The 119183-nt window shown below is 32.3% G+C and overlaps 3 protein-coding genes across 4 annotated transcripts in view; 1 reads left to right on the top strand and 2 right to left on the bottom strand.

The window, feature by feature from the left end:
- Positions 1-19236: 19236 nt before the first annotated feature.
- On the bottom strand, positions 19237-70822 carry LOC139528435 (uncharacterized). 2 transcript variants are annotated; one of them, XM_071324403.1, is made up of 3 exons: positions 70592-70822; positions 36876-36948; positions 19237-26027 (listed from the first exon to the last, which is right to left on the bottom strand). In XM_071324403.1, the coding sequence occupies exon 3, from the start codon at positions 26005-26007 to the stop codon at positions 23935-23937; it is 2073 nt and encodes a 690-aa protein (XP_071180504.1). In that variant the 5' UTR covers positions 26008-26027; positions 36876-36948; positions 70592-70822; the 3' UTR covers positions 19237-23934. The 2 variants fall into 2 exon arrangements, with proteins under 2 accessions (XP_071180504.1, XP_071180506.1); XM_071324405.1 differs by lacking the exons at positions 36876-36948; positions 70592-70822 and adding an exon at positions 27140-27380.
- A 12773-nt stretch (positions 70823-83595) lies between these two features.
- Positions 83596-86478, top strand: LOC139528434 (uncharacterized). The gene is made up of 2 exons (XM_071324402.1): positions 83596-83695; positions 84998-86478. Exon 2 carries the CDS (start codon positions 85267-85269, stop codon positions 86449-86451), a length of 1185 nt encoding a protein of 394 aa, XP_071180503.1. The 5' UTR covers positions 83596-83695; positions 84998-85266; the 3' UTR covers positions 86452-86478.
- Positions 86479-117636: 31158 nt separating this feature from the next.
- LOC139526632 (uncharacterized) overlaps positions 117637-119183 on the bottom strand; it is a 3286-nt gene continuing 1739 nt past the window's right edge. The window contains exons 2-3 of the mRNA XM_071321792.1: positions 118753-119183; positions 117637-118611 (exon numbers count right to left, since the gene is read on the bottom strand). The exon at positions 118753-119183 is cut by the window's right edge and continues 292 nt beyond it. Coding sequence (XP_071177893.1) covers positions 117715-118611; positions 118753-119183 — 1328 coding nt within the window. The 3' untranslated portion in view covers positions 117637-117714. The remainder of the gene's footprint in view (positions 118612-118752) is intronic.

Below are 119183 nucleotides of genomic sequence, written 5' to 3'. Positions count from 1 at the left end.
GTAACATACACAGAAACGGACTAAGCATTAGACAAAATCCGATGAGAATAACAAATATAACATCAAAACCAAATACATGAATTTGGGATAGAAAAGTACTGTGACACGTCATATAGTAATGTGAATTCACACTCAAATATAAGAGAAAACAAACGACACAACGGAAACACAACGTTAAAATGTTACACACACAGAAACGAACTATAATATAACAATGGCCATTTTCCTGACTTGGTACAGGACATTTTTAAAGATAAAAATGGTGGGTTGAACCTGGTTTTGTGGCATGCCAAACCTTGCACTTTAATGGAAATGTTAAATATAAAAGAGGCGAAAGAGATCATCGTTTGATGTGTTTTGTCATTTGATTTTGCCATGTGATTAATGAATTTCCGATTGAATTTACCTCGGAGTTTAGTACTTTTGTGATTTTACTTTATACCAGAGTGACATTCAAAATTATAGGTCGTAAATAAACAGCATATGCCATGCATATGGCTAAAAAATAAAAAATAAACTCAAACAATAGAACAAAAAGCTAAGGAATGAGCAACACGAACCCTACTAAAAAAATTAATCCTGTTAATGACTTAGACTGGAACTCGGATACAGTACTAACTACAGACTTTATACCCTCTGAGACTCAATTTACCAACAGAGGTACTCTGCAAGTTCAAGTGGTAAAGCACTGACTATCTGTCATATACCCTAGTGGACACATTCCACCAGCATTTATGGACACATCCAGTGACCTCCGACCTAATGATATTATCATGGATTGCAAAGATACGCAGCTAGTGCTTGTGGCAAAGCACTGACTACCTGTCAAATACCCTAGTAGACAAACAGTCCACAAGTAGAGGTACACATCCAGTGACCTCCGATGAAAAGATACCCTCGGAAACTGTAAAGATAGGCAGCCAGTGCTAGTGACTGTCGCTGACTACCAGTCAAATACCTCAATTGACCAGCAGATTTACACATCCAGTGACTACCGATACTCTAGAGGAGTGCAAAGATACACAATCAGTTCTAGTTACGAAGCACTGGCTACCTGTCAAATACCCTACTGACCAACAACCCAACGACAGAGGTACACATTTAGTTACTACGTATATACCGATCTAATGATACTCTCGGGGACTGCAAAGATACACAGCTCTTCACAGCTATATTTGCATAGGTACTTTTTTCTGTACCAAAAATTTGTAGTACTGGAAATCTACTTTTCATATTCAAAACTATTTGGTTACTTTTAAAATTATTGTAATACTTAGGTACTTGTATTTTACAGTACTTGATTCGTACTTGAAATACTCAGCATTTGTAAAGTTTATCTATTTCAAATCTCTTAAAGTTATGATTTTTAAACATGAAATATTGTGGTTACTGTTGTTATATTTCTGTACCAACATTTTAAGTGCAAATCAAGTACTAAAAAATAGAGGTACCAGAATATTACAATAATTTTGAAGTAAAGAAATAATACTAAATATTGAAAGTAAATTTCCAGTACTATAGTTTTAAAGCACATACACAGTACTTTAAGTTTGCAAAAGAAGCTATGTAGTGGCAAAGCACATACTACCTGTCAAATGCATAGGGACAAACAATCCACCAGTTGAGGTACACATCCAGTGACCTTTGATCTAATGATACTCTCGGGGACTGCAAATATGCACAGCCAGTTCTAGTTGCAAAGCGCTAACTACCTGTCCATTACCAGAGCTATATGCTAAAAAGGAACATAAACACGCAAAAAAACACCTATGTAAGATCAATAAAAGGAGATGACGCCTAAGTTTTGTAAAGAATGCCAAATGTTTGAAATGTGAAATTAAAATCATGTGAGTGGTGAAGTGCCAATAACTAACCTGATGATATGACCACACGTCCGACAACAGAAATAGCACTTTATTAATTTGGTGCGAGTGATGCTATCAAATTAACTCATCATAGGTACCAGGCTTAATGTTATGTATGCCGGCCCGCGTAACGTCTCAAAAAAACCGGAAAGGCATTGATCACCAAACATTCTGACAGGCTGATGTAAAATGGAAAACAAAAGACAGCAGACCTCAGGAAATTAATATCTATCTAAAGAGACCCTAGGAAAATTTAAGAAACTTAAATGCGGAAAAAAGCTTAAAATATTTATTTCAAAATTCGTTGAATCAATAACAGCAAACACAAAGCTCTCATTTGAAAATTCCTTGAATCAATTACGGAAAACATCCAAGATAATGTTAATCAATCACGGACAACATAAAAATATAATCTAAAAACTCAGTAACAGTATTACATAAGCTCACATCTCAAGTCTCAGTGAAACAATTACGGAAAAATACGGATCTCATCTCAAAACTCATTATGTGTATTACGTATTCTCACACAAATATTTTAAAGTCCCTGAATCAATACGTCTTTTCGGAATCTATAGGATTATGGGTAATCTCAATCTTCGTACACCAAAATGAAAATAACGTAACGCCATTGGTTGAATTTCGATTGTTTAGCGCGTTATTAACCAATCACAACGTTTTGGTGTACGCTTTTAAAATTATAACCTAGAATGCATTATAGATTCTGAAACGGCGAATTACGGAAAAACAAAAAGATCAAATTCAAAAATGAATCCATCACAGACAACATACATGTTTCATTTCAAAAACCGATGAATCAATCTCAAACAAACAATTTCGGACACGAAAACATTTGAACTCGTATCTCAGCTGAACTATTACAACCAACATGAAAACATCAGCTCAGATCAGTTCATTCAATAAAACAACATAAATGATCTTAGCTCAGATCTGATTTTTTCATTTACAGATAACGTTAAAGTCATATGAAACGAATGACCGGTGAAAAATAATGTTATTCCAATTCTTGAACCAATGCATACATACATCATAAACTTTTGTGCACGATTTTATCCTTTTTTTCGCATAAATTTCGTACAATCGTCAATTTTTTCTCAATAGGTCAGTGTTGTGAACATATGGCAGGTAATTAAAGTTCGTGTTTTGAAGCCGAACTTTAACGATTTTCACCCGTTTGTCAACAATCACCAAACAAGCATGGATATTGAACAGGTGTTTTACATGTACAATCAGATAATAGCTTATTTCAGTGACAAATCCATGCGTATTGCGATCACCGGATTTTTACAAGAAGGATCACGCTAAGGTCACTTTGCATACGGAAAATATGTCTGGCGAATTGCTTCCTGGAAGCAAGCAATTAAAAAAAGTGAACTTCTTCTGAATTTTAACAAATTAAAGAATTTACTTCAGAAAAAAGTATTTGTACATAAGTTTAATAATGAAAACTATCCATTTTGTTATAAAAACATATGCTTAATTGTTTCGAATTTGAGGTTTCATATGACTTTAAGATTTCTGATCAGATCTTACATAACCAATTAGAGGAAACATACAAACACCAACTGATCAATTACGGATAACATACAACAATTAGCTAAGATCTCATCTGATTACTCGTTCAGAACTCTCTACATTTTTTAATAGTTTACATCAACGATACCAATTTCACTCGGCCCATTTCGACATTTTAAAAGTATATCTTTTGTAATACTCGTGCTAGCAGATTCTAAGTCCCAAACCTTATAGAAGCGACGAAGACCTGTATCGCAGCAGTTTTGAATCAATTATTGGATGCCCAAGAAATTTGCGCACGGACATAATGAAAGCATTCGTTTTTGTCGCGAAATTAATAAAAATATTCAAGATATAAGGTAAAAATTATGAGGAAGACATCATACCTTTTAATCTTATTTAATTGGAACATTGATAGGCGTTGAAAAAAGATGAAGGCAGACGTTACAATCTCGTTAAGTAAGATATTTAATATGGCACGTCTTTTGTGCTTTAAAATATTTTAACTTCGTTATCTAATTTTAAAAGCCTTGTTATCAAATGCTTTAACAACATATCGTTTGTAACATTAATGAAAGCGCCCTGCTGATCGTAATCATTTTCTGTCGCTAACAAGAATTACTAGAAACCCAATTTCCGTTTGGACTAATTAAATAAAGAGATCAAGTACGGTTAATTGTTTGATGCATCTTCTGACAGTCAAGTTTTCTTAGTAATCCATTGAAAGTTAAATTGCGTTTCTTGTCAATGTTTGTACAAATTATGTCTGCAGCCTTTCTGTCAATCAAATTAGGCACACTGTCCGGAACTTGAGAGTTTAATGGTAGAAACACATACATGAAATATATAACCGTCCATGGCATAAAAGACAACATTTGGGTGTCCACCTACCGATAGTTTATTGATTATCTGAAGTGTCTAATAGTACTTAGTAATTTGATTTCATTTTTTTTTCACATTCTGTCCATTGGTCTGTATGGATAGTTTTTTCATGCGAAATAAATACGCATCACTTATATTTATAATTTTTGTCAAAACGAAAATTAAGCAGCACTTTTATTTTGAAACTGTGTGTCTATTTTGAACAGATATAGAAATATTTAAATTAAAGTCAATTCTATTTCTGTCTTCCGTTTCGTTATTTTATACTAGAATAATTTGTTATTTTGGGAAATGCCTTTTATTTTTTCCGCCTTGGTCTTCATCAGGCGTAGGTTTTAACGTCCCAAATTAAGTTTATCTAGCGATTTATAATGTTTAGTCATAATTTTCATTCCATGTGAAACAGCATGATAAACCATAGAATATGCATTTAAATCCATTAAAAATTACATGGTTTCAAAGGCACAACTTTCTATGATTATACGAGATGAAATACTCGATTAAGCAACAAGTGGGTCGAAATTAAAGGGATTGTACTTTTTACAAAACCAATACAACGTCACACATGAAACGATGGGACTTTAAATGACTGTCAATATCAATAACAGTTTGAAGCGTTTGATGTTTGGAATAATTCTTTATTCCCCAAAGAACTGTATATGGTATGATCATCTCTGTCAATAGTTATATGTGGAACAAAAAATACAGACGAAAAATTAAAGTTCCGGATGAATCATATTGGTATACGGAAAATTCTCTAAAATATTGAACTCTGAGGAAAATTAAAAAGGAAAGTAGCTAGATCGCTCATCAAATGGCAAAATTAAAATCTCAAACATATTAAACGAATGGATAACTACTGTTATATTCTTATCCATTCGTTTTTTATGCGTTTTGTTATTTGATTTTGCCATGTGATTATGGACTTTCCGAATTGATTTTCCTCTAAGTTCAGTATTTTTTTATTTTACTTTTTCCTTACTTGGTAAAACTTTGTCCTCTTCATGTTTACCTCATATTTTGAATAATATGATAATATTTCAATTATCTACAAAGAATGGTACTTTTATCTTCTTCTTCTTCTTCTTCTTCTTCTTCTTCTTCGTCTTCTTCATGAGCTATTTGTTACTGGTCAAACAACATTCAATTAGTTATACATTTTTCAAAATTATCACTTGAAGTCGGTTGATATATTGTCATGCTACACAAAAATCACACATACAAACTTTGAATAATCTTTTTTCAATCCAGTGTTTTTTTGCTCTTTTTTGTACCAGTCCTTATGAAATTTTACGATATGGACAGCCACTATCTTCAGTGAATAACTTAAATATCTTGTTATTTTCAATTGAAACTATTTGCCCTTTTCATGGAAGAAAAATGGTGTATTGTATTGACTTGACACAATATTTCGTGTTTTCACACGGGCCAGGTTTGATTAAACTCTACGAGCACTCTGTATCAACGCAGTTATGTGAAAGATTTTCCTACAGAACAATCGGATTTTCAACAGATAAGTTTTCATGTTCCCAACAGGCAACACATATCAAATTATCAATAAAAAGAGAGAAAAGACATCAGAGGTAGTTGAAATTATAAGTCAAATAAAAACCAACAACACCATTACGAAAATTTAAAAAAAGGAAAAGATGTACAACAATAATATAATATTACAGAGCAACACAAGCATTCGTTCAATCTGACACAGCAATACGATTATTGTTATAATATCACATCCCCCCAAAAAATTAGCCTACCATTAATACTAGTAGTTGATAAAAAAAATGTTGACCAAGTCACCGATTGTTAAAGTTTATTTAAGTACAAGTATGAAGGCGGTTCTCGTAATGATAAGAGAATGACACGAATACGTACATATGTTATTAGCCTTATATCCAAGTCACAGATATAACAAAAGGCCAGAAAAGCGCAGTTCCTGCCTAATATAATAGGAAAAGCAGACCTGACATCTAAGTTATCCAAAAATACCCTAGAGTAAGTTAAACATGGAACAAGATTTATTAATGTTTCAAATACTGCAACATAAAGGAAGACGAAATGAATGAGATGTGTTCTCATCGGACACGTTTGTCGTCCTTCACGATTTAGACATATTTGATATATTATACATATATATATTATATCGTAGATTATTTTCGCTATTCATTTAACTCTTCAAGTATTTAGGTGTTGTTCGATGGACATATACTTTTTCCAATTTCATGGTTAGGGAACATAGAAGAAATAGAAACGGGATTGTTCCTAGTTCAAAACAATATATATAGATTATGAGTCAAATAAAAAACCGACATCAACAATACGGAAATAAAAAAAAATTGAAAAAATATGCCCAATAAGAACCGTTTAAACAGTAGATAAAGCATGCATTCGATGTTTCACAGTCAACCCAAATGATTTTATCACATTGCAATCCTCTGACTTAAAAAAACCATAAATGTAGTCTTAGAATAAAGAAAACAAAAATACGAACTTGAAAGATTATATAAGGAAAAATCAAATGATGGCAGTTATCATAAAGATGAATACATAAAACGTAAATATACATATGTTGTTAGACCTACATCCAAGAAGTCACAGATATCATCAAAAGGTCAGACAAGAAGTTCCTGTCTGATATCATTGGAAAAGTAGACCTGACAACTAAGTTAACCAATAATACCCTAGAGTAAGTTAAACATGGAACAAGATTTATTATAGTTTCAAATACTGCAAAATAAAGGAAGACACAATCAATGCAATGCGTTCTCATCGGACACGTAAGTCGCCCTTCACAATTTAGTCATCTTTGATGTATCATACATGATTGTATTCCACAGACGCATATATATATTTATTTATATATATATGCTTAACTAAGAATTCTCCAATAAAATTAATCGAATATTGTTTTCGCTATTTATTTAACTATTGATTTTTTTAAATATTGTTCGATGGACAAGTTTCAAACTTTACACATTCTTGGTTATGGAACCTGAACATTTTGCAACATGATTGTTCCTAGTCCTAAGCAATGTATATATAGGTTACTTGAATAAAAAATATTAATAGGAAAGCTAACAACTATTGGATAATTTAATCCATACCAAAAACTAGTCGAACTAAGGTACTACAGTAAATAAAACAATTCCTCTTCCACCAGTGGCACCCGTCTTAATGGTCTGGAATAGAACTATACGGTTATAATTCGTATGTAATGACGACAAATCTAACCACTACTAGCAATACAACAGCAGAAATTGCATATTAATTTACAAGTCTTCAAACTGCCGACGCAAAAGAGAGTTTACACCAGGATATATGTCTATAACCACTATGTTTTCGGTAATTTTCTTTTAAATCATCAATTTTATCTTTTCTAGCATTCAAACGAGTGATATATTCGATACTAGTGTAACCTTCAGCATAATGATGCAATCCATATTCGATTTTCTTCATTCCTGTTCGAATTTTTTTTTCATTCGATCGCTTTTAAAAGCTTTTGTGTCAATTATAAATTCGATATTATTTTTACATTTATGAACTGAAAATACTAAAGATATATGCATATTTTTGATAATTATAATTGAATTACACCTATATTGCTCACATGCAATAAAATAAAATTGAAAATAATTGCATTTTATGAATCTTTATTAAAATTGTATTTGCATTGGCGTGGTTCTTTTTTTGCAATGTTTATTACCTTTCAAGGTGTTCTTTTTATCCAAAGCTTATGATCAATGAAAATAAAGTGTTTGATTCCGAACCGTTTAATGGGTTATGTAATAACGTTAACTAAAAGTTTAGACTGCATTCCAATTGATTTGTCTCAGTTATTGTAATATAATGAAAATGTTTGTATGATTTAATGCGTTGATTTATTTGTGCTTGTTCACCACTTTGTCTTTCATCGTATATAAGTGCATGGGAAAATAGCTCTGAATTGCAAATCATTTTACTATGAAAAAAGATAATATCAATTCTATAATACCTGCAGAGATCACATCAAAGTTATTCCTTTATTTTTATAATGATCATGGTTATTACTAAAATGTAATTACAGTGGTAACTTCGAACCGATTAGCTTTTTGTTGTATATGTAGGTGGTTATTTAATGGTTCGAGAAGGATCGGGTAAATCTGTTTTGGTTGGATGTTTACTGTTTGTTGTTTGTTTTGTTGTTTTGTTGTTTGTGCTTTGAGATTGTTATTATCATTATCATTAGATCTCTTGAAAAAATAAGATGGCATATCAAACAAGACATTTATGACACATAATGTCAGTTTATGGGTCTTGTTATCATCTTAAAAATTAAAGACAATTAATAACCGGTTCATTCTTTTGTCATAGTTGCCATTATGCAAGATTTGCACTGAATCTTTTATCATAATGTTAACCGGTTTAATTTCAAACAAAACAATAGAAGTATTTGTCAGTAAATTGCTTAGCAGTTTCATTTTAAAACAAAACAACGGAATTATTTGTCATTTATATGCTTAGTGGTTTCATTTTTCAAATAAGTCATCAGTTTTCCATTTTTTCGCGCATCCTAGATTATTTTTTGTTATCAATTTTTTATAAACAATAGAAGAAAATTAAATGCTTTCTTGAAAATATCGAAAGATACATACTATTTATAATATCACGCAAAACACAAATTTATAACTTATATATTTTTTTTCATCAATTCTATAATTTCGCTTTACACTATACTGATTTCCTGGTGTAGATGAAACTTGAGTGGCCAATTGGTCTATTACATCCAACCAACATTAACAATAGAAAGACAAAGTAGTACTGTATCAACACAATGTTAATCATCTCGAATCCTACATATGGCAGGTGTGTTCGATTTGCATCTAAATTCACCAGGATTGTCAGTTTTCCTGTCAAAGACTTTCTCTGTGATCTCCACTTTCGTCCACCTCAAAAACTGACATTGACCGACGCAAAATAGCCAACAAATCTGGTAATGGTTTTTCAAACCAATAAATCAATAAATTAATCGTTGTTCCGGTCATTATGCGATATGTTTATAGGTTATAGGTTTTTGACCCCATCATGTTAGCTAAAAATTCACGACAAGATATTTCCTCTGAAATAATACTATGCGCGATTCAATATTGTTGTCGACCACATTGTTATTAACGAATAACTGTATATATTTCGCGAGATGTTCAATTTACACAAATATCTTTCCATATTTTTGTTTTTAATATTTCTATTGCATGATATCTTCCGTGATAAAGTGTACTAGTTCGTTCTCTGTAGAGTTTAGGAGTATATTATGCAGACATTAATGTGAATGATTGGCCTGCCGAACAGAATGCCTAACAACCAAAAGAGATCCAGGAAGGTCGAGAAAGTAATATACCGTACTAATGGTAGGCATAAATCAATATCGCCGACATTTTTGTATATTTTTGTCTAACATATATGTAAATAGTAAATAGATTCGTAGTTGTTTTTATTAAATTTGCAAAGTCAATAATGCTGTTAATGGTCAATTTATTGACAGTGAAAATACCCAGGGTTATGGAATCATGGATTTTTATACTGTTTGTATAAACATTAGGGAATAAAAAACGGTTGCTGTGTTGTGGGAGTGAAATTATTGTTTCAATTCTACTCAAAATCTATTGTCGTCGCAATTAAAATGTCGACAGATAATGGTGCACTATGTAGGACAATAAAAGAAAACCATATTTAATTCTGATGATTATTTGCAGTTCCAATTAGAATTGAGCCTGAAATAAAATCCGCAATACCCTTTTGTAAGCGAAACAATTATCCTGTTTCAATGTTACGTTTTCCCTAAGTAATGTTACGTAACCCAATTTATTCTCTGTGAACATAAGTACAATTCTTTGTTATGTAAAACAGAAGAGCGTGCTTTATTTGATTTTAGTTATACCATCTCAATTCATTCAGTTATTTGGATGCATTTGTTTCTAAATTAGACAATGTTAAAAATCTGAGTCTAATCAATTCCTCCTTGTAATCATGTTAAAAAAGAAATAGATCAATAAGGATGAAAAAAAGTTAAATCACAAAAATACTGAACTCCGAGGAAAATCAAAAACAAAAGTCCCTTATCAAATGACAATAATTGTTTTTTCCATGTTTCGACCCTTTAAATAGAAAAGACAACTGCAGACTTACATAGATCTACATAAAACACAATCGAGAGGGGAAATGAATAATAGCCAAATAAAAACCGGATAACGATTTAAACAAGAAATATAAAAACCATATGCACTCCATTAAGAAAAACAAATCTAATTTATCATAAGAAAAAGCAGGAAGAATATTTATATTATATCTATAGTTGGTATGTGATCTATCGAATTGCCATATGTAGTATGCAAATTTATGATAATATTGTGAACAATTAAAACATTTTTGGAAAATTAATTCTCTGCTATTGGATGTACGGGTTGGTATTCATTTTTTAATGCTAACCATAAAACTTATAACTATAAGGGCCTTCACATTGACAGTGCTGACGACCATCTGAAAGAATTGAGCTTTCAAATGACAGTTCTGACGACCAAGTTTCTACAAAGATTTTGTTATTACAGAAATCAGGCGAATAATTTCGAAAATATTTAAGTCATACTCGTATTTCAGCTACATAAAAATTTTCAGTGCGCTCGAATTAGACCAATTGATAGGCTGAATAAGTAACGAATTAAAAATTTAAAAAAAAATGCCATAATCTGGCCAAATCCATGTTGAACTCAGTCAAAAAAGGAAAACAACACGTTCTATAATTTTATAATTGCGTTCGAAGCGCATTTCTAGGACTTACTTCCAACAAGAACACTCAGTCAAACATTTAAAAGCCAAGAATTCATAAAAACCGCAACAAATGAAGAGCTATTGGGCCGACAATAACATAACAAATAACCAAATCCACACAAGTTCAACTTTCCTGAGGGAGTTGAAACCTCGTGTTGCTTAGTCTTTAGTTTTTTTATGTTGGGTCTTGTGTACCTTTATTGTTCTGTTTGTCTTTTTAATTTGTAGCCATGGCGGTGTCAGTTAAGTTTTGATCTATGAGTTTGACTGTCCCTTTTGTATCTTTCGCCCTCTTAAACAATGTAAGTTCTGGTATTTGCACTTATAAATTCAAATAGCTTCCACAGCTGGTTTAAACCTTAACCTGTTGATACATCAACGACAATGCAATCTGAATACCATACACTAAAACAACTTAATTAAAGTTTTATACTACACTACCAAAACTGTACTGGAACGTTTCTATTTTCTCTATTAAGTGCGGATTTTGTTCAGTAAGATTACAGTACTGACAAAAATCCAGTACAGTTTTTTTTACTGAAAAAAATCTGTATTGCATAAAACAAATAAGCTATAGCACAAATATAAGTAAAAAATTCTGCAGTTCTGAATTTACAAAGTCAGAAATTAAAAATTTATCATGAAGCCGTAAGTACTGACAAACAAGAGGGTGGAAAAGTACAAGAACAGGGTGAGAACATTCTTGGTTGTGTAACAATGGTGGCTTCCTCTGAAGAAGGGTGCGATTCAGACCGCAGAAAAAGTCAGTATTGATGAATGAATTGTACCACTGCGTTTCCGCTTTCAATTTTGCTATGTTAATTGTGATAATCAGAAAGGATATATATTCAAATGTGCATCAAAGACACAGACAAGATAAAGAGCAATCAATAATCATTGACGTACCATTTAACCTCTTAGCGGTACGCAATGCGACAATTGATGTCTCCCCATCATGCTCGAGGACAAAATATTTTAAAGACAGCCATCTTATATTTTGTCCTTTTTGTGTTTATATCCTTTATTAAACTTCGGATATTTAAATAGTTATGCCTCGAACATCACTGAAGAGACATTGATTGTCGAAATGCGCTACTATTGCTTTTTGTAAATTTGTTCCTTCAGCAGAAGAAAAATTGGTACAGGTTATGTTATTATACAAACAACTTCGAAGAGCTGATTAAACTAAAAGATTACAAGACCTGGTTTGTCTTAACAATGACAATGGTTCTATTGTAGCCTTCTAAAACGTTCCAATGTCCTTACCTAAGACGATACAGAAACAATGAAATGTACAAATGTATGTTGAAGAGTGAAAAATTATATCAATGACTTTTTTTTAAATTCTAAACAAAACAGTTATTGCTTTGCACTTCCGATTATAAATTCACTTCCTTCAATGTCTTGATTTGAACAACAGAAGCAATTTACCTATGTTCGATTCCAGTAAATCCATTTACCGATAACAAACCGATAAATCTATGATATTTTTGTAAAGTTGCTTTTATGTTGTCTCATGTAAATCTACTACTTATACAAAAATAAAACAACACTTTATATGACATACCTATTTAAACATGTACTTATTTGAGCAGCCCGACAGGTACGGGGCTACATGTGGAGCAGAATCTGTCTTCTCTTCTGAAGAACAAGAGGTCATTCCAGATGTTTGGTTGGGGTTCTTGTAACTTAGTCTTCAGTTTTATGTATTATGTTGTGTGTGCTGTTGTTTTTTTGTCTTAACTCTGCCATGAGAATTCAATTTATTTTCGAGTTTGAATGTCTCGCTTTTGGTATATTGTCACCTCTATGCTATAACTTCCGTTTGTCCGAATCATCTTCTTGAATTCTCACTCATTTGGAACACCCAAAGCAGAATGTTTGAAAGCCATTGATGTAAAAGATCCGAAACAGTCAAAGAAGCATATGACAATATAAATAAAGGCAACAGTAGTATACCGCTGTTCAAAACAAACTCATAAATCCATGGACAAAAAACAAAATCGGGGTAACAAACTAAAACCGAGGGAAACTCATTAAATATAAGAGGAGAACAACGACATAACACTAAAATGTAACACACATAGACAAAATCCCACGAGAATAACAAATATAACATATATATATAACATCAAAACCAAATACATGAATTTGGGATAGACAAGTACCGTGACACGTCTTATCGCAATGTGAATTTACACTCAAAAATAAGAGAAAACAAACGACACAACGTTATAATGTAATACACACAGAAACGAACTATAATATAACAATTGCCATATTCCTGACTACACCTTCCAAATAAAAGTCAAAACAGTCAAAGGACTTGAGGGACTGATACAATACTCCTTAATAACTTCTAAATTCATAAACAGACAATTTTAAAAAGATTTGTCATAAATGATATGAATACCAAATTACTGACTTCTTTGCTGATTATACCATCGGGGACTGATAGTCCAAAAGCATCAGTATCGAAAAAAAGTGAAATAACAAAAACACTGTACCACAATGAAAACCAACACGGAAATTCCGTTAACAAATGTTAAAATCAAAAGCTCAAACATATCTTGCGAATGGAAAATAATTTCTGACTACTGAGCTGATGATACTCTAATTGATCACTTTATCAATAGAGATATACCAGTGCTTGACATATGAAAATAAACTCATCACACATACCAGGATTGAAATTTATATTTACGCCAGATGCGCATTTTGTCTACAAAAGACTCATCAGTGACGCTCGAATAAAAAGATGTTAAGAAGACCAAATAAAGTACGAAGTTGAAGAGCATTGAGGACCAAAAATTCCTAAAAGTTTTGCAAAATACAGCTAGGGTAATCTATTCTTCAGATATAAAGCCTAAGTATATAAAAACAATACTTTATAAATTCCATGCATCTACAACACTTTTTTTTATTTTACATTCATCATGAACACCAAAGCCGAATATTTGAAAGATAATAATGTAAAAAAAATGACATAGTTCAGTTGGGAGCTATAAGCCCAAAAAGGACCTGAACATAATTGCAAAATCTAACTATGGGTCAACTTTGACTGAGGGAGTCAAATCCTAATTTTTTGTCTATCAATTTCTTAACTTTTAAACGAACAATGTATGAATTGTCAGTCATAAATCATACCAGTACCTAAGATTATGAAATAATGGATTTTTATACTTTTTGTATAAACATTAGGGCATAAAAAAACGGTTGCTGTTCTGTGGGAGTGAAATTATTGTTTCAATTCTATTCAAAATCTTTAGTCGACAGATAATGGTGCACTATGTAGAAAATAAAATAAAATATTTGATTCAGATGATTATTTGCAGTTCCAATTAGAACTGAGCTAGAAATAAAATCTACATTACCCTTTTGTACGCGAAACAATGATCCAGTTTCAATGTTACGTTTTTCCCTAAGTAATGTTACGTTTTTCCCTAAGTAATGTTACGTAACCCAGTTTATTCTTTGTCAACATAAGTACATTTCTTTGTTATGTAAAACAGAAGAGCGTGTTATATTTGATACCAGTTATACCATCTCAATGTATTTGGTTATTTGGATGCATTTATTTCTGAATTTGACAATGAATGTTTGGAACAATTCAAACCTTTTTGGGAAGACATCTTCCGTTTAGAGATGCCCAATAATAATGTTCCTCTTTCTGCTACACCATAAAACTTTTAAATATTATGTCTTTGATATTCACACTGCTGAGTTTCTTCAAAGATTACTTATTGAAAATACTTATCACTGAAAGCGGGCTTATAATTTACAAACTGGTGTACGTCAGACGCGCATTTTCGTCTAAACAGAGAGTCAAGACTCTGTTGGAAGGTGAAATTAATTACGATTTTGTACAACATATAATAACAAATTATTCTAAGAAGTTTTGCAAAATATCACAAAATATCACTATGGTCATGTATGTTCCTATAGAGTTATACTTATTTGTGTAACATAAGTAACGATAGTGATCGATAGTTTGCAACTGATATACTTTCTTCAGCAGGGTTAAACCGTAACATGTTGAGACATTTTTGACGATGAAATCTGAATCTTGTTCACTCTATATACTGCGTTACCGATATTTTACACACAACTTTCTACCCTCTTGTAAATCAGTAATGAACGATTATATGATAAAATGTCATGTTGTGCCTTTGGTGTATTCAGTTCTGATGAATCATATACTTATACATATATACTTATTTTTTAAATTCAGTACGGATCTTTTCAGTACTGTGACAGTACTGAGAAAATCAGTAATGTGACAGTGATTTTTCTTTCTATATTGTAATGTTTTCAAAACAGTATACAAATACTTGCTTTTACAACCCTGAGCTGACAAGATCCGTAATGAAGTTACCGAAAGTACAACGTTATAAGTCTATCATGAGGACGTTCATTACTTATTAACATGTGGGTAGAAAAGTACAAGAAATGTGTGAGTAAATCCTTGGTTGTGTAAATATTTTCTTTTTTTCTTAAGGTGGGAGCGGTTCAGACCGCAGAAAAAGTCATTATTGATAAATGAACTGTATCACTGTGTTTCCGCTTTCTACTTTATTATATTAATTGTAATAGTTATAAAGGGAATATATTCAAATGTACATCTAAGATCAAAAGACGAGATAGAGATCGATCAATAATCATTGACAGTGCCATTTAACCTCTAACATGTCTAAACGGTGCGCAATGCAACAATTATTGTCTCCCCATCATGTTCGAGGAAAACATATTTGAAAGTAAAACATCTTAAATTTTGTCCTTGCATGTGGTTTATAGCTCCTCATTTTTTGACAAGCTTCTTTGATTTTTGATAGTTTTGCGTCTAGCATCGATGTACTGGGGATTCATTATTATTCGTTGGATAGCAACTTTCGTGGGTGTCGTGGGTAGAGATGAACCACGAATTCAAATGTTCAACGAATAACACATTTTCAATAGGCCTTATATACAGACATTGACAAAACCACGAAATCAAATATCAACGAATATGCAAGTTTTCACCAATCCACATAAAATAAATACGCACGACAATTAATGAATCAACAGTATCAATAAAGAGACATTGATTGTCGAAATGTGCTTATGGTGCAGATAAATTATAACCGTTTATGTTGCTATACAAACATCGAAGAGATGATTAAAAGAACAAATACCTGGTATATCCAAACAATGATAGTGATCCCTTTAGTCGTCTACAACGTTCAATTGTCCTTTACCTAAGAAGATACGTAAACAATGAAAAGTACAAACGTATGTTAAAGAATAAAAAACTGTATCAATGAATTTTTTTAAAATTCTAAACAAATTATAAAACAGTTATTGCGTTGCACTTCCGATTATAAATTTACGTCTTTCAATGTCTTGAATTGAATAAACAAAAAGACAAAGTAGTTTTACCTATGTTCAAATACAGTAAATTTATTAATCGTTAACAAACTGATAAATCTATGATCTGTTTGAAAGTTGTTATTATGTTGGCTCATGTAAATCGACTACTCATACAAAATTAAAACAACACTTTATATGACCTACCTAATTAAACATGTACTTAATTAAGCAGCATAAGAAGTACGGGCTACATGTCGAACAGAATCTGCATTCCCTTCCGAAGCACACTCCAGATTTTTGTTTGGGGTTCTTGTAACTCAGTCTTTAGTTTTCTATGTTATGTTGTGTGTGCTATTGTTTTGTCCTCTTTATCTTGCCAGTGAGTTTTCAATTTATATTCGGGATTGAATGTCGAGCTTTCACCTCTATTCTATAACTTCCGTGCTTACGAATCCTCATTTGGAACACTCAAATTCAAATATTCGAAAGCCATAGATGTGCCGAAACAGTCAGAGAAGCATATGACAAAACAAAATTCCATATAATAGTCAAATCCATCTAAGGACTTGAGAGACTGAAACCATATTTCTCAATAACTGCTTAATTCATCGACAGACAATTTTAGAAAGATTTATCATAAATGATATTAGCACCGATTACTGACTTCTTAGCTGATTATACCCCGAGAACTGATAGTCCACCACCAGCAGTATCTAAAAAAAGTGAAATACAAAAACACTATACCCCCAAAGAAAACTCAACACGTAAAGTCCGTTAACAAATGGCAAAATCAAAAGCGCAAACACATCGAACCAATGGAAAATATTTTCTGACTACTTAGCTGACGATACTTTTGTGTATTGACCAGTCCATCAATAGAGACATCCCATAGCTGGAAATGTGGAAAAAATATTTTATAAATTCCAGCACTTTTTTTTTAAATTTTACCTTCATCATTAACACCAAAACCTTTTTATTCATCATTTTTTACATTTGAAAAAGACTGTACCAAGTCAGGAACATGACAGTTTTTCCCCACCACTCGTTTGATGTGTTTAATCATTTAATTTTGCCATTTGATCAGGGACTTTCCGTTTTGAATTTTCCTCGGCGCTCAGTATTTTTGTGATTTTCCTTTTCATTAAATTAAATAAAAAATGGCTGAAATTGTCGGTCAAAACAAGTTTCAAAACAAAAAGCGCTTGTTTTGTAATGTTTTAATTCATAAATATGACCATATCAAATATTATTCATGTTATGTGATGCGTGTTAACTCATCAATTCTTTAAACAAACTTATTAGTAAAGGTTATCTTACCAATGTTGTAATACGATCATTGAATATAGTTTATATTGGCACAAATATCGATTTTGTCATTAGCAAATTTCTAACCATTCTACTGTATGTCGATACATTTATTTTTTGGCATTGCACAAACCTTCATTGACTGTTCATGACATCAAAATTGTAAATCCCTGGGATGTATTTAAGTTTATTTCACCTATTCTTAACTATATTTGGCACACCTTTTGGAAGTGGGGTCATACATGCTGTTCAACTTTGTACTTGTTTGGCTTTATATCTATTTTTATTTGAGTCTCACTGATGAGTCTTATTTAGACAAAACAGGCATTTGGTGTATAAATTATAAGCCTGATACCTTTGATAACTATTTTCTCCACTGGGCCATTGCCACTGTTTGTGGATGTTTTGTCCATGAGGGTATCACCAGCCCAGTTGTCAGCACTTCGGTGTTGACATGAATATCAATCATATGGTCATTTTTATAAATTTACTGTTTGCAAAAGTATGAATTATTCGATATACGAAGGAATTTCTTATCTCAGGCAAAGATAATCTTAGCCGTATTTTCCACAACCTTTTGGAATTTGGAATTTGGGATCATAAATGCTCTTCAACTGTGTATTTGTTTGGCTTTCTAACCATGTTAATGTGAGCGTCAGTGATGAGACCTATGTAGACCAAACGCCTGGTACCTTTGATAACTATATTCACCACTGGGTCGATGCCACTGTTTGTGGACGTTTCGTCCCCGAGGGTATCAACAGCCCAGTAGTCGGCTCTTCTGTGTTGACATAAAATCAATTATATGGTCATTTTTATAAATTTACTGATAACAAAAGTATGAATTATTCGAAATACCAAGGATTTTCTTATCTCAGGCAAATATAATCGACGGTTTTATAATAGACATTTTTTAGGCCCTTTATAGCTTGCTATTCGATGTGAGCAAAGGCACCGTGTTAAAGACCGTACTTTGACCTATAATGGTTTACTTTTACAAATTATGATTTGAATGAAGTGTTGTTTCATTGGCACTCATACCACATCTTCTTATATTTACTATCACAGAAGAGCTGACAAAAGGATTATTTGTTAGTAGCTGCCTTATTATAAATGTCCGCGTTATTTTTAACATAGACTTAACTGTAATTTGTATTCCCAACCGTGATAATTGTCATTTTTTCTTAGAAGAACCTATCAAATTCATCACATTAAGAAATGTAAACAAAAAACCATACGTTGTAGTGGGTATACCTTTAAGTTTAAGTTATCTAATGTAAAAGTTACTGCAAAAATGCATGGCACTATTCTCGGATTATGTAAAAATATCCACTTTTCTATGCAACTGAAAAGTGAATTAGACTATCCTTTTTCATGTGAGTGGGATGTGAAATAATGGAAAACTATCATCCGACAAAAACTTGAAATATCATTGGATCATAAAATACGGTGTAAAACTATTTACTGTAACAATATAATTAACTTTAGTTCAGTCTCAATTGTCTTTATTTAAAAACAGTTTAATAATAAATGTCAATTGTAAATACACATTGTAAACAATAATTACAATGTAAACAATTATAACTACATAAATAATATAACACAAGGAAGCAAAAGTAATATCAACATTTTTATGAATAGTGCACAGCCACGAGTGCTCATGACTCGGTTAGTTGTACTCTCGCTCATACAATATGAATGTTATGGACCTTGCAAAAAACAGTAAAATCACAAAAATACTGAACTCCGAGGAAAATTCAAAATGAAAAGTCCCTAATCAAATGGCAAAATCAAATGACAAAACACATCAAACGAAGGGACAACTGTCATATTCCTGACTTGGTACAGGCATTTTCAAATGTAAAAAATGATGAATTGAGCCCGCTAAATATAACCTCTCACTTGTATGACCGTCGCATCAAATTCCTTATATTTACAACGATGCGTGAACAAAACAAAAATATAATAGGAAAACTAGACATAACAAGGGTATAGCAGAAATCTGTCTTTAACAAAAATATACTACATATGATTATTTCATATTTCATACTTTGTTCTGTAAGCTGTCAATTTCTAAATAAAACAATTTACAAGCAGAAACATATTCATCCTGCTAGACAACGTTCTCCAGAAAACCACAGCTGTAGTACATACATGGTAAATTAAAAAACACAATGTCAGTAATGAAATTAAATCCAACCATACTATAGAGAATACGGAAACAATAAAAGTACAAATTACATAGAATGACTGATAAACAATATGTCTTTTTTGTCACGAATAGTTTCTTTTTACACGCTCTCCTTTAGACAGACATATCTAATAACAGATGTTATCAATTTCAAATGAATTACAGAAAAAGTTAATTTCACATGTACTGCAATATTTTGAATGCAGATTCTATAACAGTATGAAATACCAGACACATAAAAAACTTTAGAGTTAAATGATACAATGTGACAAAAAATTAACAAAGCAATATGTTAAAAAAATATGAATAATGAAATGATTTGATGGATGGTTGGCTAAAACGAAGATGTACATATAAAATAGACCAGGGACCACCAAAAGTAAACAGCTGGACCAGGAATAGCATTAGGTAAACAGTTGGACCAGGAATAACAAATAGTAAAAATAGTTGTCTTTCATGAAACAAAATAAGGTCGAAAATTTCAACTGACCCCTACAAGGCCCATGTCATTATTCAAGTTTTTGAAAAATTTTAGATAGTGACAAACGTTACAACTGGAGGGTTTTAATGAACATGAATCTGATTCTTTTTAGTTGTAACTTAGTGTTTGTATCAAAAGTGATTATTTAAAAATATGAATAAGTGAATAATGAAATGCACTGTGTAACTCAAATGTCCGTGTAATCAAAACAATACATCCAAATGTACTTAAGTCTTTCAATAAAACACAAAAAAGTAAAATAGAACAATATCTGTGCGTGACATATCTCATCAAAAATGTTACATGCAGTAATTGGAATATTTTTGCTATTCTATGAAGTATAAAAAAATACGACCTAGTATATACAATATATCAAATTATGTACATTGAGCAACAATGGAAACACTTTCTTCATCACAATCAATAAATGAAATGAAAAGTTGTATATACAAATAACAATATTAAAATTTGAAAACTTCTACTCAACAACCAAGAAAACCTTCATTTGTCTCTAGAAATAATACACTATAAAATGATTAAATGACATAAAAATGAAAGTTTAGTTTCGTACAAACATAACAAAGCTAAACACATATATAATTTTAATGTAACCTTAGTATCGTAATTTACATTTATCCTTTTTTCGCTCAGCTTATAAGTATTCATCAAGAAAGAATCAAACATTTAAAACCAACTGATGTTCAGAGAAAATGTTGTTCTCAGTCGTTCCTATCGAATGTCTTCAATTGTTTTGTACTATAAAACTGAGGTTTACGTAATGTTCACTCCAAATTTGCCTTGTCATAACTGGATCAGGGTAAGATGAAGTTAAGATAACCTGTCTTTAATGAGGCATCACAAGTGCCAATTTACAAGGTATAAACTACAAAAAGACACCTCGAACATTGTGTTATAATTCAGTAGTTATTTTCAGCAATAAAGATCTTCTTCTACACAAGACGACACATTCTTAGCGTTCCTATCTGCCTGCTGAAGGTAAATCCAGAAAAATTTTAGGACGCACCAAATTCATAAAGTATTATTGTCATTATCATAAATACACAATGCATTTCATTTGATACAATTCGCACTAACTTGACAATGACTTACACAAGGTTACAAAATATAAAGTGCTTAAGAATTTCGACCTTGTTGCGATGCAATAGTGGATCTGTTTGAATAAGATTTGATCTAAACTACAAAAGCACATGAAACTTGATATACAACCATATTCTTTTGATTTTGATTGTATCATATCTGGTAGAGTGGGGTGCTCATTTTCGCCATATCTTTCCATGTTTTCTACAGTTTATGTTCAGGTCTTTATGTTTTTGAAGTATACTGATATTTCTATATGAAGATAACTTCAAATGCAAAATATTCTTACACTTGAAAACGTGTTTGTTGGAAATAATCATCTGAAAAGTTAGATTTAAGGATGTTTGCAATTGCCTGATGTTTTATCAATGGGGGACACATATTCGCCGTTTTTATATATCTATTTAAATCCAAATAACTGCAGCTTTAAACAATATTTTTCAAATCAACTTCATTATAGATGGCAATAGCAGACATTTTAAAGGTGTACAGAACTGAAATTTAGGGCAATCAGTAAAAAAATTACTAAGAATGCATCTTTGAAATTGTGTTTTTCATTCAGGAAATTGGCCGAAAATCGTTGTCCGTTTTTCGGTCCTTTGCGGTAAGTGCTGCAATTTTGTCGTAGTTTAAAAAATAACCATATTTGTTATGAAAATCTAAGTCACCGGCATATTTCTTCTATTTCAGCAATCTTTTGAAGTATTTACACCACCTCAAAATAGTAAAACGGCGAAATTGTGTCCCCGGCGAATATGCGCACCCCACTCTATACGTAATTGTATGACTTATTTCCGAAATAATCCGACCAGAAATGTGTGCTAATATGTGACCCGCCATGACATTTGCAGGCTTATGGAGGTAGAACGTCATTGTTAGAATAATTATAGACATGATAAATATCGAGAATCAATGAAATACATATTTGTGAAGAAGAGATAAACACCTTCCTTACTCTATAGATTTCCTTTCATAAATGAAGTCTGAAATATATCCATAATAAATGCACCGTATCAAATTAATATCTGAGAACACCTTCTTATAAACTGTTACGCGTCGCATACTAAGCATAGAGACATGCATAATAAATCTAAATTAAAAAAAGGAATTCTTAAAGCTTTCTTTGACAAATTTTAAACTAACTTTATTTCAAAAAGTTTAAATTACATGTTCTAAAAAAGAGCTACAAACAAACAAATAATGCTCTGCTCTATAGATTTTCTTTCATAAATGAAGTCAGAAATATATCCATAATAAATGCATCGTATCAAATTAGTATCTGAGAACACCTTCTTATAAACTGTTACGCGTCGCATACTATGTATAGAGACATGCATAATAAATCTAAATTAAAAAAAAAGGAATTCTTAAAGCTTACTTTGACAAATTTTAAACTAACTTCATTTCAACAAGTTTAAATTACATTTTCTAAAATAGAGATAAGAATTGTTTGTATTGTAGTAAATTTAAGTCTGAAATTTTTTTCAAATACGCTATTAAACATCACTAAGAGCCAATAAATACAATAATTTTGTGTTTTATAAATTAGTGCCTTCAATAAATAAAAGTCGTCATAGAACAGTCTCATTTTCATACCGGTATTCGAAATAACTTGTTTCATTGCTATGACAACAAATATGTCATAATAACATGCCAGAGAGTTTTGTTTCGGAATATTCTAGATAAATATACAAAAATTAAATTCTAGACAGTGTACCCTCCTAAGCCTGGAAATGGCTAGTCACATATAGTTAACGGCGTTTTTTCTCACAATGACGTTCTACCTCCATAAGCCTGGATATGTCGTGGCTGATCACATATGTGTTGACACTGGATATTCTTGTATCATATGTGTACATTAGTTACTCTTTCCGAACTGCAATATAATGTCTTTCTTCTGGGGCTCATGATTTCATGAAACACATATGACAAATTATGATTACAAAGACACTACTGTTTACTAACGAGATCATATTTGAGCAAATAAAAAGTCCACACACAAAGTCGATAACCTTTTGTCTTACACTCAAGTGTCTAAAAAATGGCAAGCGATGACAAGGTTTCAGCAAGTATAATTATACTAGAAGTTTAGCATATCTGTTTACAATCTTTTTAATCAAAATGTTCTTTTCTCGCAAATTCCACTTATGTTAGATGGTATATTCAGATGCAAACAATGTCCACCTAAAATTACTATTATCATACACTTGCGCACATCCAAACTGTCTTCATCTAGCGTCTCGTGCGAATAACAACCAGATTTCCAGCAACAGTATGCGATGGATTCTCTCGCTCTTGTATGATGTTTACAATTTACAAATTTAGAACACATTTATATATGTGAACATAAACTATTTGATACATGTATTGTCTTAATCCACATAATATTATCTCTTTCATCTCTAATGTGGTACTGTGATGTGGCGTTATCTTTATGTAGTGCATAATGTTCGTAACAGCACGAATAAGCAAATAAAAGTGTGTAAAAGTGGCTGTGGTAATGATGAGGATGCGGATGAATCGGCATTCTGTCGATCCGTCTGAACAGGTTTATTTGGAGCTAGAGGTCCTTTTATAATATCAGTTGTTAGTCTGTACCCATTAAGTGGCTTCTTTTTGACAGGTGTTGCTGTTATCGAACTCGTGTCTAGTGGTATGATTGGTATATCTGGTTGTGGCTCGTCATCTATTGGACGAGGACAGAGTTTTGGTGGTTTTTCCATTACTTCAAACATACTTTTGGGAACTACATCCCCTGCTAACGATAGTTGTAATTGAACTTCATTGCAATCGGCAGCATCAAATACAACAACTTTTCTCTTTTCACCGGTCCCAGTAAAAACCCAACATAAAAATTGTCTGTATGTATTTTGACGTCTGATCCGGGTACCTGTCACTACGGCGGTAGTCTCGTTATCAAATTTAAAAGATGCCATACAGATATATTCTAAATAATTCAACGATGATGGACAGTTTATGGTTCTCACTTCGAAATAGTCTGGATTTATTATATTGTCGTAGTACAAACAACCATCACATTTATCCCCTTCCCGGAAGTAAAGTCCATTGAGGTGATTCCGGAACTCGTAGTCCAGTTTACAGTTTTGACTCTTAGTATAACTTGCATCGATTACCGTAATTTTTGGAATTTTGAATTTTTCACTGCTATCACCAATTTGGTAATCCTTCTTAAACATTATAGATTTACATGCCTGGCTCTTGACACGTGACAAGTCGTACACTGGCCAATTAATGCGCCTTCCGAGTCTAAATTGACGAACGGTATCAGATGAGTAATACGTTTCCATGCATGTGAACTTTGGATAACAACCGTTATCAAACGTGTGTAATAAAATGGATCGGTGTTTAGCAGTGACATTGTTGAACAAACACTGAAATTTACCAACATCCGGGAAATCTATTTCATAATTTGTAATGTTCACATACCGCATTTTATTTGTCTGGGCATATTTCCGGTCGTAAATACTCCAAACACGTCTGAGGTATTCTGGAAATGCACATATGTCGTCAGAGCGACATGGTCCACATGTGAGTTTACAATGTGCTCTCATATCAGTGTCGCAAAATCGTTCATCCGAACAACCTTCAAATTCGTTTTCACATACTGAATGGATATATTTCCTTTCGAATTCAATAGACAGAAAATTTTGAGAGTCCTCAGGCTGACCGACAGAGTTTCCAGGATCACACACTAAATCCATAAAAAGATATGCATGTCTGATGTTATCTAATGGTTTCTTAATACGTAAACAAAGAGCATGGTCCGAATCTGGTCGCAAAATGACAAACTGGTAATTCCGATCAGTCCACGTGGCCATGCAGTCAATGTGTTGTCTAAGATTCATTCTCATGCTTTTTAAATTTTCATGGATACACTCTTTGTGTTTGAAGTCGACTGATATCCCGTCTCCTGCTTCGCATTCACTCTCAATTCTCGGACTGAGCATTTTATTCGAACACAACTCGTGACCGTTTGAGCTAATGCGCATATTGTACCCACCTGAGAACGGGCAAGCAATTGCTGGGGCTGTTCCGAGTGAAGTTGAAAACAGAGGCCAGTTGTTCAAAACAATATTATTACATAACTCCGCAGAGGGTTTATCGAACTTTTCGGATTCTTTCATCTGTAAGACTGTCGGCGACCGGAAGATAAACTGTATGCAGAGATAACGAGGAGGAGAGAAACCAGTCGAACGAATCTCGTGTTTAACGATGTATTGGTTGTCATCTCGTTTTTCCACACAATGTTGGACATAATGCTGACAAGCAGATCCAACATATGGACAGTACTTTGCTGTTATCATGTGTGGTTTGATGTACGCTGTTAAAGTTGCTCCTTCGCCATTTTTTCGTGTCCAAACATCTTGGTGATTTATAAAGTCAGGAAACTGGCAATTGGACAAAACACTTGAAATTAACCATACATTCATCATTAATTGGATCGCAATAGCAGCAAAGCTATTTGTCTGGATTCTGATCGCCATGTTGATTTGTTAAGTACCTCCTGTAAAAACATAAGAAAAAATATTATTATTCAAAGAGAGACGAAAGATACTAAATAGGCATTCAAACTCATAAGTAAAATAATGCAATGCATGAAAAAAAATAACGAAAAAACGGAAATCCTATGAAAACGCTAACAACATGACACAAAACTTAGCATAGAAAGACTAAGAAACACGAACTACACGAACAAACCGGGGCTCATCTTCTTATTGAAGAATATGGGGAGGGGGGATGCGAGATTTTTTTACCGATTTCAGGAAAATGTGCATACATATCTGAATACGAGTCTTAATTTTTGCATTATTTGCGATAGTAAAAATGATTAGTCGAGTTGTTTAATTATACAGAATGTACACAGCCATGCATCACCATCACTGCTGGTGATCCGATGGACAAATCTGTTGTAGAGTTGTCACTGGCTCAGACGTACTTATAAATATAATGACTTCTGTGACTGTATCTTGCATTAATATGAAGGATTCATATAAGATCATTCAGCTATCCTGTAACAATACCATCTTCATGCCTTATGTACTGTATTACGACGCTAGATTAAAACTAACGAGGAAAGGTAACACTAGCCACCAAAAGCTTTAATTTTGTGAAGCCAAGGTGGTCGAGTGGTCTAGCGCGCCGTATACAGTACAGGCGATTTGCTGTCACGATATCTCAGTAGCATGAGTTCGAATCCCGGCGAGGGAAGAACTAAAAATTTGCGAAAGCAAATTTACAGATGTAACATTGTTGGACTGATGTTTAGACGAGTTGTATATATATTATATATCTCACTGGCAACCAAACGCATCTCCTTGATTTATAATGGTCAATAATTTGGACATTGTTTAATCTTCAGTTTTCTGCGTAATTTATTGTAAACTTTGTGTCTTTTCGTCCTTGTTATTGCATTGTACTCATTTGTTCATTTTTGCGATTTAAACTTTTAATGAATAACCCAGTTAGTATAGCACTACTCATTTACATAAATCTAATCAGTATGCACGTGACTCACCAAAAAATAAGCTGTACAAGGCAAATAACGGATGTAACATTCTTCTAATTGAAAGAGTAAATAAAAGTAACAATTTGAAAAGTGAATAAATAAAAACTTACTTTCCTAATCAAACTTAAGCCTCTTTGATATAGACAAGATTCCTCGCTATAATACAGCATCATGTCATCAGATTAAATCCTGTTCACTTAACAATAATGAATTTGCCTCTATTGATGATGTCAAATTTTGAGATTGATATTTGCTATTATATATGACAGTGCGCCATACTCAATACCTTAATTTGTATTATAAAACCCTCGCTACAATAATGTGATCATTATTTACACAACTGGGTTTTAACAATTCTACAAACTCATTGATTTTCATTACTTCGTATGAAAACAGTTTCATCAATTAGTATTTATAGTATTATGTAGATGAGTTATTTAATGATTTATACATGCCTCTTATGAGCCTACATAAATGCTATTGCTTAAATCGTGTGGAAAATTAGTGAAATTTAGCGTAATCTGCATAACGATTTTAATTCTATTCAAAACAGCATGAGAACTTGTAAAAAGCTTCGGAAATAGAGCGGACTGGGTTTTTTTTTAAAGTAAATTCAATAATATTATCTATCGCTTACACAGTAGTTATATAACATTTTCATTTAAGTAATTATTCTATTCATTATTCTATTCAACTTAAATGTATTAATTTTATTTTCTTCTATTGCAATGTATTCTCATTTCTTCCCATCTACTCTTTTCTTTCTATTGCCTTCCTAGTATACAAGTATATATCATGCTTGGTTTGTTTTTCTTTTTTTACTATGAAATAAGAAGATGTGGTAGAATTGCCAATGAGACAACTCTATACAAAAGACCAAAATTGTGATAGAATTCAACAACTATAGGTCGCAAAACAACCTTCAATATTGAGACAAACCATACATATAGTAAGCGATTCAAGACACCAAAATAACAATTGTTTAACAATTGAAACGGGAAGAGAAAACCAACAACCTGCTTTATGTACAAAATAATAAACGGAAAACAAATATGATATACAGCTACAAATAACAACCTTACAGAGTTCTTACTAGAAAAGAGGTATTTCTATTTCTTTTTTCTTTTTTACATATGTATATCTATTCGTTTTCTTTAAACATGTCAGTTTCTTTCTTATTTTCTTTTATAAAAAATATTTTTCGTCTTTTTCTTTTAAAACATCGAACATTTATATTGTTTCCTTGAAATCTATTGTATTCAATAGGCTAATTTTTATGTTATATTTGAGGTGTTTTCATATCTGCCACGAAAAGAGAAAAGAACTTGTAATTATCTTAAACAGAGTAGGAAATACACGCGTTAAAGTATAAAATACATTAACTAATATGTTATGTAAAAATTGTTTAAAATACATTAATTTGATATTATTTAATTAGTTACAATTTGACAGATCTAAGTTAAATCTTTCTACCTCTTTATTTTTGCTTTGAAATGAACAATTTCTATGTGAAGTTGTATAAGTTTTGCTCTTTGTATGATGATTAATACGTACATGAATAACAAATCATGGACGTTTAGTTTCAGTTTAATAGATTTAAATCAAACACATTATGTGTGACTCCAATGCACGGAAGAGGGGAGATAGGAGGGGTCCTGATCCCAAAATCCCGGACTTAAAAACACGAATCCCGAAATCCTTGGCTTAAAAACATGAAATCCCGAGGTCCCAAAATTCGAAAAAAAGAATATCCGGATCCCGAAAGGGTCAATCCCGAAATTCCGAGCTTAAAAACATCCGATCCCAGGATCCCGATAAAGGTCCTATCCACCCTCACGGAAGAAAAACAAACGGATAAGACATGTCTGGGAAAACTGCATGTCAAAGTATGTTATGTCCTCTATCTGAAGAATCTGAGTCTAGAACTGTTATTTTGAGTGTAACAATCGAAGTAAAGATGTCGGTTTTACGACAATTATTATAAAAAAGATATATGTGGTTATCTTCGAAGCGAATATTCCATAAAAGTCAAGCAAATTATGATAGCGTCCGCATAACTTTTAAAAGAATAGCGTCCGCATAACTTTTAAAAGAATAAATTTAACTATAAAATAAGAACCATATACGTGTTAAAATGAACCATTCAGCCCTTTTTAATAGAGTAATATGTCTTTCTGGTGACTGTTAACTTGTGAACATGAACATGTTACAACCGGCTTACATGATTATTTCATTAGTTTTTATTGGCTTTGAACTAGCTGTCTTTGAACTAGCTGTCTTTGAACTAGCTGTCTTTAATTGAGATTACTCTCAGATCTGTCTTTTTTGTTGTAAGGGATTAATTAATACACCTTATCACTATTTGTCCGCCATTACTGGATATCACACAGGTTCCCGTAAAAGTTTGACGTCATAAAACAAAATATCTGACGGCACAATGGAAAAGTGATTATTGTTTGCGTCAAAAGTTCAAGCGGCCGGGTCAGCCGGGATTAGTGATAAGGTGTATTCCTAGCCACGTCAGTGTTGTTCTTTTAATACGTGTTTTCTGCTTTGTATCAATCCGCAGATTTAAAGTCTCTAAAACTCCATTACATTGACAAAATTATGTGTACAATATAAACAGACATAATTGGTAAAAATGTCAAACATTGGGACACAGCCGTTAGCGTGGTGAATATTCTTAACCCCCCTCCCAAAAATACCCACTTTGCCATGTACTAGTAACAAAGTTGTCGTTTATTGCTGCTACTCATATTAATTTTTCGTTTACAATTTCGTATAGTTTGGTCTTGTGTTCTGGTTTTACTCCATTTCCAAGGTTTAGAGATAGGCGCCTTCAGCATTGTGTGTAACCCTACCAATTCTAAATTTAAGTGTCTGTCCCTATCAAGAAGCCTGTAGTTCAGTGGTTATCGTTGGTTAATGTCGACCAGTTTTTGGTAAATAGTTCTGCTATTAATAAGACCGTTAGTTTTCACATTTGAATTGTTTCATATGTTTTATGTCAGTGTCTTTTATCGCCGACTATACGTATGGGTTTTTCTCAATTATAATATAATTGCTATATCCACTTTTTTAAAACTTTGGTCGATATTTGTCTCACTGGCTATCATACCACATCGCCTTATTTTCATATAAGGGTATCGGTGGAGTACAAAGCAGTTGTCGTCTAATTATGAAATATCCATGTTCTCGCCCAAATATGGATGTAATATTTGTCACTGAACATTAAGCATTATTCCATCAATCAATCTTTACGTTATGTAAAAGGGATAAGGTTTTTAAGAATACAGGTATCATGCTGGGAAAATATCACAGTAGAAGGTAAATAATTGGATAATTTAGAAAGATCCATTGACATTGAGTTTCAAATTATCAGGTAATATATCAAATTATATGATGTAAAATATCAATTTATTGTAAAATTATTACATTAAATATTAAACTCTTTTTTCCAATGTATCGGTGGGAACACTCCAATTTCAATAATAAAATCCGTATTTAACGTTTGCTATCACAATGAAAAAAGAATATGTTCATAATTATTGATATTTTGACTAACTATCCCCTGGCGTTTTCTTTTCAAAGAAAAAAATAATTAAAAAGCGAATTGATAGATAATTAATTAAAATACAAAACCAACTGTATTTAATTTATTTGTCTTTCTTGTTACATTATACAATTGTTGATTGTTCATTCGGAATAATTCATCAGAGAACAATAAAAAAGAGATATCACGAGAAGAATAGCCGTCAGTGCGTGCACAAAATCACAGGAGAGTGTCTTTATTAAATATAATAGTCTGATATATAACTAGAAAGTACTGGAGATATTGATTCACTCGAAAGTCTACAATAATTTAACTAATATCTTTCGTTTACCTTCTCGCAGGTTTCGTGCGAAGTCGAATAATAGACTCTTTAAGTTAAAGACCTTATCGTCTGAAAAATCCGATTTTATAACCACGGGCGACCATTTTATAATTAAGAGAATTTGAAAACGTATGTAAACGGTAACTGTTGAAAACAGAGAAAGAGTTAAATTTCATTTCATTCATGGAGCAAGTTTACTAAATATGTTTATACAAATTGAATTTCATAAGTAAATGAAACTTTTCAAAGTAAGTAAATGATATAATCGAAAATATTATAAAAGAGAGAGAAAATACCAATAGAAAAAGTCCAATAAAAGTAGATAGCTCCATTGTCAAAAAAAAAAACCCCAACAATCATAGACAAACAGCGATACTAAAACTTAACATAGAAAAGCACAGATTGAGCAACACGAGCTTGGATATCCAGAGTAAAATTAACAGCATATATCAAAGCAAACAATGACCGCAGTACTTCCATGCGTATTTAGATTCCTACTCAAACGACAAGAAACTGTCTGCGTCGAAACTGTTCAGCGTATTAAATTAAAATCCTGGTACCTTTGATAACTATTGTAAAGCTTTAAATTATCAAGGACAACATATTGGCGGAGCCAACGTTCATGACTGACTTTAAAGTGATTATAATAATTAGGATTACATTTGTGTCAATTAAAACGGACACACGGTATACTTTTACAGATACACATGTATGTGTTCTATTTGTTAGGACCATCTCCACGTCCACTCTGGCCGTCTTAATAAATGTTATAATAAGTAGGCACTTCATGAATCACATAGGTTTTCTTCCTTACAAGATTGTTGTCCAACCATGATTGTAATGTTATAAATGAAAAAAAAACTTTTGCAACGTGTTGACAATTTTGACAATTGCGCGGTTCATTTTATTTATTTAAAAAAAAAAATGCCAAAATAGCAAATTGAATTCAAATTTATAGCGAATCAGGAGAACAGATTTCGCATTGGCAATCATACCACATTTCTTTTTCTTTATCTGCACCAAATTCCAATGATACATAACGAACTATAAAAAGGAAGCATAAATGTACCCCTAACATTTAAAGGCCCACATTTAAACCAAACATCATATACTATTATAGATGGTATAACTCATTGCGAAAAAGTGTTTAATTGAAATAAAAACAAACTATATATCATTATTACAATTTTGTCAATTAAATTCTAATACGTAGGTTCGTTTGAACCGTTTAATTGTCCACACATTTCACTAACATGCTTATTTACTCACCACTGCATAGTGAATTTGTCCCTAAATGTATTTGTTCCCTAAATTATAAAACATACCAGCAGTATATCCTGCTACCGAACAATAAACCTCCTATACATTATAACAACATTCAGTATAATTCAGTTTTCCAATTCTGCAAATCAAAAGGAGATTTGATAACCAGCTTTGTTTTAGAATGCAAAAAACTCCCAAGATACTTATGATGATTTCAGAACACATGCGTGAAGTCAGCCCTTTATACAACGGACTAAACGCGCCTAACAGAAACAAGAGTTCTAGCAATGTCAGGATCAATTTGTCATCACGTGTTACTTGAAATTTACAATTGCAAAGAACAACCGTCTCTGTGGACCTATTTACTTTTCACTCCCTAATAAAACGGCGATTTGATGAATTAGGTGAGATAGTTAAACTCTCGCGAGAATAGAGCGAGAAGATATAAGTAAATAATCATGTTGTATCATCCCTAAGAGAATCTCTCATAGTGAAAGATGACCAGAGAAACCCGGTAGCCATAAAGTATATGATATGTCCAACCAAACATCAGAGCGGATGGGTGTGCATACATTGATAAATATATACTTTGGATTATTTACTTTATTATCCATTTATCAGTCTTAAGCGTGGGGGAAGATCTGACATTGTCATATTTTCTTATTATTCCCTAACGTGATTGATATCTTTAGCCACTTCTAAATAATTTGCTTTGTTGCATGCTATAGGAAGCAACTCAGTGTGCATAATATTTAAAACAAAAATAACACAAATAATCGGCTTAGAAACGTCCGACGCTTTTACCCAAATCAAGACTATTGCGTGATTAATGCACATTCGGCTGAAATGCACAAATATTTTGATATACCAAATGTGTATATATGTCTTTCCCAAATCAAGCGTTTTTATATAGATTGCCCACTACTCTGTGTCTATCGTAGAACATATTGTTGGTGTCAGGAACACTATCAAATTAATTATACGAAAACAATACTTTACAAATACCATTCATGCCTTTTTGGAGTTAACTTAACTAGGCACGTTAAAACCAAATATTTGAAAGGCAAGGATGTACACGAATAAAAAAAAATGAAGATCTAAATGACTGAAAAGGTTCAAAAATATAAGCAAATACCACCTCAGGTCAACCTTGCCAGAGGGGGATGAAACCTTAGTTGATTAATTATTTCTAGTTAACGGACAAACAAAAAATAGTTTGTTGCAAAAACATGTCATCACCAAAGAACTGACTACTGAGCTGATAAAACTCTCGATGACACAACATGTAAACTCATGGCGACAAAGGACATATATACCTGTGAACGAGTAGTCCGTAGTTGCAATGACCACCTAAAGTATATGGATGTTTAGTGTTCCTATTTTATGTTGTTGGTTTGCTGTTTTATTGATATTTATCCATATTCTTCTTTTCTTCAAAGAGTAAGTATGTAATTTGAAGGAATATAGCATGTCAACTAGTGAAAGAAGCCGTAGAGATTAAACCCATTGCAAAGACCTTGTTAAACGTTTAAGAAACAATCCTTTTCCTGCATGTGATAATGCAATGAAAAATTCAATCAGCTTTACAAATTAACTGACTGTCATGGAGGCGTTATATTTTAACCCAATCTACAATTAACTATCTTTCTAAAGTACAACCATCCAAAATAACATAAATGATTGATTCTCATGTAATATTTTCTGTGAATTTTCAAAGAAAATGATTAGAATCCTCCCTCGGTAATATTTTATCCAGTAACATTTTGAAATACCAGGGGATCACAGTCAACAATGATAAAATAACGATATATAGTATACCCAATGTATCGTAAGTTAGACATATCAACATATTTGTACTTAAACGAACAACATTTAAGGTGCTGGATGTGGAGCAGATCTGCATACTATTCCCTAGATCACCAAGGTTATTTTTTGTCTTTTTTTGTGTTTTTTTATTTTTTGGAAGGAAGGTCCCGTTGTTCAGTCTTAAGTTACATGTATGTTAAACTTTTTTTTTAACGTTTGTCGTTTTTTTTTCTCCATGAATTCATCCGTTTGTTATCAACTTATAAGTATCCCTTATATGTCTCTCGCCTCTCTTCTATCTCAGTTTTTAAAACATATAAAGCATTTTGTATTATTTTTGTCGCATAGTATGGTGGTCTCTTTATCGTATGTCCATACCTACTATTCACATTTGCATATGGTAAGAGGTAACCAATCGGAGAAGGAAAAAAAAACCACAAGACTGATATCGTCCCAGACAATCTCTAGACGAAAAATAAACCACACTTTACGTATAGCCAGAAAAAAAACATTGACAAAAAACTTCGTGCTCAGTTGATATAACGATTTCATTGTTTAGTCAAACAGGAAATTACAGTCTGCTGGTCAGTGTAAAAGTCGCTGTCGAGATATAAGTAAACACAAGCTCCAGACAAAAACATGATACAGTTCTTTTCCATACAGACCAATAAAAAATAAATAAAAAATGGCATGATCAGCTGGTATAATAACAATAATAATTACCCATAATTCAATATAACCAATCTCGAGACCCAATTGGAAATAATTTCTTCTACACATACCAAACTTAAATGTACATTGACTAATATATAAGTTTGTCCATAGAACAACATGCCCCACTCACACGCTCACATATATGCTCAGTGAAATGCGGATCTGGGTCAGATCCCTAGGTTGGCATATATTTTAAACAAAATAACTTCCGCTTCATTGCTAACTTCTTTATGCCAAAACCCTAACCCGAGAAAGAACTGAATTAACATTATCATATTCCGTGGTTCAGTGAACCACACAATCTAGGGCAAAATCCTATTTATCCTAATAACAAGTTTATATCATTATAAAGTTGTGTAATAAGTTTTGAGTTGATGTTACCAATACTTCACGGCAAACTACTTTAACACGACACGGGACCATAGCCGGGGAATAACAAATAAATGACCAGTTAGTGAAGCAAAAGTCCCTACTAAAATCAATCAGGATATGACCATCCGGCAGATATGGAAATCGACTATACAGTACAACCCAATTTAATAAAGTTTAGACAGATAATAGTTAATTCCTTATGATGAGTGTCACATTTGGAGCAGGATCTGCATAGCCTAGGAGCAACTGAGATCACCCTCGTTGTTTTGGTGGAGTTCGTGTTGCTCAGTTGTTAGTTTTCTATGTTGTGTTTTATAAAAAGAAAAAAGAAGATGTGGTATGATTGCCAATGAGACAACTGTCCACAAGAGACCAAAATTACACAGAGATTAACAATTATATGTCACCGTACGGCCTTCAACGATGAGCAAAGCCCATACCGCATACTCAGCTATAAAAGGCCCCGAAATGACAATGTAAAACAAATCAAACGAGAAAACTAACGGCCTTATTTATATAAAAAAAAAATGAACGAAAAACAAATATGTAAATCATAAACAAACGACAACCACTGAATTACAGGCTCCTGACTTAAGACAGGCACATACATACATAATGTGGCGGAGTTAAACATGTTAGCGGGATCCCAACCCTCCCCCTAACCTTGGACAGTGGTATAACAATACAACATAAGAGCGAACTATAAAAATCAGTTGAAAAAGGCTTGACTCATTAGATGGACAAAAATACAAGTGGACGTGGCCGGGTACTTGTACATCCCAACAACAAAAAGAGACTAGGAACAGGTCTGAGAGTATACTATCTGATATACTATTGTTTGTGTTTTGGTCTTTTTTTAGTCAATTGCATTGCCAGTACATTTTAGACTTATGAGATTCGATTTCACTTTGGTATTTTTTCGACTCTCTTGTAAAAGAGACGCAAAGTTATACGAAACTATATTGATATACGCATAAGGTATTTCCAGTGACCCAACCATTTTAAGATTAGTATATACTATACAGTATCTGTCGAAGTTATAACTACTGTTGGTAATTGTTAAATGAAAACAATTCCATTGACAAATCCTTTTCAGTTGTTTCAATTAATTTCTGTTTACAATACTGTATATTGTTTCTGAACAAAATAGCATATGGTGCTAATAACATGTCGTCCATTAATGCGCCATTACCATACTAGTAACACAAGCAAACCAGAAGACAACTATATAACATGTTAACATGTGTGTCGTTCAACAGCAGACATGTATCTATATTGCACATGGTCAGGTCTAAATTATCCCTAGTTTAAACAAGTAGTGAACAAATTTAACAGAATTAACCAACTTAGGTTCGATCGAATCCAGATGTTCAGGCAAAGACAATGAGTAAGTTAATCAATTGTAAAGTTTAAAAGTAAAATACTGACTTAAATTATACAATGCAGATGTCGCAATCAAAGGCATTGAATGAGCTATAAAACGAAAATACTGCCTTCAATTGTATAATTCATTTTACAAAATCATATGAGTGACGATGTAGCCCAATTGCCAAGCATCAAATTCGGTTCATTTCTATTTTAAATGATTTCTCCTATGTCCAAAGTTATCACAACTTTCAAAACGTTATGCAGGAGTTAAAAACTTATTCAATTTAAAAGAATTAAAAGAAGATAAGGTATGGAACCAAGAGTCAGGTATACACCAATGTTCAAATAAAATAAATGTAATCAATCAAAGACAACCATACGGTATTCAGCCATGAGAAAACCCCAACACACCATTTTTTTAATATAACTAAAGTTATTTAAAACTAACCTGTATTTTCAATGACTTCTGTTATATCAAAACTTTCCTCACTTATTATCACATACACTGTTTCACATTAATTCTGTAAAAAAAAGTTATGAGACTTTCAATAAAAGCTATAATGTTACAAATAGAGTGTAAAGTTTCCATTACGGAAATAATTAAACTATCACTCGAAATCAATTGTACAAGCACTTACATAGAGACCGAACTATCATACATCAGAAAAGCCAAGACTTGGTGTTAAATAGCATTGCAAATACATAAACTTGATTCGATAGCGATCATGCTAATGTCAAATAGAGCTTCATTCTACCTGCCAATCAAATCACTATCGATAAGATACATTTCATGGACAATTCCGAGTTTTGTTTCACTGCTTGATCTTTGAAGTGAAATTACAACATTTAAGCAACTTAATTACTGGATATTTCAATATGAAAGGACAATATTCCATTAAATATGATTTTTTCTGGACAGTGATTTATCATTGAGAACAAATATTGATTCAGGGCTAATTAAATAGTTAGAAATTGAAATATCAGACTGACATAGTGGGAGAGATAATAAAATAATTGTTTTGTAAGGTCACCACAGAGTGCGATTCATGCGCTAACAGAATTTAAAAAGAATAGATGTGTAGGAAGAATGCTTCTTTTTGCTAGACACCAACGTAATCAAATTCAAAGTAAATTGAAGTGATCAAATGTAACAATAATCAGCTATAAAATACATAAAAATCCATAGTCTTCGTGTCTCTAATAGGATAGAGTACACAGTATTTTACATTGAAGTCACGAAGGAGTATTTTCCCCTGATATATAATTCCCGCGGAAAGGTATATTAGGACTACATTCAATTGCTAACTAGTAAATTTTGACCCAGTTCTCCCAACGAAAAGGGAATAACTATTAATTGGGAATAACTATTAATTGATTCATTTATTTTGTTCTTTTGTGTTTTTACTGTGCAAGTTTTAACTGTGCTGGTTTTTACTGTTTGTTTTCGTATTCGAGGTTTGAACATTTAATATAAAGACAACCCGCGTTATTAACCGATGTTCAAATTTTACAAATCGACTAAGAAGACAAATGAAGGCAACATAAACCAGGAGAATCATACAATACTCCAAATGAACCGACACCAGGTGAGCCCGCAGGGTAGGCGTATACCTGCTCTATGTGCGAAATCCTTCATTTGATTATACGCTCAATATATATATCACAGTAAAAAATAGGACACCATTGGTAAAATTACAGATTAGATTACTTTTCTGGTATTCAAAAATTGAAGACTGCTAAAATTGTTATTTTAAAATCTTAGAAAACTAAAATATGTCGCTATTTATTTGAGACACAGATGTATCAGGTTGGTCGTCGAATTCATGATTGCAACTGTAACACTTCTGACGACAAACAGTCTCTACTGGAATAACGAGAGACCTTAGTATTACGGTGTGATTTTCATATTCACATTTTTAACGTCAAATTATCATGGAAATGAAAACTTCAAAGAAAGCCTAAAAATCGTTTTACAGGACTGGTATGCTTCTTAACACCATTCAATATGACACACTGCATTTTGTTTTGAATCAAGATAATTATAACACAAAGAAAGTTCAAATCCAGTTATAATGTGAAAATTTAATTAATATTCTAACACATTCTACAATCATTTTGGTACTTATATATCCATCATTTTCACATCGAATCCAACATCCTCTACAGACCTGACAAATATATCATGTAATAATTCTTCAGTTAATTTAACGTGACAGTCGGTGAAAATCAATGGATCGCAAAAGTCCCAAAAGAACAACTTGTCTATAGATTCAGATCAAATCTTCATATTGGGTAAACATTGAATTTCAAATTAGAAATAAACGTCAGACACAAAGAATTATTTCATATATCACATAATAATAATTCTTAGAAAAATTGATTGTGATAGAGGTCAGACATAGTTTTCTTGGTTTTATATAATTCCTCGCAGACCCATATAGACTGGAAGGCGACAGTGATCAAACACATGCCCAGATGTCACAAGTCCACGATGGAAAACATGACGCTAAAACAAACAACCAGAGGTTTAAATACGTAGAAGTCTTAAATACTTCGGTGCAATAAGGTCTTCGCCAAATTCAAGCATAATTATTAATCATGTATTTCTTTGTTTTATTGTCAAAGATGGATAACAAAAAAAAGGACCAATGCCAATGTGCATTAAAAAGTCTAAAATCCTCTCAACAGTACACCACAAAACCTGTTACACAATACATGTACGTCATAAACCATGTGCTTACAATTCAAGATAACACGCAGATTAGACTTTGACACACTACGTCAAAACACATACGCAAATGTGTACACTTCCCGAATAAAATCAAGACAAAGACCTTTATACAATTTGCCATAAAACATGTGCATTTTCAGTGTACAAAACTTGATAAAAGAGGGACGAAAGATACCACAGGAACAGTCAAACTCATAGATTGCAAATAAAACGACAACGCCATGGCTAAAAATAAAAAGACAAACAGACAAATAATAATTCAGAAGACACAACATAGAAAACTAAAGACTAAGCAACACGAACCCCACCAAAAACTAGGGGTTATCTCAAGTGCTCCGGAAGGCTAAGCAGATCCTGCTCCAGATGTGGCACCACATAGGCAAAGACTGTTACACAATACGAAATAACGCATGTATTTGTACAATGCACGATCAAAGGCGGACAATGACTCTGATACAATAAGTAGAGGTAATCAGATAAATGTTGTTGTTTGAAATATGCATGTTAATAGTTATCAAAGTTAACTTTGGCAGAAACTAAGGTAAATAATCCAAGTCAATATACATTCCTAGATTTTGGAAACATTGTATGAATATGGAGAGCGTTAGATGTTTAAATGATATTTATTTTAACCTACAAATAACGACATGTCTGTACTTACGTAACTCTTGACATGGTTTTAAAGAATGGATCCTTTTTGGTTTAGATTGCAAAATTTTACAAATCAATTAAACAATTTTCTGCCTTCACTTGAACTTTTACGAACCTTGATAGTATTTGACTCGTAATGATTCCCATTTGGATTCTTATTCTATAGTAATTAATTTTCTAAATGGAATTGAGCTTCCGGCTTCCTTTAGACCAAACTGCCATAGGAAGAGTCACTTTCAACGATTATTACAGTACAATAAAGGTAATGTACACTTACATGTACACGTTCACATTTTCAAAAGTAAAGCAAATGAATGTTTCGCTGTATAATAATCAAAGAGATTGATTGATTGGTTGTTGATTGCTTATTAAAGAGGGAAAGGTGAACACTATTTCAGATAGGACACACACCATGACAATTTTTCTCAATATTTCTTACATGTTTTACAAGATATCTAACCCCAATCTTCGATCGAAAAGGTCATTGTTGTCAATGAAAACATTTATATTCTAACCCATTGAGCATTATTGCTTATGGAAAACAATGCAAATGAAAGACGAGTGTAATAACTCATCGAAGACAACAGGCTTAAACATGCGTTTACTCTACTGAACATTTATACATGGCGCTCGAATAAAAAAAAAGAAGTCAAATTCGACCAAGGTGAATTATGTTAGCCGAGTTGAAAAACATTTATGTTTCGTAAATTTGATTTGTTATCAACAATAAATGTATAGAAAACGAATATATCTATGATACTTCATGTTAACACAAAACTGCTACCGAAAGGGCTTTCGATAAGCTAGGAGATAATATTTCCACCGAAAATGGCACTGACCCAGAGATTGTAATTACTCATTAAAGGTGCCAGTCTTATAATTTGGTATGCCATAAGCGTGTTTCGTCTTCATAAGACTATTTGATTCAAGTAAAAGATATCGGAGATGAGATATTTGCAGATGATCATGTATAATTGGAGTTCTACATTTCTGCTTTATGTAATTCAGGAATATACATCACTACCATCAACAACCCAACAGCATTAAGAGTTTACAAGTCATAAACTAACATGAATTTATTAAGGTAAAAGCCTATCATTTTGAAATGGATTGTATCACTGTTGAAATTTATAGAGATTCAGGTAAATATCAGGGAATAATATTTAAAAATAATTGTTGTTAATAGAAACAAAAAGGTTGTGCATCCGTCAATAAAATATCAAATAGCCAAATATATATTGTTAAACTGACTCGCAGAAGGATCATCAGATATGGTCCCAATTATGCAATTATAACCTAATCACAGTCAGTATTCTTTCTGTATTAAAGGTTGCTCAAATAATACTCGCTAGACACAAGACCAAATAAGAATTAGATCAGTATCATTATATATACATAAGAAAAAACAATGTTGATGAGCAAATAAACTTATATGATTACATAACGTTTGCTTTTTTTCTTGAATGCGTTCCTGTTTTATTATCTATCTTCTTACAAATGATCTATAGAATAAATCACGGTCTTAAAATGTTAACCTGAAACCCTTCCGATTGCATAATCCTCTTTTTTTTAAATCGTCTTTTCTGTAGTTTTTGAAGTTGTCTGCAAGTGCACAACATCTTTATGGTGTTAGATGTGCAATTTACTTTCGTATTGTTGTTGCGTCAGTCGCTATTGTCTTGGGGGTTATTCATACACTATTCTCTGGGGTAGCATGATCACTTTGTTTGTTGTTTTGTCGTCACGTAGACATCATATATACATACTAAAGTAGTGTAAAGGCCGATGCATAATAGGAAAAGTTGCGGTGTTGAATTTTGTCAGCTATTCCGATACATCTATTAAATATTATATGCAATGGCAAAATTATGAATTTAAGATGAAAGTAAAAAGAAAGAAAAAAAACCACATGAATTCCAATCAGAGCAAATCGAAATTTATCGGAAGGATAAACATCCCCTACTCTGCACTACCCCGTCATGTTAATCCAGATTTAATCAGATATAGGACAAGAACATGACACTTTGGCTATGCTATGCCATTGCAATCCATTGACTATTTTCCTTTGTTTCATAACGATTACAATTTTTATTTCATAGACCGTGTCAATCCAAATACTATTCAATATCATAACTAGCTGATGCATATTGTAAACTGTAGTAATTTAGTTGTTATTCTACATCATATCAATCCTTTGGCTGTGTTATAACATTATATTCAATGGATATTCTACGCCATTACAATCTGTTGGCAATTGTACACCATATATATAACAACCTATTGGCAATTCTATACCGAGCCAATCTTTTGCTATTCTATAACAAAAAATAAGATTGGCTGTTACATACCATAACAACCTATTGTCTCTTCTATACCATAAACACTATTGGCTCTTCGTAATATTCTGTAACAATCCGTTGCATATTCCTTACTGAAACAGTCTTCTGGATTTTTCTATACCGTAACAATCCTATCGTTATTCCATACATTTGACTGTTCTCTACCTTAACAATTAACTGGTATTGACTACTATATATTGTGGCCATACATCTGGGGTTTGACATATATTCTTTAACAGTCCTTGCTTATTCTATACCGTAACAATTCATTGTTATTCCATAGCGAAACAATTCATTATCTGACTACAAGTGTCTTACACCGTAACAATCCACTTGCTATTATGCATTGGCCATTCTATTACATATCAATCCATCGTTTTTTCGTTATACATGTTATATATCGTAATATTCATTAGTAATTCTATACCATTCCAATCCATGTGGTAATATATTTCTTGGGAATCTATTGGCTATTCTAGGCCATTGTAATCTATTGGCTATGCTATATGGTTGCACAATTAGCTATGCCATATGGTTGCACAATTGGCTATGCCATATGGTTGCATTATCAATTGGCTATGCAATACCGTCACACTTCAGTGATTATAATATATGTAACAATTTATTGGTAATTCATTAACGGACCCCTAAATCCAATCTTTGATCGTTGAATTATGTCGAAAAATAACAAAGAAGAAGCAAAAGGGTATTAAAAAGAGGGACGAAAGATACCAGAGGGACAATTAAACTCATAAATCGAAAATAAACTGACAACGCCATGGCTAAAAATGAAAAAGGCAAACAGACAAACAATAGTACACATGACAAAACATAGAAAACTAAAGAATAAGCAACACGAACCTCACCAAAAACTAGGGGTGATCTCAGGTGCCCAAGAAGGGTAAGCAGATCCTGCTCCACATGTGGCACCCGTAGGGTTGCTTATGTTATAACAAATCCGGTAAATAGTCTAATTCGGTAGGTCACATTCATGAAAGGGAAGGGGATTGTAGTTACGACGTAAGGAACATATCCGATATCATTTGTGAAACGGTTATTCCATAACGGTCAACCAACTCGTGACGGCGTCCGTAAAATTTACGAAGGGTCAACTCTTGATTTAAAAGCTTCCTTGTGAGCAGCAACCCTCTATCAAGAAAATCATGATAGGAAATGCAAGCACGGGAATATCGTATCAATTGAGAGATATATACCCTGTATGCAGGTTCTGCTGGAATGTTGCTACTTAGAAATGGAAAGTTGACAATTGGAAAGCTGAAATCATCTCTTTTATAAATTACTGGATAGAGGTTGAAACTATTTGTTCAATTGTTGTAAAAAATCCAGTAAATATAAGTATTAATTTTCATGAATTCCTCAATGATTAATATAGATGGTCTGTATATTTCCTAAGAAGGTTGCTTCTCCCCCAACCACTGTTGCAAACAATCATTGGCTCCTTTTTTCATCACCAACAACTTATGGGCGTATACAAAGCAGATTGATTTTTATATCTCTTGCAGCCTGATGTGTTTTTCTCAGTCTTCACGATTTAGGTAATTTAGCTGAACATAATTGACGAACCTTTAAACAAATATAACAAAAATACCGAACTCCAATTGAAACTTAAAATAAGGTGTGGAACCAAACCCAATATAATAGATTAATGGAACAAAATTGGGATTCAGGAGACAACATTTATATTAAATTATTCTGTGAAATAAGAGTTTATGAGCTGATAAAATCATAAACCAAGTCAAAAACAAGGCAAAATATACCAAGATAGCAATTAGTACAATATTTCAAAAACAGAATCCAATATATATTTTTTTAATACAAATATTGTTTTAAAGTGGTTCAGGAAGATATAACTTTCGGTATTCCTATCACGTGACTAAGACGACAAGCATACTTTGATAAATATAACAAATTACATTGTAAATATAGACACAACATATTCTTCGGACACAATAAAGCATAAGTGAGTGTCCTCTGTGGACAATGCTTTTTACGTTGTAATCAGAGATAGTATTGTCACAATACTAAACTGATGTAAAAGGGATATACTAGTCGTTAATAGTCGATATATTGACAGGGAACTTTTTCATCAATGGAAGATTATTTAGTCTTTGATTGCATTGTGTAATGTCATTGCTTACTTGTTGTAGAACTTATAAAATTTATGTGTTATAGACACTAGAGATTTTCTCCAATAAAATATCGAAGATTTGGACAAAAGAGAAATTAGACATGAGAATCTAAAGGGCAAATGTTATCAACAAAATGTTTCCTATAAACTGATCTTTTAACAATCAGTTTTACTTCATGTTGATAATATTGAAAAAGAATCTGATCTCTACAGTATCTACATGTTTAAATACTTAAAAAGTTGACTCAGTTAGAAATGTATTTGTAAAACAAATGTCCTATCAAATGTACTTTTTTCTAATTTTGTCATTTTTATGACATTTAAGTTCAATAGTCACAGGTTTGTCAAAAGAGCTTGATATGGTACATCTTTAACAGACCACTTGTTATGGAACTTGTTAATCAAACTAAAATACTCATCATTGATCATGGAGGTATTTAAATATCGAAGTTTTGACAGTTTTATTTTACTTTTATTGATATTAAGAACAACGGACTATGCTGGTTAGAATGTGGAAGAGTTTGGCAAAAACATTCACTTGTTTATGTCAAAGATAAGATTTATTAAATTCGGTGATGATTTCAAGAAACATTTTTTTGTCAAAAAATTGTTCCTTGAAGTCATATGAACTATGAACACTTAGTTGAAACATCTAATGTAAATTTTCCGTGGGCGTCCGTTGTATCTCACATCCTTTATTTTCAAAACCAAAGTGTTATGAAGCTAAATACGATTGCCAACAGACCACGATGGATCATAGATTGCTATAAAGGTTAAACCTTAAATTATTAGACAATATGTTTAACATTTCCCTGGACTTATTTCACTCACTGGGTTAAAATCAAAGTTATTAAGCTACAATTATACATATCCATTATACAAATATATTAATCAACGCTTTACACATGTTACACTGTTTTTAAAAACAGGTCCGATAAGATATTGCAATTAATACACTATTGCAAATTTGCATGTGTTAGGTTGATAGTATGCACTTAATTATATCGTAAACCAATATCAATTAATTCATATTCAAAGAAAAAACTATCGTTGTTCATATAATGGAATTTGATGCGACTGTCATACAAGTGAGAGGTTTAGCTAGCTATAAAAGCAGATTTAATCCACCATTTCCTACATAAGAAAATGCCTGTACCAAGTCAAATTGTGACAGTTGCTATCAATTCGTTTGATGTTTTTGAGCTTTTATTTTTGCCATTTGATTAGGGACTTTCCGTTTTGTAACTTCAACTTTTATTACAATGTTGCTTTTGTGTTAGGAATATATTCCTTGATAATTGGTAGAAAAATGTTAAATACTTGTCAAAATTCACCAATACGTTTTCAAATTACTGCAGTTTTAAAATCTTTGAGCAATCTTACATTAAAAGAACTCGCCATTATATTGCTGTAAAAACCTCACAAAAAAGTGCACATGTTAAGCTTTGATACTGTTAATGTTAGTAAACTTTGGAATCGTTTGTGAATTCGAAATAAATGCGTGTGAAATTGATAAAACAACTTCAATTATTATTCCATATGGCTTTGCCTTGAAATGAACAAACATAACTTGTGTTTATCATGTGAGACGTATATAAAATTATTATTACATTATTAAGTCTTACCATAAATCTTTAAGCCTTATATGTTGTCACATCTTTTCGAGATATCATGCAATCACAAACAAATAATTAAATATAAATCTAGACATTTTACCTCGGAGCTTCAGTCAGATACTTCGTCGACTACTCAGTTATATGGTGTAGCATCAAACGTATTGAGATTTCACTCCTTAGGAATTTAAAAACTAACTCTCCTTCTCAACAAATGAAAATTTAAAGCATCTGCTCGTCTATTGGATATTAATATTGTACCAAAGACATAATAATACTTCTTAGCTGTTGCCCACACTGAAACGTGTTAATCTAATTGTGTCTGAAATAGGAAGAGGTCTCAGAGCGGCCATTACTGTTTCGGAACAAGAGGTTAATCGTGTTTTGAGAAAAATTAATACTGTCAGTATTATATAATTATACATGACACGCAAAGTGAAGACATACAGTAACTGTCTCTTAAGATATAACAAACTTATTACAAACGTGAAGAGTTAATCTTGGAAAAGGGTATAAACCAATAAGGCCATAATGATCTATATTGCTCTCTTGGAGACATTTCTAATTAAAATGATTAAAATATGCTAGATTATATTTTTCAAGTTAAATGCTATTGTCTTAGAAAGTAGTAACATATTGTAATTGCTCTTTTGAGAATTATTTATAAAAAAAATACGGCAGCAATTTTCTAGAATGGTCTACAAACCTTTTGCGCGGATAACAAACTGACGCGTGGGTAAAATGACTTATGACTGAGACTTTTAATTTTCCATTTGTTATATTTACTCTTTTAATAAGTAAAAAAATATGTATGCTGTTATGTTATTGTTTTATAAAATACAAAGCTAAAACAATATTGTTGAAAAATAAAGTAGATATTTTTGATAAAATCTGGGTATCGTTTCTTTTTGTGGCTAGTATATTTTCATTATGCCGCACTTTTATGTTGCATTCTTATTCTCAGTATATTTTATGACCGTCCGTGACAATTATCAAACATTGGTAAATTAAAGCTACGGTTACAAGGTATAATAAATACACTGTTATAACTATCTTTTAAGAATGTGTCAAACAAATGAATGAGAAGTTCGTTAATATATTTGTGGTTGAAATCAAATGTATCATCTAACGTTTAGAAAAGACGTATTTTTACGTTTGAATTGTTTTGCATTTTATCATGACATGACCTATATATTGTATTTACTGTATTGCTATAAGTCATGGGTTTTTCTTCATAGTTGAAAGGCACCCATTGACCTATAGTTCCTAATATCAATATATTTTGGTCTCAAGTGAATTGTTATTTTTTTTATAAAGAACCATAGGACACATTATTGTATGTTTAATTGGACGACACTGCAGAAACGTGTCAAATTGGACGATACTGCAGAAACTTATACTAATGTGTTACCGGTCCAAGAATAGGAAACTTCTACTGGCTGCACTACATTTGTAAAACAGAATTAGTCCAAATGTATTTTATAGAAAATTTATAACAAAGGATGACCACTATTGTCTAGGGTCTATATTTCTTTACTATTTAGGCCGTATAATTACCAGAACTACCTTAATATTTAAAGGAAGGTACCAGTATTTGTGAAATTCTTCTCTAGAATAAAGTTTATTGACTTTTTAATGTAATTTGATTTATCATAAAACCAGAACATATGTACAAATGTATATGTTAAGAATGATTGTCTGTAGTCGCATCATTAGGTGCCGCATCTGTCAATGACAAAATATACTATGTCATCATTATAAATTATAAATAATCTGTACGGTCTTATATGTCAATTATTGATAAGAGCTACATCTAATAATGAAAAATAGCAATGTCTCAACTCTTCTCAGTAATGTGATATAATACAAATACAAGAGGAATATCTTTTTTCCTTTGGGTTGAATAAATAAACAACAGTAGTATACTGTTATTCAAAAGTCATAAACCGACTGAGAGAAAACAAATCAGGGTTACAAACTAAAACCGAGGGAAAAACATCAACTATAAAGGAATACAACGAAACAACAGAAACACTAAAGTGCAACAAAAAAAAACCGACAATGTTACACACACAGAAACAAACTAAAAGATAACACATGCCATTTCCCTGACTTGGTAGTACAACACAGTTTAAGAAAAAATTGTGGGTTGAACTTGATTTCGTGGTAGCTAAACCTCGCGCTTGTGATGGCAATGTTAAGTTTAACACTAAAATGACAACATAACACGAGAGTACAAATAAATGAAAGAATGTTCAGGACAGAGAAATACACAAACATACAGTACAATAGTACATTTCGACATGCTAATAGTTATCAAAGGTATAATTTAATACGCCAGACGTGCGTTTCATTTACATAAGACTCATTAGTGACGCTCAGATCAAAATAGTCAGAAAGCCAAACATACCATTTTTTGTCGATGAGTAAATGTTTTGATTATATTTAAGTTTCAGTTATACAAGGTACATTTTTAGAGTGTTACGGTATTTCTTGTTAGTATAAGAAATCATCTTATTATCTAATCTTTTAAGGATCTTGTCTGCAAAGTTTATTTTTATCATATAGCTGCCCTACTATTCAAATATGTATATATCCTTGGCTTTCCAATTTTAGTGTGTGTGTGTGTTCTTAATGACGAAGTTTCATTAAGAAATCCAATTGGACGCATAATATTCACAATGTGTTATTTTCTAATATTGTATTGTCTTTGTTATAGGAACTTTAAAACTAAAGATAACAAAAATACATTTCCACAAAACACTGAAGGGAAATTTTTTAATAGATTCTGAAATTATATCAGCATTTCTGTTTAGTTTGAAATTCATAGCGACCGCTCTGTAAAAATATTTGAATGCTTGGGCAGCTAAATGATAAACAAATAAATATTCCAATAGATCCGTTGGAGATCCCTTTCCGTAGGGGTTTGAAGTGTCTTAATATTTTTATATCACCTAACGAAGATTTAAAGAGAAATATTCTATACATAATGTCAGTTCCAAAGCACTGATTACTGCACTGATGATACCTATCGGGACTTAAATATCGACCCAGTGCAGGTATATGAATATCACACTAAGTAATTTACAAGACGCAATATCTTGTCCATCATAAGAACACGCAAACCCAAAAATATTTGCATTCGGCACACACAATCACCAAATCCTATACAAGACAAACAGAAGATACTAAAACACTAAAAAAAAAAAAAAATCAAGGTAGCAAACAAACAAGCTGAGATAATAGCAAGAAGAAAAAAACAACAACTAAAAATGTAAGCATCTCCTGCTATGCATACGTCACCCGCCATGCACATCCATACTAAATCAAAATTTCAAAATTGTGAACTGCATCACGGATTGAAGGAAAAAACCATAATCATACCATATACAATCAAATAGTGTATATATTTCAATATGTAGTGATGAACTGATCTTGGAATTGCAATACCATGTTTGCTTTATAGAATCATAAAACCTTTTACTATAATTCACAAAAGTACATTTTCTTGTTTATAACTTGAGGCTCTAAAAAGTTTGAATTTAAACCTTTGATTAAATTACTTGAGCAATCAAATGTAGACAATTTACACAAAAGTGTAATTGACAGCAGCATAAAGATAGAACGTATATCGCGTTAGTTTATAAAGCTTACCAAAATGCATTTTATAGCAATAGCCGGAATGTTCATAACATGTGAATTTTATATATACACAACATGTATTTGTAAAAAGGTTGGCAAATCCGTTTGAAACTTTTATATGTACATTGCAAAGTTTCATCAAATTTCATTTTAATCGTTTATCAGTAGAGATATATATATAGAACATTCATAGAAAATCTAAGGTTGCAACTCCCAATTTTATCTTCTATACCTTAAAATAGACACATACGAACAAAAGCTGGCATCACTAAGCAGGAAATCCAAGACACCCTTGGGCTTGTGGATTGAAAAAATCAATTAATATAAACCATTATTCCCTTTGATTCGTCTAATCATATTATATTCATACCTTTAACTGTTGCTTGTATGTTCGTGCTTTATTTCCTTGTGATCATAGGTAGCATTTTAGACTATACGTTTTTGTTTTGCCCCGCCCATTTGTACCTTCTAACCTTTCATTAAAAAGACATTAAAAAATCATATCAAGTTTGACATGTTTGGGGAAAAAAAGGTTATCCCAGGAACCATTATGCATGCCTGTTATGATTGAAATATTCACTTCATATTAAATTTCCATTAGTCACTTTGTCTAGTGCCGTTTTTAATGAAACAGCAATTTCCACAGCAAGAAACATTTAACAATAACTTTGAGAAAAAAATAATGCGAACAAAAACAGTTTGATTTGTCTGAACACTTTATCCTAATCACTAAACCCATTATCTTAACCAATCGTCCAATCCCTTAACAACTTTTATTTTCTAATTATTCTGTCAATACCCAACTATGTTTTTGTCTAATTTCAATTAATTCCGACATCACTAACCATATGTTGTATATGTTTCAGTCAAATGATACCAAACAACGTTTAAACATGGTATCTGGCATGATTGATATCGATCTAATATAATAAACCACCACATTACATCTTAATCCAATAGTCCTTAATTATTCAAAATAATATTTATTGCATTTCTAGTTAAACAAATAACTGTTCAAACTTGGTGTTGGTTACAGCGGTTAGATTACAACAATGATACAAATAATCATTGTGTCACACGGTTCCTAGCTTAAAAGTAGGGTTGATTTTACTAAGGGGACAATCAAAACAACACTGTAACATTGTGTAAGTAGAAAAAAAGATACAATCATTACCTTTTGATAACATTGTTTGATTGTTTTCATTGTTGGTGTTTTACGCCACTTTTTAGCGCCACGTTTGGGCTATTTCGAGACGGTAGCTTTTATTGCTGGAGGAAGCCAAAATAAAATTTATCGCATTTCTTGTTAAACAAATAACTGTTCAATCTTGGTGTTTGTTACAGTGGTTAAATTACAATTATGATACAAACGATCATTAAAAGTAGGGTATATTGTACCGAGGGGACAATCAAAACAACACCACAATTCGAACAAAACAGATAAAATAATTGCCATTTGATTAAATCTTTGAATGTTTTGATTGTCGGTGTTTTGTAGCGCCTCTTTTTGGGCTATTTCGTGACGGTACGATTTTTATGGGTGGAGGAAGCCGAAATATTGTTTATTGCATTTCCAGTTAATCATATAACTGTTCAAACTTGGTGTTGGTTACAGTGGTTAGATTACAACAATAAAACAAACCGTCGTTGCATCATGCGGTTTCTAGTTTAAAAGTAGGATAGATCATACTAAGGGGACAGTCAAAGCGAAACCATCAGTCGAATAAACAGATAAAATCATTACCATTTGATAAGATTGTTTAATTTGTTGGTGTTTAAATTATTTTAAGCGCTAATTTTTGGCTATTTCGTGACGATAGTTTTATGGGGGAGGAAGCCAAAATAATATTCATTGCATTCATTGCATTTCCAGTTAGACAAATAACTGTTCAAACTTGGTGTTGGTTACAGTGGTAAGATAACAACAATGATAAAAACCATCATTATATCATGCGGTTCCTAGTTTAAAAGAATGATAGATTATATCAAGGGGACAATCAAAAGTCGAATAAAACAGATAAAATCATTGCCATTTAATAAGAAGAAAAAAATATGAAAATAAATACGAAATCATATAAGTGAGAAGTTTAGCTAGCTATAACACCAGGTTCAATCAACCATTTTCTACATCAGCACATGTCTGTACCATGTCATAAATATTACAGTTGTTTTTCATTTGTTTAATGTGTTTGAGATTTTGATTTAGCCATTTTTTTAGGGACTTTCCATTTTGAGTTTACTCAGAGTTCTCTTTTTTGCTATTTGATTTAATATGCAACCAAAAGCTACAAAGAACATAAAAACAGATCAAGAGACGAACCCTACAATTATTGAGAGTAAAAAGTCAGGGGCATGGTTTCAGGGGATTTACCTGTCAACACTATCCTGTTAAATCCGTTGAAAAAAAGTACACATCAGGTGTTAGCCTATCACACAATAGCAGGTTGGCTTTTATCGCATGTCTAACAATACATACATCATCGGTATTTGTGAATTCGCTAATCCTTATACATATCTGTATTCAAATATAAAGTTGTCGGTACTCTAATGTTCTTGGAGATTACTGGTTATATATACTGTAAACTGCGACACGAAAAAATACAAATATAAAATGTTGCAAATTTGTGAAAATCTTTGATCTCATCTTATATATATAATTATATTTTCTTCGTTGACCGTTATGGAATAACCGTTTCACAAATGAAATCAGATATGTTCCTTACAATCCTCTTCCCTTTTCACGAATGTGACCTACCGAATATGACTATTGATCGAGTTTGAAATAACATGAGCAACACGACGGGTGCCACATGTGGAGCAAGATCTGCTCACCCTTCCCGAGAATCTGAGATGACCCCCATTTTTTTGTGGGGTTCGTGTTGCGTAGTGTTTAGTTTTCTATGTTGTGTCTTGTGAACTATTATTTGTCTGTTTGTCTTTTTCCTTTTTAGCCCTGGCGTTGTTAGTTTTTATTATATCTATGAGTTTGACTGTCCCTCTGGTATATTTCGCCCCTCTTTGATATGAATATGTCACCAAAATGATAAAATCGTGATAATAAATCGGAGCTAAGTCGGCTAGAAGAAGCTCGCAACGAAATAAAATATCCGCGAAAGTATTTTATATGGTTATTTGAAGGAAAATATGATAAACCTATATCATTATGTAGTACTTATTCTATTCAACTGGTCTCAAAGCTTACAGATATGAAGGATATGCAAAGCAATCGATGAATAAAAATCATAATGACTTGAAAGTGAAAGTGTGATGAGAATTTGATCTCGAGGTTTCAGTGCAATATGATCATCACTACAATTTGTTTTCAACTATGATCGAATCAAACCATAAAACATATTTGATAAATTTGACATGATTTTGTGGTACAAATTGCGAAGATATGATCCGTATTGTATCCATCAATTGTAAAATTTTATATTCAATCTTATAATAGTGATGCGGATGTTTATAAAAATGGAAATAAGTTGAAATATTTGATGACAACTTTGAAATTGTAATATAAATTTAAAAGGATAAAATGTTATACAGCTTAACATCATTTTGTATCTAATCATAATTTATTCTGCTGTCATCGGCAATATTTCATAAAGAATCTTCAAGTACACAATTCATTGCTTTGTACTGACATCTAGATTAGTTGTCTCATTTGAACTGTATTGTATTTCGTAATAGTGGAACAGCATATCGCTTTAAGTACGTTTGTTTTTCAATGTAGTAGGCCATATGGTGCCATATACTTGCTTGCATCTATGTCATTTTGTCTGTGATGAATAGTTGTCACATTTATTTTACTGAATATTACATTTGTTTAGTTATAAAAACAATAAATCTCAATCATACTGCATATATTTATGTGCATAAATAAAGTAGTATAGCTCTGTTTGAAGTCTTTAATCGATTGTGAAAAAACAAATCTGGATTACACACTAAAAACGAGGGAACACATCAACTATAACAGGAAAACAACATTAACACTGAAGTGCAACAAAAGACCAACCGACAATGTAACACACACACAGAAACGAACTATAAGATAACAACTGCCATATTCCTGATAAAAAAAGTAACTGGTAAATCTAGAATTCTAAAACATTTTTGCAAAATACAAATAATGTCATCTGTTCTTAGCGTAAAAATAATTAGATCCTTGGTATTTCAAACAAATCAAAGTTTTTAAACAGTCATTTTATGATTATTGATAGTAATTCATGTCTTACATGAATATCAATTATATGGTCATTTTTATAAATTTTCTGTTTACAAAACTAAGGATTTTCTTACCCCAGGAGTAGATTACCTTAGCCGTATTTGGCACAACGTTTTGGAATTTTGGATCCTCAATGCTCTTCAACTTTGTATTGATTTGGCTTTTTAACTATTTTGATCTGAGCGTCACTGATGAGTCTTATGTAGACGAAACGCGCGTCTGGCGTATAAAATTGTAATCCTGATACTTTTGATAACCAATTAAAAGAGGAAAATATAACATATGAAAAAATATGCCTGCTATCTTTGATGGGGTTTAACATTAACTCCAAAGCGAATCACGATTGCATTGGTATTATGTTTTAATGACCTTAGTTTGAATGCTCATTGACATTAAGTATACGTTTCTCCTTCATCACTTGTCCAGACAAAAGATGTTAAATATCTTGAACTATTTGTCATTCGGCGTTGTATGCGTAAGGATCCTGGTGGTTAAATTGGTTGTGTTACTTTAATTTTCGTTGTTTCTTTTTCTTTTTTCTCGTGTATACAGAAAACTGCACCGAACATCAACATGGAACGTCCCAATAGTCGGAGCATTATCTAAGCATGTACTGATCTCAGTTATGGATAAACACTCCATATCATTTGTGTTTCTATTAACATATAGTCCTTAATTATTCAAAATAAAATGTATTGCTTTTCCAGCTAAACAAATAACTATTCAAACGTGGTGTCGTTACAGTGGTTAAATTACAACAATGATATAAACCATCATTGTATCATTCGGAACCTAGTTTAAAAATAGGGTAGGTTATACCAAGGGGGCAATCAAAACAACACAATAAGTCGAACAAAACATATCAAACCATTGCCATTTGATAAGACAAAATATATGAAATCAAACAAGTAAGAGGTTAAGCTAGCTACCACAGAAAATGCCGATAACGATATGACATATGGCAAAAAGGAACTCTGCAATAAACTAGAGGTAAAAGGTAAGCGGCCATGATTCAGGGGCTATATCCGTCCACACAATCTTGCTAAATCTGTTGAAAAAGTACATATCAGGTGTAAGGCTATCACACAAGAGCGGATTGTATAATATTTCATGTCTAACCATACATAAACCATCGGAATTTGTGAATTCGCTAATCCTTAAACATATATTAAAGAATGAAGTTGTCTTATGGTCATAGAGTTTACTGGCTATAAATAATGTAAACAAACTTTTTTCGTAACTTTCGAGCAAAGTCGGCTAGAAAGCGCTCAACAGGAAATAAAATATCCGCGAATGTAAGTTTATACGGCATATAGTTATTTGAAAGAAAATAGGATAATCATATTTCATGATTAAATATTAAACATATTCAAATGATCGTAAAGCTTTGTCAAAATTACAAATTTATGATTAGTATTGTATTCATCAATTGTAAAATTTTATATTCGATCCTATTCAAAATATTGAAGCTGATGTTTGTAAAAATGAAAGCGATAAATAAAAATGGGTCAAATTATCTGACGAAGACCTTCAAATTGTAATATGAATTTAAAAGGATAAAATGTTATACAGCTTTACATCAATTTATATCTAATTATTTTTCCTTTTTCTATCATCGGCAATATTTCATAAAATAGTTCTCAAATAGGCAATTAATTGCTTTGTACCTAAATCTAAATTGGTTGTCTCATTTTAAATTGTTGTGTATTATGTCATGGTGGAGCACAATATCGTTTTTAGTACGGTATTGGTTTTCATCGTTGAAGGCCATACGGTGCCATATACTTGCTTGCATCTCTGTCATTTGGTCTCCGATGAATAGTTGTCACATTTATTTTACTGAATATTGCATGTTTTAGTTACAAAATAAATCTCTATCATATTCCATCTTATTATCTACATAAGAAATTACTGGTAAGAACAAAAATGCCAAGTAAACATGGTATAGTACGAAGTTAAAAAATAAAATAGACAACCCAGAGTTCTTTAAGGTTTTGAAAAATACAGATCAGGGCATCTGTTCCTAGCGTAAAAAATCCTGGTTATTTCAAACAAAATAAAGTTTTCAAAAAAATCAATTCATAAATAAGAACATATTGATAATAATTCATATTAACACAGAGGAAAATATAACTGGTGAAAATATATGCCTGGTATCTTTGATGGGTTTTTTAATAAATTCCAAAACAAACCATGGTTTCTATGTTATTATGTTTTAATGACCTTAGATTAACTGCACATTGACATTGAGAATACGTTTCTCCTTCATCACTTGTCCAGACAAAAGATAATATGTTATATATCTTGATCTATTTGTCATTCGGCTTTTAAAATGCGTTAAGATCCTGATTGTTAAACAGTTTGTGTTTTAAAAGTCCAAACCAAGGAACATGTTAGTGACAGAATCTTTCACTTTTTTTTTTGTTATTTCGTTTATACAGAAAACTACACCTAACAGCAACATGGTACGTCACAATAGTAGGAGATCAGATATTTAAATTATCTAACTATGTACTGATCAGTGTTATTTAAGAATTGAATGTTGTTTTTTTTGTAAATGTATTGGGGTGTAAAAGCGTTGACCGAAGTACATTTTGTATGAAGCTTCATACTAAAAATGTGCGCACGGTCAACGCTTTAACAACCCTAAAAAGTTACAAAAAAAGCATTCAATACTTATAATTACATTTTTACCTATTGGATCATGAAAACACGCCTTTTATCAAGTTTTTATTTCATTTACCAGTGCACTTTATTGTGGGACCTCGTGTCATCATGAATGAAAAGTTTTGATTAAGGAATATCACGAGATTGCTAGTTCAGCCAAACAGAATAACGTATTATAATGAAACATACATCTAATGTAATAATTGAAAGATAATCCATATCCTTATTTCTATTAAAAGAAAAATAAAGGGGCAAAACTGCAACTATGTCATTTATAAAAAGCAAGTTTATCAATTAATGCCGTTTGTTGTCTCTTTATGGTCATTTGAAAATATCAGAAGGGTAGTCAACTTTTAATAAAATTAAATGAAGAAAACACTAATCTAAACATTGATTCTGTAATTTCTATTTGAATTATATAAAAACATCGTGTGACAGATTCATACTTTTAATGGCGTCAGTTCCGCAAAAACACAAAACAAAGTATGTAGATGTCTTTTTGTTTATTTGATCGAGACCTCTCTTGCCTTGAAGGACGTGTGAATAACATATCCTTTAAATTTCTACACAAGCATGGTTCGAAGCAGTGTAAAATGTGTGAATTGTTTAGAAATCATAAAAAGAAGATTTGCTTTTTTTCGTTCATCAGTCTAAGCTATTGTAATTACTCAGTAAGGTTCAATAATGACATATAATGACAAACCACAAAATATCCAGACGATCACGCACGTGAGAAATAATTCTAATTTATCGTGATGGAAAAAATGATCTCAGATGTTCTTAGATGTTTTAAATATTATCCATTACTGATCATTCACCAGAAATAAGTAAATTATTTTCCAATATTCGCTTTTTCAAGCAATAATTCATTTCATTTAATGGGCATCAAATCAGACTGTTTTTACCCGTCGGCGCAAATTACAATATGAAAAAGAATACAATCTGAAATTTATAACAAAAGTATACCCGCTGGAAATGTTATTTTACACGACGTAAAAAGGGAAATAGGAGACAGATATAATAAATTAAATCAAATATTGCTTGTATCAAGCCAAGAATCACATTGTTGACCTTGCAAAATATGTTTTCATGTCCTATTAAATAATTATTGTACAGTATTTAGGCTGGATGAAAAATGCAATATTGCATTATTTGGGTAAGTGTGTCGATGTTTAAGTTGGTGTTTTATGAAGAATGCTTATGCTAATACTTTGTTGGATCAATTGGGATGTTTGTGTCCTTAGATTGCTGTCTCATTAAATTTTATCACATGCATCCTTTTATTTTCACCTATTGGCCTTTTAAAAAACAAGGTTAATCAACATGAAAATGGTAATGAATTAGTTTTTCAAATCATAATCTTCAAAAAGCGTTAATGTTAAAAATCTTTTTTCCGTTAAATAAAATCCGTTTATATATTTGTTATGCAGATACTAAGGTGACATTCAGAAACCGTAAGTCGAACAACATTTCAAACTATCGCCAAATGAAAATAAAGTCAAACCATTAACAAGAGGCTGTCACAACGACAGCAAACCGGATTTATTAACATTTATTTGTGTCCTGGCAAAATCACAAGAACCATTACTGATGAATGGTGAAAGTGAAAATCGTCAATATCAAATTTGACCTCCATTTTTTCATCAGCATCAACATATTAAAATTTGAAAAGCTTAGATTGAATGGTTCATGAGTAAATGCAACAACGTGAATGGAAACGCCATTTTACGATCTTTCAAGAACCATTACTCCTGAACGGTAAAAGTCAAAATCGTCATTATTGAAGTTGACCTCTATTTTGTCATCAGTAACAACATATTAAAATTTCAAAAGCTTTGGTTGAATGGTTCACGAGAAAATGCACGGACACGACGGGAAACACCATTTTTCAATCATTCAAGAACCATAACTCCTGAACAGTAAAAGTCAAAATCGTCATTATTGAACTTGACCTCCATTTTGTCATCAGTAACAGCATATTAAAATTTCGGAAGCTTTGGTAGAACAGTTCATGCATAAATGCACGGACACGACTGGAAACTCCATTTTTCAATCTTTCAAGAACCGTAACTCCTGAACGGTAAAAGTCAAATTCGTCATTATTGAACTTGACCTCCATTCTGTCATTAGTAACAACATATTAAAATTTGGGAAGCTTTGGTAGAACAGTTCATGCGTAAATGCATGGACACCACTGGAAACTCCATTTTTCAATCTTTCAAGAACCATAACTCCTGAAAGTTAAAAGCTTTGGTTGAATGGTTCATGAGTAACAGTTAATGCACGGACAACATTTGATTGACGCCCGCCCGCCCGCCCGCCCACCGTACATCCCCAAATCAATAACCGACATTTTTGTCACAAAAATCCGGTTAAAAATGTAAAAGAAGTCCAAAGCATCACAAAATGTAAAAAAAATCCAAAGCATCACGAAATGAAAAAAAAAGTCCAAAGCATCACATGACGTTAAACGTCCAAGCCATATATACGCGAAAAGTTGCATCTAGCAATGTCATAAACTAGTTCTTTTTTTATTGTTATTTTATTTTTGATCCATGGGATTCTGGTGCACAATTACTCTTTTAAGGTCAAACAAATCGTCAGATGACTTGACTTGAGATTTTGATTTTTGCAGTTTGCTTAAGGACTTTCCGTTTTGAATTTTCCTCCGATTTCAGTATTTTAGTGATCTTACTTTTGACTGTGTCCGTGTATATAACATATACATGTACTTTATCTAAACATAACTAACAAGAACCTAAAAATTGAGAAGAAGTCATAAAAATATATGAGATTTTTTTCTAATTCTCAAGAGATAATACATCCACGATTTTCCTTTATTAGAAAACAATTGCTTGCGAGAGTCTCGCGAGATTAACCGAAGAATCTGCAAGACATGCTTTATTTCTGAGTGGTGATTGAAAAAACCACTGCATAGAACGGAGGAATTTGTCAAGATTTATTGTTCTCAATATATTTTATGATATTTTAAATCCCCCGATGAAAAAATAAATTACATTTTATGACAATAGTGTTGCTCAAAGATTCATGAGCATTTGCCTTGATTTGACCATGGGGGACTAGAGCTTTGACAAGTAATCAAAAACTATTTGTACGAAATATTTTGTGTGAGCTTCCTTATCATGTTTCCAGCTAATAGAATATAAACGTGCGAGTAATAAAATTTTAATCGCATTACTTAGAAAATCTACAATTTGAGATGTAACTCATTTTACGTATAACATGCAATTTAATGTGAAATTCATTTGTGTGCTAAATTATTTAATAAGCATTTCTCTATTTCAAAAATTATTAAATTCGTTTCTTATTTCATTGTCGGTTTTGATATTTTCGGATTTCCAGTGATATGTAATAACAAATTAAAAAAAAATCAAAATATGGTACATAATAGTTATTGTAATATCTATATCTGTTTTATGATGTTCATAAGAGTGATTCTCTGTCGTGTTTATACATTTTGTAACTTGGAATTATCATGACGAGTAATGCATGCATTGCAGTAAAGACGACACTTTTCAATATTTGATCTCCCGATGATTGAAATAAGAACTATACGAGAAGTCCAATTTGTTTCTGCTAGTGTTTGAACCTAGGAGATATAATATTATCTTACCTCCTATACATTTCCTGGAATATGATTGGTTGAAAGCGTCTGCGTGCAAACCGTGTATATTTGATATTAGGTTAGTAGGGAGGCTGGGCTTATCTCATACACGGTTAGCAGTGGAGTTACGTCCCTTTATATTCCATATTAGGTAAAGTGTGTGAACCTAGGAGATATAATAATACACTACTTAGATTTTGTTACAAGAGGGGGTTGGTGTATCATGTTCCTGAAATTCTGCAACCCTTTCTTAAAAGCTGTATTTATAGATGAAAAGAATGGTATATTTTGGACACAACATTCTCAGTTGTGATGTCAATATGACGTGATAAATGTATTGAATAGAATTTGAAATTTCTCAAAATTGATACACAAAATTAAAACAAAGATGGCGTAAATACAAAATTTAATCCTGGTATCTATGATGAGTTCATTTACATATTTTGTTAAAAAGAAAATAAAGAATTAACACAAATATCGACTTTCAAGATAAATAGAAAAAATAACTCTGACAAAATTAAACACTTGGCTATATCAACTTATGGAACAAATGAAAAACTACTGCGTATTCCTGTCTTGGTATATGCATTTCCTGAAGAAATGAGTGGGTTATATATATGGTTTCATATCTACTTAGCTTCACCCTCCCACTTGAATGGCGTTTGTTTATGGTTTCGTTATATTGTAAAATCAATTATTAAAACATGTTGTAAAACAATCTTATTTTGTGAATATTGATGACAATATCTTAAAATGATGTTATTTTGGTGGTTTTAGTAATAAAAAAACCCAGTCTAAAGCCGTAAAGGAAATATGTTAGACATAATTCAAAAGATAAATACTGATATATCGTATGATATATTTTTTGCCATTTGATAAGGGACTTTCCGTTTTGAATTTTCCTTGGAGTTTAGTACTTTTGGGATTTTACTTTTTACCATCATGTGGCGTATACATACCTAACAAAACTATGTTACGCTCGTAGGTATTTAAAAATTCCGGACTTAATTAACACGGGTGTGCTCCTTTCACAAAACCCTTCGACCCGATAATTGAGGAAGATTACTGAAATCGACAATACATATATTGTACGTTCCTCATAACGGATTATAAAATTTTTAAGATGTGTACACCTATAAGCTACTGTACAAGAACATCTGTACTACTAGGTATACTTCACCATTTCTATATGCAAACAATGGTCCTAAAATATGAAACTACATCAAAATTTATATAGTCGTGATAATGAGTTGGAAGCAGATTAAAATGAGATATCCATATCAGTATTCAATTTCTAAATTAGTAAAAACTTTACCAATGTTCGTCAACGGATTACAAAGAGACACACCAAGATAACAAACAGGCATATGTACAATTGCTTTATATAAAACTGTTTTGCAGAACTGTCGTTTTGTAAAAAAAAAAAAAAAAAAAAAAAAATATTTTAAGAACCTCTATTTAACTTAATTTCAGTAGATGAATAGTTACCTTAAAAAAATTAATTATTGATTAATTTGTGTGCCAACATTTAAAATCCTAATTTTTTGTAGCAGTACAGTGTTTCTGTTGTTCCGGGTTTTTTTCAACTCTTTTCCTCGGTTTTGGTTTGTGACCCGGATTTGTTTTCGCTTTAACGACCATTACACATTGGTATACTACTGTTGCTTTATCAATAATGATTGACATTATAATAGAAAAACGTACTGATCTCCTCGGAAAATTCAAAACGGGAAGTCCCTAATCAAATGACAAAATCAAGAGTTAAAGCATATCAAATGAATGGATAACAACTGTCATATTCCTGACTTAATACAGACAATACAGACAAACAGGCGAAATATAGTAAAATAATTTGTACAGTATTAGAAGCAAAGTTTTGTATAATCTTTTTTTTAAGACAAGGCAATACTAAAATATAATAATCTATGAAACAAAAGTGTGGAAAAAATAATAACTTCCTTGTTCTATCAGAGCATCTGACCTCACAAAATTTGATTATCTCCTGTTTTATATTTCTAAACAAAAAAGGAACAAATAAACAAAGTTTTTTTTTTATTTCTTATTTTCTGGGATTTTTTTTCAATTTTCTCTACCATGGTTACCTTGTAAGGTTTCAAACAATTAATTGCATTTATTGACAAATAACATCTAACTTAAAAAAAATGTGTTTTCATGAATCGATTTTGATTCATTCAGGTATTTATTGCAGATAATTATTTCCTGTGATTTGATTGGATTAGTACAAATTTCAGTCTATTTTTCCACGAACAGATAAAAGAAGAAACGATTTTATAGCAAATTATTTACAGTACATGCTTTGGCATGATATTTAATCTAAGTAAAGTTTTCCCTATAATAGATTATCATTTAAGTGATGACACATTAAATATGCTACATAGAATTGTCGTTAAATGTTACTTTGTAACAAGACAAAAAACAAACTGCCTGGTCATCTCGATCATTGCTTATAGCTGGAGTGGCTGAGAATTTAAAGATTGGTAACACTTCAATTTTAACAGGGCGTTAAGATATATAAACTATCTGGAAACATGCATAGAAATTGTTAGAATCACTTTTAAAAAAATACTTATAGATTATCGGTACGGCGAAAGCGGGAAAAGCAATCGAGTTGCGATGACCAATGATAATCTGTTTATCGTTATTTTACCTATGACGAAGTTGATAATTTCATGTCAATTTCATTAGCAAAACCACGTTTCTCCTAAGTTTCTAGCGATAATTTTCCATCTCAAGCGAGTAGCATGATATGAAAAACTATCACAAAAAAAGATTAAAGGAAAAATGCACAAAATAGCAATAACATCTGGGTTGGGTACAATATTTTAGCTGCTACGTAGTGCTTCGTAGATTTTGACTATTGAACGTGTAGCTATAGACTAGCTGCTACAAAGATATTGATAGCAGCTACGTAGCTGCTACGATATTGAACTCAACCCTGTTATGTAATGCAGTACACGAAATTCATATCATACAGACCAATTGCCAGTCTATTTCAAATGACCAACGCCGGTTGACATTTTGGCTTCGAGCGTCCCTAGAGAGACATTAAATGTCGAAATGTGCATCTGGGGAAGTAAAACTAGTATCTTTAATGTTATCATTGATCGTATGTCATTTGGTGTAAATGATTCCAGAGTACAATGATCAACAATAGACTCTTACTGTTGCATTGTCACATCGGATATCTACGGGAAAACGCACCTAGTGTGAAATGTGTCTATATCTAGCTATCAGCGGTGAATGTTATTATAACAACCATTACATAACAAATTACCAGTCTTTATAAAAAGAGCCGCATCAGTAGTACATAAACACTCCAATAATGTTTTTAAAAATTCTTTCCAAGTTTTTTTCAATTTTATTATTCAGTTTCGGTAATTTCAAGGGAAATTGTAAAGTATTGATATTTGTAACAAAATAGAGAGGAATGATAATGGCATACATGTATAGCCAAATTGTGTTAGATTTGTCAATATAGATTTTGAGCAGCTGGATTCAAATTATTAACACAGTCATCATACACTGTATTTGTGAAATACTAAACAAAAAGATGAGAGTATACTTATTTAGAAGATAAAAGCAGTTGTAAAACTATAACTTTGACAACAACGAAACATATAGAAAGAAATTACATCATTATAAATTTTATAGACATAATAGTTTTGAAATCCTATGTGTATTGAAACAAAGAGGTGTTGCTGATAAAATTTTATTGAATTGTAATTATATGTTACACGATTCAAATCGTTCGAAACTGTTGAAATGTGAGTTGAAATACAGTCGTAAACACAAAATTAGAAGGACTGTCGTGCTTTAAAAATGTCAATATCCGACAAATAAAGGAAGAAGATAACAAAAGAACAATGAATGAGACAACAGTTGAAAAAAGCAGATAGACTACAACAAGAGCAGAAATTAAATCAACGAAACGACAAACCAGAGTCCACATTAAACATAACACCAAAACCTGAGAATTACGAATACAATCAAATTCTAAAAGTTAACTCAAGTGTTCTGCAAGATAGAATAGTTCATGTTCCACTGGTGAACAACACCGCTAAATGAAGAGGTTTTAGAAGGAGTTAATCTTTAGGTGTATATGTAGTGTTTGGGAACTTGCTTGGATTTGTTTTCGCCTTAGTATCTCCCTCTACCTCCTTTATAATTGTCAAGGATGCTTGTCCATTCCACCTTCATTTCTTCAGATCTACAGATTGAGACAAATAATATATCACAAAGTCAACCAGGATGAACAAAACAATAAAATCAGATTACACAGCTTGTCTTGACAACAGCAGACAACTAAATATGAAAGACATGAACATCTTAAGCGGCTTAAATAATCTTCTTTAATTACAAGCTAAAGTAACAAGTAAGATAAATAAGAGTACTGGGAATTATACGCATAACCATCCATACTTTTAAGCCTCACGTTGAATGATGTGATGCGAATTTACTCTAGAGAACGCTTAAATATGATTATCAGCCGGTGGATAATTCTTTCGCCTTACTACAATAATACGATTATAGATACATTACCCAGTAAAAGTCCTTTGTCTGATAACAAAAGTGGGATGTTTATCGTTAAAATGAAATTTACAAGACGGTATAAGGAAGCCAATAAAACTTATAAAAGATCACAGAAATTTGTCAATATTATATTTACTCATCTTTGAACAGTCAATAATTAGAAATTTATTTATAAATAAGACTATTATTTATATAAATTAAAAGGTAAAAGGGATATACTGCAAAGACACAGCAAACCCACAATAAAATAAAAATAGAAAAGACATAAACGTCATCAAATATAGAGAAGTGTTTTATGATATTATAACTCAAACTTTAAATTCCACGCATTTTTTCTATAGCTGAGCAATTCATAATGTGATTATCAAAACTCATTAACACCAATTTATTGCAAGGGACATATGCTCATATACACACAACGACGTTTTTGGGTATGACACTTACTTTTAACTGATATATAAACATGAAGCAGGATTGAAGTTATATTTCAAAGGTCTTAATTCTTTTCAACACTATTTAAGATTAGTTAATCAATAACTAAGTTTACAGGGTAAATACGTATACGAACAAATGAGAAAAAGACACTTATAATAACATCAACAAACGACAACCACTGAACATCAAGTTTCTGAATTGAGACAGGTACAAACCAATGCAGTGGGTTTTAACGTTTCAATAGGTACCAACCTTCACCCTTCCCTGAACCAATAGTGTAACATCCCAACATAGAAAGACACACTATAAAATATCAATTGAAATGGCTCAATTACTGAATCTGCGAATGGGATTTAACAATCACCAAAAACAATTCGAGTATTACAAATAGGGTTTTAACAGACATAAAAAAATGTTTCAGGTTTTGCAAAGATCCGTTCACGCTGTTTAATACCACATTGATCGTAAGCAGGGAACTATAGTTAGTGGAACAATTGCAATTAGTATTTTCCTATAACTGATAATAAAAGTAAAATTCTTATCTATTCCAATGAAATAATTCACTCATGGATTTATGTATTTAAATTCTGACAAAATGCAGTGAAATTACAATTGAAACAAATCATTCTATGGAATATTATACAGAATTGAACAAATGAGACTTTGAAAATGAAGACATGTCACGCTTGCATGTAAAACAAATTGTTTTCGATCAAATTACAGCCCATCATAATTTATTACTCCGCAATGTTTCATTGGTGATATATTACTGCGCCGCCAAAAGCGATTTGAAATGTGTTTCCTTTAATTTGTCTATTCTGTGGGATATATCGTTAATATTTTGAAATATTAATGATATCCTTTAGCGATATTGATTTTTATCTTAATATTGTTTTAACAATAAGAAAATAATGAAACTTAACTTCATGCTTAAAAACTATAAATTATCTCGTGATATATCTATTTATGGATTATGAGATAAATTAAATACGCAATGAATCCGTGTGTTATAGCACTGAAACTTTATTCCAAGTGTGAGAAAGCTTTTTAGAAAAGCGTAGTATTTCACAGCAAGTTATGTTTAAAAGAGATTAATAGAAATCCATTGTCTATTCGTTGTTATTATTTAGAGCTTAGCTATTGATATAAGACAACAAAAATGTTTTAATAAATATTAATTACAGTAAAACTCGATACAATAAATGTAGTTGTATTTGTAAACATGGAAAGCAATGGTTCCTTTCCAGGTTTTCGTCTGGGTGTCCATTATGTAGATGTGTCTGTTTAAGATCAAACAAACGAGAGTACGATAAATTGTCGAAAACAATTTCCGAATTGCCGCTACATGGTTATAATTTTTTTGTCAAATTATTTTTCTCCTGATTTTGTTTAGCAAAAGTCTGTGTGGAGTTTTTCGTTTGAATTTTATTGCATTGTGTATATTATAGTTTTGCTCATTGTTAAAGGCCTAACTGTGACCTATAGTTGTCTTATATTTGTTATGCGTTTATTGTTTTAAGTCTTGATTTTCAAGTTTAAAATGTTTCATGTTGGGGCTTGTTTAAGATGTTTCATGTTGGGGCTTGTTTAAGATTATATCTATACGGTTTTTGTTTTGACCATTATTGGTGGTTGTATTCAGTCTGTTGTGGAGAGTTGTCGCATTGGCAATCATACCACATCTTTTATATTTATATATAATAATTTAGAGTCGAATATTAAACATTTCAAAGTAAGCTACATTGTATTGGCGATGAAACCCCAACTAAAAAGTAAATACTAAGAGGCGCTTAGTGTAAAGGACTTGGTTATTTTATTAAGTTTTTCATTGTCTGCATAGAATATAAAATTTCTTTTTGTATACCACGTACTGAACACTACTAAACCCTCTGTATTTGTTTGAACCTAAGTCAGGAACCTGATGTTCAGTGGTTGTCGTTTGCCAGTTTGTGTGGTTCATACGTGTTTCTCGTTTCTCGTTTTTTTTATGTTATAGATTAGACCGTTGGTTTTCTCGTTGGAATGGTTTGACACTAATCATTTTTGGGGCCCTTTATAGCTTACTGTTCGGTGTGAACCAAGGCTCCGTGTTGTTGTTGTTTTTTTTTGTTTTTTTTACAAATTGTGACTTGCATCGAGTGTTGTCTCATTGGCACTCATATCACAACTTCTTATATCAATTGTCTTGTCTTGTTTGTGGTAAATCTATCGATTCAGATACAATCCCTTATTTTGCTATTCTTACTCAAATATTATTTTATTGTCCTAACTCTTTGTACTCAATCGCCCATGTGTATACCGTACTATTAAAAAAAATGGTGTAAAAAATAATCACATATTGATAAGTAGATGACTAATTAACAAAGAACTCCTACGATTACAGATAATAGAATAATATAAACGTTTTATTATAAATAATGATATAACGTGTTCTTTGTTACACGTTAATTGTACTATTTGTGTATAAATATTTAATAGACGGTTATAGTTTTAGAAGCAATATGGGAATAGATAAACTATACCAATTGTTTTAATAGTACAAATGTGGTATATAGTCTAATCAATATTACGTAAGGTAATATCTAAATATCAATCATAGGAACAATTGTTCTTTTAATCTTTGGTCAAACATTCATATTAATAAAGCTCTAGATTATGAATCTGAAAATGGTGACCTATAGTCGTTATTATCTACTTTAGTATGTTATTTGGTTTCTTGTGAAGAGTGGTATCATTGGCAATCATACTACATATTCTTTTTTTTTTTGTATTTAGATATAAGTTGGAAGAAGCACTATATAGGCTGCGGCATGTGGTTTGATAATTAACAAATTTTATAGATTTTGTTAGAAAATCATTTTTAATAAATATGCTCGTAAAAAGTCTGGCTTATGATTTAGTACATTAGACGCGTTTCATCTTTGTAGACTCATCAATGAAGCTTGTTTCAAAACTGTTAGAATTATAAATTAAAAACAAAATTGAAATGCATTGAAAGAAAATTTATAAAATGATATTTAGGTAAAAAGGTTACAGTTGTTTTATTAATGAATTTTACATGTAGCATACAAATGCAGTAAATTGAAAATTATATGTTTTGACCAACATTTAAGCGAGATTGATAGCTGACTATACGGCGTGTTTTTTTTCTCAATGTTGAAGGCCTAACGTTTGCCTAGCTACAATTGATTACATTCACCTCCTTTAAACTTTGGTGAATAGTTGTCTCATTGGTAATTACACAACACATTCTAATTCTTATAATATCTGGCTGCATTTTTTTAAACAAAACAATTTCAGTAAATATGATAGTGCAAATACAAAGAGTTTGTCGGTTTTTCAACTGCAGCAAAGCCGCATCGCCATAGTGTTTTCCAATTGACAACACGTACATGTACCACTGCGATCTTTTGGTTGAAATAGACGTAGATATTTGTTATACTGTAAAAAATGTACATGTATGGCTTATGACAGAATGTGTTATATTTTTGGTCTCCTAGACGTCTGTTCAGTCTCTACTTTTTAATGTATCGATATATATAACACTTAATGTCCTTAATGTAATGGTGTGTTATATATTACTGAGAGATAAAATATTGAATTGCATTGAATTGAATTGTAAAATGAAGAACTATATGCGATTCTATGCGCCGGTCGATTGTACATAGTTATAACTGCTACTGATAATTTTATCGCAACGAAGATTAATGAAATTTTGTAATGCTTCACTTTCAGTAAAGCCTAATATGGCACTTAATTCGCTTCCTTCTTTTAACATTTAAATGTTAGAAAATGACGTATTCTGTAGAATAGTTTCTAAAATAGTGTTTTGTACATTGTCTTTACATAGTATATATGACGTCAAGTCTTTATACGCGTTTGAAGGTCATTTATAGATTAACCATTAACAGCAATTACTGCTCAAGGTTATAATTGCTTCCTCTAAAAGCCATGCTTGACAAATTTTCTATACATTAGTCTTGTATGATTTTAAATTTTAGTTTCTTGTGTATAATTCGGAGTTTAGTATGACGTCCATTATCACTGTACTATTATGCATATTTTAGGGGCCAGCTGAAGGACACCTACGGGTGCGGGAATTCTCGCTACATTGAAGACCCATTGGTTGCCTTCGGCTGTTGTTTGCTCTATGGTCGGGTGGTTGTCGCTTTGACATATTCACCATTTCCTTTCTCAATTTTATATCTCTATTTTCAATAAACCATCATTTTGACAAGGTATATAGAAAAAACTTTTCCCAAGTACATTGTACATTGTATTAGATTTATTGTCGAATTACTCTTTGAGAGTGCTCAGTAGGAGTTCAGACAATTAAAAAAAAAATAACTGAATTACAATTGCATAATGGGATGTTTCATCATTCAGCAGAAATAAGGCAAGCTTCACACTTCTTTGCATGGTAAAAACTTGTGTAAGTTTCCGTCAATATACTTAAATCTGCGACTAGATCATAGATGAATATAAAAATATAACGAAAATCCAAATGACCTAGATAGAAGCAACTTCCGGTAATCATTAGGCTATCATTCATGCGCAGTTTTAACTTAATTTGTTTCCAAACTCAAGTTAACTAAATAATAAATGCGGAATAACATATTTGATGGAAAGGTAAGATAAGAATTTGAGTCAAATGTCTTTACCCAACACGAAGTATTATATTACATTAATACCAAATAAAAGCCTCACAATTTGATTATCACCTGACATAAGAATGTCAGTTTATTTATAAACTTCTCGTTTCTCGTTTTGTTTATATAGATTAGACCGTTGGTTTTCCCGTTTGAATGGTTTTACACTAGTAATTTTGGGGCCCTTTATAGCTTGTTGTTCGGTGTGAGCTAAGGCTCCGTGTTGAAGGCCGTACTTTAACCTATAATGGTTTACTTTTTAAATTGTTATTTGTATGGAGAGTTGTCTCATTGGCACTCACACCACATCTTCCTATATCTATTATATGCCTTAATTTGTTCTGCATAATTGTAATATATTTCAAAACTCATTTTAGTTGATAAAATCTGTAATATCAAATAAAAAAATATATATTAGGATTTGTGACGTTTAAATTTCATATTGCCATATTACATATACGAGGGTCTTGAAGGGTTTACATAATAAAGAATTATAGACAAAAGCTGCAGAATAAAGAATAATGGAAAAAGGTATATCATTATGGGCCAAAACAAAATAGAGAACAGAGAAAAAAAAATAGCCAATAATGGGATGCTAAAATACAAAGATTAGAAAATACAACACGAATTTGATAAAGAAAAGAAAAAACTAAAGAATAAAAAAATGTACTACCCCAATCTAGACCCTCGAGATCATATGATCATATCCTGGAAAGTATCAAAAATAATAAGTTTTAGAAATCATACAAACAAAAACAAAATTAACGTCCAAGTCACACAGACAATTCATTTCAAATGCGATTTTCTGAATATCAACCGAGGTAGTGTTGCCCTAAGCTAAACAATATGCATTAGTTATAAACGTAATGAAGAAAAACTATTCTTACCTTTATTATATAAAACCATCTGACATCTACAATGTAAGTAACCACGTACTATAGCCTAATGTTTAGGAACTCTAAATCTTCACGTACCTAAGTGAGAAAAGTGGACTGTTGATAGCATTTGATGTTCTAAATTATGTATGGAATCTACCAATTTATTTTATTTTTCTGTTAAGTCTGATCCATGTTCTATGGAACTCAATAAATGAACCAACTGACATTATTCTCTGAAGACTTTCACTAATCTAATTGTTTAAACAATTCACCAATGATGATGAAGATGTTTCATTCAAGTCGCACGCGCGCTTTGTTATCAAAGTGTTTAAGGGATACAGTAAATATTTATATGATTAAAGCTTCAATTTAACCTTAGAAAAAGTAGGCATTGAAATGATATAGATTTCTGTCTGTGATATTGACTAAATAATTGCTGTATTAAAAGAGAGTAAACCTTTATAGTTCAGTATCAATAAATGTTGAAGTGGTATGGTACAAAGGCGTCTGTATTTATTTGTGATCTAATTTCTAAATTGTCTTGGTGATAAATAGTAAAGATTTTAAACTATTCTATGAAGACTGTTACCCCCTGTGATGATTGTGTAACTATAATCAAATGATACAGTTAATGATCCTTTGTAATATTGGGAAAAAAGTTGCATTACACTATATTGTTTATTAAGTTTACGAGAAGTATAAATTCATTATAGTATATACTCAGAAAACAAATAATTATATGTAAAAAGAATACTGCAAAAATGATAATATTGGTACAACCTTCTTAATTAACAGAAATTCAAATCTACTATGAAATAAGATAATATAAATACTAAACGAAGTACATTTGTCACAAATTACACTCCATAACATGTAATCGAATGTTGTGCAGTTTCCATTTAGCAGTTTCGTGAATTTACGACGTCAAACTTGGTCGTAATATTTTTTATTAAATCTATCTCCATTATTACCAATCGAGTACTAATGAAATTTGTGTACACATTATTACACGTATTAAAAAAAGAGAAATTTGACTCGGATGGAGAGTTGTCTCATGGGCACTCATACCACCTCTTCTTATATCTAAGTACCCCCTCCCCCCCACGGGGAATTGCAATAAAAAGATAAAAAAAATTATTTTAAATTAAAAACAAATGACAAAAAATATACAAAATAAGATACAACTCAAACTCTTTACCATTCAACAAGTTTGTTATACTCTGTAAATATCCTTCAGATAATTTCAGGTGAAAATGTCCGCTTTGACCACAATTATTATCTTGTATAGTGCATTTTTCAATGTTCGCTTTGCTGTAGTGTTTTCTCTATTTGTTTTGTGTTTTGTGTTTTGTGTTTTATTTTTATTTGATTGATATGTTCAATCTTCATATTGTATGTTTTGCTTAAATGCTTATTTAAAATCGTATGCTTAATACTTTATATGCACTTTTGAAAATTCAATAAAGAATATAATTCTTAAAACACATTTATTGTAAAAGAATATTTTTGACGTTTTTCATGACACGTTTTTTATTTCTTTTGAAGTAGAAATTTACCATAAACTGACAATCAAATCAAAACGGAGATATCAAAATAAGATACCCATGGGACCAAATCAAAATAAATTAATACAATTGTAAATAATGTTCATCTAACGATTAACTATTAAAACCAATATGGAAATAAACGTATCATAGATACCAGGACTAAATTTTGTATATACGCCAGACGCGCGTTTCGTCTACCAAAGACTCATCAGTGACGCTCGAATCCAAAAAAGTTTTAAAATACCAAATAAAGTACGAAGTCGAAGAGCATTGAGGACCAAAATTCTTAAAAGTTTTGCCAAATACAGCTAAGAATTGTGAGTCAATATGAAATTGTAAATGTCAACTTGGCAACAATAATATCAATACAAAGAGGACATGGACAAGAAATAGAATTAAATAAAACATACCAGTTTAGTTCGTTCACGTCGCTTTTCTACACCTACGGAATAGCTCAGAGATAAAATTTTGAAACCCCAAAGAAGCACCTCCCTCAAAAGTCAATATGACACCCCATTTAAAAACAAAACAAATAACAAAAATAATGTTTGTAAAAACTAACCGTATATCTCTTATTTTGACATTTTGAACCACGCCGTGTTTTTTTATCAGGAATATTCGTGATCTGTATATAAGAACTAAAACATTATCTACCAAATGCGTTTATTTGTATGAAAATAAGGTAAAATAACAAAATACCGAACTCCGAGGAAAATTCAAAATCGAAAGTTTGTAACCAAATGGCAAAATCAGAAGCTCAAACACTTCAAACGAACAGACATTTTCTTATGTACAAAATGGTTGATTAAACATGGTTTTGTGGCTAGCTAAACTTCTCACTTGTATGACAGTCGCGTTAAGTTCCATTATATTGACAACGACATGTGAACAAAATAAACAGACAAAGTTTGTAAAAATGTCAAAAATTGGGGTTAACATGACAGCATTGTTTTATAATCTTTATCACTATCAAAACAAAAACAAATATTCAATAAAAGAAGTTTTATAGACAAAGCAAATCGCGAATTGAAGGGCAAGATACAAAAATTTATTCCAGCACAATAACATAATTGCTGGAATGTATTTATGAACAGAGCCACGTCATATGTAGCAAAGAAACACAAATAGACATATATACATTAGCAAAAATGAAAGACATTAATACAAAAATATTTCCATAGCACAATAACACTATGACGATGTATAAGTACAGATCCCCGTCAGATGGATGCTTAGTATATAACAAAAAAACAGACTGAATAGTAGGTATATAATATTCATAAAGGCACGAACCAAGAATCTATACTTTAAGACCGTCGTGTATTAATTTTGAAGTTGATACTGATAAACTTTTTAAAAAAAGGACGAGACTTTCTTTGACATACCCTGGTTCGTCAACTTTCTACTAAGGCACTGGTGACGTTTTAAAAGTCTTAGTAGCTCTTGAATACCGAATAAATTTGGAAATATATATCCAATATGCAGTCAAAATTGGTATATTTCTACTAAGGTGGGGGGAATTGATAATTTCAAAATTAAATTTGTCTCTTTTGTCATTGATTCTAGTACTGAAATGACCGCGTATGTCAAATTCGAGGTACATGTATAAGTCTAAAAATGAGGCAGAGGAAGCCGTGACTGTTGTTTCTTTAATTAAATTAATCGATACCTCCCCATATATCGACGCCATTAACTGATTCAAAATCAGAAACAATGCATTTGCTATCTTGAAGCAACGTTTGCAATATGCCTTTGTCAGTTATTTGAAACTTCGTAAATTTGCATGAAAGCTATACTAAAATGAAGTTTATGACACTATTAAAAATGAAAATTTGATATTTCGACGACATCCCGTAGATTTTTGAGTTGAAGCTTTGTTCGCTACTTTACTAGCGACTTTTGTATAATTGTTATAACAGAAATAAAAAAAAAAGCACAATGTTTGTTCTTTGCGATACAAAATTTTAATATCTTAAATAAACACATTAAAATATTCCCTCTTGTAAACATTCAATATTTACCTCCGCAATCAAAATTACATGCCATATTTTTATAGCTCTTAAGGAATCAGGTTAGAATAAATAAAAGATACAATAATTTTAACAGCATAATGTTTTATAAATACTATAATCAATATACATGTATACACAAGTTAAATGTACTTTTATATCCGTTTACCGGAAGTTCACAATAAGGAACCGGAAGTTCATACTAGGGACACTGTCTCACCACTCTATCGAACCGACAGGAAGAAGTTGCAGCTAAAGGTACAGGACATAACTTGTTTTCCGGGTTGATCCATATTTTAAATAATCCGACTGGACATGTTTATAATGATGGTCAACAAGTTACATAGTCAACAACACATCTCTGTGAAACATGTTAGCCATAACAGACTACTATCCACAGCCAATACATATAGACAATTATTGAAGGTTACACATGGAAAAGGTGAAGGCCTCATGGAAGATTAACATGTAATTGTTAAATGTGTCACCTTCGTTACATAAAGAATTTTACTATTATCATAAGAATGTCTATTACCATATGGGTTAAAAAAAATCTTTTGGGTCGCTGATACATACTACAATTAAAAAAGGTAATGGGACTATGAATATTCGTATTCAATCCTTTTACATAGTCCCAATTTTCTCAAATCATTAGTCCAACTTATATGACATATATATGTATGTACCCGTATAGAGTTGGTTCAATACTAAATTGTTTTTGTTTGTAAATAACTTTACATACAATATTTGAGAAAGGAAATGGATATTTACATTTTACTTGGAACTCAACATAAAACCCTGCATCTCATAGCCATGAGGAATTCCTGACCCCCTAAAAAACTAAAGAGGGACGAAATATACCAGAGGGACATTCGAACTCATAAATCGAAAATAATCTGACAACGCCATGGCTAAAATGAAGAAAAAAAACCAGACAAACAAACAAAAGTACACATGACACAACATAGAAAACTAAAGAATAAGCAACATGAACCCCACCAACAACTTGGGGTGATATCAGGTGCTCCGGAAGGGTAAGTAGATTAACATTGTAGAAACCAGCCAGTGGATGCAAGACATTATGTGCAACTATATATATACTAGATGTGGTAGTGGTGCCAATTAGACAACTCTTCATCCAAGTCACAACTTGTAAAATTAAATCATTATAGTTCTCTAAGTACGGCCGTCAACACGAAGCCTTGGTTCACATCAAACAGCAAGCTATAAAGGGACCCAAAAAATGACTAGTGTAAAACCATTCAAACAGCGGCCTAATCTATAGATTAAAAGACGAGAAACGAAAAACACTTGAGAACCACATTAACAAACGACAACCACTGAATATCTGACTTAGGACAGGTGCAAGCAAATGCAGGGGGTTTAAACGTTTTAATACGCTAACCTTATATAGAAAATAATAAGCATTGTTTTCGATTTTTAGATATTGTTCTTAATGACACAACTAACTTTAAACGGAGCCGACATAGTCTGACCTTTAAACAATACAATATGACATAAAGAAAGTCCATGCCGACCTTTCGAAGAGAGTTATTGCCGAATGAAGGCGGCTACTGGTGATCGTTTTTACATATGTGGATAATCTACACGTACGCTGCTGAGTATTAAAGGTTTATGATATGATATTAAATCCATGTTTGTCTGATACGAATTAATCTCCCGTGTCTGATAAAGTCTTATTAAAATAAAACAAGGATCGACCTTAGACAATATATGAGTACACAACATTATCTATATTATAACCGTCTGTCGTTAAAATGTGGGCTGGAAAAGATGTTCCCTCTTTATTAAAATAAGGAGATGTGGTATGATTGCCAATAAGACAACTATTCACCAAAGTTCAAATGAAGTGTATATAAGCAATTATAGGCAGCATTACCTTCAACAATGAGTAAAATCCATACCGTATAACCGGCTATGAAAGCCCAGACATGAAAAATATGTTGAACAATTCAATTGAAATTTCGCATGGAGCTATAATGTTTTATTCCATTTGAACCTTATTGTCTATACAAATGACAAACATCAGATATTATTTTAGATGTATGCTATTTATGTTCTCTGTTTATCTTTACTGATTGGCATTGGCTGCTTTTCTTTTCGATCACCATCCCGTAAAGGGAACGACATAATTTTGTATTGCCAAAAAAAGAGAAAAGTATTAAATAAGAGTGTGTTTACTCTTTAGGAGCATTACTGATATATTTTGTGGTATTTGTTGCGTTCAAAGTTTATCTCAAGCTTGCAGTGTAGCGTTTTTTGGGTAATTATATTATATTTGCCAGGCTTTTTTCTCCCTTTATGGACATTGTGTTTTTGTCCCAAATCTACTATGCCTTCTGTGTCAATATTCTTGAAATTATTGAATATGATTTGATTCTTTATTAAACACGAATATCCCTCGTCGACTATGCTTTTAGATTCAATATTTGTGAAAGTGTTGCATATACTTTTTATTTCAATATAAAACACGATTATTTCAAATGTACATTAACCGACTTATTTTAAAAGAAAATAAAGTATAATGTATACCACAGAGGATCTCGATGGGTTTACAGAACAGAGAATTGTGGGTACAATGTGGAGAATAAAGACAAAAGAATATAAAGAAAAGAGAAAAATCTGCTAGAAAAATTCAAGAATAAAAAATAATGGAGTGCTGAAAATATAAAGAATATACAGAATTGAAGGATTTTCGTACAGACCCCATACCAATACACTTATCATGTGAAATTTTTTTCCCGTTTCCGACTCAATTTAAATTCTTTATAATTACAAGTCTCATATTCCGATGTTATGACTATATAAAAGAGACCATATGAAATTAAATTAATTCATAGTCATTATCAAATGAAGCATTTTCATCAATTTGAGTATTGTGAGTTAATCAAAAATGGCATAAAATCCGATATGCAATAGTTGATCATAGTTCTCAAACAAAACTAAAATATATTCATCTATTTCCCTTCGAATAGTGTTTATTTATTTGTTTTTATGGATCCTTTTCATAAATCTACACAGAGAGTTTAAATTAATCAGTAATTCCAAAGGGAAAATGAAAATTAATTGGAAAACGTTTGTTGATTGTTGTCCTATAAAATACTTTCTCGTGGGACATCGTCAAATGATATTAATATTCACAATTAACTATTTGATTTATTTTTTTGGCGAGGAGAGAAAACTAACGTATATAATTCAGTACATTTGTTACGTGTCCTTTTTCCTGAAACATTAACTATTACTAGAAGCTGACGTGCTGTATACACCAACTATAAAGTTGTTAATTTCTGGGTCATTTTGGTCTCTTGTGGTGAGTTGTCTCATTGGCAATCATACGACATCTTCTTTTTTTATAAACTGACAGAAACTCAGTTTTAAAATAAAGAAACAGCAAGAAGACACGTTTTAAAAATGGTTCACATTTTTAACATTTCTAGGTCATTTAATGCCGACTAGATGGGATGGATTTTGCTCATTGTTGAAGTCCATACGATGACCTATAATTGCTTGAATAAACCACATAATTTGGACCATGTTGGGATGCTGTTGGCAATCATATATACCACAGTGTTATGCTAGTATCTTCAGGTACGTAATGGATTTTCCTACTTACTCCCGTCAATAATTACATGTATCAAGCAGTTGAGAATAAACTAGTTCACCTTAATTCTTACAGTATAAATGAGTGGACATTAAGGTAAATTTTGTAATGAAGAGACACCATTACAGCAAAATGACTTGAGTGTGTAATCTTTGGTTATAGTTAGCTTGCTTACTAGCTGAACCGTGAACTGATTATTAGTTAAGGTATATTACCCGACTTCCGCAGTAGTATAGTCCTACAGACAGATATATTGGTTGTCTGTCGTACTTTTCCACTCTTAAAGGAGGGTAAACTACTTAACCTAGCAATGACTTCACGGTTCAACAAGCTAGCCAATGATGTTACCTTTACAAACAAATTATTTTGCTGTAGTTCCAAGCATGACTAATAAATCATTGCTGTGTGTGTATGTTTTTAAGTTAACATACTTCAAAAAGATTTCAGATCATTTTAATAAGAACAGGGCAGTTATTAAGAATATCATATTTATTTAAAAATTGTCAAAATATGAAAAATTATCATGAAAATAATAAAAACACCTAATGATTTCACATTAAAACAAAGACAGGTGACCCAACAGGAGTTTTAATTATATAGTAAAGGATTTTTATGATACGGATGTCGCCCAATTGTATAAGTACGTCTGTGTAAGTTGCAATAAATTTGTATAAAACAAAAGACTCGAAATAAGACAACTGTTAGATTGGTTTCTGCAACATTTAAAGTGGGTCAAAAAGTAGATCAAAAGCATAAATCAGTTCCATTGGATGAACATGCTAGATTAGACATTTAACGTTTTCCCCCAGGTACACATATACAATCCACACTATTGATGCTTTAGTTGATATAAAACAATTAGATAGAGATTTTCCAGAGTTACATAACTATACAACACTGATCTACCGTCAAGAGAGTTCTGTTTTCTTTTAAAGGAATTGTTACTCATCAATTGTTTTCAATATCAATTGTACCGTTTTAACAGCCTTGTACTGACTTGATGAGACAGTTATAATGATCTACAGCTATTATCCTATCTGTAGGCAAGCACGTACGTTACTATGCGTGTCAGTGCTTGATTACATAAAGAGGTTAAAAGTTACACTGGAATGAGGACATTCACCGTTATGCGAAATATAACCGTACATGAATATTCAAATTGCATAGAGCAAAACAATTGTAAGAAGTATTTTTTCGATCTCAATTTCCTTTGAACCCCAGGGGTTGAAGTCATAAAACTTTGCTCAGTGCTTGGAGCACAAAAATCATGCTCGAAACATGAAATCCAGCATTTTGATTGGTTGATTTTCGAGTACGAGTACAAAAAACTGACTCGAAACTTTTATGGCCGCAAGGAGTCGGTTTCGCAAAAAAAACTTACGCCTAAGATGGGTCATTAGTCATGAACAATTCAGGTCAATCTTAGTCGTAAGTTTTGTTTGTGAAACTGACTCCTGCATGTCAGTTGTGTATCACGTATGAATAGATCATATTGATATCGGCATAGTGTTTACATACTACTATATGGTTACGAAAGTAGTTTCGGCAACGTTCCGTTGAAAAGGGGGGGCGGGTATTAGAGATCTGTCCTATTTAATTAGTTGTAGATGTGCAAATCATACTATAAAAATGGTATAAAAATAGTTTAGTTCTGACTGTACTGTATAGTATTCTTTTAACATAATATGTAATAATGTAATAGATGAGAGGGTAATAGAGCACACTGAACTCGGCCTAAACAACAGTCAACCATTTGGCGAAGCGGGGTAACATCTGTATCACCCGTGTTATTTAATTTATTATACTAATAGTGGGTTTTGTTGCTGTTTTTTTTTAAATAACTTTTTCATTCGTCAGATGTTGTAGGTAATATTGTAACTCAAAGATACCAATCAAAGATGTTGACTGCTGAGATGTGTGCTACAGTAGAATGTTACCATCGTGTTAACCAATAAAAACTGGTATTTTCAGGTAAAAATTAATACAGTGAACATATTTAATATATACTGAAGCTAATGTGATGCTTCATTATGTATTGCAGAAGTTTTATAAACTTATATCTTTCATTTGGATTTATTTCAATTGAAGCACAATTGAAAAAGACAGATTTAGTCATTTATCTACGATATAACGGACAAATCAACTCGAAATTCCTAGCAAGTATTTTCATTATTCACTGGACAAGATCTATAAATAAGATTTTCTTACCCGTCAAAAGAGCTAATTAACTGCCGAATTAATAGTCCAACCACGACTGGTACTACACAAACAATTCATTGTTCTCTAACCAGACAAGTTATCAATATGTTTTCGACAATACGTCTTTAAAGTTCGCAGAGAAAGCTTTTTTTCCTTCTAGCAAAACTATTGTAAGATTTTTATTGTTGCTACCTTATAGCGCGTTTTGTTATCATATAATTGATTTCCTGTTCCAGTATCTATATTGTTCTATTTCAAATCTTCAGAGAATATATCAAATTGGATTATTAACTCGTGCTTGTGTTTAGTAATCGCCTAGACAATAGTTACCCCAATAATAAAGCCCATATTCTTTTACATTGGTGTTTTATATTTGCCATCTTTTTGCTGGTTCAAAATTCGTTTAGATTATAAATAGCTACATTTTTTTCTAAAGATACAAAATGCCAATGGAACTTTAATATAAAGTGCTTATGAACAAAAGCTGTCTTAATTTCTTTGTTATTTTGAGAACTTAATATTGATGGCAGACTTGTGGTGAATTGTGGTTAATTGGTTCTCAATTTTTGAGTTTGGACGATTTAGAACTCGACATATGGTATAGACACTTTTCTTTAGTAGAATACTGTATAACAGATACCAAAGGAACAATCAAAATTCACAACCAATAGAGGACCCATTATGGGGAAATCAGTACAACGGTTAACAATATATATACACCTGGAAAAAAATCTTGCAACACTTCCATTGAAAACAATGTAAAATGTCATGATTGTAGAATGAGTATAATTTGGGTTCTGCTAAATGCATTTGATCCGTTTATAGTTTAAAATTGAATTCATTGTATTAACTTACTTTTCATCTAATTATAGTAATGCTACATGGTTAACATAACAGCTGCACTGACTAGTTTTTCGCGGTTTTCACAAAAAATACAAGTTTTGCAGAACTCATTTTTTCCAAAACATTTGTTCTGCAACAAATACAGATGGTTATGCATTAAACTAATTCAGAACCTTTTGAATGTAAGTTAATAACACAAATTCAAATTTAAACCATAAACGGATCATAAATATTTGGTAAAACCCAAATTATACACATTCTACAATCATCTCACTTTACATTGTTTTCAATGGAAGCATTGCAATACTTTTTTCAAGGTGTATAGATTATACCAACTGAGGAAAACAGGAGGGTTGGGATCCCGCTAACAAGTTTAACCCCACCACATTCTGTATGTATGTGTCTGCCCAATTTCAGGAACCTTTAATTTAGTGGTTGTCGTTAACTTTATTGATGTGTTACATATTTGTTTTTCGTTTATTTTTTGTAGATAAATTAGGCAGTTGGTTTTCTCGTTTGAATTGTTTTACATTGTCATTTCGGGGCCTTTTCTAGCTGACTATGGGGTATGGGCTTTGCTCAATGTTGAAGGCCGTATGGTGACATAGAGTTAATTTCTGTCTCATTTTGTCTCTTGTGGAGAGTTGTCTCATTGGCAATCATGCAACATCTTTTTTCTTTCTTTATGTTTTATTACTAATAGTTAAGTTCTCTTCGTGGAAGATGCAGATAAATAAGTATTATAGTTATCCAAATGAAAAAGTCATCAAGGAATTGGGCTTTAAAGACACTAAATCAATTAAATACAAACATGATTATCTAGGTAGAATAAAAAGCAACATACTGTCGCAAAGATGAAAGACGACGATAAGGATTTAAGGATTTTAGGAGTCCACTAACACTGCATGGAATTTAAAAATATGGGTTATTTTATTATCACCTGAAGAGTAAGAAGATTCCTCTCGGTATATTTCACCCGTCATGTTGTTCATACACTGTTAAAGTGGTGTTTACATCCAAAACTCAATTCTAAACACATTTAGAACATTTGTGTACTGTTTACACGTTTTGGTGTAAACATGTTCCAGCTCTAACATGTTAAGGTTGACAGTTTGTTTAGGACCGTGTTTAGCATTATTCCTAAACGCTTAAATCATAAAACACAATTAAAAGGGCTTACATTCAAGCTTTGTCTACAATTAATGTGCCTACTGAGAAATGTTTTTATATACCAAACACAATTTTAAACACTTTTAGAACTAATAAAACATGCAAGTGCACAACAGATGCATGTACACACACGATTTTGACATTATGAGTTTCTACAAGTTCGATGACAAGTCGCATTACTAGAAGCTATAATGTAGGAAAACTAGAAATTTTCATAAATGGGGACCCACTGACTGCCTAAGAGGTGGTCCGCTCCGGTCAAGCGTCAGTGATTCCCTATATAATCAACCAAATTTTTCCCTTTTTTCAAAAGGGTAACGGGTCCCCTGCCCCCGCCTAAATCTGCCTCTGCTTGGTCAAGCAAGAACATTTTCTATTGTTTAGGATCTCATCTGTTAGGTATACAAATTTGCCATCACGGTCAATTAAATAATAATGGTGTCTGTATATGTTTTGTAACACAATTCAATTTTTTTCCCTTCAAAACACTCCGTCACATTCACATGTGAAACAAGAGGTATAATATATAGATGTCATTCGCTTACTTGTGTCCATGAATTGCCATATCTTGCATTGGAAGTATACCCCACATTAAAGAAAAACATATGTGGTTAAAGGGGATGTTCTCGACCATTTTCAAGATATTTTAACATTCACAAACTTGATGAGAAGGAGTGATTCCTGGGGACATTTTTTTTATATTTCAATTCTTCACCTGATACACTCATATGCACTCTTTTAAAAATAGGATACAATACAAGTACGACCTTTCAGTATTAAATTATATTCGCATAGGCTTAAAGAGAAAAAATAAACATGGGGCTACACGAGAACAAACTAGAAAATATGTGGTTAAAGGGTGGGCACCTCATATTAAAAAAATATGTGGTATGATTGCCAATGAGGCAACTCTCCACAAGAGACCAAATGACACAGAAATTAACAACTATAGGTTACCGTACGACCTTCAACAATGAGCAAAGCGCAGACCGCATAGTCAGCTATAGAAGGCATCGAAATGACAAATGTAAAACAATTCAAACGAGAAGACTATCGGCCTTATTTATGTACAAAAAATGAACGAAAAGCAAATATGTAGCACATAAAAAACGACAACTAATGAATTAAAGGCTCCTGACTTGGGACAGGCAACCTTTTACAATATTTCAGTAAGTATTTTCAAATGACAGGGGTGGGATGACCAACCTATATATCATTCAACTCATTTTGATATGACAAGTACTTAAGTGTATGGGTGGTCATAGACCTTTTGATCCTTAAATAGGGTCATAGGGAGCCAAAATCATTACTGACGAAATTCAGTCTCTACCGCTTACTGTTTTCAAATTTTAACATTCAAACACGAAAATTATGTTTTCCAAAATAGGTTCTACAGTAAATCCTATCTCTTCTTTTATTCTTTCAAAGTATCCCTAAATAGACACCAATGCACAAAAATAACACTGAATGCACAACTTCTCGCGCAACTTTAACACATTATCAGTGTGGACTCCTATACGTTTATGCGCGAAAAACTAAAAACGGAATAAATTCGTATCCGTTAACGGGAAAAAATTATTACAATTTTTTTACCAACAGGTAAATGACAGGTAAGTTGTTTACAAAACATACACACGTATTTAATGTAATATCTAGGTGTACCGTTACACAAGTCAATAATCTTTTTATAGCTATATTGTTAATTGCAAGAGCCAATAAAGTGGTAAGTTTTAATTTAAAAAAAGGGGGGCATAACAGTACAGGAAAACAGTCTTTCGTGTTACCTGTCTTTAGACAGGCCACTAAATATATAACAGACAATTTAGACAAATATAGACACATTTCCTTATTTCAATTATATTACAATTATTTTTATTCTTATTTTAACTTGAAAGCATGCATGCGGCATATATATATTTATGCAAAAGTTAAATCAAACCCGTTACTACTATTGTGTAATAGTAAGGAAGTGTATAAATATACAATTCCTTGTTATATAGTAATCCTCTTGTTACACGTACATGTATTTAATGTGTCTGAGTAATCAAATACAATTTTATAAAAAGATCAAACACATGGACTGTTTTTCAGATAATTATAAAGTCAAAGAGAGAACAATTCACCATTTTATATAACTGAGTCCAAACAAGACAACAAAAATATCTGTAGATAAATCATCCAATAATTTATTGTCAATTAAAGTGTTAAAAAAAAGGTAAATCACAAAAATACTGAAAACCGAGGAAAATTCAGAACGGAAAGTCCCTAATCAAATGACAAAATCAAAGGATAAAACACATCAAACGAATGGAGCCTTATTATGATGTTTAGAAAGTTATAGAATTACAAGATACCGTGTACCGAAGCAAAATTTGGACGACAAGCATTTGTACTGAAGAATGTAGTATAAACAAAATCACCACAACTGCCTGAAAAGTTACCCGACGACACATATGCAACCAAAATTGTTTATTAGTGGTCAACCAAATGTCTTAGAAAATCGGCATATGTCTATGTTTTTAATGTCTTATTTTTGTTAAACAATGAATTTATGTATTTTTAAAAGAATTCTTATTATGATACAATTTAAGTGATAATATAGAGAACTTGCATGCCGAGTGCTAATAATTGATGATACATGTGAAAAGTTTTCTATACGCTTAAGAAAGATAAATCTATCACACTATCAGAACTATATTGATCAGCGATTGTTTTGATCGTCATAAACTTGCATGACATACAGGCCCAGGTCTTGCCCGAACCCATAACAGTTTAAATATATATACAATATTTCCCGGATCTTCTTTGACACATTATAAAAGATTACTCTAGTTACTCATTCTTTACACTAATTACTCATTTATTTACACTAATTACTCATTTATTTACACTAATAACTCATTTATTTACACTAATAACTCATTTATTTACACTAATTACTCATTTATTTACACTAATAACTCATTTATTTACACTAATTAGTCACTATAAGAACTAATAACACTCATATTTTTCTTAATTGCAGTGTCCATAGAGGAAACCTGTCGTCCTTGCATTGTGTTTTGTGCCATCGGGCATAGCATGGACTAAATAAGTGTTGATTGAACCAGGAAAAGGATACATATACTTAGTCCTTGATTGTACCAGGAAAGATATACATTGAAGAGTACGTATGTTGAGTGGGTCATCCGTTATACGTTAACAGTCTGACTGTCCGTTAAAAGTGTTTAATAATCTTTAGAGTTACCTGTTATAAGAGCCGCACATTAACTGCAGTAGCTCTTACAATGAGAAATGTTGAGGCGAATTTTTCGTTGTCGAATCAGCTGTTTAACAGCCCTTCTAACTCTCAACGTCATCGTAGTTACTATACTCATACTGCTACAGTCAGGCGTATTACGGAGCTTATCTGATTCTATGGATAAACCCAGAGATTTACCAAATGAGAACAAACGCCCTAAAGGACAACCAACGTTTAAGTATAACGAGGAAATAGTGGGAGTTCCCCTTAGTTATGACGACATCGAAGAAAATCGCATGAAACAAGCAGGCGGTATCGATACAAACAGATATGACCCTGCAAAACCGATTGATTTTATTCCACCAGTGCCAAAGTTCTCTGTTTCTGATATCGTTTACCGGTTGTCGGATAGAATACAAAATAAAAATCTAGAGCTTGATAAAACGATATATTCTTATAAAATATTGATATTGACACCGTTGCATAATAGTGAGAAGACGTTGTTTAGATTTGCCCGTGAAATCCGCGAACTACAATATGCACATGAATTAATATCGATAGCTTTTGGTGAAGACGGTAGTACGGACGGAACAGTAGAGGAAGCTAAACTTGTAATAGAGGAGTTGAAGTCGTCTGGGTTTCGTAACATTAGTTTTTACCATTTTGACATTGGGCAACAAGTGAGTGGGGACTGGGAGGATATTCATCAACGTATTCAACAATATAAACGTAGACAACATTTAGCTAAAGCTAGGAATTTATTGTTAAAAAAAGCTTTATCCGACGAAGACTATGTATTATGGATAGATAGCGACATAGGCGACTTACCTCAAGATATAATACAACACTTGCTATTCGCCAAGAAGGATATCGTTACACCCACGTGCTTGATTAAGCAAGGACTAACTGTCAGAAATTATGACAAAAACATATGGCGAGAAACGCCCCTTTCTCTAGAGAATCAAAAACACATGCGCCCTAATTATCTGGTAATCGAAGGTTATGGTTCAACGTCTCGGATATATTTACCCGATCTACGTGGAGAAGGGCGTATTGTTCCCCTAGATGGTGTTGGTGGGTGCACTCTTCTTGTACGGGCAAAGTGTCATAGAGAAGGTTTAGATTTTCCAGAAACTTTGTTTGACCACCATATTGAAACAGAAGGTTTAGCTAAAAAGGCAAAGACAATGGGATACTCCGTTTATGGCATGCCATTTGTAGAAGTGTTTCATTTTTAAATTAAAGTTCCTTAATATTCAAATGTTTATATTTTTATCTCTGTTTTATATCGTCTAAACTCGTCAAACTAAATATTATCGTTATATAAATATACATATACCCATTCATGGATCTACAATCTGTCGATACAAGTGACTTGGCATTGCACAAGGTAATGTTTTTCTCTAACTGTTTTTGATGTCGTTACACTAAATCCATTGGATGTGGGATATGAGCTGATTGGTAATTTAGTCTTATTATTTTTTTCATTAGTTGTTAGTGTCTTTGAACTTGCTGTCAGTAACTGCGAGTACTCTCAGATCAGTACTTAGTGTATTCATGTTGTTGGAATATACAAGTACCCGGCCACGTCCACTAAGATGTTTTTGTTATATGTGTACTATTATTTATATCCATCTGGCCCGAGAACACAGTTATTTCGTAGTGCATTTCTTTTAGACCATAAATTCAAATTAAAAAAATCGCACCTGCTCTTTCTCAAAAAGATTTTTACAGTGTAGTGTACTACCAGTGAGGCAAATAGTATCAAAATTATAGAAACTTCTACCAGCTCTTACAATTCTGTGTTAAGGGGGTGTAAAATTCAGTTTGACAGCTTCAGACGTGATAAAATTTGATCTTTTTGAACTGGACCAAATCACTACTTAACATAAAGATTCAGCACCCAAATTTTGTTAACATGTAATTACATCCCCCTACTTAATATTTCATGCATTTAATATCAAGAAATAAATTGGGAAAGTGTATTTAATAAAACATGCAAGTTATACACTGTTTACACTAGGGACTATACAACGAAAACCAAAGGACGATAACTGTGTCCTTGGACCATCTGGTGAGTTAATACTTTTTCAACATATTTTTATAGTTCGTTCTTTTGTTGTACAGTTACACTACTGTCACAGGTTAGAGGAGGGTTGGGGTCCCGCTAATATGTTTAACCTGCCACATTCTGTATGTGTCTGCCTGTCCAAGCCTGCAATTCAGTGATTGTTGTTTGTTGATGTGTTACTTTTTGTTTTTGTTCATTTTTTGTGCATAAATTTGGCGTTAGTTTTCACGTTTGAATTGTTTTACATTTGTCATTTCGGGGCTTTTTATAGCTGACTATGTGGTATTGAATTTGTTTATTGTTGAAGGTCATATCGTGATCTATAGTTGTTAACTTCTGTGTCATTTGGTCTCTTGTGTAAAGTTGTCTCATTGGCAATCATACCACTTCTTATATAGAGGGACGGTTTAAATCTAACAAAACTCAGTTTAACCCCACCGCAATAATTAGCGCTTTTCAGAAGTATTGTGGTTATAAGTGTCTTTGTCTTATTAAACCTTTTAGTTCTAGACGGTTGAAAATATCTGGTCTACTCGGCTACTCTCATGAACTTCCAAAGTATTGTCAATACATAATTACTTATGTAATCAAAATTATGATTCATGTATATGTACATGGACATTTAGATAGGGGATCCAAATGGTAAAAATGAAGCTATCATAAATGGTTAACTTCCCTTCTCTGTACATCATTATTATCTACATGTGCATGATTATCTGACTAAATCCCCTAGTTTGGTCAACCCTTTTACTAGTCTGCTACTAGCGAATATTTATCAAAAGTTAAGTTACATGTAGCAAAATATAATCTTTTCTCTCAGACTGAAGCCACATATTTATGTACATGTATCTGAAGTCATTTTATTTTGAAACATCGTCCGATTTGCTGTTCAATTGATGCCATGAAGGTCTTGAGATTCGCCAAAATCTCATTCTTGTCAAATGATAGGTTTTTGTATTTGGGATTATCTTCATCTCATTTATTCCTAATTATTTTACACAACACTCGTAGTAGTACGATTTACATACAAACCATCATTATTTTGAAGCTTTTTCCGCAGGAATAACAACATACATATCCTGGAAAGGTGATATACATTTTACAGCCTCGTTGTCTCTGAAAAAAGACTTTGATCGATCTTTCAAACATTTTTACGACTTATGCATCCGACGTTTTTTCAGAGACATGATTGCTTTGACTCATTTTGACAAAGTGTCCAGTCAAACTTTTTAATATTACCTTTCTGAGATATTCATGCTGAATTATGTTTAGATCCCCAGTAATAACATGGCCACAGGGGCTGTAAATATAAAGGCGAGTGTGAACAGCCTCGCTGGATAATGGTGTGGATTGACAAAGGTTGTCATTTAATTTTCTTTCAGATATTGTAACATTAATTTTATATTTGTAAGTATGTACCTTGAACTGAATACGAAATGTCTTAATTCAAAAACATAGTTGAAGTATAATTTGATTTTATTTGTTTAAATACTAAATTAATCTCGAGGGTTGCGTATCATATCAGAGGTATATTAGGTTTTGTTCTTAATCAAGGTAATACAATGCTTTCTTATAGTTGAATATTTTGGGTACCATTATTTTGATGTAACTGTGGGATACAACAGGAACAGACTAATTTAAAAAACAAAGTGTTGGTTTAGATGTTACATCCTTATGATGTAGAACGTCGCTGATGTTGATTGCGTCAATTTGGTTATTGGTTAACTGAACAGGAAGGAATTTACCCTTTTCCTCATGTAAAAGTTTCCGATCTTACTGGTTGAGAAAGACGGAAAATTAACTAAATCACAAATAATACTGACAAATCTGTATATTGGTGTAAATGTATTATTTTATGCTTCCTTTGTCAAGTGCATAATCTCTGAATTTTTTTTTTTTTTTTAAATTAACAGGCAGTGAAAAAGAATAGTTTTAATACATATTACGATGGATTGTATAATTCAAATGACAGCAATATCAATGAATATTGGAACACATATTGGCTACAAATTTTTTTTAGAGTATCAGCAAGTCCTCTTTTTATTCAAAATATTGAATTGTAAACAAATTTCAGTAGTTTCGATATAGTTTCAGACTGAGTGATCAGTGTCGTTTTAACAAAATTATTTGACCGCATCAACCAAAACTGAACGTATTTTCACTTTATCATGTAAATATATATGGCCTCATTGTAAACCAATAATATTTCTATGCGAGGACGGATCGTATGATAAAATGACACACTTTGAAACACAAAACACCTTATCGCTAATCCTGGCTGACCCGGCCTCTTGTACTTTTGAAGCATATAACAATCACCTTTCCATTGTGGCGTCAGATATTTTGTTTTATGACGTCAAAATTTTATGGGAACCTGTGTGATATCCAGTAATGGCAGACAAATAGCGACAAGGTGTATTTATACCATATCTAAGAATTTAGCGCGCCGTTATTTCATCTCTGTATCCATAAATAATGAACCGTCACTAAAGTGACTTTTTAGAGGCAGATTAAGGGGGGACAGGGGGCCCGGCCCCGCTTTTTGGGAATAAATTTGGTTGCTTATATAGGGAATCACTGAAGCGTGACTGGAGCGGGCCCCTTCTCAGGCAGTTAATGGGCCCCCACTTAAGAAAATTTCTGGATCCACCACTGCTTTTTAACATGTTTAAGTCAGTATTTTGGGATAGTTTTTTTTTTAAAACAAAACTATTTAACGGCATCATCCAACACTCACATGACTGATTCATATACTTTATTTTAAAAATAAAATAAAAAGTACAATCATGTATGGGAAGTTCTCTTCTTGGAATAGTATACTGTTAATATAATTTGAAGAAGGCAAAGAAAAATGCATGATTTTGTTTGTAGCCGAACGTCCAGGGGCAAATGTTTCATTCATGTTCGGATCGAGTATATATTTCTGAGTTCCAGACTCCCAGATATCCTTTATAATCGTTATGGATAAGTCTGGCTAAATTGACGAGATGGTGCAAATGTATATAAAATTATACATGTAGTTTTGTTGACGTTATACAACACTTTTTTCATTAATATCCCATAATTCATCCACTGTTCAATTTTCGTTTGAACATTTGTCAAAACAGATACTTAAATGAATGTAAATCCAAGGCAAACAAGGTAAAATAAGATTAAAATTCCATGAATTAAATGCAGAGTTATATTTAGGAAGAGACTGTTAAAAACGGGGAACGAAGAAACGTAAACAATTGTCACAGAATATAAGTTCCGTCATAATATTTATTCCAAAGATAATTTATTATGTAACAAAAGTTCCAATTGGAATTATTGTTATGTGATATTCATTCCATCAGCATAATAAAAGGACCGATGCCTCAGAATTTTTATCACATAATAAAAATTCCAATAGGAAGTTTTATTACATAATAAATTATCTTTGGAATAAATATTATGGTGGAAATTTTATCTTATGACTGGTATAACATTTTGACTTTTATCATTTTGACATATCATTCATTAAAATGAAAAAAAAATGAAAAAAATCTTTTGTAATTATTCCGATTGGAAAAATTACTATGTAATGTTTATTCCTGTTTTGAAAAATATTATGTAATATTTATTCCAGATTGGAAAAAGTATTGTAATATTTATTCCCGATTGAAAAAAATATAATATAATATCTTTTCCGACCCAAAAATATAATTATATTCTATCCATTACTACTGCCGAAATGGTAAATTGGTATTTACAATTATTACGGTATAAGAATGAATAAATGAATGAATTTTATTTCTCATAAACTACAAATTACATAGTTACAGAGAATATGTAAACAATTACATTAAATATTGAAGCACATGTGAACAATACAAACATAAACATTAAATTACAAACTAACCAGGAGGAGTGACCCTCACATTTATAATTTTTATAAATCTACAAAGTTTTTCAAGAACAATATACTTATTAGAGCTCATCAATTGTTGATATTTATAAATATTTGGACGAATAGTGCAATAGTATGGTAACAACCTCTTTCTGTCTTCATTTAAAGCATTACATGCTTAACAAAATGATATTCATCACCTATGTCTCTTGATTCGCAAAGATGGCACAACCTATCATTTCTTGATATGTTATTCCACCTTCCCGTCTCGATAGGCAATCGTTGACTTCCACATCTAAATTTACACAATATTAATTGATTATATATTGACAATTTTGAAAAATAGCTTTCTAATTTAATATCAGTTTTAAAAATTCTATAACATAAGCATTTAGGTGTAGTGTTAATTTAGCTTAGGCAATTCTGCAAAAACTGGTCTTTAAGTTTCAACTCAATACTTTTAATTACCCATTTATCTAACATTTGGTTCAACCAGATATTTGTCATTCCACATGTATCAAAAACATTTTTTACAAATGATATCCATTTACAGTTAAGACCATAGTTATGAAAATTAATATACAATAGTTTATATAAAAGACATGAAATTTTACTTTCTTTACCACATAGTAATCTACATAAGAACCTAACCATACGAACTTTGGCATTAACAATTACAGGATAGCTACCCAATTCCGCATAAACAATACAGCTAGGTGTACTCTGTTTTAAATGTAGAACAAGCTTACAAAATTTTAAATGTACACGTTCTATCAAATCAAAATTTTCAAATCCCCAAAGTAGAATAGGTAAAACTATCGTATCACGCGTTTTGCAGAATCTCGATATTGACGACTTCAAGTCTAAACCTCCTGATTGCACTTGTGCTAGTTCCCAATTCACATATAATCCTGCTGGCCACGTTATTACTGGTGACCTTTTAATTACATTGTTAATAACACTTCTCTACGAAATGTGTTATCGAAAGGTCCGAAATATCGTGAGCCTAAATCCATCAATTGGAAATACAACTTTAAAATTTTGATGGATTCAGTCGAGGATTATGCCAGGCAATGGGCTAAACGTGAAAAGAAAGACGTAGACACTCTATCCGAATGGATTAAGGAAGAGAGGTCGTTAATACAAATCAGAATTAAGAAACTGAATGGGTCCATCAATGCCCATGCTACGTCAATCTTTAAAGACCCAAATGTTGCTAAACACTTATCCGACCTCCATGATAAATATGTTGTTGTCCCCGCAGACAAATCCCCAAATAATATCGTTTTTGTCTGTAAAGTTCACTACACTAATTGCTTGATAAACGAATTAGGTATAGACAATTCACTTGGAAACTCAACATATACCCTCACGACACTTTCCAAAGAGGAAATCCTGGATAATCATAGGTCTGACTGTTCTTTGTTCCTTTGGTATTTCAACCAAAGATGAAGAACTGGATCTTCCATCACTGTATTGGATACCTAAACTACATTTTGTCCTTACAAACAACGGTATATTGCTGGGTCTTCCAAGTGCTCCACAAAACCTCTTTCTAAATAATTAACATCTATTTTATCAGCAATCAAAGCCGGACTTCAAAGTTATTTTGAAACTGCCTATTCAAGAGGTGGCATGAATCAGATGTGGATACTTAAAAATTCCATTGATCTTTTAGAGTACATACAATCTAACTCTCTTTCATCTTGTAACAGTATTAAAACATTTGACTTTTCTACTCTTTACACAAGTATTCCACATTCCAAACTAAAAGACAAATTGAAAGAGTTTGTATTACTTTGCTTTATAAAAAAGAATGGCCAACGTAGATACAAGTATCTTGTCTTAGGGAGAGATAAATCATATTTTGTAAAGAATCACTCTGATTCAAACAAAAAATTCTCTGAAACCGATATTATCAAGATACTTGATTTCTTGATTGACAACATATTTGTTACGTTCGGAGGACGTGTTTTTCAACAGACTATAGGCATTCCAATGGGAACAAACTGTGCCCCTCTACTTGTCGACTTGTTTCTTTATTATTATGAGGCTGACTTCATGCAGGAACTTCTTAGGAAGAAAGATAAGAAGTTAGCAATATCCTTTAACTCTACTTTCCGCTATATAGATGACGTTCTTTCACTAAACAATTCAAAATTTGGTGACTATGTGGAACGCATCTATCCCATCGAATTGGAGATAAAGGATACTACAGATACAGTTAAGTCGGCTTCATATCTTGACTTACATCTAGAAATTGACAATGAGGGTCGGTTGAAAACAAAACTTTACGACAAAAGAGATGATTTCAGCTTTCCAATTGTGAACTTTCCATTTCTAAGTAGCAACATTCCAGCAGCACCTGCATACGGGGTATATATCTCCCAATTGATACGATATTCCCGTGTTTGCATTTCCTATCATGATTTTCTTGATAGAGGGTTACTGCTCACAAGGAAGCTATTAAACCAAGAGTTCCAAATGGTGAAGTTGAAATCATCCCTTCGTAAATTTTACGGACGCCATCACGAGTTGGTTGACCGTTATGGAATAACCGTTTCACAAATGATATCGGATATGTTCCTTACGTCGTAACTACAATCCCCTTCCCTTTCATGAGTGTGACCTACCGAATTAGACTATTTACCGGATTTGTAATCACATAAGCAACACGACGGGTGCCACATGTGGAGCAGGATCTGCTTACCCTTCCGGAGCACCTGTGATCACCCCTAGTTTTTGGTGGGGTTCGTGTTGTTTATTCTTTAGTTTTCTATGTTGTGTCATGTGTACTATTGTTTTTCTGTTTGTCTTTTTCATTTTTAGCCATGGCGTTGTCAGTTTGTTTTAGATTTATGAGTTTGACTGTCCCTTTGGTATCTTTCGTCCCTCTTTTATCAAACATGTCTAACTGACATTCTATAGTAAAACTGTTTTGTCTACACTTTTTTAAAATACCATACATTGCTTTTGTAGCTTGTTCACAAATATATTTTCGGGTCTTTAAAAAAGAACCACTTCTAGCAAAAAATATACCGAGGTATTTATAATTCTCTATTCTGTATAACAAATCTAATATTTTTGGGTTGTCTTCCTTTGGAGAATATAAGAACTTTTGTCTTGTTAACATTTATTTAAAGTTGCCATTTTTCACAATAATCATCAAATTCATTTAACATGTTTTGTAAATCTTCACTACTCTCGGAAAACATCACAGTGTCATCCACATATATATAATAACATAAATATTTTTTTAAATACTGTTAACTCGTGTTCGAAGTCATCACTAATAGAATTTACACCAAGTACATATTTGCCTTTAAAAAAATGCTGTAAATCATTTAAAAATATTGCAAACAGAGCAGGGGAAAGATTTTCTCCCTGTCTTACACCCATTTCACAAGTAAATAACTCTGATTTCTCACCATTAAATATAATGCGTGATTTTACATTTTCGTACATATTTTGTATAATACGGAAAAATTTGCCATTTATATTATTCTCTAAAAGTTTAAATAATAAAAAAATTCTTTGTATAAAATCAAAGGCCTTTTCAAAGTCGACAAAGGCACAGTAAAGTTTCTTCTTCCTTAGTTTTAGTAACTCAAATAGTGCATATACTGAAAATAAATGATCAGTAGTTGAATATCCATGTCTGAAACCGGCTTGATTTTCTAGTAAAATAGAGTACTCATCAAGATAATCACATAATCTAGTGTTTAAATTAGAAGTAAAAATCTTACCAAGACATGATAAAAGAGTGATAGGACGGTAGTTCTGTGGTTCGACAGAGCTACCTTTGTTCTTAAAGACTGGTATGACATTACCTATAATCCACGCCTCGGGTAAAATACCCGAATCAAAAATAATATTAAATATATACACATAAATATCAATCATACAATCAATAGACGAGGAAATGCATTCATTTACAATCATATCGTCACTCGACGATTTGTTATTTTTTATATGTTTTATAGCTTTTAATATTTCTTCAGCTGTAATACTTTCATTTAACATAAAATTTGAAGATTCTTGACTAACATCATTGTTAATATCATAAGTATCTCCTTCATACTTATTTTTGTTTATATCTTTAAAAAAATTAAACAATGACTCAGTGGTGATATTACAATTGTTTTTATGTTTAACTTTATTCCAAAATTTTCCAAAATTCCCTTGGGTTTTTGAATCGCATATTTCTCATCTTAGTGCGCAAGTTTTCGTTATATAGTTTAATATTCTCGTCCATGACTTTTTTGTAATGTTTTTCAGACTGTCGAACTCTTTCCTTAAATAAATTAGACCCATAGTGTTTATAAAGTCTTCTGCTTTTTCGAAATTCTTGTCTAACTTTTTCACATTCTTTATTAAACCAATCTTTGTTTGAAAAATTCCCTTCCCGACCAATGTTTTTTTGAATTTTTAGTAAATACCCCAAAAGTGTCTTTTGCAGCACTCAATAATACAGTCGTAATATCACTTACAATACTATCTACAGTACCTTGATCAACTGAACTTACATCATCATATTTAGACATTACATTTAACAATAATTCGTTTACTTTATCAACGTCAATGTTGTTTTTGTATTCAATTGTCTTTTCATGTTTCCATTTACCAATGTGTACATTTTTGTCATTATTTACTTCGCTTTCACCTTGTGTATCATTACAACCATTTACAGTTAGAGACAAGCACAAAGGAGCGTGTATATCTGAGAATAAATTACAAAAATCAGAAACTTCAAAATCATCTACTTTACATAATATATTAGCAGTACATAAAATATAATCTACTATACTAATACTTCGACTTGTTGGTTTACCAAGTACTCGGTCTTTACCGACTCTTCCGTTTAAAATATACATGTTATTATTTTTACAAAATTAATTTTCTTCCATATGTATTGACAACAGTATCAAACTATTACGTATTCTTGGTATCTTAAGATCGTCTAAGACATGAATGTCATTAAACTCATTTACATCTATAAAATCAGTTAAATGTTCTTCGAAATCAGATATATTAAAAAAATCTTGTTCATTTGCAGTGCGACTATTGAAATCACCAAGAAGAAAAATACAGTTACTATTCTTTTGTAATTCAAGAAATTCTATTTCAATTTCTGACATCGCATTTTCAGAAGTATAACGATTATTTTCAGGTGGGATATACACTATACCCATTATTATATCATCTTCAGTTCATAATAATATTCTATCTACCCTAAACCATAAAAAAAGGACAATCTGTTTCTATACAATGAATAAATTTTGCATACTGTGATCTATAGCCTAAAGGTATCCCACCTGATCTAAAGCTAGTAAATGTTTTCCTGTTTTTATAATGAAATGTAAAATCTTCAAAACTAATTTCATCTAAATCGTCCAATTTTGTTTCAGTAAGACATAATAAATCATTACATTTTAATAAATCTCTAAATTCTTGATACAGTTGTTTCTGTTTTAATCCACAAACATTTAATGACAATAGATGAACAATATCTTTATTTACATGATTATAATTAATACTAGTGTTAATGTGAGAGTTAGTTCCATCTGAATGATTTAAACTGTCATTTAAAGTGTCGTGTAAACCTCCACGGTTTACCTAGCTATGTTTTCCACGTCTACGAGGGGCTCCACGGGGACGGTTGTTGTTCTGTTGAGAACCTCTGCTAGATTGTGCTTTCTGTCGTGCGCCTTCTGTTTCTTGTTGTTGTCTTTTGTCTGTTTCCATGTGACGATCGGTGGGTGGTCCAATTTCTTTGCTGTTAATAAACAGCTTGTCTCGTTTGAAGTGCGTCTTCTGTCCTTGTTTTTTTGCCTCCTTATAATATGACCAGAGAAGTTTGCGGCGGTCATTAACCTTTGGGACTGTTCGTTCACCCCAAATTTGGTATCTTTGAGGTTTCGCGCAAAAGATCTGACCAATTCGCGATCTTTGAAATTTTTAAATCTGCACACTATTGGTCTGGTCATATAAGTGTCTCTGTCGTCGATTTTAATCTGTGTTTTTGTTCCAAATCTATGTGCGCGCTGAAAGTCCATTATAATATCCATTTTCATATTTATTTTCATAAAGTCCTTAATAATGTCTTCAGTTTGCTCTGATGACTCATTTTCGGAAAGTTCTGGTATACCCGAGAACACAAGGTTTTCCCTCATAGACCATATTTGTAAATCTACATGTCGCTCATGTAATTCGTCCATATCAGCCCTCAGACAATCGAATCCGTTAACCATTTCACCGTGTTCACTTTTACTTTCCGTGATTGTTGTTTTAAGATATTCACAATTTTGGTTCATAAACGCCATACTTTTTTCAACTTCATCAATTCGTTTTGAACCTTTCTCAACAGTTTTTTGTCAAACTTTTAACACTGATTTCAAAATTTCCAATCTTTTTGGTTATATCATCAATACTTGACAGTTTTTTTAAATATTTATTCAACATTCTGAACCAAAAAATCTATTCTATCACCGGATTCGCTGCCTTGATTTAAAGTGGATTGCATAATTGGCTGGGGCATTGGGTGACTTGGGCTCTGAGAGGGTACGGGATAATATCCTGACATAGGAGACATCTGTTGAAAAACCGGAGATGCAAAATTTTGTTGAGGCTGAATAAAGTGCTGCATGTTTTGTTTTCCCTGTATCATTTGACAAGAGTCATAAGAGGTCATAGTAGAAGTAGAAGGTAATATAGGATCAATTTTGTTTTGTACTTACTTATATATCTTTATTCTCATAAACCAAAATCCATGGTACAGAGATATAAACAATTAATAATATAACATATAGTCAGAATTAATACAAATGTATGATCTACAACTGGAAAAAATATTTCCAGCTACATGTAATATAAAAAAAACGCATTATGCATGTATACAATATTATATAAAAAGTTATTAAACAATGTTTCCCCTAAGAGTCCAGCTGTTTATTAATCAGTCTGATAAATTTGCACAAATGATTCAACATACTGATGTTTCTAGTATTCATCAAATCATGAAATTTCAATATGTTTGGTCTATTTAGATAATATGGTTTCAAAAACTTTTCTCTATCATGATTAAATTTCGAACATTTAAAAATATAGTGGAATTCATCCCCAATATCTCCTGAATTACATAGTTTACAATTTCGATTTTCTCTAGGTACATTTTTCCACCTTCCAGTTTCAATAGGAAGTTTATGACTGAGTATCCTGAATCTACAAAAAGTAATAATATTTTTATCATCTAGGATCTTAAAATAGTTTTCTCTTTCAGCATTATCTTTGAATAGACGATAATTAATAGCTTTTGGCGATTCTAATAAGATAGAGTGCCAATTTTGTTTGAATTGGTCTACAACACTAACTTTAACCTTATGATATAACCATGTATTACTAACAAAGTACTGTGCATTCCAAACATATGACAGTCCACAACTATCTAGAATAGATTTTATATTATTAAGCCATGGAATGTTCATCCCATACTTTTTATATGCATATTTATACAAAATAACAGGAAGTTTTTCTTGCTTTCCACACATAAGTTTCGACCAGTAATTTAAAATCCGCAATTTGATATCAATTTCCAAAGGATATCTTCCAAGTTCTCCATAAATCATGAAATACTGCTGCCGATTGTTTATTTACATTTTTAAAGTTGTGAGTACTACTCTTTTGTTTTTGTTTTTGTTTTTGAGGTTTCTCACCGCTGATATTTTGATCCTTCGAATTCTTCCTTTTTCGAGTCCCATTTCCATCCTTTTTTGGATTCATACAGTATCACAAGTCAGTTCATTCGTATATTCCCAAGAATAAATTTTCACAATATAATTTAAAAGTTCATTTCTATAAATTTCGTTAATTTTTCAACGAGCCAAAAAATAACGTCCATACTGTTCACACATGCGCATTTCCTCTTTTTACAGGTATCGTGAATATGGGGAATAATTGAATAATCATTTTTGAATTATCGACAATTACCGGTATACATGTTTGACCTTTAAATGATACTTTTCTCATTATAATTTTAAATTTATATTTCACAGCTGAACTTGTTAACATTTTTTACTTACCTTCAACATATGTCACATCATTTAAAACATACATATTTTCTCATACTCATCAGCCTCCATGTTTTAGTATACATTCAGGTGTTGTGTACAGGTGAATATATCTAACTCATTAACACTTTTCATTTTAGGCAGCAACCATTTGATTTTCTGGGGGGGGGCTATGGTTTTTTTTGGAAAAAAAAGTTTGTTTCCAGTTTTTGGAGAAAAAAATAATTTGTTTTTAATTCTGAGAAAAAAAAATTGTTTGTTTCACCCTCAGCTGCCACTATATGTTATGCTAAAATTGAAAGAAAAAAATTGTTTTCGACTTGTCGCGAAAAAAATAGATTGTTTTTCGCCGCAGGCGAAAAAAAAAGTTTGCACAGAAAAAAAAACCATAGCCCCCCCAGAAAATCAAATGGTTGCTGCCTTACATAATAATCAAATAATTAGCATTTAATCTGTTTTGATTTAGAATATTACATCCAAGCTCCTTTGTTCTATCAGGGGTGATCTGAGCCGGATCACCCCAGTTTGAGTTTCTTTGTTATGCATGCTTTCCTTTGTTCTGTAGCATTTTGGCGGGAATGTCAAATCCACTATAAAACTTATAATTAAATATACAATTATACGGAAAAGACTATCTATCAAAATTCACGTAGACAAAATCCAGTATATATGCTGGGATTTGAACTCAAGACCTTAAGCATATCAAACCACGACACAACCACTACACCAGGACGACTGGATACGAACTATCAGTAATTTAACATATTTAAAGGAAACAAGATAATTTAATAAGTAGTGCGAGTTGGCAGACCTTTAATCAGTGGGGTTTAAACCCTTTTCGTTAATAAGTGAGTTGTCATTGATTGTTCAGTTTGATTTTACACTTTTTTTTAAAGTGGGGCAAGTCGGTAAACAAGAGTGGGGCGATTTTTTTCATAAAGTTGCGATATAGGGTGGGCCGATTGGCCAGTGGGGCGAGTTGACATTGTTTGATATCTACTCATCGTATTCGGGGGTCAAAAAGGGTATAAATCATATGGTAATGTATAAAGTATATTATAATGGTTGTGTGGCGTTCAAAATTAGATTTTATGAATTGTAAAATTGTAAATGGTTTTTCGTCTAATCTAAAACAGCTGGGATGTAAAATAGTTATCCCACTCGGACTTGGTGTGTCAGTGTTAGATCACCCTCTGGCCTCCGGCCCTCGGGTGATCTTACTCTGACACACCGCGTCATCGTGGGATAACTATTAATAATCAGCATTTAAAACCTGTTTTGATTTATATAATAGTCAATCAAGTGTAAACTAAACTTCAGCATAATAGGAACATTAGTTATACTCATCAACATATAAGATAAGTTCCTAATATCAGTGGAACAAAATTAATACAGAAGGAAAAAGTATTCAATGACATAATTTCCGCAGAACAAATATTATTATATTATATATTGTTTCCCTCAGGAACAAATATTATTAGGAACAAATATACGTTGACAGCTGTACGTATGCAATCTTATAAAAATATTTCTCCGATGAGTTGGATAACCTTCTATTCGCTTCGATATTTGTACATGTAACGTTTGATCAGTAACAAATATAGAAAATCTGCTATTATATAGCAAAGTGGAAGTGATTTATTCTCTGAATCTCAGAGGCGGTTCCTAGGGGTCATAGATTATAATAGAATTACACAAAGGCCAAAGAATTTGTGTATCCAATGAACATGTAACTTATAGCCATCAATACTAATACAGTTTCTTAAATGCGAAGATGTAAAGATGAAGAGATAATTCTTAATTGTAACTGGTTTGCTTTCTTCAATTATGTTTTTGTTTGTTTGATTTTTAAGGTATAAAGATTATGCTTAATTTATTCGAACATTACCGTCTTTCTATTTTGGTGCCAAAATCTAAATGATTGATAATTCTGGTTACTATAAGCACTTTATAGTCTATACCAACCCATATGCATTTCATTCAAATTTTGACTTATTTCGGAGATGACCAAAGCATCAATAATCTACCTAATCTAGACATTTGCTTTGTTTCTTCTTTCATGTTTTAATAGTTATCAATGAAAAATGAAAAATGAAACGTTTCACAGTTGGTACTGAACAAATTTTTGACCCCTTTATTTGTTAATGACACGCGTACGTAACGGCTGATTGTTGATATTTCTTTGAACATTTGTTGTTTTTCATATAAGATAATGAAAAGTGGGCATATCATTTGACTGTATTAAAGGATAAAACAAGGAAGAGTTCGAACATCTGACAAAAAATCCTAAATCTGACCTAAGTACAGTGGAGATCACTTCTAACCTCTCATTAAATCTGTCAGGAGAACTGTTCTGGAACAGTACGTAGAACTGTCAGCCTGACACCTTTTAGTCAGTTCTAGGTTAAAACTGTTCTAGCTAGAACTGATTTGGTCAGTTCTACCTAGAACTGATTTGGACAGTTCTACCTAGAACTGATCCTGACAGTTCTACCCTAGAACAGTTTAGACAGTTCTAGTATTTGGTCAGTTCTACTTCTAGAACAGTTCTACGGTTAGAATTGATTTCTAATTCTACGGCTAGAATTGATTTTTATAAATTCTACTGCCAGAATTGATTTATAAGTTCTACGGCTAAAATTGATTTATAAATTCTACGACTAGAATTGATTTACAAGTAATAGCTTTTCTAAAAAGCTTGCCGTATTTTAGCTGATTATATTGAGATCAGTGGTTTGTGAGTATGTTATTTTTAATGGAATATTGCACTCCGAGCAATATGAATGCATAGCCCTTTTTTCTACTAATTTGTGATTTTAGTTGTATTATTGGTGGACCAGGTTTATATTAATGGAAGGAGACTTAATAAAATGGGGAATGATATTTATAATGAAATGCATACTGTGTCTATAATCAACTTGATAAAAGAGCATATAACCTACATATAAAGAGAAGATGTGGTATGATTGCCAATGAGACAACTATCCACAAAAGACCAAAATGACACAGACATTAACAACTATAGGTCACCGTACGGCCTTCATCAATGAGCAAATCCCATACCGCATAGTCAGCTATAATAGGCCCCGATAAGACAACGTAAAACAATTCAAACGAGAAAACTAACGGCCTTATTTATGTAAAAAAATGAACGAAAAACAAATATGTAACACATAAACAAACGACAACCACTGAATTACAGGCTGCTGACTTGGGATAGGCACATACATTAATAATGTGGCGGGGTTATACATTTTAGCCGGATCACAACCCTCCCCCTAACCTGCGACAGTGGTATAATAGTACAACATAAGAACAAACTATAAAAATCAGTTGAAAAAGGCTTAACTCATCAGATGGACAAAAATACAAGTGGACGTGGCCGGGTATGTACTTTTGAGGATTACTACTTGACAAAATGGACTACTACAGAAGGCCTTTCAAATTTGAGAATGATACATCTTATACTTACATGTATAGAAGTGATTGATATCTTTAATATCTGACTTTTGTCTTAGAAGATGCAATTAGTTTTGACAGTACAAGTTAAGTGTTGTTATTACTAATTTCCAGATGTAGTAATACTTGAAAAAGATGGTTTTATGGTAATGGGATTTGGAATGAAATATTAATTGCAAATAATTTTCTACAACATGTTGTCACCTGTCTTCTATTTTTTAATATATCACGTTGTGGTTTGTAATCTTGACAATTTTTTTTTTGAAGTTTCAATGGCAGATTCAAGGGGGGGGGGGGGGGAAGGGGTTTGGCCGATCAATGCATTTGAATGGGGACATATAGTTGGAACCCCCCCCCCTTTTGTCCTGGGTTGGAACCTCCCTTTTTTAAAATGGCTGGATCTGCCCCTGATTTCTGAAAATGAGGGCTTCATATTACTATTAGCCTTTCATAGTGCTTTATATTTGATTGCACATGTAATCAAGCTTTTGTTACTTTGAATATTTATATTTTCATTTCTGATGGCAACCATTTGATGTAATACATATAGTCAGGATTATTAGTTAGTTTTACTTGTTAATGTTTATTGTCATGATCAGTGGCGGATCCAGAAATTTTCATAAGTGAGGGCTGGTTGACTGCCTACATGTACTTAAATCTACCTCTGGTGATTGATATGGACTAAATATAATTGCTGTTTGGTGTGAACCAGGCTTTGCGTCGACGACCATACTACAACCTATAATGGTTTACTTTTATAAATTGGGACTTGGATAGACAGTTGTCTTTGGTACTTCAATATGAGAATCAGTTATATCTATGTACAAGATTGAGAAAAAAACTTTGTAATAAATTTAAACATATACATGTATTTAATTCTGTAATACCTGATAATATTTATCGGTTATTTGTGCTTTTTTCATTTGATGTTTACTCTCTGATAATGTCAGTATAATTTGATTGGTTGTCATAAAAAAATTGGGTCAGTTTGCAATTGTCATGTGCGGGTACAACACATCTGGATCTTCTTTCCCCTTTCATTCATAAAATTACGCATGAAATTTATCACAAAAATGCACCAGTTATTTGGTGAATGAAACACTTGTCATATTGTTTTATTTAAAGTCAGAGGCTGAGTTAGAGGATTTTTCAGGGGGGCCTGGGCTGCCCCTTTTGTTAGAAAAAATTTGGTTGTTTATATAGCTATATATAGGGAATCACTGGAGCATGACTGGAGCGGGCCCCTTCTTAGGCAGTCAGTGGGCCCCTGCCTATGAAAATTTCTGGATCCACCACTGAAGTTTCAGTAAAGTTAGATTAGCTTTTTTGACATATTATGTTGAAATTTGAACAGAAAATGAATGAAAAACCTAATAAATTTTAAAAATGCACTTTTATTAAAAGCTTTCTTTGCTTATTCACAAGGACGTAACATATCCTCCATGCTATTCCAATCTGAGTTTTTGTTCATACATAGTCTGGTGCTGTTCCAATGCAAGTAGTCTTCTTTTTTCTGTTTCTTGAGAAGTATCTGGTTTACCTGTTCAGTCACTATAAAGTGTTACAATTCATATTTAAACGCAACACATAAATAGTGACCAAAAAGGTACCGCTATCACATGAGAGAAGCTAGTAAAAAGTAAAATGTATACATTTTAAATATTTTTGTGGGAGCATGAAATGTAGTACATATATATAGATAGTTTTTTATAGACCATAGAACAAATAAGCAAACAAATTCAAAGTAAATGTACATGTAAGATGAATAATAAAAAAAGAAGAGCCATGGCCAGGGGCCCAAACTTGACAGCATTTGGTGTTGAACAGGTTAAATGTCTGCATTGACAATAAATATAGTCTTTGTTAGAGGTGAGCCAGGTCATCTTTCCCTTAATCAGTCATATTAAAGGTAACCGCATGTTTCTGGGCTGGGTCGAAAAATAAATGAACATGACTTTGAAAAATGCTAAAATTTTAAGATAAAAGAAATACACCAAATTGGGGAGACATCTATTAAAATGTTTGAATATGAAGTTGACAAGAACTAAGCTTTTCAGATAATATACAGACTATTACAGTCAGCCTAAAGACTCTTTGCCTACTGAAATGTTTGCTTACACAGTGCTTTCCTAAAATGATTTAAAATCAGTGTGATAGTTTTCATGAAGAATGCTGAGTGTACAGGTATTAAGAAAAAATAAATGTTATGTTACATGTATCTACCCAAATAAGTAAAATATAAAAATTCTTGACTTCTAAAACAATGATTTATCTCCTGATTTAATTGACTTATCAGTATGCTTCTATCCACTGGTGAAAATTCCATCTGAGTTGATTTATTATTAATTATTGTGCTTTGAATACACCTTATTGCTACAAAATGTACGTGTCTGCCATTACTAAATGTACATCACAAATGTTCCTAGTAAAATAATTACGACGTCTGGCAAGGCTATTTTAATTTTTTTCTGGGACGCCTTCTTAGGACTGACGCCTGGCAAGGCTATTTTATTATTTTTCTGGGACACCTTCCTGCGACGTCATAACACAGAAGCCATTTTTTAACATGTGGACTTTTTTTCCCAAAAAAGGGGGGGGGGGGGGGGGGGGCTAAATCCGCCTCTGCTGATGCCACAATGGAAAAGTAATTGTTGTATCACGTCAATGGTTGAAGAGGGACAGATTCTCGGGTCAGCTGGGACAATTAAGGGGAGAGACTTCTCCCGTCATGCTTCAGTGATTCCCTACATAATTAACCAAATAGTAATTTTATCATCACGAAAAAATGTACTAATTGTAAGACCTGATGATGTGAATAAATTGAAATCAGACATATCAAATGCAGTTCTCAGTGCTGTTGATATATCAATGGACAATGACTGCTTATACTATAATAGTCCCAGGTCCAACAACCAAATTTTCCCAGAAAAGGGGGGGGGGGGGGGTGGGGGGCTCCTGGACCGCCCTCTAAATCCGCCTCTGACAACTAAAAGAATCATCATGTACGAGTATACATCAAATTGTCTACCCCACAAGCGAACATCTTTTGGGAGCTCGCTGTGTTGCAAGTATTTTGGGTTTGAAGGAAATAAGAGGCGATCATATAATTTGCTGCTTTCAATAATAATATCATCTATAGTCGGATCCCTCTATAGGACGTTCAGCTAGAGGGGGTTAGCCTAGATATACAACTGTATCCAGCTATGTAATGTTCTATATAAAGTCGTTCACCTAAGGACATTTTTTTCTTATTTTTTCTGTACACTTAGCTTTGATTTTTTATTACCATGCATTGTCAAGCTTGGTAACTCATAATTGTTTCTCAGTGATAATAGAATGCACAATACAAAGTATGGGATGTCAACAGTAAACTTGCAAAAGCTGACACTATAGATCACTGTAACCCTTGTCGATAACTATACCGTGATGCTTGGTGAAGGCTTCTTTGCACACAAGAAACCATATTGCTCACCTTGTGAGTTTTGTAGTCTTCTAATCAGTCAGTTGTTTTTATGGTTTTGTTTATTTACACCAAAAATCAATGAAGCGATGAAAGCGCGGGAAACGAAATGACATCTCCGGTAAATTCCGTGATTTTAATATTTTCTAATCAATATGTACAAGCAATGAAAAATAAATGGTTATTATTTTTATACTTAGTGCATAAGTTTTGTGTATTTATTATTTAAAATATATGCTTACGAAGAAAACTAACACTAAAGTATCTTAATCATTCAATCGTTTTAATACACAGTTTAAAGTGTAGATTGCGTGTATTACTGTTCTATTTTTAAAGTAGATCAATGACACATAAATATATAGCCTCGTACCAAAATTGCACCATAATTTCAAGATAACATGATTTTATTATCACAGAATTGTATTGATTTAATAAATTGCACTAAATTGACAGTGCTTCGTTAATAAACATTATAGCTCTTTACGATAGCAAATGAACACTTCATTACAATTTATACCGATGACCTACTATCATGATTTTTATCCGACCGCACATACGGACGCGTTGACACATAATGCATACCACTCATTAATAGCCAATCAGACGTTAATATGACCTTCATTTCCCCCATAATCATTCCGGAAACAGCCACGAAGCAGCCATTAAATAGTATTTATAACCAATGAAATACCATTAACAGATTTACCCGAACCTGACGTCTAGCATCTGACTAATCAGACCGTATCACATAATAAGTTTTAAGAAATCTTTGTCTAAATATAAAGGCTTCGGCAAAATAGCGATTAATATTATATAGTTTTGCTGTTTTACCGGTTTTATTTCAGATTTAATATGAGGCAGGCATTACCTGTAAATGGGGACGAAGTCTGTATGAATTATTTTTTTGTAACTTAAATATTTGTTAAAAAAAAGAAACGGAAATACCGTAACGTTTCCGATTTTGGTTCTGTTGTTAGGGATTTTAGTTGTGACGTTATTTAAATTATGACGTCATATGCAATGTAAACAAAGAAACGCTATCATCAGGTAACGTTTTTTCATATCAAGGAATTATTAAAAATGAAATTGGTATTGCGCGTTCCTTCCTATTTTATACTAGACTGATAAATATATATTTTACTCAAAGTTTCATACAAACGAGACCGGAAAAAGGAAGTACATTGTACATTTCTGCGCAGGTCCGGGATTTCAAAACACGACAAAAAAAAATTGAACGATTTTGAGTTCATTAGTATACAATAAAAAGTTAGGGAAATTTTCCCGAATTTTTTTTTTTTATTGAATTTTCTACTGTTATTGGGGACTTCGTCCCCATATAATCGGCAAGAGAACATGTTTAACCCCGCCATATTCTGCATGTATGTGCCTGTTCCAAGTCAGGAGCCCGTAATTCAGTGATTTTTGTTTGTTGATGTGTTATATAAATTATTTGTTTTTCTTTCATTTTTTGTTCATAGATTAGGCCGTTAGTATTATGGGGGGGGGGGACATTATTATTTGAATTGTTTTACATTGGTTATTCCGGAAGTCAGGATGGCTCGTTATCACATAACAAAATTATCTGACCTCATTAACCAAATGTAATATGTAATGACTCCCATCTATTCTTTGCGGGCATTAAATAATGGACTTCATTAAAGATAACCGTTTTGTTTATTGTCATATAATCCACTCTATTAACACAATGTAGCATGAATAACAAAGGTATGCTGGTGTTCAATGAATGATTACAAATGATGACAGGTAAGTATAACTCCAAACTGAACGGTAAAAAGCTGAAAGAACAAATAAAAACTCAATATAAAACCTATCAATCAAAAACATTTGCCAAAACATACAAAAATCAAAGTTGGCTTATGACATACATTCACATAAAAAATACAAGTTTTAACAATATATCAAGTTTGTAACATAACTGTGAGTCACAACTTTTATATATTGAAAACTCGACAAGTATAAAAAATTATGTATGCAAATTATGACACGAATTGCTTTCCATACTTTAAAAATAACGAAATGAGGGGGGTGCTATGAATCATACAAAAAATACCAAAAAGGGTATTTGAATGTTTATAGAACATTTTTATAGTGTAAATGTTGTATCTGTGTGTTTACAAGTAATAACAAACGGTTGTGAAACAATAAAACAAATAATCTGGTGACGTGGCATATTTGTCATCATTGTCATTTACCCAACGTTTTATACGTCATCAAAACACAATACATGTTATATATGTTTACAATAAACAGTTCTTCAAATTGTCAATATGCTATAAACTTACACTGTGCCGGAATCTGGCAGATATATCAATAAATGATGCTGAATCATCAACGTGAGCATGTAAATAAGGGGAAATTACAAAAGAGGGGAAAGTAACGAAGAAGATAGTAAATGTAAGTCAACTTTCGGAAACATCATGAAATAATTACGGACGAGGCAGTACACTCCCCGTCTGGTATGCTATTTATGCCACTACACTATTCATAAGTTCTTGACAATAGCACAAGTTCTGTCACTGGTCTAACGAAGAGAGCTGGTTTTACACAGTCTTTGTCCACAGTACGCACTATACGAATTTCTACTTTACGTACTAAATTGTCAGCACTAGGGAATGTTTAAGCGACTATTCCCATTGGCCAACTTAAGCGATTAACTTGATTGTCCTTGAGCAACACAACATCTCCTTCTTGAATGTTTTCTCTTTCTTGAGTCCATTTCTGTCGACATTGTAAAGTTTGCAAGTATTCCACTCGCCAACGTTTTCAGAATTTTTCAAAACTGCTAACATTGCCTCAGCTAGAATTGTTGTCGAGATGAAAATGGAGCAAGTGAAAAAATTTCAGATTTTGAATTCTATTTTACCACTTTCAGAAGCACATCTGGCTTAACAAATAGCTATAATTTGTATATCTGCCCCTGATTTCTGAAAATGAGGGCTTCATATTACTATTAGCCTTTCATAGTGCTTTATATTTGATTGCACATGTAATCAAGCTTTTGTTACTTTGAATATTTATATTTTCATTTCTGATGGCAACCATTTGATGTAATACATATAGTCAGGATTATTAGTTAGTTTTACTTGTTAATGTTTATTGTCATGATCAGTGGCGGATCCAGAAATTTTCATAAGTGGGGGCTGGTTGACTGCCTACATGTACTTAAATCTACCTCTGGTGATTGATATGGACTAAATATAATTGCTGTTTGGTGTGAACCAGGCTTTGCGTCGACGACCATACTACAACCTATAATGGTTTACTTTTATAAATTGGGACTTGGATAGACAGTTGTCTTTGGTACTTCAATATGAGAATCAGTTATATCTATGTACAAGATTGAGAAAAAAACTTTGTAATAAATTTAAACATATACATGTATTTAATTCTGTAATACCTGATAATATTTATCGGTTATTTGTGCTTTTTTCATTTGATGTTTACTCTCTGATAATGTCAGTATAATTTGATTGGTTGTCATAAAAAAATTGGGTCAGTTTGCAATTGTCATGTGCGGGTACAACACATCTGGATCTTCTTTCCCCTTTCATTCATAAAATTACGCATGAAATTTATCACAAAAATGCACCAGTTATTTGGTGAATGAAACACTTGTCATATTGTTTTATTTAAAGTCAGAGGCTGAGTTAGAGGATTTTTCAGGGGGGCCTGGGCTGCCCCTTTTGTTAGAAAAAATTTTGTTGTTTATATAGCTATATATAGGGAATCACTGGAGCATGACTGGAGCGGGCCCCTTCTTAGGCAGTCAGTGGGCCCCTGCCTATGAAAATTCTGGATCCACCACTGAAGTTTCAGTAAAGTTAGATTAGCTTTTTTGACATATTATGTTGAAATTTGAACAGAAAATGAATGAAAAACCTAATAAATTTTAAAAATGCACTTTTATTAAAAGCTTTCTTTGCTTATTCACAAGGACGTAACATATCCTCCATGCTATTCCAATCTGAGTTTTTGTTCATACATAGTCTGGTGCTGTTCCAATGCAAGTAGTCTTCTTTTTTCTGTTTATTGAGAAGTATCTGGTTTACCTGTTCAGTCACTATAAAGTGTTACAATTCATATTTAAACGCAACACATAAATAGTGACCAAAAAGGTACCGCTATCACATGAGAGAAGCTAGTAAAAAGTAAAATGTATACATTTTAAATATTTTTGTGGGAGCATGAAATGTAGTACATATATATAGATAGTTTTTTATAGACCATAGAACAAATAAGCAAACAAATTCAAAGTAAATGTACATGTAAGATGAATAATAAAAAAAGAAGAGCCATGGCCAGGGGCCCAAACTTGACAGCATTTGGTGTTGAACAGGTTAAATGTCTGCATTGACAATAAATATAGTCTTTGTTAGAGGTGAGCCAGGTCATCTTTCCCTTAATCAGTCATATTAAAGGTAACCGCATGTTTCTGGGCTGGGTCGAAAAATAAATGAACATGACTTTGAAAAATGCTAAAATTTTAAGATAAAAGAAATACACCAAATTGGGGAGACATCTATTAAAATGTTTGAATATGAAGTTGACAAGAACTAAGCTTTTCAGATAATATACAGACTATTACAGTCAGCCTAAAGACTCTTTGCCTACTGAAATGTTTGCTTACACAGTGCTTTCCTAAAATGATTTAAAATCAGTGTGATAGTTTTCATGAAGAATGCTGAGTGTACAGGTATTAAGAAAAAATAAATGTTATGTTACATGTATCTACCCAAATAAGTAAAATATAAAAATTCTTGACTTCTAAAACAATGATTTATCTCCTGATTTAATTGACTTATCAGTATGCTTCTATCCACTGGTGAAAATTCCATCTGAGTTGATTTATTATTAATTATTGTGCTTTGAATACACCTTATTGCTACAAAATGTACGTGTCTGCCATTACTAAATGTACATCACAAATGTTCCTAGTCAAATAATTACGACGTCTGGCAAGGCTATTTTAATTTTTTTCTGGGACGCCTTCTTAGGACTGACGCCTGGCAAGGCTATTTTATTATTTTTCTGGGACACCTTCCTGCGACGTCATAACACAGAAGCCATTTTTTAACATGTGGACTTTTTTTCCCAAAAAAGGGGGGGGGGGGGGGGGGGCTAAATCCGCCTCTGCTGATGCCACAATGGAAAAGTAATTGTTGTATCACGTCAATGGTTGAAGAGGGACAGATTCTCGGGTCAGCTGGGACAATTAAGGGGAGAGACTTCTCCCGTCATGCTTCAGTGATTCCCTACATAATTAACCAAATAGTAATTTTATCATCACGAAAAAATGTACTAATTGTAAGACCTGATGATGTGAATAAATTGAAATCAGACATGTCAAATGCAGTTCTCAGTGCTGTTGATATATCAATGGACAATGACTGCTTATACTATAATAGTCCCAGGTCCAACAACCAAATTTTCCCAGAAAAAGGGGGGGGGGGGGCTCCTGGACCGCCCTCTAAATCCGCCTCTGACAACTAAAAGAATCATCATGTACGAGTATACATCAAATTGTCTACCCCACAAGCGAACATCTTTTGGGAGCTCGCTGTGTTGCAAGTATTTTGGGTTTGAAGGAAATAAGAGGCGATCATATAATTTGCTGCTTTCAATAATAATATCATCTATAGTCGGATCCCTCTATAGGACGTTCAGCTAGAGGGGGTTAGCCTAGATATACAACTGTATCCAGCTATGTAATGTTCTATATAAAGTCGTTCACCTAAGGACATTTTTTTCTTATTTTTTCTGTACACTTAGCTTTGATTTTTTATTACCACCGGAGAGCACGAATTTCATTACAAAATTGCTTGTCTCCACCGGGACTCGAACCCGGTACCTCTGTGTTACAACGCAGCGCGCTAACCGACTGAGCTAAAGAAGTACTTCCTTAGCTCAACCGCTTACGGCTGACTAAGTATCTACTAAGTTTTTCTAAGGGAAGCAATCCCGTCACACTTCCCCCACCTCAAGAGTCATTATACTCTATAATGATGATATCTTCATCTTTTTTATATTTTAACCTGGCTAGGTAATTCTTCTAACCGTGGGTTATTATTGTTGGGCGCCAATGTAACCGGAGAGCACGAATTTCATTACAAAATTGCTTGTCTCCACCGGGACTCGAACCCGGTACCTCTGTGTTACAACGCAGCGCGCTAACCGACTGAGCTAAAGAAGTACTTCCTTAGCTCAACCGCTTACGGCTGACTAAGTATCTACTAAGTTTTTCTAAGGGAAGCAATCCCGTCACACATGCATTGTCAAGCTTGGTAACTCATAATTGTTTCTCAGTGATAATAGAATGCACAATACAAAGTATGGGATGTCAACAGTAAACTTGCAAAAGCTGACACTATAGATCACTGTAACCCTTGTCGATAACTATACCGTGATGCTTGGTGAAGGCTTCTTTGCACACAAGAAACCATATTGCTCACCTTGTGAGTTTTGTAGTCTTCTAATCAGTCAGTTGTTTTTATGGTTTTGTTTATTTACACCAAAAATCAATGAAGCGATGAAAGCGCGGGAAACGAAATGACATCTCCGGTAAATTCCGTGATTTTAATATTTTCTAATCAATATGTACAAGCAATGAAAAATAAATGGTTATTATTTTTATACTTAGTGCATAAGTTTTGTGTATTTATTATTTAAAATATATGCTTACGAAGAAAACTAACACTAAAGTATCTTAATCATTCAATTGTTTTAATACACAGTTTAAAGTGTAGATTGCGTGTATTACTGTTCTATTTTTAAAGTAGATCAATGACACATAAATATATAGCCTCGTACCAAAATTGCACCATAATTTCAAGATAACATGATTTTATTATCACAGAATTGTATTGATTTAATAAATTGCACTAAATTGACAGTGCTTCGTTAATAAACATTATAGCTCTTTACGATAGCAAATGAACACTTCATTACAATTTATACCGATGACCTACTATCATGATTTTTATCCGACCGCACATACGGACGCGTTGACACATAATGCATACCACTCATTAATAGCCAATCAGACGTTAATATGACCTTCATTTCCCCCATAATCATTCCGGAAACAGCCACGAAGCAGCCATTAAATAGTATTTATAACCAATGAAATACCATTAACAGATTTACCCGAACCTGACGTCTAGCATCTGACTAATCAGACCGTATCACATAATAAGTTTTAAGAAATCTTTGTCTAAATATAAAGGCTTCGGCAAAATAGCGATTAATATTATATAGTTTTGCTGTTTTACCGGTTTTATTTCAGATTTATAATCGGCAAGAGAACATGTTTAACCCCGCCATATTCTGCATGTATGTGCCTGTTCCAAGTCAGGAGCCCGTAATTCAGTGATTTTTTTTTGTTGATGTGTTATATAAATTATTTGTTTTTCTTTCATTTTTTGTTCATAAATTAGGCCGTTAGTATTATGGGGTGGGGGGGGGGGGGGGACATTATTATTTGAATTGTTTTACATTGGTTATTCCGGAAGTCAGGATGGCTCGTTATCACATAACAAAATTATCTGACCTCATTAACCAAATGTAATATGTAATGACTCCCATCTATTCTTTGCGGGCATTAAATAATGGACTTCATTAAAGATAACCGTTTTGTTTATTGTCATATAATCCACTCTATTAACACAATGTAGCATGAATAACAAAGGTATGCTGGTGTTCAATGAATGATTACAAATGATGACAGGTAAGTATAACTCCAAACTGAACGGTAAAAAGCTGAAAGAACAAATAAAAACTCAATATAAAAGCTATCAATCAAAAACATTTGCCAAAACATACAAAAATCAAAGTTGGCTTATGACACTAATTGTGTTCCATACATTCACATAAAAAATACAAGTTTTAACAATATATCAAGTTTGTAACATAACTGTGAGTCACAACTGGTGTGTACAGCTTTTAATGTGTTGAAAACTCGACAAGTATAAAAAATTATGTATGCAAATTATGACACGAATTGCTTTCCATACTTTAAAAATAACGAAATGAGGGGGGTGCTATGAATCATACAAAAAATACCAAAACGGGTATTTGAATGTTTATAGAACATTTTTATAGTGTAAATGTTGTATCTGTGTGTTTACAAGTAATAACAAACGGTTGTGAAACAATAAAACAAATAATCTGGTGACGTGGCATATTTGTCATCATTGTCATTTACCCAACGTTTTATACGTCATCAAAACACAATACATGTTATATATGTTTACAATAAACAGTTCTTCAAATTGTCAATATGCTATAAACTTACACTGTGCCGGAATCTGGCAGATATATCAATAAATGATGCTGAATCATCAACGTGAGCATGTAAATAAGGGGAAATTACAAAAGAGGGGAAAGTAACGAAGAAGATAGTAAATGTAAGTCAACTTTCGGAAACATCATGAAATAATTACGGACGAGGCAGTACACTCCCCGTCTGGTATGCTATTTATGCCACTACACTATTCATAAGTTCTTGACAATAGCACAAGTTCTGTCACTGGTCTAACGAAGAGAGCTGGTTTTACACAGTCTTTGTCAACAGTACGCACTATACGAATTTCTACCTTACGTACTAAATTGTCAGCACTAGGGAATGTTTAAGCGACTATTCCCATTGGCCAACTTAAGCGATTAACTTGATTGTCCTTGAGCAACACAACATCTCCTTCTTGAATGTTTTCTCTTTCTTGAGTCCATTTCTGTCGACATTGTAAAGTTTGCAAGTATTCCACTCGCCAACGTTTTCAGAATTTTTTAAAACTGCTAACATTGCCTCAGCTAGAATTGTTGTCGAGATGAAAATGGAGCAAGTGAAAAAATTTCAGATTTTGAATTCTATTTTACCACTTTCAGACGCACATCTGGCTTAACAAATAGCTATAATTTGTATATCTTGGACAAACTTATTGCCTCCTCTTCTTCAATAACTTAAACATTAAGGGCATATCCAACAGTATATTTCTGACAGTAATAATTTCTTTATTTTTACATTAGTTATGTTAATATTGTTTACAGCACATACTGTTATCATAGAAGAAATTTTTGCTTAAAAATAATGTACAAAATAATGTAGGTCAAAATTAAACCAAAGAAATGTGTGTCAAACTTGCAATGTCCTATTGTCAAAAATAAACAAGTTACATGTCCCACAAAATCTCATTGTGCAATGTTGTGACATTTAAATATCTAACAAAATTTTCAGGAAAATATATATATTTATTTTCAATCATTTAGTGACTCTTATTACCTGTCTTCACTTGCATGACTTGAAACTATTGGATATGCTCTTAAATTATGCAAACAGCTGTTGTCATGACATGCAATTTTGTGTTCATTTTTCATGTCAAACAAGTATACATGTACATGATGTACATGAATATTAAAGATAACAAAATTTTATTGTATTAGTTTCTTATCTCAATTATCATATGATTACATGTATATGGTTCACTTAACTTTAAAATATGACTGTGTAAAACAGTACATTCAGCGGATAAAGATTTTGGCCAAGGTTGGATTGTCTATAATGAACATGATGAAGATGAAGTCACATCAAACTTGAGACTCGGTGAAATTTTATTTATGACTTGGTCTTTCTAAATTGTACGTTGAATTATAGTTTCCACCCAGATTTCATGGTTCACTGAACATAGTAAATAATACATACTTTATGTATGTGTCTGTCCCAAGTCGAGAGCATGTATTCATGGTTATCATTTGTTTATGTGTTACATATTTGTTTTTCGTTCATTTTTTGTCGAGCCTGTTTGTTGTAGAAAGCTCAACATAGGGATAGTGATGTGACAGCTACGGCGGCGGCTTTAGCTAACTTCTTAAAAGGTTTATATTTCAGAAGGTGAAAGACCTGGATGCTTCATACTTTGTATATAGATGCCTCATGTTACGAAGTTTCCGTCAGTCACATGTACCAATGTCCTTGACCTCATTTTCATGGTTCAGTGGTTATAGTTTAGTTTTTGTGTTTTGGTCTGTTTTTCTCATACTTTATGCAATAGGTCTACTATATTTGTTGTATGGAATGATTGTAAGGTGTACATGTCTAGCGGGCAGATGTCATCTGACCTTGACCTCATTTTCATGGTTCAGTGGTCAAAGTTAAGTTTTTTTTATCTAATATCATATGCCAAAGGTCAGCTATATTTGGTGTATGGAAATATATTATGATCTATATGTCAGTCCCGCAGGTTTATTTGACCATGACCTCAATTGCACGGTTCATTGCACAGTGTTTAGTTTTTGTGTTTTGGTCTATTTTTCTTAAACTATAAGTAATAGGTCAACTATATTTGTTGTATGGAAGCTTTGTTAGCTGTACATGTCTGCCTGGCATGGTTCATCTGACCTTGACCTCATTTTTATGGTTCATTGGTCTTTGTTTAGCTATCTTGGTTAATGTTAAGTTTATGTGACAGTTGTAATAAAGCTTTATACTTAGGACTATCAACATAATATCAATGATTAGTAAAGAAGGCGAGCGTTTCAGTGTGTGCACTCTTGTTTTAGTATAAATAAGGCCGTTTGTTTTCTCCATTGAATTGTTTTACATTGTCATTTTGGGGCCTTAGCTGCCTTTGCGGTATGGGCTTTGCTCATTGTTGAAGGCTGTACGATTACCTATAATTGTTAATTTCCGAGTTATTTTGGTCTCTTGTGGATAGTTGTCATTGGCAATCATACCACATCTTCTATTTATATCTAGTTCAAATGGGGCATCTGTGTATTGGTGGACACATTTTCTTGTTGAATAATACATATAAACATTCATTCAAGACCAATAATGTCGATAGGGTACCGATAAATCAGTAAGGCATGCAAAATATTTTAAAGTGTATGCACTTTCCTCTTTTATATGTATGAATTGTCTAGTTTTCAAGCTTCTGATTCACTGAGCTTCTAAAAGAGAATTCATTCATTTAAAATCTTTAACAATGAGCAAAATCCATACAATAATGAAAGTACTTTCATAACATATCTTTCATACATGTAGGTACCATAGATGATTCCTTGAAAAACAAAATTAGAACAGATACAACATCCTGAATTGACCATGAAGAAAATGTCTAAATATGAATTTGAGCCTCTAGTGTTTACTAGAAGCCAGTCTGGCCTGTAATTTTAAAGTCTGATATTCATTTGATATATTTTTTTAGTTTTTTTGTACTTTCAAAGGAGCAGATTTAGAAAAAAAAAGTTTACCACAAACAGACTACAGATGGATGCCAAGTGATTGCAAAAACTATAATAATAACACGTCCTTTTTGGACATATGAGCCTAAAAGGAATATTTGGTACTAACACACAAAATTGATAGTAAATAAATGGTCAATTAATATGTTAAAATTGAGAATGGAAATGGGGAATGTGTCAAGAGACAACAACCCGACCATAGAAATAAACAACAGCAGAAGGTCACCAACAGGTCTTCAATGTAGCGAGAAATTCCCGTTACCATTTTTTAATCGTCAATACAGAACACTTTAAATCAGTTTATGATTCTTTAATAATTTTTCATTTAGGAAAAAGTGTTTTTCCTCGTTTCACTCTGCATGAAAAGAATTCAGGTATAATTGAATTCAAATAAAAGGAATTAAGTTTGAAAAGCATATCTTTCCATAAAGCTTCATCAAATGATATTCTTTCAACGGAAATTCCCTTTGTTGTCCATACAACAAAGTCTACCCATGGAACTTCATACAATGCCATTTGTCCTTGAACTTGGAACATATATTTATGATTTCCTTTTAACTTTAACCTCCCATTCTCTAATTCACAGCAGAATTTTACATCAACTGCACATTGCTGAGGCTGTCTCTTTCTCCAAGGTGGTTCATCCTTGTCTGAACCATAAGGGCACTTCATTTCAACTATGCCACAACCACAAACTTGACAAGATACAAAAGAATCAATACTGGCTCCAAGATATGGATAATTAGGATTCACAAGTAGACCTTTATTTTCCACTGTAACATTTTGACAAGTTTTCAGGTGATTAATTTGATACTCTTTAACTGCTACCCTCTCTTTTACACGACCCCATTCCAAACTCTTAACTTTCAAATTTTGCTGTGACACATCATAATTTAGAATACGGCGAACTAAACAGTCTGGTTTGTCAGTTATTCTTTTGCAAACATCTCCAAATACAGAGGCAGTTAATAATTTTGATCTGGCATTTATCCAGTTAATATTGATGTGTTGACCTCTTGTTGACAATTCTAACTGTTTTGATGTATCCATGGTGATGACCATATCATTTAAAAATGTTGAGAAAACATTTTTACAAGTTTCAGACTTTAAGTCAACTGTATCATGGTACACAAATTGAGGATTGTATGTATCTAAAAATTTATCAATTGAGCATTCTGTCCTTAAGGTTTTATATAAAACACATGTGGGATAAATATCCTTAAGTGAAGTCCATCTAATATTTCACTTAAGAACTCGTTTTCATCATTGTCACAAGAACTTGGTTTATATGCTCCAGGATATGGTTTTACTTTATCAGTTTTATCTTTATCGGTTTTTGCAAATGTTATATCTTTTGACTCTTTTTGGACTTGGTTTTCTTGCTATAGGTCTGGGACGATCCCACTGACAAGCATCACTCGTACATGAATTTTTTGTTTTCTCTAATGTATATAAAAGAGCACCAACATGTGCACAAAAACCAGCATCACCTGCCTTGCAATTACAATGTCCAGATAAAATATACCCTGTCTTTTTTGAAAGACACACATGTAATGAGTAAAAGGTAGACATTTGGCCAGAATTTCCAACCTGAACCTTTAGTCTCATTGATGGCAGGCAATTGGCCTTAAAATAACAATGATCACTGTCTACATCTATTTTATTATAAAATATATCATAAATGAAATTTTCATTGCAAAATCTTTTTGCTTTAATCATGTGTTTATCAAAACTTATTCTAGTCCCGGTTGTAGGATTCTTTTGATAATGAAAGTAGTTATCTACATCCT

This window comes from Mytilus edulis, chromosome 6 (genome assembly GCF_963676685.1).
Source record: "Mytilus edulis chromosome 6, xbMytEdul2.2, whole genome shotgun sequence".
Taxonomy (NCBI): Eukaryota; Metazoa; Mollusca; class Bivalvia; order Mytilida; family Mytilidae; genus Mytilus; species Mytilus edulis.
Note: the sequence above shows the minus strand (reverse complement) of the source record. Positions and strands in the feature narration are given on the sequence as shown.

Bases quoted from the DNA above. Each gene is read 5' to 3' on its own strand.
- LOC139528434 (XM_071324402.1), top strand. From the start codon at position 85,267: ATGTTGAGGCGAATTTTTCGTTGTCGAATCAGCTGTTTAACAGCCCTT.
- LOC139528435 (XM_071324403.1), bottom strand. From the start codon at position 26,007: ATGGCGATCAGAATCCAGACAAATAGCTTTGCTGCTATTGCGATCCAA.